Source organism: Tyto alba, unplaced genomic scaffold (genome assembly GCF_018691265.1).
Source record: "Tyto alba isolate M040663 unplaced genomic scaffold, T.alba_DEE_v4.0 Super-Scaffold_18, whole genome shotgun sequence".
Classification (NCBI taxonomy): domain Eukaryota; kingdom Metazoa; phylum Chordata; class Aves; order Strigiformes; family Tytonidae; genus Tyto; species Tyto alba.
In genome coordinates, this window is record NW_024881280.1 from 26,546,944 (window position 1) to 26,691,122 (window position 144,179).

General features: G+C 40.6%; 2 protein-coding genes across 5 annotated transcripts; both read right to left on the reverse strand.

Annotated features, from left to right (window-relative positions):
* Positions 1-2,128: 2,128 nt before the first annotated feature.
* STON2 (stonin 2) lies at positions 2,129-81,150 on the reverse strand. Of its 3 annotated transcripts, none has more exons than XM_033008557.2 (7): positions 81,086-81,150; positions 61,632-61,844; positions 60,931-61,185; positions 55,356-55,553; positions 13,473-15,308; positions 7,826-8,028; positions 2,129-6,711 (listed from the first exon to the last, which is right to left on the reverse strand). In XM_033008557.2, the coding sequence occupies exons 2-7, from the start codon at positions 61,717-61,719 to the stop codon at positions 6,628-6,630; spliced, it is 2,664 nt and encodes an 887-aa protein (XP_032864448.1). In that variant the 5' UTR covers positions 61,720-61,844; positions 81,086-81,150; the 3' UTR covers positions 2,129-6,627. The 3 variants fall into 3 exon arrangements, with proteins under 3 accessions (XP_032864448.1, XP_042646507.1, XP_032864447.1); XM_042790573.1 differs by lacking the exon at positions 81,086-81,150 and adding an exon at positions 79,890-80,006; XM_033008556.2 differs by lacking the exon at positions 81,086-81,150 and adding an exon at positions 72,752-72,904.
* Positions 81,151-87,681: 6,531 nt separating this feature from the next.
* SEL1L (SEL1L adaptor subunit of ERAD E3 ubiquitin ligase) lies at positions 87,682-123,821 on the reverse strand. 2 transcript variants are annotated; one of them, XM_042790981.1, is made up of 21 exons: positions 123,694-123,821; positions 116,424-116,461; positions 115,854-116,076; positions 112,843-113,010; positions 112,119-112,224; positions 110,358-110,520; positions 108,448-108,501; positions 108,308-108,367; positions 107,622-107,703; positions 107,206-107,360; positions 106,395-106,451; positions 105,337-105,405; positions 103,953-104,030; positions 102,702-102,764; positions 101,822-101,909; positions 101,521-101,669; positions 100,799-100,964; positions 99,168-99,239; positions 96,781-96,953; positions 93,110-93,238; positions 87,682-91,682 (listed from the first exon to the last, which is right to left on the reverse strand). In XM_042790981.1, exons 1-21 carry the CDS (start codon positions 123,764-123,766, stop codon positions 91,479-91,481), a joined length of 2,370 nt encoding a protein of 789 aa, XP_042646915.1. In that variant the 5' UTR covers positions 123,767-123,821; the 3' UTR covers positions 87,682-91,478. The 2 variants fall into 2 exon arrangements, with proteins under 2 accessions (XP_042646915.1, XP_042646914.1); XM_042790980.1 differs by having other exon boundaries at positions 99,168-99,242.
* Positions 123,822-144,179: the final 20,358 nt, after the last annotated feature.

The window sequence follows — 144,179 nt, forward strand, 5'->3', positions numbered from 1 at the left end:
CTCGCACCAACTGTCACTTTCTGACTGCCAGGGACATTTCTTCACCCTGGGCAAATGGTACTTAGAACAGTTTGGAAAAAAAAAAAAATCCTACTGACCGATACAGTATAATTTAAGCAAGATTTTCATCAAAGGGATGTGGGGACAGAGGATGCTGTAGTGGTTGAACTCTCTTAGCTGAAAACTGCCTGCAATTTTGCTTTTGTTTCTCATACCAGAAGCCAGAACTCCACTACAGTCCTGCCTGCGTCTGTACACTGACAGGACGTTTTCCCATTTCATTCCATTTTAGCCTGAGTACTCTCTGTATTAATACAATCGCTGAATTGACCATCCCCTAACAAACTTATGTGCTTCCACACAGAGGAGTAGAGCTCTTCTTTTCTGTTCTGCATAAGGAAACCTTTACAAAAGAGGCTCTCACCTTAAGAAATTACTTTTAGCTGTATTCACCCTGTATTCATCCTTTTCCTTCAGAAGCTCTTTCGGCCAGGCTGATTGCTCCCAGTTTATCTACGGCCCCTGGGTCAGCAGCAACTGGGAGGCTGCAGAAGGCACCCGATCAGGGAGGGACCAGTCTGCCCACATTCCCTGAACCCCAGCATGTGGCTGCCACTTGTAGCACCCCAGTGCAGCTGCAGGCAGTGGTGTCGTCACTCTTCTCCATCAGGCTTTGCTGCCCCATTATCCAGCATCGAGAAAGATACCTTTAATAGTTGGTGTTTAAAATACAATTCCAACTACTTTTTAATACATGGCAGTTGCTGTCAGGCTTCTAATACTGTGACCAAAAGGACTGGGACTTTTTCTGGGGCTGGTGTGTTTCATGTTTTCAGACACATCTGCTGTGACACAGACCTGCACCTCAGCTGAAACAATGGGCTGCTTCTCTGTCTTCTGCTTTATGTCAGCTGACCTTCAGAAGCTTTTCTCCTCCTCATAAATTTATAACATACCTGGATTAGGTGGTAAGGGCAATCATGGCAACTAAGAGCATTGAAAGAAAATGCTGCTGGTTTCTCCTCTCCAAATTGTGCTATCTCAGTCTAGTGATGTCTTTTGTTTGGGTACACATTGCGCTGGCATGCTGACTTCTCCATCTCTTGTAAGGTGTTATTTTGACTTGTCTTGAAGGACTATTGCCAAGGTACTTTGAGCTCTCTGGTTTCAAATTTTCAGCTTTTTCTATAACTCTCTTTTTAAAACTATTTTGCGTATTATCAAGCCATCATGGTTAATATAATCCTACCCTCCCAATTTGGTAGTATCGTTTCCAAATGTCACTGAATATCTCAATTACAGTAAATAAACTGCTATTACTAACAACCCCTGAATCTTTCTATTTAACTTTCCTTCTTTTTTCTGGCTGACCTGATTGACTCTTGAATAATGAACATAAGGCATTGTTCCACGTGTACATCCATTTTCTTACACTGTAAGATGATTGATTTATTGTCAGTTGTACTGAGACATACTGTGGAGAATGTGCCGAGCTCAGAGCAATAATCTGAGCAGCCCTTATGATGGGTATCTGATTTTCTTTGGTCAACGAGACTGCCCAGCTCTTCAGTCTGATTCAGAGTGCTTTTGAGAAAAAGAGAAGACTGCAACCGGTTTCAGTGGCTGTAGGAGAAGTGGAAAGATGTTTGAAACGATCCGTAGCTTACTGAAGTCTGAAGGAACACAGAGAATCATAGCAGAGGACTAAACAGTTTAGACCTTATCCTTACACTTGCTTTGCAAACAGATGTTCTGATCACAGGAAGACACTGCCCTCGCATGTACTCCTGGCTTTAGTAGTCAGAGAACAGAAGAGACCCACCAAGCCGAAGCTTAAATTTTCGATTAATTTGTTTCAGGATGGCTTCATTCAAATGTTGGAACTATGTTAGCACTGCTCCACATGTCTGTTATGTGGCTCAAGCTCTAGGCCTGCTCCATTTCCTTTGCAGTCTATCGTTCAGTCTGGATGATCAAATGAAATAATCTCCTTTCTGTATACAGTCCCATTACTTTTAGTTTATGTCCTTCTTTATGCCATTCAAAACATTCCCTTTTCCTCTTCTGAATTCAAGACTTCTGACTTATCAGAATATACAGACATACAACTTCAATTTCACAGTGAAAATGTGGATATGATGTTTCATCTTAACATTTATTTAAGTTTTCCCGTCGTTTAAGCAAAACATGACATCCCACTTCAACAGATAAGATAAAAAGAAAAAAAATAAACCACCTCTACAAAGTTAGCCAGTGTATAGACTTTCTTATTTTACAAAACAAAAAGGTAGGAACATGTTACAACATAATCATCAAACCAATCAATGTCAATAGTGCAAAGAATGAATTGCAAGTATAGGAGAGGGAGGGAAGGTAGGACGGATGTGAGGGTGGATGGATGCATGTGTGAGTGGGTGGGTGGCTGAACAAAACAGGAAGGCTAGGAACAGCTATGCCTGTTATCACACAAAATTTTGTATCTCAGTCAATTCATGATGTAGATTTAATTTTAGTGGCAGAAGAGGGCAAGTAATTCATCCATAAGTGATCTCTGTGTGCTGCAAATTCTTGTGCTGGCCAGTTCTGGAGATGAATACAGCTATAAACATGAGCTGCTAGAGTCACTGAAAATAATTTTTCACCCTCTGGAACAGGGGCTTGATTAGTTTGTGTGCACTCAAGGGCCAAGGAAATTACTGAGAATTTAATGCAAGCAACAGAGTAAGTACCTCTAGGCTGAATTTTGTACATGCTTTCCTCTTGCTTTCAAGCTCTTTTGCATGCAGTTGCTCTCCATCCTGGGAGGTGAATGATCAAGGGGGAATTTTAGCAGCTACTAAGTCATGTGGACAGGTAGACCAACAGGTCTTGGATGTCCTGTCAAGTAAATATGCCAGCCAGCCACCCACCAGAAATGGTAAATTATTTCTGCAATGTTTCTTTTGATACTGATACAACGAAGAACCTAAAATCTGTCTCCTTCGTAGGATGACTAAATTTGAGTCTAAATAAAATAAAGGACAAAAATAACATCAGTCAGGTATCCTATTTCTCAGTGGAATTTACCCATCCATTTTCCTTTGCTAGCAAAATGTCCACAGTTAATAAATGTGAGAGGCATTTACTAGAAGAAGCTCAGCTGCCCAGAGATGTTGTTCATCTTCACCTCTTGTGATCAAAGACTATTTATTTTTCTAGGCAAAATTCCCTGCAATACCTCAAGTAGTACCACAATACAAAAATGAATCAAAACCATAATGAGAAATAGAAGGAAGGCTGAAAGTGGAAATAGCTTCAGGGAGTAAATGTACGCTTACCTTGAAGGCACTATTTCCTGCACGGAGTGTTGGAGTACTACAAAGCTTTCAAATAAACAAAAGAACAGTGATTATGTCTTTCTCAAAAGGAGTATTAAACCGAAACTATTCAAAGAAATTTTTCCCCAGGGTAAAAAAAATAAAAATAAAAAAATCCATTCCCACTACAGGCATAGCTTGTATCTAAATAATTTCTGCTATTCTAAAACTGACACACACCTCAGCTCTTTTCACCTCACTCCCATCAACAGTCTGTCCAAAGTACTAGTGTACCCCTATGGATGAAGAGTATATAGTTCATGTACATAAAGTTCATAAGTGACAGTATCCAACACTGAAAAATTGGCACTGTTTAATCAAGCAAGAACAGTGGAAGCCTCAAAAAGTGCACTTAGGATCCAAGTGTTCAAATGCTCAGGGCTCGTAATGGTGCTGCACTGAAAAAAGAATTCAGTGGTGACACCTGGTGATACCAACACTACATTTTCTAAAGATTTTGGTTGTTAGTGCTCTTTTGCAAAATCAAACTACCTACTCTAGTGCTTCAATAGGAAAGAAGATCTTTTGAAACTCTGGCCGAGGTATTCATCCTAAACTCTTGAAAATTCAGTGGCAGGTACATCAGAAAAATGTTCTCCAGAGATCAGAATGGATTCAAATAGCTTTTTAATACAGCAGAACACTTTTCCAGTTTTGCCTGCATAGCTCCATGAGGGCTGGAGGAGTTACTTCTGTTGTGCAACTCACTACATAAGAGAGATCGGAGGCAGGCCCATACTCTTTATTTCATTCATTAACTTTGAATTAAAAAAAAAGAATCCGTAATGAAGAGGTAGAGAAATTAAGTAAATCCAGAAACCTCCAGTATGTTCATCTTTCAGTTTTGGGGGGATGAAATATTATGTGGCTAGAGTATGGTAGAGACTGAATAGTTTAAGAATTCAACACAGATGGAAAATGATATTCCTTTGATTTTCTCCCCTCTTTAACATAAACATAATTTTGTTTATTTGATATTACTTATTTGTGTTTTCAAGGGCTGGGGGTCAATAGACAAAAATTCAGACACTGAACCTGCAGATCAGAGTAGGAGATCTCCCAACTGTCTCTTTCACAAAACATTCTCACACTTCCTCAGCAATATCTCAACTTCAGCTTGGTTTTGCTGGATTCTTGATGGTCCTTTGCAGAAACTGTACACTAGGAGCTGCAGTGACAAACAAGAAAAACACCCAAAAGTTCTTTGAAAAGAGTGAATTTTGTAGAGAGGAGTTGCCATGTACCTCATCACAGCCAGCCTGTAACAGAGCTGAGAATCAGTCACGAATCCAGCCCTGTGCTCCCAGATATTTCACAATTTACACAAATTATCATTTAATGAATAATAATTCTTTGCACTTTATTGGTAATTTTAACCCGCTGATCTCAAAATGCTTCATAAAAGTTATTAGCATTATTCCATTTACAGAGAGATGGTGCAAATGCTTAGTACTGACTGGTGTGCTCTGAGGAGCAAACTGGGCTTCAGCAGGACGCGGTGCAATAGAGTATTACACGGTCATTACGCAGCCCTAGAAGGACTGAGACGTTACGTGTTTACAGCGGTGTACCTGTGTAAATGGATAGCACTAAATTGACATAGACCTAAAATTTAGGTGCATATAAAAAGGCATTTATAAGTTCCCTATAATTTGTTTTAAATTCTACCACTACGAGTTTCAGACTCGGTGTAATTAATCCCATGTTTTATTTGGGATTTTAACAGTGTAGTGATGTTTATAGGAGTCACAGAGGAAATAGTAAATAGTGTATTAATTTTCTGTTATATGAAATGTAAAATAAAATAAATCTATAAATTTATAAAAAAGCTTTCATTTTAATTATGGTTTTAAATTACATTGCCAAGGCTTTCCAAATGTGTGATTTTAAAGTCAGCAGTATCCTTTCAAAAGATAAATGATTTAATAAATTACTGGTTTTACATTTAAAATTACCTTGAGATAAAATATTACACACGCCATGGAAACAACTACAAAAATGGGTACTTTGAACACTGTTTTCTCTGAAAATATGTGTGAATGAGTGATTTTTGCCTTCTGCATTTTTATGTAGAAAGAAGCTTTAAGACTTGCTGTTACTTTCATCTAAATAGAGATAAAAAAATCTCCATGATGGAAGCTTGGTTTTAATTTTTAAAAACACATTTTGGGTCCCAGTTAGTGGGGGTTTTATAAAGGTACCAGTTACTTATATTATAGGTTCAGGATAGAACATGAAAGTAATAGTGCGCTGGACAGACTTCCAAGGATTTTCAGGAAGGCAAACAACGCTGTCTATTAAAGTAATCGTGTTCTGACATTTTCAATAACCACCCACCTTACCCATCTAAGAAAACATCTTAAACAAAACCAACCCAAAGCCAACCCCCTATGTTTTTCCCTTAAGTATCTTTCTAGATAGGAATGATCTAATCTTAGCAAAGTCCCTCCTGTATCACTTCTATTATAACACACATTCCCTGTTACTAGCAGCCATAATCATGTTCAGTCAAGAGAACAGAAAAGCTCAGACTAACAAATAAAAAATTTTAAGAAACTATAGCGGCTTTCTTGTATGTTGTGCATACCCCATGAAAATGTGCACAATGACATGCTGTCCTTCAGGGGATGAGACAGGAAGGGGTGAATAGAAGAACAGCTAGATGATTAGCTGTCCTGTCTGTAGTTCATCTGCTTGGCCATTTACTATGTTTAGGATGCAGAGTGTTGATTCTCCAGAATGCTGCTCAGGGTTTTCACTCTGTTGACCACTTCAGAAATGAGATTTTATATAATTTTTCACTCAATGCTCCCTGGGTTTCATTTGGCAATTCAGAAGGAAATTAATCTGCCAGTGACCAAACCAACAGGCATACAATAAAAATGCTTAATGTAGGAGGGCAAGATTGTAAGTGAGATAAAGGCTGCTTTCTGGTTTGGCTGTGATGGTGGCCAGACCATACTTCAGTGCAGAACCTAGATGGTGAAGAGGCGGAAGAGGCAGTCTTGACTGTAATACGAGTCATTCTGTCTATATCCCAACTGTACTTAAATCGTTCAAGCAAGAGCCCAGGGGTCTGCTCCAAGCAAACCACTGACAAGCTTCTTCTCAAAGCATGGATCATTACAAGGAAAAATAATACTCTTTAGAGCATTATTTTAAATGTAGTACTCCATACTTTTTTAAAGAAAAATACCAAGACCCTGAAAGTCCCGTCTTTCAGGTCTGTTAATTTGACCACCCCTCTTGGGACTTGCAGACTGATCTTCTTTCACTGCATAGCACATTCATTGACATTTGCAGTATCTTCTCCCTTCAGATCCTCATTCAAGCTTTTTTTCTGCTCTATTTCAACCTGAGAGAGGAAAAAGAGGAAGAACATTTGTAGCAAGAAAGGAAAGCAAATGATTCAACAATCTTCCTTAGTGGTGGTTCATGTCCTGCTCAGGTGAAGAAACTTGGTAAACAGAGAATTGTGAAGAGGACACAGGGAGGGAGGGAAAGCTGGATTTTATCTACTCTAAGGGTTTTCAGTCTAATCCAAAGAGTTTTACAATTCAACAGTGTAATGACATCATTTCCAGAAGAGATAATGTCATGCAGAGAACCGGTCTCACATGATTTTACACTCATTATCAACCCCGGCTATACTTTGAATCCAAACCTAGAACCAAATGTGCAGAGGATAGGTGGCTTCTTAAGTGACAGCAGCAGACCAGCCTCAACATTAAACCCTCTAAAGACTGATGTATAAAGCAAAAAGATTAATTTTCAAAATGCACATCTACATTTATGTTCTAAAATTCAACATGTCCAAAAAGTCAGGGATAATCCAATGTTCAATTCTTGAAAGGGATACTTAGGAAGATCAAATACTATCTCCAGGGTATTTAAGAGACTACTAAAAATGTCATTACAATTACCAGTAAAAATATTTGTCATGAGAATCTTCTCAGTATCTCTCATCCTTGCTCTTAAAGAAGGCAGGTAGGATGCCAATTTCTCTGCTGAGCGATCAGCTAACATGCAAATTTTGGCATACTGAGATTCTTGGCAGGTATATACACAGTGCATTTTCCCATCTGCTCCTCTTCTTACGGCAGGCAGGAAGAAGAAATATTTAGGCAGGGAAATAATGTGATCCTTTTGTCTGCTGTAGCACTCCCACTGTAGCCACAATGAAGAACTCCCTGTTCACACTCTTACCATACCAGCTGATCCCCAATAGCTGGCTGGATGTATGCTCTTCCACAAAGCAACTGCAAGCAAGTTCATTCCATCTTTGCTGAGGGATAATGCACTGTTTGTTTGCCATGAATCAACAGGCTGCACATGGGTAGCTACTGCACAGTGCCTGGCATGTGCCAAATTCCCACCTCATCTGCCCATGATATTTTATTTGTTTGCCCACACTTTTCAGGACAAGGAAGTATGCAAAGTAACCATGACAGCCACATGCTCAGTTTTACCTTGTAACTGTAGTGTGCTGAATAGTTAACCCACTTCCTCACATCGGTCTTGTCCTCAACAGAGATGGACCGAACAGTGGCTTTGGATGCAGAAGTGGTAGGCATGTCAAATTCCACATCTACATAGCGGACAAAACTGGAAGGCACTTCCCGGTCAGAACCAAGCTCTAGGTGACAGAAGAAGCAGTGAGGATGTCCAGAAGCTGGAAAAAGAGAGCAAACAGACATGAAAGTTGTGTTGGATGGATCAGAAAACACAACATCTAGGAGGAAGCAACATCACAAAACTGAAAGAAACAGAGAATCTGCCTGCATGAACTAGTTCATAGCAAGTGACAGTGTATTACCTGTTTCAGTGCTGTTGGAGTTTCCAGACAAATTAAACAAACTGCAAAAAGGACTGCCACACACTCTAGTTTGTTTTTAGTGGGTGAAAATACAAGATGTAAACCAAGGACAGGAGGGTAAAGGTATTTCTATTCTTCTGATTCCCCCAGTATATGTAACATGCTAAGTACATTGTGGCACATCATTCTGAAATGTCATTTATTGATAGTTAGGGAAGGTGGGGTTTGGCAGATATTTAAGTTTTATTTGAAATAGTTATCTCCCATTTTTAGCAAAATAACATATACTGGATAAGGTTAAATGCTGAGCTGCATCAAGACATGTGTGGCTAGCAGGTCGAGGGAGATGATTGTCCCCCTCTACTCCACTCTTATGAGAACCCACCTGCAGTGCTGTGCCCTGCTCTGGGGCCCCAAACATAAGAAGGACATGGACCTGCTCAACTGGGTTCAGAGGAGGGACATGATCAGGGGGCTGATGCACCTCCCCTATGAGGACAGGCTGAGAGAGTTGGGGTGGTTCAGCCTGGAGAAGAGAACGCTCCGGGGGGACCTTATAGTGGCCTGCCAATACTTAAAGTGGGCCTGAAGGGAAGATGGGGAGGGATTCTTTATCAGAGAGAGTAGTGATAGCACAAGGGGTAATGGTTTTAAACTGAAAGAGGGTAGATTTAGGTTAGATATAAGAAATTCTTTACTGTGAGGGTGGTGAGACACTGGAACACACTGCCCAGAGAGGTTGTGGATGCCCCTCCAATAAGTGTTCAAGGCCAGGCTGGATGAGGCTTTGAGCAACCTGGTCTAGTGGAAGGTGTCCCTGCCCATGGCAGGGGGTTGAAACCAGATGATCTTTAAGGTCCCAACCCAAACCATTCTACAATTCTACAATTTCCTCCTGATTTTACTAAAAAGTGTACTTGTCCCTTAAGAGAAAGAGCTCTGAATGAGCCCGCTGAGCAAACAGGTGGTCTACAGAAGTTGTGCCTTGTGTACCTCATGCTTGGGACACTAATGAACACTGATGTGCTTCGTATTTTTGCTATAGCTTCAGTGGAAGGCCTCTAAAAGGTCTCCCTGGAGCCTCTTCTTCTCTAGGCTGAACAACCCCAACTCTCTCAGCCTGTCCTCATACGGGAGGTGCTCCCGCCCCCTGATCATCTTCACGGCCTCCTCTGGACCTGCTCGAGCAGGTCCATGTCCTTCTTATGTTGGGGGTCCCGGAGCTGGACACAGCACTGCAGGTGGGGTCTCATGAGAGCAGAGTAGATGGGGAGAATCACCTCCCTCGATCTGCTGACCACACTTGTCTTGATGCAGCCCCAGATACGGTTGCCTCATATTTCATTTTCCATCCACCAATACCCCCAAGTCTTTCTCCTCAGGGCTACTCTCAATCCACTCCTCACCCAGCCTGTATTTGTGCTTGGGATTGCCTCAACCCATGTGCAGGACCTTGCACTTGGCCTTGTTGAACTTCATGAGGTTTGCACAGGCCCACCTCTCAAGTCTGCCAAGGTTCCTCTGGATGGCATCCCTTCCCTCCAGCATGTCAACTGTATCACACAGCTCGGTGTCATCAGCAAACTTGCTGAGGGTGCACTTAATCCCACTGTCCATGTCACCAGCAAAGATGTTAAACAGCGCTGGTCCCAACACCAATCCCTGAGGAATGCTGCTTGTCACTGCTCTCCTCTTGGATATTGAGCCATTGACTGCAACTCCTTGAGTGCGACCATACAGCCAATTCCTTGTCCACAGAGTGGTCCATCCATCAAATTCATGTTTCTTTTCTCCAATTCAGAGACAAGGATGTTGTATAGGACAGTATCAAATGCTTTACACAAGTCCAGGTAGATGATGTCAGTTGCTCACCCACAGACTGCTTTTGTTTTGCATCTCTTGCTTCCTTGAGCTATTAACATTTCATTCTGACATTCAAGGATCTGATAATTCATATATATGGATGGGTTACCGTGATTGGAGGGTAGCTCTTCTAAACGACTCTGATGTCCCAACATGTTTGGATTAAAGGATATAATTTACTTCAGAAAGTATAGCAGCATGCCTGGGATCCACAGCCAAACTAGAACAAAGTTCAAATACCCAGATCCAAGGCTCCGCATAGAGACTACATCCCAGCTTTGACAGAAGAGTGTTTTCCAGTGATTGACGACTGGGTGGATGCTCTCCTAGTATTCTGCTTGTGGACTGAAAAAAACCAAACATGTAGAGCCCAGCCACCTGCAACTGAAGCTCTGCAGAGCCTGTAAATAGGCTTTCTTTATCAACTGCTTTGATCATATTAATTGTGAATATGAGAAGGGCAATAAAGTTTAACAGGCTGCTTTGGAAAGGATTTCAGCAATGTGCTCAGTAGAATCCAGTCCATAGTTTTTTCTTAGGTCAAATCCTAGAGTACACAGCCCTTCATTTGTCATATGCTTTTCAATGTCTAGTCATAAGCAGATGTTTTGGATATAAAATAATACAGACAGTGCTGATAACAAGCTCGGATCATAAGAGTACAAAAGGCCCCATCCCATTAGAAAGCACAAAGAGAAAACATTTGGATAAGACAGTGAAGCTGCTGAAATAATACTTCACAATTTGGGTGCTAGGATACTACAGCCTGAATGCAAGCAGTGAGCTGTGGGAGAGACCAGGTCTCCTCCCCTGTGGCACTGGCCATCAGGGCAGGCCCCGGCGCAGGGCTGATGGTGTCACACACCTCACAGCTACACAAAGCCTGCACCCGTCTGCGCGCAGGGAACGGAGTGACGCACAAGGGGTCCAAGTGGCTACCTGGAGACCTCTGGAGTTCCTGGGATCACGTTTGCAAGGAAGTGATGTGTCAGAGCACACAACGTGGATGAATGAAGGGTCTCGTAGTACATGCCTATTACGTGCTCCTCTGATAGGCACACGGGTCTGGCAGATAGGCACGTGTGCTGGAGGGATTCATACAGTGTATATGCCTCAGGTTATGGGGACAGGTTCTGTGGCCACTGGAGGCAAGGTGGAGCTGGAGACTGTGGCCACCTGCAGCATTTCCCCCCAGATGCAGTCCAGTGCCTCTACTGCTCTGGAGTCACCGGCACAAGAGCAGTTCATCAGCAGACCGGACGTTTACAGAGGACCCAAAGTGCTCTTAGGGATGAGTTGCAGGTGCCACAGTAAGAGAGCATGAAGTGAGTCAAGGGAATATTTTTATACTTAGTGCTTGAGAACTATATCATTTATAGGGACTTCTGCAAATAGGTGGAGGTGGGTTATTATACAACTTGTGGGTAGGGCTGGATACAGCCAAGCATGTACAAGGATGGGAATAGACCACATGTCAGTATCCCATGGTCAGAATTGTATGTGGTCCATTAGGCAAAAACAAAATGGAGTGATAATCAATGCTTTTGAGTACCATTTATATCCCTTTTTGTTTGCCATATACTTTGAGTAAGGAAAACCACGGGATGAAGAAATGTAAATAGTCCCTGAGAGGCAAGGTCAGATTTAAGCTACACTTGGCCTGCCCTGTCATCACTTTGGGATTCCCTCCCTCTCACATACCTCATGTGTCCTGGCCAAGACAGTGCTTGCAAGGCTCTTCCTTTCCCTGAAATTACATCTGACCTGACTGGAGGGGTAAGGACACTCTCTTCCTCTCAGGATGTAAACAAATACTAACTGCCTTATGTTCTGCATGGTGACACTGATGGATAGATGCTCTATGGCAGGGCTCCAACAGCAGTGCCAAGTCTATGATGCATTTCCCCCTGACACAGGATATGTATAATAAAGCCTTACACTGGGAGAGCTGAGATCAAGGAAACAAGAAACACACATCAGCACCTCCCTCCAAGCAGCAATGGGTAAGGGAACATCACTTTGCATGAGACAGTAGAGTTCTGCCTCTTCTCCTGGTTTGCTACCGGCACGTTCTGTGATTATGTTAAAAGTCTGGGGGCTTTTGTTTCCTCAGCTGTAATGTCTATACAGTATACTGAGAACTTTGGAGAGAGGACACCACAGAAGGCCCAATTTCACAGCATCTCATTCCCAGAGCTCATGCAGATGGCATAGTGAGATTTTCCTCACAAGCATGTTACTGCTCATAAACAGCCTGAGGTTAATTTTTCATTGTGATATTTCTCTTGAGTTTCTGAGCTCTCTCTTGTCATGCCCCACACCACAGAAAACATGGAGCCTTCACTTTTGTCAGCGATATCCCTCCAAATTTGTAAGCCATGGTGTAAATTGGCATCCTTGGGCTGAAATGTGATCCAAAAGATTAGAAGACTTGGATCACTGTTTTGCTGACACTATAGCTCAAACTCAGGAAAAACATATGTCCTTAGAAAGTGCCAAATCTAGTACAACACTGAACTTTCCTTCAGGGAATACTGAATACAGAAACCTCCCAGTCACCCAGCTGCATTACTACAGCATAAATACTAAAAAGTCCATCTCGTCTAGATCAGAGAAGTCAAGAATAATTCACTAGGAATAAAAATAAACCCAATTGTCTAGCTTTATTGCACACCACGCATGAAAAGCAGGAAGTGGAATGACTGGCAGCAGTGGCCAAAGGGAACAGTAGCTTGCCCATACTATTTGAATGTTTAATTATTAACATGTTACTAGAAATACAAAGACTTGTGGGTTTTATGTTGGTATTCTCTCTTCAGGTTTAAGCTGTATTTACCCGTCTGCACTGATTACAGAAACATTGCCACAAACTGGTGTTTGGAAATCTGTTTTTTTGTTTTTTTTTTTTTTTAATGGTTGCACAGTATCTTCTGTCCTCTTACAGTCCCTATTCCAGATATTTTATAGGCATTAGTTGTGGTGTATGTGTTGAAATGGCCCACTATGCTTGACATTGCATGGAAAAGAAATCGCATGTGCTGAAACTACAGCAATTTATCCGGTCCTGTCATTCAGCCCCATAGCATAGTATCTTGCCTTTGCAAGTTACCTGAAAAAGCCCTGTTTCCAATAATAATGCTAAGCACACAGAGATGTTTGATGCCTAAGTCCCATAATGTACACATAAAAGCAGAGACAGAAGGCATATTTTTTGCATCCGGAAAACCTAAACCTGTTTTTATCATTAGCAATGTTTGTAGGATACGTAAATCTACTGCAGTGAAGGGCCAGATAAATGCTTCATGCAACTAACTGATGTCCTTTGGTATACTACAGAGGATGACTTATCCCTCACCATGTAAAAAGAGTATTCCCTATCTTCCAAAATACATAACTCCTTTTAGTTCACTTCTGCAGAGATGGTATGCACCACTCACCTGAGTTTTTGTCAGGCAGTCGGTTTATCCTCCATACGATGGAATTAAAGGCATGCTCATATTTGGCAGTTCCCAAAGTTACTCTCATTACTGGCTCAGAACCAGACAGACTGGCTGATCCAAAAGTGGCCCCCTTGTTCACCTTGGCTTTCAAAGATTTCTCCCCCAGCACGCTCTCCCTGCGGAAGTTCTTCACCCACTCATTTGGCACTGGGTAGCGGATCATCACGTTTTCACAGGGGACCTGAGTTAAAGGGTCACGGTTAGAAGAGAACCCAGTGGACATCATCAGCCAGCTCTGCACCTCCACCTCAGCACCATTGATGCTGGCAGCTGTCCTCAGAGTAAAAGGCAAAGTTTTTTCAGCAAAGACAGTTCTGAATCTCATCAGCTCAAACCGGCAGGCATCCAAGGGGTTGAACAGGATAATACGGGAGTTATTAAACATATCCTCATCCACACATGAATGGAACTGACAGCTGTATAATTTAATCCACTTAGTGGTAGTAGTGGGCATAATATCCTGCCTTGCAACTATTTCATTCCCTTTGATCAGGATATCATTAAGGCCTAGTCTGCATTCTGCCAGGCCAGAAAGGAAGCTGAGAACATAGATATGGGTCAGCACACTGTGCTGGAGAATTACACTGTCTCCTTTGGCCAAGATGCCATGAAACTCATCCCTGACATCAACCGTGATTTCTTCTTCTTGATAGTTTAGTCCCACTGTGCTCAGATCTGTTGATGAGGCTGGCAAGTTCATCAGTGTGTCTTGCACAGCACTGATGAAGCTAAGGAAGTCTTCATAATCCGTAGTCCCAAGCTTGATAATTTGCTCTCTCTCCGCTGTGTGAGCAATGGCTGGCTTAGGCTGATACTTCTTTTTCTCCTTGTAGGTTGTGCGGTCCAACCGCACACTGTGTATCCTTCCATTCTCATCATAGTTCTGGAGTTTGCGCTCTGAAATCTCGTGATTGATTTCAAGTTTGAATTCCCGGAAAGGTTTCTCCAGTCCTTTCTCATAAAAAAGTTGTATACATCCACTGTCAGTTAGCTTGACATATATTGGTCCCCAGTGCCTGGATGACATAATATTCTTCTTCTCTGGGATCCTGAGCATCATTGGCCATCCGTCCTTTGGCTGAGCTGGTGCCAGGTTAAAAAAGGCTGCATTGAGATCATATGGCATCATGGGGTCATCATCAGGCAAGGTAGGGCTGCTCACACAATCTGGGTCTCCAATCTGGAGTTGCTTGAGCTGCTCTACAGCATCTGTGTGAGTTCCACTTCTGTTTGCCTCATGGAAACTGATGGTATCAGGCTCTTGATGGAGAATAATGAGAGAGTCTCTTTGGCTTTTGCCTGGAGCACTGGAGTCAGAAGAGCTTTTGGAACGCCTGTCTCGCTCCTCAAAGAATGAGCTGAATGGATTGATGGGTGAGGGTTGGACATCTCGCAGAGATTCATCCAGGAAGGGATTAGTAGCACTCCATGGTGGTGTTTCAACAGAAGGCAACTTAGTTAAGGAGGAGAGATCTAGTTTTTGAATTTTGGAGAGGTCCCCCAATGTGCTTTTAGGACGTTCTCTTTTCTTAAAGGATGTAGTGAGGTTAAAGTTAACATCTGGAGTCTGTGTTTCTGCAGGTGGGGTGTCTGCTTTCAAGGGAGAAAGGTTCTGCGGTGAAAAACTGACTTCATTGTCATCAAAAGTCACCCAGCTGGGAAAGCGAACTGTGGTTGGGGTAGGTGAATGCCCATTCATGGAGGTGTTGCTCAGCTGCCAGTTGACAGCCTCCATATCTATCTCTTCATCTTCCTGGAGAGATGAGGAATTGTCTTTAAAAAAAGAGGGGAGAGGAGGAAATTTTAGCTAATTATTCTGAAGTTACCTAGTTATCTCCGCGAAAAGAAAACCATAGTCTGCACAATAGTTTGCATGCTCAAGAAAGGCCTATTCATATGCTGGGCAAGAAAGATAGTTAGAAGACTTGGCTGAAATGCTGAAGAGTCTGGCAAGAATTAATGAAGAAATAGACAGTTGAACAAAGAAAAGGAATGCAGGAAGAAATACAAAAGGAATGACAGCAATGACTGTATTGCTCTCATTCCAACATAATGACGTAGAAAAGAAACGGCCCACATATTGTAGTGATTTTTTTTAAACTTCCATCTCTAAACTTTCAGGCTGCATTTCTTCTCTCCAATTCTGTCATTTTCCTGTTCTGTTCCCTCTCACTCTTGTTCTTATTTTTTCCTTTTCTGTCCCCATACCCTTTGCTCTAGAGAGGAATCCAGTAGTGACAGGGAATGAATGTTGAGGAAGAACATTTCTCTACTCTGTCCTCACGTACTTGTTTGTGCACTTGCTGTTATCACACAAGCACATATGGATATGGTGAAGGTGCCATAAAAGGCGCCTAGGTGGCATTTTTGCCCAGGATGTATTCAGCAAAGACTCTTTGGCTTACCCAATGGGAAAGAGTCCATGGATGTCTCTGAAAAATCTCTCAGATAAGCTGTGATCTAGGGATGTATGTTAGGATAAGGAAAAAACATATTTTTGACTTGTATTGTGAAAGCTGTCCTCATTACCTGTTAGGACATGGCACCTTTGACCAGTATTTTCCTAGTCTCAGGCTCTGCGAAGACACTTCCCAGAAGCCTCTATCATATGGTGGTATTTCAATCCCAGCTCTTTCTGGAGGAGAGTAAGGTGTTTTCCAAAATAAGCATAAATTCTCAGAGTTCAGAAATTAAGGGGTTTTCTTCCCATTTTCTTCCAACTGGGCTAATGAATCAGTGTGCTCCTCAAAATGAGCAGCCAGCATGAAATTATACTCTGGGGCTGCACCATGGGTTTACTCTACATATGATTCAGCAGTGCTAGCATTTGCGCCTCTTGTTTCTGATAAATACAGAGATCTCATGTTTTACACAAGTCACTGTTCTTTAGTAGAAGCAGATAAGTGAGTGTAAAATGTAGCACTTCGGTATGGTTGTATACCTGTGATATGAGCATATTTTACAGTATTAGCAACAACAACAAACTATTTAAGTCATTTAAATTGCCACCAGTTCCCCAAAAAGATGAGCTTGATCTCCATTCTGCCTCAACCATAAGAGACAATTTGAATTTTGACTCCAGTTACCATTTGGAATATGAAAGAGGGAATATTCATGTCAGCCAAAGTCCTGCCATTAGCTCATTATAATGTCTTGGGCAACTTGATTTTCTGGACCTCTCTTCCCAGCTGTATGGAAGTTCACCCAACCTTTTGATCTAAGGACAAAACACAACATGCAAGTTCTAATGGTTATTATAATTGAGAATTATATATGAAGCAGATTTATACCAATTTGTTTTTCAAGCCACAATAATAACAAAGAAATAACAAGAACAGATAGCTTTTACAGACTATCTGTGCATTTCAAAGTGTATTTAAAAAGAAGTGGCACTATCTCAATTTCCCAGATTTTCTTCTCTACCCTGCCATTTCACTCCCACCTTTGCACAGTGCCTCTCTGTAGTCCCTGCTACTGGTTGTACCACTGGTTTATCTGTTAAGTTTTGACACAAGACTATAAATAGATTTGTGGGGGAAAAAAACAACAAGCCAACTGATTATCATCCACAACCTAAGTGAGAAAGTAATAAAAAAGCCACCAAGAATAATCTGACGTTGTTCCGATCCTCAGGTCCATACCAATAACTTCTGTGTTGTCTCATACCTTTCCAGTACTTTCATCAGCAAGCATGTAGTCCTCTGAGGCAATGAAAAGATGTGGTAAGAATCTCTGGTTTTATGGTGCTTCTGGGAAAACATCCCCCATTTCTTTTAGGACTTCTAAAAGTCCTGTGTTCAGGGATTCTTAATAATAGGGCTTCTTAAGAGCAGACCACCTATTCCCTGTCTACACTTACAGTTTTCCCCTTTCCTGTATCTTAGGTTTTGAATTGCAGAAACCAAATGTGATTCCACAAATAAAGTGTTAACACTTCTGGTAAGTTTGAGAGAGGCAGATGAGAAGACCTCCTTGAGAGTCCATATGAAAAACACACAAAAATCACCTGAAAAATTTATTTCTAAACTGAACAAGTTTTATAAAATGAATTGCTTTTTTTGATCCAAATGCCCAGAAATACAGCAGAAGCATTAAGAGAAGATGGTTTTATGTATGTAATAATTTGTATAATTTTATTTTATAGAAAAAAATCAATAAAATGTTATGCGGTTTGATATGTGGAAGTGTCAAATCTGGGAAGTAAAATAATCTTTCTTTCCCAAACTAAAATCAAAAGTACATTCTTCTGCTGCCAAAGAACCATATGGTTGGATTTACAAATATTTGAAGAATACAGAGGTGGTTCAGGTTTTTAGCTTTGTCTGTAAGAGAATGACTAATAGCTGGGAGGATAAAAATAACAGTATGCTAATGCAGCTAAGCATCCAAAGAAGGTTCCTGAGAACTAGATAAAATAGTGTGTGTATCCTAAGAGAAATATTGGAACCTCTGCTTCAAAGGCAAATACAGCATGGTGAAAAATCTTGACATGATGGCTTAGACAATTACTTCAGATTTTTAGCTTCTTGACTTTTGATGAGTTACTGAACATGGGTGATAAAGCTTAAAATGCAAATGTCCTTCAATTTGGCAGTAGGTCTGGGAGAGGACACTTAAGGAAGCGATTCCCTGTGTGAACTTCTTGCTTTCATAACTGTTTTCAAAATCCCTTCATACAAAATATATCAAGATGGTAGCTTGCTGATGGGGTGCAGGCAGCCTTCAAGCCAGAGTGACGCCTGACTGAGAAAGACTACATCTGCATAAAAAAAGGAAGAAGTGATCAAAACAAAGCACTAGCTTTTTCCTTCTTGACTGACTGACTTTGCTTTCATAAGCAAATGACTTTGATAACTGTTTACTTTGTAAAATTAACATATCTTTTAATTGTCTGACCTTGTCAGATTCCAACCTGACAGGTTGCTTCAGCCAAAACAAAACACAGGAGCAGATTTACCAAGGAAGTGAAGGGGACAGTAGCTCTGTCTCCTTTCCCAGTGACACCAGCGACATGTGAGCTCTGGGGCAAGCAGCCTCAGGCTGCCCACACAACTATGCATCTCTGCATTCATTCCCCCACATAAGTGGTGCCTGCAACCAGCACTGGCCGTACCTTCCTACATACATGCCTGAACATAATTACCAAGCCATTAAATAATTCAGAAACTTAAGTCCCCAGTGAGTGATAAAATGCCAAGCTGCATTGTAAGTTTTTTTTTTTTTTTCTGTCCACAGGCTTCTTAATGTTTTGTTGGCTTTGCAAGTGTTTAGTAGCAAAATGGTTAATCATTTCAATATGATCAATTGGAAAACAGCATTATTATAATCGATGTACAACATCTCACTGTGATTGGCCTCTTGTGACTCACTGCAAGGAAAGAAAGCTTTGGGTCTCCTTGTTGTATCATCTTTTCAGTCTTTGATTTAAACTATTTTGGCCAAAAGCACCAGGTAGTGTCATGTTACCAGGTAGTATCATGCCTGGGGAAAAGGCAGCCATCCAGCTGCTAAAGGACATTGATATTGCAAACTGTTCATGACCAAAAACTGTGCCACAGAAGTAGGAAGATCTGTGAGTGTTAAACACCTTTCAAGAAGAAAGGCAGATAACAACTTTAAGAAATGAGTCTGAGCAAAAGCCTGGATTCTCAAATTTCTGAGTACTTGTCTATTTTGCCTCTTGAGAGAAATTAACTCAGAGCTTCCTGGTGTGACAGTTTCTGTTACCTGAATATATTAATTTACATTTAACTCAGGTAGCTCTGCTCTACACTTTATTCTGTAGTACAGGCATACTCTTAACATGGTCACAACTTCCTATGAGGTACTCACTTCCTTGATATAGCCAACATGATTCCCTCAGACAAAGTATGCATTGCTAAGTTTTCTGTTGGCATAGTTGGCTCTATTCTAGGACTCTTTCTCGGAAAGTAATCTACATAAAGTCTACCAGACACTAATATACAGGCAGGTAGTACTTCAGATTTGGCCTTTAAAGATCAGTCAGGTCGAGAGGATGCCAGTTACAAAACCTGTAGTGTCCTTGTGTAAGCAATGATAGAAAAGCAGAAAGTGCAGATAGATAGACAGAATCTGGGAGAAATCATGGACTAGGTTGTTGTGCAGTTATCTCTCCATGACAAATGTTATGCTTTCACATACTTTCTTGTGACATATCTGGTAATTTCCCTGAATTTCTTTCCCATATCCAAGTCACAACAACTGTGTCTGTACACTTTTTTTTCTTGTGGTCTGTCATGTTTCTGCTTCTTCCAAGTCAAATAGAGTAATTTAAAAAATATTTAAAGTGAGTGGGCTATCGCTCTGAAGAGATAGAACTGGACTCCTGTTTCCAGCCTTGCCACTGACATGCTATGTGGCTCTGGGAAAATGCTTCATCACTGTCACATCACATCGCAGCTTCTGATTCTTTTCCCACTTTTTGTAATTTTTGACTATAAAAGTGTTGAATGTGGAACAGTGATTGTTCCTCTGTACTATAGCATCCAGTGCATTTCTAGGAATCTCACAGAACACAGTGTGTGAAAACATCAAAGAACTGGGTATAAATCTACAAACTGATTTAATGAATGTTATATCTATGGACTTGCAAAGAGTTTCAAGTTTGGCACAAGCTATGAAGCCAGGCCTGTTTTTGTAAGTTTTCCTGTTTGTCATGGCTCTGTTAATGGTGGAAGGCCAAATCTGTTACTGCCGCAGACATCAGTGTAACTTTCTCTAGCTAAATAAACCTACAGTAAAAAAGTGCCATGGAAATTGGTTGCAAGAATCTGCAACTCAAAGCACAGACTTCTTGTCTATGGGAAGTTACTACCTGCTTATTTTGCGTAGAAAATATCTTCATGAGGATAACAGTTTTTACTTCCACATGCTTCCCTGGTTACCTATGCTATCAATCAGTGTATGGTAATATTAAGGGAATACCTAGGAACAACTTCTCCCAACGAACAGGACACTTTCTTCTCATGAGCTTCAGTACAGACTTTGGAGACAGAAGAAGAGGCAATCACCTTGCCTCCTTGCAAATGGATTATGGGGATGGGCCAAAAAGCCCCAAAGCCCTTGACCAGCAACACCCGACAGGCTGGAACACAGATTTGTAAGCACTCCTGCAGGTTCTGAGTGTCTCTGCAAGATCTGACATGTGGAAGAGATGCTGCTCACACAGTCCTTGCTCTCTACTCCTGCCGCTGAACACACCACATACAAAAATTTAACAGCAATCTAGTTCTCCAGCACACTGTGCTGTTTTTAATGTTATAATGTTATTAATTGTTTTAACGTAATTGTTTCAAAAGTTATGTTTTTAACTTCATACTTTATGGCACAGCTAAGAGACATTTCAAAATCGCTATAGACTAAGTAACCAGCAGGAGAAGGTGCAAGATGAAAGACTGAAGTCACAGACCTGATCTCTATGGTTCCCTTTCTTATTCCTTCTCCTCCCACTTGACAGGCTTCTCAGATCATGTTGAATGGATTAATCCTTAGATAACTCTTCTGTTCATCATACTCTGTCATATCCTATCACTACAACTCGGCTGTCTAAATTTAGGTCATGTAAATCAGTGGCCTGATGAAACCTAGTGTAGTTTTATCTCAAATCTGCAGTACTACATAGTCTGTTCCCAGCAGTGGGTTAATGACTATTTAAATATGATGCCTGTTGCTTGGTTAACTATTGCAAATTTATCACAAGTCCTAACATAAGTTTAACTGTCAAAAAAAGTTAAATTAAATTAAAAGTTAAAAAGAAGTTGTATCACAGAGCTTGCAGCTCTATTTAAAACACAATGAATTTCATCTACATTCAATTAATTTATCCCCATGAGTCTCTCATCTTTATAACAACTGCTATATTTCATGTTAAATGTAAGCCATCATGCAGACACCAAACTGAAGATAAAATACAAGTAAATTATGACTCAGCCACTCACAGCTAGATTGCAGCCACCCTCATACTGCAAGAAAACTGTTGAAAAGGACTGTCCTCCATCTAGTATCTTAAAAGACCTTAGAAGTTTTTATGGACTTTGTTCATTGATGATTTGACATTTTCTTATTATTCTGCATCTACTACACAAACATATGTATTTATGGGAAGGTAGGACTACTGCATTTCAGGCACTCGTGCTTGCCATGCTTCATTGCCCTGAATTATTTGCCTTGTGTCTCCTTCACTCACGCTGCCTCTTGCTGCTTGGAGCGGGAAGAGAACATCTTCCCAACAACTGAGCCTGACCTAACCATTACGAAACTGGTACCAGACTACCCATAAGAAGTGGTAGGTGCAGCTGGAAATCTCATTGCAACCAGCTATGTATGATGCTATTTGAGTGCCTTTTTTTGTCTTACCTGTTTTCCTCTCCTCAGTTTATTTTTATTCAACTGGAAAAAATAATTAAACGGAGACTGAAATTCAATCCGAGACCTGTCATTATTCCTTGAGTAAAGAAAATGTTCAAGATAAGAAAATTAATTTGCAACTTAGAACTTTCCTGCATGATTTAATTTAAAAATACTCAACATTTTTATTGCGTTATGTTTATTAGCTAGTTAAAAATATGGCTCTTGAAAAAAATTTTCAGATGTAATATTGAATCACTGAAGCAATATTTCAGCAACTCATAATCTTTGTACAGAACTCAGCTACACCATCTGCTCTCAGATGTAACTATAGTTTTGTAGAAGTTTCTTACATGTTCAGCAGTCTGTATTATGCAGTGGGCTGAGCAATCAGAATGGATCTGGTTAGTCTTAAAACAAAACCAAGCATCTGTAACACACCTCATGCACAAAACTGGTGAATTAGATTCCTACAACAGATATTCATATTCAGAAAATGTGCTTTCCAAATATATTGCTCATGTTTTAGTCTGTAAACACTTAGAAGTTAGTGTACTAATACTTAGACATAATTACAGTCAAGAGCAAACACACAACCTATCCAGAAATCACCAAAACAGTGCAGCAAATATAGATATATAGCTTTGAAATATAAGTGCCTGTATGCCCGGGTCTTCAATTAACACCAACTTATAATTTGGACAGAAGATTCCAAATTAGACATAGTTCATGCAAGTCATGGGCAGGGTTGTTAGTGTCCTGAATAAACTGTTAGATCTTCACATCAGGTAGGAATTACATGGCAATAAGAGGCAATAAGTAACTTTAAAGGGAAATAAAACTCTCCAAGCGATAGCTAGAAGACATTGGGTACTCTAAGAAAAAGCACCGTTTATCACTTAAAGCCAGTTTTCTTTGGTTTTCTTTTTTTATTTTTTTTTTTTTGTAGTAAAGAAGGCTACTTTGAAAACAAATTGAAGTAAATATGTTTTGTTTGTGTAACATACTTATGCAGAGCACAGTTCTCCTCTTATGTGTTAAGAAATGGTAGTGAATGGGTCCCAAAACTATTACAGAAAAGAAGGCTTTTTGATTTAAACGCATTTGAGAGTCACAGACCTAGAAAGCACGTGTTTTTCCTGTGCTTCCATTAGCTGGCCAGAAGGTGGTACATTAAGACTGATAAAATTAGAAGTCGTCTTCAGGATTTTTGCAAGATTTAGACAAGACTATGCCTGTTCAAAGAATTCACAATATTTATGTAACATAATTCTATTGTTCCATAATTAAGAATAATTTGAGTCAAGTTGTGAACAGATTTCATGTATGTGGTGGAGAAAGCATTAAAACATGTTGGTTTTCCTTAGAACTTATTTCTATTAAACAAACATAATATACGCATAAAGTAAACATCTTAGCAACTATGATTCACTACACAGCAACTTTGTTTCCATCCCTGAAGACATAGCATAGATAAAACTGACTTATTTTCACTACTATGTCATCTAACTTTGTTCTCAGCAAGGTGTGCTCAGTCCAGAGGTTACCAAGACTATGACTACACCCTAGTTTTAGTCATTATTACTACCAGTGGAGTACTTATGCTCCCAGTTTGGCTAGGCGAGACAAAGCCTGCGTGGGAGGGGACAGAGCAGAGCTGGGACACACAAAGCTGAACCCGTTCCAGTAGAGGGATCAATGAGAGAATGACAGGTTCTCTGGAGAAGAATTAATCCTTCTGCTTCATCTTTTATCCAAAAGGAGAACAAGGAGCAAACATGAACAGAAGACACACACATGGCATTTTTCAAAAGCAGCTCCTGAAAGGTACTTTGAAAAAATACAGTGGCAAAGATAAATGAAGTCGGTTTGCCTCTGAATGTACTTTGGACTTTGCTTCTATCCACAGAGGTCTGCTTCCCTCTGATTTTTATCAGCAGTACATACAGCATATCCTTCAGTAGTGGAACTGCCACTGACACGAGACCACAGAGCTCATGAAGAAATATTCTGGGAGCGAATAAGAAAAGAGAAATGCTCCTGCTAGCCTAGAATGTTTCAGGATGTTAATGATATTTGGCAAGCAGAATAAATCTGTAGGCAGTCTTACAAATGCAAAGACAATCCCACTCTATCTCGGAGGAGCCAATGCTAGGATCCGCTTAACAAGCTCTCTTTTGCAAAGAGCAGTTACATAAATTTCTCATACACAGACAATACGCTACTTCATTATGCCATAATTTTACAAGCAAGGACTGGTAAAAAAATACGGAGTTTTGTAGACCTGTTAAGTTTTGTCTCCAGTGCTTGAGATAGTACCATGTAGAATAAGCCTGACTTTTGCAGTGCCAGACTGCAGGTGGAAACATGCTAGCTACTGGATCCTCTCGGAATTTGGGGTCCTAATAAGCAGCATGTTTGACTGCAAAGCAACACGCTATGGTCTCATGCATCAAGTTATGGTTCCGAAAGGCAGCTGCAGTATTGCATAAGCGTGGGTGTCTGGCTCTGTTGAATAAATGCGAGAAAAGTTCCCATAGCCATCTGAAAATTGAAGGCAGAGGACCATCATGTGTGTTAGATGTCTGAAACATTCTGGGTTTGCTATTGCCAGTCCACGAGTTCAGAAACTGTACCGGTAGTGACCACAAATGGTAACGCCAGCTGATGACAACTTGGTAGTCAGTGCAAAATAACTGGCTGATCTCTAATTCCTAGGTGGATGTGACTGAAGCCAACATTACCCCAACTATCTGCTCGGTCTTGTGCTGATTCCGTAGCAAAAAAAAAGACAAGTCAATACACATGGATGTTGAATAAGCCTGCAGCAGTTCTCAATTCACTGCTTACAAAAACAAGCACCAATGTCCATCTCTGCACATCATTTAGAAAGAGGCAGGACAAGATATATCAGGGAAAGAAGGAATGCGTTTTGCTTGATGACTGACATAAAAAGGTACAAAATTAAAATTTATATTGATAGACAAAAATTTAAACCTCTCCACTGCAGAGAAAAAAGTGATGGGGGAAGGAGAAGAAAAACCAGACCTTTGTCATTTTACATCTTCAAAATACACTATTGCCACACTTCTGGCTCCCCACTACATTTAAAAATAGTAGCACTAACTTCCTCATTCCTGCACCCAAGGCATTTCCCAGGATCAAGTTTTATATCATATTAAGTCAGCAGCTCACATCCTGTCTGCCAGATTTGTCTGCATATCCCAGGTTACCCGGGCAAGAGGTAATCTCATATTTATACACTACCTTTACCCTGAGCAATATCAAAATGATTTACAAGTTATGACACTGCTGTTATTTCAGAAAACCCAAAGACCAATTTCCCAGTTTCTAATGTAAGACTCTGTGGTAACATCAACTTCAGCTACATATTTTAATAATTCAGTTACCTGATGAACTGTAAAGACAGATTTGTTCCACAGACAACACAGCTGATACATACCTATAAATTATGGAAGCCAACAGTGTTACACTTTTGCCTGAAGCTTATGCTAATATTTCTCCCCCCTCCCTGTAACTTGTTATGCAAACATTTTCTGTTTAAAGTGCAGAGAAGACCTCATAACTATGTGAGGGTAGCCTGTTTGGCCAGTCCTTGATACAAATCATATGGGAGCTCCAGGCTACAGTGAAGTTTTATGAATTGACAGGAGAGGTGCTCAATGCAAAGGTGAGAGGAGCTATTACAAAGCCATGTGTAGGTGAATTTGGGGTTTTTTAATTCCTGGAGGGATTTTTGACACATAACACAAAGGACTGAAGGAGACTGGGTAGAAATAGCATGAGAAAACAGAAAGGACAGCCTGACCCATGTAGGTATCACTGAGGATGCACTTGTCAACCCAACACCCCCACCCTCAACAAATAATGGTAATTACAAGTGCTAGAGAAGCAGCATGATACAAAGGACATGCCATAGAAATGGTCTGCAAAAGGCTTAGGTGCTAATCTGAACTACTGATTGTCTAAGTGACCTTCAGCTAGCAGTTTATGCCCTCTGCTCTGCAAGTCTTCTCTCTGTAGCAAAGCAAAAATACTGATGTAATGGAAAGTGTTAATGGCTGTTGTCAAGTGCATTTGATGAATAGGCTACAATAAGTCATGTGAAGGCTTGTGGGCTTTCTAGAGACCATGCAAGATAAATGGAATAAGCAAGGGAGCTCCTGTAGGGAATAAAATAATTGGAGACAGTAGAAGCTGTGGCCCTTGGCTGAGCAAAACTTAACTCATGCGTGCAAAGGACTTTCCTGTGCACTGGCTGCTTGCAAGCAGGTGTACCTGGATGAGAAAAAATGAAAAGGTGGAGAAGCTGCAGTAAACAGCTAAGACTAGGTGATTAAGTACAGGACTGGCTGTGAACTGCAAGGAGAAATGCTGGGCATTTCCTTCTCGTTATTTGTTCCTCCCATATGCTGAGAAACAGTGCACTGTCCACATTATTTACAAGCAAGAAGGATTCCACCAAAAATACTGGGGGTAAGCCAAAAAGGCCTCTAGTACCAGTCAGCATTACTTTCACCTGAGATCTAAGTGTGACAAATACTGTTTTTTCTAAAGAGAAAGAGTGTATGGCATGGCTCCCTCTGCCAAGACTGACCTGATAAAAATTGAGGGCAAAACTGATGATAGAAATAATATATCTCTCCAGTTCTCAATGGAAACTATCATATGAATTAATGATTTAAAATCCAGTTATTTTTTAATGCATCTGCCTTGCACAATGTTGGAACACTAAAAATTATGATCTGGGAGACGTGTTCTTATACAAAAATGAAATCAGAAAATAACCCTATTACTTTGTTAGAAAAAAACCCCAAAGTATTTCATGCCTGATTTTGCTTCAGATAAATGGCAAGTACTGGGACAAAGAAAGTCCTGAGACATCAAGATCGAGTGGTAAATTGGGCTGGAGAACATGTACAAAATGGAAAGAGATTTGTGAGTTTTGACAGGAGCGTAAGGTGAGAATGGGGTTGCTCCTCACCCTTGTAACTATAAAGGCATGAAGACTATTTATACTTGCTATTTTAACTGTGCACCTGAAAGACATAAATATTTTCTTAGGTAGAAATTTGGATGACAAAAGTAGGTTGCTCAGAGATCCCAAACAAGAAAAGCTTTGTATTGAGTAAAAATACTGAGAGAAACTCTGTAGTTTCCAAGCAGTTACCAATACCTTGGAAAGCAAACTCTTGCTGCAATAGATACTGAAATATGCTTGTAGGTAAGCATGGCTTTATTATGGAAATAAACTTAAACTTTGTCTTCAAAATCCATATTATGCTGTTGCTGAAGTGGTTGCAGGGTTCAGTTAGGATGCTGCATTGCTGTTTTTCACCTCTTGAGGCCTTTAAAGATGTGTTTTGAGCAAGAGGTTTAAGGACACAGGACACAGTAGGAAGAAATATTCCTACTGGTGGTAGCCTAACTTCAGCCTCCTTTATGTTCTCAGTTTTTGCCCATTCAGGAAAATTATAGTGATGTTACTAGGGCTGTCTTGGAGGGTGTTTCTAAAAGCATGGCTGCATTGGCCGAGTTTGCGCCTGCCCTGCCAGTCTGACTAGCACAACCCTACTATTGACAACTTCAGCCAGCTTTGGAGACCAACAGAGGTGACCCAGCTCACCCTTCATATGCATATAATGAAAGGACTCCCATGGATGATGTAAAGCAGAAAACTTGTCAGCATGTTCATACAAATGCATTTTGTTTAATGGTTCCTTCTATACAGCCCTCTCACCCAGTCTGAAAGTCTTGTTATCATCCCATGGTGCTATCAGCACCTCATCTCCAACCTCAAGGCAGCTGCCAACCAGCCCATGAGGCTGTTATGGTGGAATGGCTTGTTTTACAACATATTGCTTTGATCGATGAGGCCATTCCCCCCTTTCCACACTCATCTGTTCCAGGTCTGGAACTCCCTTAGTACAGCCTTATCCTTGAGCCCAGGCTCCCACCATAAAAGCCCAGCTGTTGTGCAGCTATTTACAATTGCAGGAAATCAGCAGAACCGAATACTGGGCTGTTATCTATCTTATGTCATTCGGAGTTTTGTTTTTCCTTTCTCTATGTGTGTGTGGAGCCACCACGGTACACGGGATTATTCAGGGTCACTCCACAGAAGCAGACAAACAGAAATGATCCAACAAGCCACTGGGCTGTGCTGGTGTGATTACAGTGAACAGAAAGGCACGGACCTCACTGTTAAACATGAGTCTGACCAAAAGAGATCCACGCGCAAAGAATGGAAAGAAGTATCCCATGATGTTATCGCAGTGCTCTGTGGTGAGAAGCAAAGAGGAAACCTGTACTTCCTTCCTCTCTGCACAAATTGTAACTTCCCATATTCCCATCTCTTCTATCAGACATCTTCCCTCAAAGCTATGATTCTTCCTGGGGGAAAAAACACAATGTATACAGGGCCCAAATTCCCTTATGCTAGTCCTGCGTAACTTCTCAGCCACGCTGATTTGTTTTCTTACTGTTAAGTCTTAGTTCCCCCCATCTCCGCTTAGTCTTAGCTGTGTGTCCTCTTTCTTCCCCAAATGATGCTCCCCAAACTTTTGATGGAGGTGCAGAAGGGGAGGAATTCAGCTAGTGGCTTTGCCAAGTCATCTCTTTTTCTTTGTAAGATAGAAACAAGGAGTGGAAAACATTAAAATAATCCTGTGGAGAAGTAAAGAAGAGATCCCAAACGTCAGCCATCTCAGTTAGGGACCCCCTTGCCATGTATGTGTATACACACACACACACGAGAAAGTTGTCAGCTTTAAAGGTGATGAACAAGGAATCCTGAAAATTTCTGTCCTGCAGTAGCAGTTACTAGGAATCAGGCAGGGTACAGGGGCTGGCTGGGACGCGGCTCTGATAGTGTCAGGGCAGTCCCTGTATGAAGTACACCACAGCAAGCTAAGTGGAAATAAACTTCTGCATTCATGAAATGTGGATGAGACCTTGCAGGTCTTCAGGGTACAGCACAAGATTAGGGGAAAAAAAAAAAAAAACAACAACAAAACCAAAACCAATGTGATAGGAAAGCTTACTGCCTGTATCACCAAACTGCGAAGCTGGTTTGGCGGCGGCTGAGAGACAAGAGCTGAGCACAGATTGTGACCAATGTGAAGGAAAACAACAGGGGCCCCACAGCTGCTGTGCCCTGTAAACAAAGCATGGCTTTCTGAAGGGCCATGGGAGATTTTGCAGAAGAGCCCTGAAAGAACTGAGGTCTGCCCAAAGGAGACAAAAGGGATTAGAGAAATGAGGAACATAGGATAAGAAGATAATATGAGGACTTTATTGAGCTTGAAAAAGAAAGATAGCCAGACTATAAAAAGAAAAACTAATTATTAATGTATTTCTATCAAATGTATTCCAGATCAAGTGGACATCTGAGAAATGTAAAGGCAGCAAACACTTAACAGGTAATTAAAGCACTCTCAATCAATATCTTATTATATAGTGGCACTGACTGGTGGAAGAGATTTGACAGGAGTTGCCTAAAAGCAACACTGCTATGGACAAGAATGACTGCCTCAGTTCACTAGTGAGCATTACATTCTAATGTTTCAAGAAATATGCTGATCAATTCCTAGGAAAAGAGATTTTTTTCTTAATGATATAATGTTGCAGAATTGTTTCAGTACATTGTAGAAATGGGGGTTGGTGGGAAATTTTTTTTTGCTCACTGGCTTACTTGGGTATGGTGGGTAAAGTACTTAAAGTGTCAGAAATAGATGTCAGATGAAAATGTACCATCAGTGAACTTCTACTAGGTTAACAAGTCTAGAAGAAATATCTAAAGTGACTTAGGATCATGATATAATCTGATCTTCTGCATTGCGTCTCCCCAATTCGCAGGTTTGTACCACTCATCTAGGTCACGTTAAGGTCAAATGGTGGAAAAAAAAAAGGCTGGACATGTGGACAAGGACATGCACCTTATTGAAAGCTTTGAATTTAACATCTCATGTGAAATGGCATTTCTTGTAGGATTTGTTAAGGAACACGAATGTGAGCACTTGAAGTCATGAAGGATAATTCCGTCCTCGCTCTGGTTTACCGAAAGTGCGTTTCTGCTTGGGACAAGGAAAGAGATTGTACTGGAAGGGAGTGTGTTTATCTGAACCAGAATTTTAATGTTCTAGAAGTGCTGAGAGCTTGGAAGATTAAATCCTGCATTTACTAACCTCAGCAGTATCCTCTCCCCTAAATTTTCCCATCATCTGTGCACAACGTAAGGGGGTAACCCTAGAAAACAAGATACCTACTTGACATGTGGCGAAATCTGTGCTTGAGCTCTGAGCTGGATCTGAACAAAACTGTTCCTTGGGGTCAGCTTTGCTGATGATTTTGGATATGAAAATTGGATCACGCGTACAGCAAATTAAAACCCAACTCTTTTATTATAGGATCTGAGCAGCTGTCAGATGGCAGCAGCCTGACTATGCTGGGGCAAAAACTGTGCCACACAGTCCTGTGGGCGAGCCAGTCTCCTTGTAAATCGTTTCATGAGGCATCAGGAAGCAATTATCGAATCCCAGCAAAACCTAATTATGCCCCCTCTCCTCCTTCACTAACTATCATTTAGGAGAAGCCAGAATTATTTTTTCTCCTCTCTCTCCTACAGTTAAAACATAAAGTAAGGGGATTTTCTTCCCGCCTCGCCCCCCTTTAAACTTCTAGTCCTGTTTAGTCTCTTCTTTGTCCCTGGCCTTTTGCTTTCAGGAAGAGGCTGCTTGGCTGGAAGCTGATGGAAAGACAACTGTCCTGCAGACAATAAAGCTGTCTGGAGGCAGGGATGGCCTCGACAGAGGCATTCCCAGAGGCATTCCCAACCTGTTGCTATAGCAGCGGGGTACAGCCATGGGCAGCCCTCCCCCCCCCCCCCCATCGGGGCAGCCCCACCGCCTGGCCGCGGGCTGTTCGCAGGCATTAATGAATGGGAGGCACTGTTAACCCTTGCTTGCCCTCTAGCAGCAAGGGGAAAGAGGCAGGATTGCTCAGCTGGGGAGAACTGGGGTGTCGTTGTCCCCCCCCCCCCCCCCGGCAGTTCGAGGCGCGCTGGGCGCAGCTCATCTCTCAGCTCTCACGTCCCTCCGGAGCATCGGCTTGTACGGACAAGCCTCGGCGCTAATTACACAACAAAATAACAACCACCAAACAAAAAGGCTGAAATCGTAGCGTGCCTGGAACCGGCATCCTTCTGGGTCCACCAGAAATAGTGAAGGAAACACGGGATGTCCTTGGTTGTAGTCGCTTTCGGGAAGCTCTGGCTGATCAGGGATGCTGAGCGGTGGTTTTGCAAATTTACCATACAGCAAGAACTAATCCTGCATATTTTCTCTCCTTCTCCTGCACAGCACGCTAGTGTGAACCATTAGCAAGTCATTTAATGGAAGTGGCAAACACTTCCCGAGTACAAAGAATAAATATAGATAGCACTGGTAGCATTATCCTCTGTAAATTCAGGGTAGAGTTTAACAAGAGGGCAGTTACTGGAATCCTGTATGCTTTAACTAGCTTTTGGCTCTCAGTATCAAGTCTCTGTATGTACACGCAGCTCTAGACTATGCAGATTTATATAGTTCACACTTAAGACGCGCTGTCTAAACTGAAAACTTCTGGTTGCTTTTGTGATAGGCAAGACATTTTTAAATGATCTTTGATGGAAATTAAAAAAAAAAAAAAAAAGGAAAAGAACAAAAATCAATGGCTATCCTCTTATTTCCCTTCTTATTCACTATAATGCCTGGGTACAGAAATGGAGGGAACAACATCCAGCAGACAAACCAATTCCCTTTTCAGCCGAGAGCAGCCCTACTTTTGGTTCGGTTGGAAGAACAGGGATCCTGCCTGCAGCAGCAGTCTACTCCAACTCATTTGTAAACTACATTCATCTAAGTACCCCAAACTCTGAGTGTTTCTTCATCATCTTTTTGGCCTGCAAAGCAGACTGAAAATCTCTTGAGAACAGGAGCTCTCATGAGAGTATCTGAACTTCAGGTCAGGACAGAAAGTCTCCTGGATCAGCATTCCTGACAGCATTTCAGTGATTCTGTTGGTCCCAGCTGGAACCTGTACATGCTGAGGCAGCTGCAAAACAGACAATAAACTAAGCTCAACTGAACAGCTTCCAGCTTTGGAAAAGCTCTGGAGTTTAGCTTAAATTTGGGAAGAAGAAAGTTCAGGTTGATTCTTTTCATCTGCATGACTTTATTGATTTCCTAGCAAGGGACCACCTGGAAAGGGGATCGCCATGCCCGCCATGGACGCTGAGCAGATTTCCCTGCTCTGTGAAGACGCTCCTCGGCTGGTGAGGCTGCCTGCACTCCGCACGATGCAGCAGATAAGAGATATGAAGCACAACTCGTGTATTCTGTGAGCAGCAGTTTTGCTAAAGAGACAAAAGGGAGCCTCTCTTGCTACACTGAGCCAGTAGGAGCCACATCTAGATGGAAATAAGTTTGTACATCTCATTTACTGTCATCTGTAAATGTATTTTACCACGAATGGTGTGTTCAATAGTATGTACTTAGGGATGATGTGCATGAGTTTCACTTGGGGAAGGAGCGCCAGAGGGAAGTAAGGCAACATTATGGGATGGAGTACACCTTTAGAAACAGTGATTCTATAAAAGATTTGGATGATTATCACCTCTGCTGCAATCCTGAGGTTAGAACTGATACAATATTAGGATTTAGGAAGAGAGAAACATGAAGTAGAAGGGAAATAATTTCACTTGTGTGGTCTGGTTCCTGGTGGACAACTATGACCCTCAGGGATGTAGAAAAACCGAGGAGGGTTCAGAAAAGATCTGCAACAACTATAAAGGAATAAAACCCCTACCACACAGAAAAAGACAAAAGCTCAATCTATTTAATCTGCTCTGCAGGAGATTCTGCAACAATCAGACTGCAAGCACCTACACAGAAAATTATAGAAGAAAAATTGCTGTGATCTAATAAGTGATATGTGATAGTTGGAAGGCAACTTGGAGAAATTGAGATTAGAAATCATGCAGAGTTTTAATAGCAAGAGCAATTAACCACTGAACCGATTTACCAAAAAACTGCACAGCGAAATCCCACGTCACAGGAGCGCTTTAGGCAGGTAAGATTATTCTAGTTGTCACAGGAACTAAATCAGGAATGTGCTATGGTTTGTGATATGCAGAAGCTCCAGCTACATGATCGCTTTAAAGCTTTTTGACCTTTTAATCTGCACGGGAAAAAATATAGCAATTGTTATTTAAGTAGCTCCATCTCACTCTCCTGTTGCGTGATGAATTCAGAAATAGCTGAATGAATTTTAGTGCTGCTCTCTCACAGAAGAATATTAATGTAACTAGATGAAGTATGGAGAGTTGATGTCAAATTGAGCATTTGGGAATTGGCTGTAAGAAATGGAAAGTAAAAGTTACAAAGAAATCCAGACCAGTATTCAGGAGGCCAAATATAATCATATCTGTGAGAATGTCCTCACACAACCTGATCTCAGACATACATGCTCCTACACCTAATGATACTGCAGTACAAACTGCTGTTTAAAAATAATAGAGGAAGGAAAAAAGGGGTTGAATCACATTATCCTTTCTTATAGATCACAACATAGCTGAATTTTGCTTTTTGCACTTCAGAACTCAGGTCCAAATGTACACTTATGTGTAAATCCAGCTGCTTACTCCTGCGTACACAAAGGCAATGCATTTCTTGTGTTTTCAACAACTACTGAAACACTGAAGTCCCCTAACAAAGCAGCGCTTGACAAATCTGAATTGGTCACTCACCCACTGAAATTCTATACAGAGCAGCTCAGAGCTGTTAATCTCACAGCAAAACCTGCTTCCAAACCTTCCCTTTCTTGAACACCTCAGTGGGCACAGACACAGATTTCCATTATCCCTTCAGCAATATTTGGAGAAAATTAATATAGCTCTTTTTGTATGTTTCAGTTTATCTTCTTATACCACAGAGAAGCTTTTATCAACAAGGAAACAGCCTACTTTTCCTCCGTCTGATCAGAAAAGAAATAACCTCCCACAAAAGTTCATGAACCAAACTGCCCTCCTCCCCCACATCCTCCTCGGCTTTAGACTGTGATGTGTTTGTACCAGCGCAGTAAGCACTGTCAGTAAGGCACAGGAGGACATTACATGCTGATTTAGCTGTACACATTCAAGTTTCGATCCCCTTTTTAATCACTTGTTACCGCAGGACCAGAAGTCAGCCCTCTGCCTCATCCTACCAGTGTTCACAGTATCCAACTCTTTCCGGAAATAAAACTTTCCCAAGCCAGTGGCATCGTGTTAGAGGTTTCCTTGGACTTCACGGGCTGAGACATTTCTTCCCAGTCTTCTCTCTTCTCTAGTTCACCCACCAGCCTACCCGGGCGCTTATCGGCCCCTGCTGCTATTGTACCTTTCTTGTAAATGAAGTTTATACGCTCCTCCTCCCACCGACACAAAACCCTAAATCCAGACCGCTCGGACGAACGGATTCCCCCCCTCGCTGCACTTACCCCGGGCTCGGATAACTCCGGTGTGGCGGTGGCAGCCGCTGGCGTGTCAGTGGGGCCGGGTGGCCCACGGGGGCGAGCGGGGAGGTGCGCGCCCAGCGTGCCGGGGCAGGAGCCGTGGCTCGCCGCCTGCCAATCAGCCCCTCGCCGGCGGGTGGGCAGGGCGGAGGGGTGTAAAGCCGTGCAGGTTATGTTCAGATCTGGCACACCCAGAGCAGCAGGGAGGTGGGAGACGGACGGAAAGGCTGGGAGCGGCAGGCTGAACGGGTGCGAAACTCCCTCTTAAGCCCTGCCAAACAAAAAAACCCCAAGTTTCGCTTTTTCCTCTTTCGCGTAAAAGCTACTTTTTGGGGGGTGAAATTAAATCAAACCAAGCCCCGAGACAATTCAGCTGATCACCTTGTAAGAAATGCAGCAGGCTGCTCCCTGTGTCAGCAGCCGAATCACCGTGTCCAGTTAACTCTTCAGACACCAGCTGGCTTTAGGATTGGGATTTTCTTTTGTCCCCTCAGGTGACTTGTTTAGGTTTTACTCCAGATCGAGTAAATACAGAGACAACTTTTAAATACAAAGTTCTTACCACATTTTAAAGAAGACAGTCAGTCGGTCAGTCATTTTGAACCTACTTTTGCACCTCCTCGGAAATATTTCCCTACATCTGTCTCAAACTAAAGGACAGAAATTAAAGGGTGGTTTCTGGTCATTGGAAGTATACGAGATTCTAGTGCAGTCCCACAGAAGGAAAATGAAGGGCATAAAAATCTCATTTTTAAAGACCAAACAAGACAAATTTATGACAGTGATAACAGGATACACGTCCATTTGTAATAGCAGGGGATTAGACTTCATGACCCAGGAAGTTCTTGCCAGTTCTTCCCATAAAAGCCAAATGAAAGAAGCAAACCTAACCAACCCAACAGACAGCCACATCCACCAACACAGAGTGCTCCACCTGCCAAATACCCCTCTAGGTCTTCCCAAATGTCCCATTCTAGCCTAGGTCGCCTCTGTCCTTGCCCTCACCCCTGCCCCAAGCACTTCGGATGCACGGCTGAAAACCACAGGGACAATCTGTCAGCGCCTCTGGGAACATCCAGCATCCTTCCGCTCTGCTGTGATATTTCTGGGGTTACTCAGGTTTTTCTCATTTCCCCTTAGCGGTTACTATGGCGAAACAAAATGTATTTGGAATTTTGTCACGCTAAGGAAAACAGATTGTTTGAAGGCAAGGTTATCTAGGTAATTTGGAAATCTGGCTTACAAAAGTATCTGGCTTACAAATAAATTACTGATTTGACATTTAACCATTAAAATAAATCAGTATAGAAATAATTTTAAGTACAATGACAGCCTCTCCATCTAGGCCTCTGCAAATCTGAGCCTATACTACTTGCCTGAAATGAGATAATTAACGGCAGAGCTGGAACATTTGTTTTCTAATACCCTCAGGTCTGCCAACCATGAAGCTGTCCAACACCATCACTGCTCACTTCCCTCCTTGTTGTAACAGCTTCATATAGCAGATAGGGCTTTCTCTATCAGTGTAAGAAAAAACACTTCTTGTTTCACAGAGGCTAAAAATTCCCAGGCTTGTGGCAAGTTGAGGCTAAGGCGGAATGAGATAGAGAAATTAGCCGAAGGACAAACTGCTTGAACAAAAACTTTTAAAGGTGTGGGGCTTAAACAAACATGCTGGCTGGAAAAGATGAAAACTCAGACCTGCTCTTGTGACTTTCCAGATGAACAATGATCCTTTTCTCATTTTAGCTTTCCTCTCCTCTCCTCAGCCAAGGGAAACCTTTATGTAGATAATTTTGTCTGCTGTTCTGTCTGTTGCCTCGATCTTTTTGTGCAAAACAGCAATGTAAGATGAGCAGGGAGATGAAGTCATCTTCCCCTAGACTCCCTCTTTTGTTTCTTGTTCCCAATTAAAGTCCATAATTAATCTGGCCACCACGACAGAGCACTGCATGGGGTGCTGGGATGTCATGGACATACTGAAGCAAACTTGTTTCTCAGGAAACAGAGTTTTTTTCCTCATGTGCTACTAGTCCCTTAACCCTTTTTCTGATAAAAGAACCTTTTAAATGTGCACAACAATTAATTCAAATTAGGAGTAGAATCAGATTTGTGGGGAAAAAAATAATCTGCTTTCCAAAAAATACATACGCTAAAGTGCTGTTGTTATCTGTAAACTGAACACCTCAAAGACTCTCAACAGCCTTTGTGAAAAAAAAAACAGAAGGATAAATTCAATCCAAAATGCCTGTTAGGCTGGTGACTCAGGCTTTCTGCTTGGCTGTGGGAAACCTAGGTTCAACTCTATTCTTGTTTACGCAAGAGCTCAACTTGAGCTTCATGTCCTTCATCCTAGAGAAGGACTCTCCCACCCTGCTATTGCCAGTCTGGGGTCCAGGCTGTCAAAACCCCACCTTGGACCTTGACAGAAGTTCTGTCAAAACCAGTACGGCCACAAAACTTTCCCAACAACGCCCTGCAAAAAAACTAAAACCAGCTGATCAATATCGCATATCTAGTTCACCCCTTCCAAGATTGTACTTTTGATGTTTAACACTTCTTTGGCAGATACTGTTGGAGACACCTAACCAGTGGAACTTTTACTGCTGGGGCCTGTTTGACAGCCTAATGGATCTCATTGCAGAACAAATCGCTGAAGAGTCCCTAAGCTCTCTCAGCCACCCATAACAAAGTCCGTTTTTCATCACACCTTACCAGGCTTTATTCATGTTCATCCTTACAAAATATGAAACCTGGATGAAAGTCTGTTTCAACTCTGTTTCCTGAGGCATTTGAAGCATCAATAACAGATAAGGACTTGCTCTTAAGCAGTATCTTGTCGCTGCTGGCCTGCGTTCATCCTGCAGCAGTTGAGAAAGAGAGAAGGAACCAAGCCCAGCCTGTACAACTCAGCTGAACACAATCCCATCAGCCGTGTTTGGCAGTGTTTATAATTCATTTTGCAACCAGTGACTTCTGAACAGGAGCCATCCCACGATCCTTTTCTTGGGTGGAAAAGATGGCAAAATTAAAGCTCAGTGGCCCAGAACAGCTTTCTGGAATATCATCCTGACAGGACAAGATGGTTTAGGCCAGGATACATTCAAAGCAGAAAAAGCATATAAGGAACATAAGGAATGAAAGGCATCAAGATACACTGGGGGGAAAGATTAACTGAAAGCCAGATAATCCTCAGCTATATAACACATGGCTCAATCCAGACACTAGTCAGAGCTAAATTCAGCTTCTCATGACTGAAAATATGAATAGCCAAACCCACTAATGACCGGGAGCTATATGAGACATGGTCTCCGATGGGTTTCAGCTTGTTACATGTTTCCACATGGTTGAAGCAGTGTTTTGCCGGTAAGCGTTTAAGGTCTGTGAGAAGAATGTGTAGAGAAGTTCACAGGCCACAGACCACTGCCCAGCTGGTCCAGTTCTCATGGTGGGAACTCTCAGAGATGCCTCCTTCACCTCCAAGGATGTCCTAACCGTGCCTGCCATTCAAATCCACACCAACCTTGCTGTGGTTAGAAATGCATCTCCTATCGCATGCAACCAAGCTCTTCTCCGACCCAGAGTTGCAGGCAGGAGCTCTGTCCCCATCAAAGGCAAGGCTGGTTCAGAAGACTGTGTGAATGTTATTTTCCTCACACACTGGTTGGACGCCACCCGACAGAAAATAGTTCTGCTGGTGCTGTGAAGCAATCTGTGCTACAGGCTGAGGAGACCCGGGTCCGTGTGTGGAGAGAGGGACAGAGGTGGGCCAGAAAGCCAGGGTGGGACAAGGGTATTATTTGTAGCACCATTAAGACCTGTCTGATTCAAAAGCCACTTGGTTAGGTTTGTCTGATGCTCACCCAACCCTTCCAACAAAAAAATGTGGCATGCACACACACACACACACACACACACATATATAAAAATATATATAATTATATGCATAAGCACACAGAAAGAGGGAGCACCCTGGCTCACCTGCTGCATGCTTCCACTGCCTTGTGACTTTAAGGCACAGAAAAGGGAAAGGCTTCAACCAGTGCCTGGGGGAAGAAACCTGAAATCTTAACTCCTGACTGTAATGAATGGAAATCATACCACTCCCTCCAGTGCAGTAACACCCAAGGGAACAGAGAGCTACTTTGAAGAAGCAGCAAAACCAGTGCCAAAGTAAATGGATCATCCTCAGGATTGATGATGAAATACAATTTAAAGCTCTGGCCTTTCATTCTTCTTGAGCAAAGCAAACTCCGACATGCTCAAGGAATTACATATTTGTGAAACAACTCCTAAGGCTTTAATGACTATTATAAAAAGCTGTCTGCTTTATTTGGTGTTATTTGTAATAACTTTATCTCCAAAAGGAAGGTGATTTTTAATCAGACTCATGTGTAGTCTGCCATGATACAGAGAAGTCACACCTATTGTAACTTAACTCTGGTTGAAAAAAAGAAGGTGGTGAACCACAGTGTTTAGAAGTGGAGAAAAGCCTCAGTCACCCTAACGACAGACATATTGCATAACCAAGTTTCTTTACACCAATTTAGAGGAAATTTTGGCCTATTACATTTCCTAGCAGGTTGCCAGCACAGACAGTACAGAGCGACTATGACAACTGGGTGTAACCAGCTTTATCCTCATCTGCCACTCATTTCCATGGGATTGGAAGTTACAGGGCTAAAATCATACCCTACTGAATCACTTAACGGATGCTCCAAGTGACTTACCTGGAGAGCAGTAGTTACATCAAGAGACAGTGTGACCCTACCTTGCCCAAGAAGACAAGCTGCAGAGCTACTAATTGTGTTAAGAACGTGAGAAGCCAAACAAAGGCTTTTCACATTTGAGGCATCACGGTTGATTTGTCCAGGTCATGGTCTGAACGGATGATGGGGCCAAATAAATTCTCCAGTCCAGCAACATGAAGTTTAATGAAGACTTGTTTAGTCAGCCTTATTAGCAAAGAATTCTGCAGTGCCTGAGGAGGAGGGGCTGCTCTGCTTTCAGTAAGACACAAAGGGTGCTAATTTATAATCTCTGCTTCATTTGATGCTCTTTAAAATTCATAGCCAAATTATAAAGTATGAGAAGTTGAGGAAAATAAACATGCAGTTGATAAAGGCAGCCTTTGTATTCAAACTTCTGCAAGAGAAACCACAGAGTAGAAAATTATGTTGGAGAATCTCCACTGTTCCCACCATCTTACCTCATCACAGAAATTAAAAATGACTTTATTCTTATAGTGCTAGCAATAAAGAAAACTATCAACAGTCCTGCCATTCATCACAGAGGACAGCGAGAGAGCAAGGGCCATGCTGAGGCTGTAGTTCATTGCCTTAGTGAATCCAGCAGTTATTTTTCAACAGAATTAATATATTCACCATTTTGATCATTTGTTCACCATTTTGTATAGCTGTTAACGTGAAATCTACTTTAAAATAAACTATACCAGCAGATTCAGCATACAGCCTGGAGACCTTAAACATTTCTGTATATTCACCCTGGTGTTTTCCTCTTTTTAAACATCTTCCCTTTTGGTGGCACACAGTCAGTGGGGAAGCTGACTTTGTTAAACACATTGCAGTCAACCCCATTTATATGAAAAAAACCCCATGAAATAGCATTTTCCAAACAGAGCTGTGATTTTGAAGGCTTTTAAAACAAAAAACTGAAGAAATATAAAAAGGAGTATCAGGTTCTTAAATTTTTGAGGAAAAATAGCGAGGTATATTTACCACCTGATGATTACTATGCAATTAGATTAAAAATGGCACGAGAACTTATTTTACACTTTCATTTTAGTTATATGACAGGTTTGGTGCAACTCTAGCAAATTTGCCTGTATAGCATTAGCTACTGCTAGAATTAGTATGTATTTCCTCAAAGAGTAGCATTCATTACTTTGCAACAGTGCTACTGTAATTATCCAGTTGATGAACAGCAATTTAAGTTCTTAAGCAGAATATGAAGAAATTCTTCTGCACACAGAGGGGTCTTCTGCCAAGTAAAGGGGATTGACAGTCCCTTTATCCATTTTACCGTCACTGCCAGAAGGCAAGATGCAGCAGGTTCATCCACTAGGAACAAGTTGAAGCTGCCTGCAACGCACGTCTTAAGCATTTAAGTTATTTTAAATTGGAAAGGAATAGAAGTAAAGTAGCACACAAAAAAGGAAAAATGGTCAGGAAGAGAGAAAAACCTGACATGAAGGAAGAGCAAAGGGACCTTGTGGGTAAAAGAGCATTTCTTAGAGCTAGGTGATGGATTTTAGAGATTTCAGCAATTGAAATTTTTATTTCTGCATCATAGGTACACAGAAGTCATGTAACATAGCAAAAGAAATCCTGGACAATACTAGAAATTTGGATGAAGCCCACACAAGTAGACATTAACCAGCCTTGTGAAGATGGTGTTTCAGTGCAGTTTGTACAACAGACAGGCTGTTGGGCTGTTCAGAAAATGTATTGAGTGCTTTATTAAAATCTAGATGTGTGAAGTCTGTCAGTTCTGGAGAAAAAGAATGACTTCACTTATGATCTTATCTACCTACCATACAGCAGTTCCCATCCAAAATGATCCCAGAGCATTGCATGGACTTGACTAACCGAAGTATAAACTTTGTATCATGAAGTAACAGTCATCTCTGAGAAAGGATACAAAGTCTTTCTAGAAGTGTACAAAGACCAGCAAGTGAGAAACACCTTTTTCTCATTAAAACTGCAAGAATATATAAGGAGGCAGTATCATTTACAATTATTGTACCTGAAACAGAGCTGCCTTTCACCAGGAAGCCTTTTCTGGCTCCCTTTTCTCTTCAGAAAGTACTGGCAGACAGGAGGCTCAAGAGCCACCTTGGAAACTTTTCTGTAAGCAGGAGATGGGCTGGAGTATGTGGATTGAAGCTGTCTACTATTTAACATAGTAAGAAAGAATTCAAATGCAGAAAAAGTATAGCTTAGCCATCCTCTTACTTTCTTCCTCTTCACGTCTTCACTGGAAAAAGAAATGAAGAGGGACCAAAGCTGGGTTTCCAGATCCAGGAGGAGAAGCCTGATGGGAGCTGGTCCCATGCTGTTTGACTTGATAACTCCTTGGAAGTGAGCCCCGAGAATTAACAGGTTAATCTCAAGTGCCTTTGCTCTCTGAAGAGCAACTCCTCTCCCTGATATCTGGTGAGGGATGTGCTGATTCCTCCTGACCTGCTTTTCCTTTTATCCAGCAGACAAGGAGCTACTGGCTCAGGCAAAACCCTTCTCCCTTCACACCTGTTTGCTCCATTAGTTCAGGTTTGGGTTGTTCAGACACGCGAGACAAACTGGTTTTGTTCTGTGGATGCAGCTGGACTGTCAATCTCAGCAGAGCAGAGCTAACCCTTTCACCCCAGCAGCACCCCAGCCCCTGCCAGGCCGGGAGCAGCTTGGCAGGGGCACAGGGGCAGAGCTGAAGCCGCGGCTGGAGGCAGCAGCCAGCTCTGCACAGGTACAGGGCAGCCTTGCAAAGCCACGGCCACGGCCACGGCCGGGAGCGTGCCCACAGCTCCGCGTTACAGCCCCTAGAAACTGGCTGTGGCTCGGCGTCCTTCCCTGTGAAACTCCTGCAAAATGCACGCAGCCTCAGTGTGAGCACAGGGAATAAACTGCACGGCTCTTCAGCATCAAAGTCTCTTGCTAACTGAATTTCCTGGTGAACATTGATCGCACTCAAGACATCTTCTCTGTATTTCCTTAACCCTCTTGCCCTCCCAATAGGCCCCCATTACCACTAGCATTACTCTCACGGGAACGCTCATGTGCCTTGCCTCGGACTGCTCCGTTATTGAGATGCCATCTGGTGCTGATGCCTTAACTACTGGAGCACTGACCTCTCTTAGCTAACTTGCCGTGACCTTTATGGGAGATCAGTTCACCTGACACTTCCCATCTCTGGACACATGTAACTAATCAGGAAATCAAGTGCTTTTCATGATGTTTTAACTGTGCTGTGACATATAGGCTGGTCCTTGAAAGCCCAGGACAGGCAAAGGAGCTGAAGCAGATTTCAGAGGAAAATCATTGAGTCCTGTAATTTCAAACCGAGCAGAGATGGAAAGCATACCCGCAGGGTTTGACCACATCATGGGGAGGCTCTCATAACACTTGCTTGTATCTAAAGGATTTGTAGTGGCACAGATTTTAGCAGAGATGTATGGTTTTAGCAGAGCCTCGAGTTCACAAGCCATGTTGCTAATCCACATCACTGTGTCTTCGCTGCTTTTGTAGCCATGATCAATCAAGCAGAAAGCTGCTCATGAATGACGCAATCTGTATTTATCTTAAGGCCAGATTTACCCTGAAAGCCTGAAGTCTACCATCAGCAAGGACTGACGTGTCTGTACAGAGATAACAAGTGCACAGCCCTGCTGAAACCTCCTCAGCTAAGCATGGTTTCAAATACAGCCTTTAGAGCAGTGCAGCTTGTTGGCTTTACCAAGAAAAGTATATTCTACTGACTGAGACTAAGAAGCAAGATGAAGAATGTGGAGTCCAGTTACAGCATTTGCCAAAGAGACACACCAACATTCAAAGAGGGGAACAATGTACATGCAACTGCATCACCAGAGTGAAATGCCTTTGTGTGTGTCCCTCCTCTGAGAGGAAGAACTCAGAAGGTTTTCAGGGAATCCTGCAGGTCTCCCAGGATACACCATAGTTCACGCTAATAATGTGTTGCTGGAGGCAACCAAGCCTGAACAAACAAACCAATCCAGGGGAGGAGTGGTGGGTTCATGAAAGCAAAGCCTCCAGTAAAGCCCCCCTACTTCTGTGTAAGCTTTCCCACCCGGATCCTAATTCTGGCTGGCTGGCGAAGGGTCTGCCGCAGAGGAGGCGTAGCGAAGCACCCTGGGCCAACCTCGTGTCCCACTTGCAGAGCCAACTCGCTGCGCTGGAGACGGCGCTGTGCTGCTGTGGAGCTGGCTGGCGTGTCAAATGCCCTAACACCCTCCAGTTGTCTGCTCTCCTGGATGGACCACGTGCCTCGCCGTACCCTGCGCGCTGGCACGTGCTCCCGTTCCGCCCCCATCGCTCCCGAAGACTCGTGCCTACCACAAAGCATACAAATGCATGTTTAGTGGGAGGCAGAACGCAGCAGGCACATCCACGTGGAAATCCTTGTGCTTTTTGCACTGAATGGACATTTCTGTCGGGCTTCTCAGGAGCAGGACTGGGCTATATGTTTTGGCGAACAGAATCAATAATATTCTTGATGAAAGAACGTGAATTTATTTCACTTCATTCAGAACTGACACTCTTCTTATCACACATTTCTTGTAAGAATATGTATATCTCAGCACCACATTCACCATTATGCAATCACAGAAAAAATTTTCAGAGAAAGAGGATTCATTTTAAATTCAGGACTTACTTAAAAAAGCACATGAAAAATGGCCTAAAGCCTGGCAGCTGCCTGTGCTAGGTACCTATTCTTTGTGTAGAGACAGAGTTGTACAGACAGTTGTACAGATTATTTCAACTACTATCAGACATCTGCAGTTAATGACAATATGGCATATACCCCATCTTTTCAAAAGACTCACAGATCGACCAGATCAGACTAAATACAGTCAGAGCTACCCTGCTCCCTCCAGCCATGTCAGTGTTGCTGTGAAGAGCTATCCTCTTCATGTCACCACAAAGCCATGACTTTTAAAGCTCTGTTTTAACATAACCGGAATCCTGGGAAAGTGGCAAGTCTAAGCTTACACATTATCTGCATTTCAGATAATAATCAAAACAGCTACTTGCTGAAACACCTATTTCAACATGTTCATTTTATATTATGTGTTACTCTTTGTCAGTAACCACTGATCTCCTCTTGTCCTATACTTTTCACTTTTGGTATGGAGCATTGAAGACACCTAAGTGTTACTATATCTCTTTATGCTGCTCATACCTTAAATTATTCCACTGCTCCAAAATCTGCCTTAGGCTCTTTCAGGAAACACTGCAGTTTGTAATTACTGTGTTTGTGAAAACGAGCAACAAACCCTAGGGCTGGAGCCAAAAGGTGTCTATTACCAGCACCTCCCTTCTCAAATGCTATCCACACCGAGATTTCAACCGGTGAGGGCACCCCTACAAGCAGTTGCACCCACAGAGGTCACGATCTCACAGGCTACACAGCGAGCTCATGCCTCTGCCGAGTGCCAGTGTGCACGTTTGCGTCTGCCTATGTAAATCCAGTTAAAAGCAAGAAGCAAATGGCAGCCGGCGGTACTGGACTGCCAGGCATGGCAGATTGCCGGCTGCCCTGTGCCAGAAACAGAGACGTGTTTGCTCCGGCTCCAGCAGCTGATTCCTACCTGCCGCAGCCCTCCGGTCCTTGCCCCAGTCCTGGCAAGGGTGTGGGAGGTTCTCCCGCCAACAGCAGTTCCCACAGCATCCCTTAACACCGGGGATGCCCACAGAGCATCTGGCTCCTGCTCCTCTCCTCGTCTTTCTTAGCCTTGCTTCTGCCCTCCCTGCGGTGGAAACAGACCCTGGCCCCAACTGCTCTCCTGCTCCCACCCTCCGCTATGAGGAGCCAAGTATGGGATGCTGTGGAGGCAGGTCCTTTATCCTCAGGCACGGGCGAAGCAGAAGACAGGAAGGAGGGGAAAAGAGGAGGGAGAGCGACCTGGCCACATCCACAGCTCCCTGGCACCCCTCATCTACATGGAGCCCCTCTCCCCACCACTGGAAGCCCCTACCCAGCTCCAGCTCCTCTCTTCACGTTCCTCACCTGACCAGAGTGCACAGTATGCGGTAGTATGGTTGCGCCACTGCTGAAGATCCGTTTCTTCCCTTCACTCCCAAATGTTAGTTTAGTTACCCACACACTAATCAGCACATAAACCTGACAGAAAAAGATCCTGCCCTAATATTTTGATTTTCAAAGCAGGTTTAGCTGCATCCCTCATCTAGTGTTTAAACCACCAAAAATGAGGGATATTTTAGTTTGTTACAGAGATTACTTAGTCAGTCCTGCTGTTTAATTCTCCCCTACAACTAAACTTTTATTGAAGATAAATGCTCAACAAAGCTGACACAGAACTAGTCAACATGGAAAGCTGGGTTTCAACGGGCCTTAACTTTCCCAGAAATAATCTTTGGTGGTAATGATGCATACCGGAGCTAAAGCAAACCACATATATGCATATATAATGAGCAAGGAAGTGGGGCTGTGGTAATAGTTAAACATTAATGCATCTAGACATTGTGCCAAAGCTAATGAATACTTTGCCACTGCCCTTTAATAAGAATGATGATGCAGAGTGTAGTGATAAGGGCACAGGAGGCAGGCTAGACAACCAAAAGGAGGGAGTGGAAATGGAAATGAACATTAATGAGGTAATAAAACATTTTGGAGAGGTTACTGTATTCAGATCAGGAGGTCTGATAAGCTCCCTTCCTAAACTCTGAAAGAACTGACATGTAATTACAGCTTTCATCACAAGGATTTTAAAGGAATTGGTTCAGATGGAGATGGCACCATACAACTGGAGAAGAGCATATATAGTAACTATATTTGTACGGGGTAAAAATTACTTTAGAAAATACAAGGCTGAAGTCTGACTGCAGTAGTATGTAAGACTTTGGAAAGAAAAAGCGAAAAGCATAAGATAAAAATCTTGAGGACTGGAGTAACAGAAATTAGATGAAATGTAATAAACAATATAAAGTTCACAATCAGGCATTTAAGGGCAGATACATTTGTAATAATGAAGGAACTCATCAATTATTTATGACAGAAAGTGATCTAGGATACAGATATTCAATCTGAATATAGTGAAAGGGCACCTGCCTAATGAACTAGCACAAAAGGAAGTAAAATCCTGGGATTATCAAGGAGACAATTCCATAAAATGAGGAAACAACAATATCTTGATATCAGGCTATGGTAAGATCTCAGTCTGTGCACAGTTTTTGATCATCACATCCAAGAAATATTAATTCAAACGGGAACACAAGCTGAGTAGGGCTTACTGGGATGATGAGGAGAATGGAGCAGCAGAATACCAAGGAGTTTGTCTCATTCAGCTTAGCAAATGAAAACAGAGAGAGATATAATTACACTGTATAACTATATTAAAGGGCTTATGCTGGAGAGGGGAAAAAGCTATTTGAAAAACAATACTGGCACAGGAACACATGGATCAGAAATGGTTATAAATACATTTACACCAGTGTCCTGGGAAATAGCTTCCATTCCAGTGATCTTAAGTGAATCATGTTTAAAGCCCTCTGAAATGTCTACATGTGAAAACACACCAGCTTCAATAAACTGGTAACTAAATTTGCACTTAAATGGCATAATTTGTACAAAGCCTGTAATGTGCATGAGCACACAGAGCTACAGGACATATGTTGACAGGATCTCTACTCACCTTTTAGGCACTAAACTAAATGGCTAGATTTGGAGATGAGCATACTGAGCTGTACCATAATAGGAATTTGAATATTTGAATATTTGAAAATTTTGCTGCACCATAATAGGAATAACTGGGATGTGAGTATTTTGGAAGCAGTTTTAGGTGCCAAACCCAGATCTGGACTTCTTCATGATAGGTGCTGAGCACTTTAGTTTTTAAAAATTGAATCCTAAGTGATTAGTTCAAATCAGTCTCCATGAGATTTACTGCAATACCACTAGGAGGTTTGCGACAAGCAAATTGGACTGCCATCCCCATCAGAAAAATCCAGGATTACAACTCTCATTCTTGGTAACCATGATAAGAATGAAGAAAGTAACATGAAGTTTCCTCTTCCTCTTGTGTAATGAGCATGGTCATAATGCAAATACCAGTTTATATCTATTCTAACATTAGGCAGAAGATTCTGGTCTTATCTGTCAAACATAAAGACAATTAAGACCAAATTGCTTCTAATAACAGATGAACAAGCTCATTACGCAAGATTCATATAATATCTGTGCTCCAGCATTATTTGGTTTGATCAAGGGTAGATCAGCTAGAAAATGGAGATGTTGAGGTGAAGACCTACATCAGCAATCTCCCTCCAGTACTCTCATCCAACTCCATCCATTTCTGTCTTGAAAGAGCAGAAGTTGTTACATTTTTTCACTAACATTGGGGCTGAATAAAATAATGAATGAGGAAGAAGTTCTGATAAAAACAGACATTAAAAAGAATCAGAAAAAGTTTCTACGTGGGTACAAAAAAATAAATTGTCAACATAGAAGCTAGAGGTTTTGCTTACATGATTCCTACATTCTTCTTATTTATAACAAACCTGCTTCCCATTTTATCCCACACTGTTCTATGAGAAGACAAAGCTATAACTGATCCCCTAAAGATGCTCATCATCACTTTTCCAATTCTTGTGCTGTGTAGTCAAGGGATCCCCTGAGCCTTTCTTAGGTTTCAGATGATATCACAGCAAGGGAGAAGCAAACAAATCCATGCTTTTGGGCATCATGAAATTTCTCATTCTTACTTGTTGTCTGCTCCTGCCAGCCTTTTCACCTGCTGTTTTACACTGTCAATTCTATTCAGCCCCTTTGTATTCAGACAGGAAATTCCACACAGAACTGTGATCTCTAATTAAGAGCACGTGAAATGATTTACAGCTCCTGTTAATCAGTACTACTGCTGAAACCTTGCTTACTTCTCTGCCGTGTAGAGTTGACAGTGGAAAATGAGAGTTCTCAGGGGAGTAATTTCTCCACTTGCTGAACCCCACTGCTGTGTGAGCGGTGCAGAACTGGGCTCCCCAGGGTGCAGCCAGCTCCATAGGGCACCAGCTACATCCCCAAGCAGCACGAAGCTGGGAGAGTGCTGCCCCACTGCTACGATATCACTCTAATGCTATTTATGCTTTCTGTCAGTGATACAGCAGCGTGCTGCCAGGAACTGAATGCAAAAGGTGAGATGATGCCACTGAAGATTGCCACTGATGTTTTCCACTTTGAAAGAGCCAGATGTCAGGAGATGCTCTGGTGCTCTTCCCTCCCAGCAGCTTTAAGTTCAGAAGCTATTTAGCATCCTGCAGAATTGCTCCAAACAAACCTTGTCTTTCCTCTTTCAACACAGCAATCACAAATAGGTGCTGCACTTAAGTGTTCCATCTCCAATTAAGTTTCAAACTGAAATGTCCTGCCCAGCTGCAAAATCTCCTGCTGAACTCCTCTGGCTTATCACATAGGCATGTGGCTTTCTGCACTGCATTACAGAGCAACTGGGGCCAATGTAAACACTGTGGCTGAGGAATCACAGCCTTACAAACACAAACAGAGGGCTTCATACCACCTAGTCTGCCTCACTGGCATGAGATAAACTACAAAGCATCTACCCACATCTATTCTCTTGGGATGTCGCCTACATAAAGGGAGATCAGTCCCATGACTGGGGCTGGAATTCTGGCTGCTTTCCTTTCAGTTGATCTGGCTATATAAAAACATCAGTGAATAGGTGTGGAAAGAGTGAAATTCTTCAAGAATACCATGTAGGCTCAGCACTTAGCTCTTTTATAATGAAGCATAACCCTGCTACAGATCCACAGTTACTGTAGCTGCACTTCAGAATAGCCATGAGGAAAAAACTCAGCACCTGAACTAAGAGATGCTCCTTTAGCTGTCTGCAGGGCCAGTGACATGGATGAGATTAGAACTGAATCTATGCCGGCATGCAGGCAAGAAAGCACTCCATTAAACAACAAAGTTACTATATTTTTAAAAATAAAAATGTTTTTAATTAAAATATTTCTAAGCCATAATGAAAATCAGACCTAGTTCTTTCATGTTGCCACTTTCTTCTCTCACACTCTGCCTCTATCCTGTCTTAGACCTGGTGTTCTCAGGATGTGGAAGAGCAAAGGAGGCCTGATTAATTCACAGGAGTAAACAGGATAAGACTCAGCCTAGTAGAAATTAGTAGGAGCAGGTCCTTTTGAGCTTTCTTCTAACTCCTTTCTTGCTATGAGAGCAATGTTATATCCTCTCCTCTTGCACCCTGAAATTTCTCATCGTTCCTGAAGAAAAAGCAAGAATCTGATAGTTCTACAGCAGCTTCAATCACTCTTCCTTGGGAGGCAGGGTATTAGAGAAGACAACTAATCAGTGTCATTTTCTGGGGCGTAGATGAGGCAGATATTGAACCTGCTCAGGTTAGGAGACTACATTTAGCCCCAGCTGAGGACACAAGAGCTAGCAGAACTGAGCTTAGTGACATCTCAATTCTGCTTTACGTATTATCAGGACAGTCCTTTTTTAAACCCGAAGTTTTGAAGGGTTGGAGGTGGCTGAACAAGGGCAAACTTTGCTGCAGTTGATGTTAATCAGAAAAATTTTACGGAGATATTTACTCAGGATATGCTGTATCTCAAACTGAAGTTACAGGTTTGGTGCAGAAATGTCTGGGTGAGGTTCTTTCACTTGAGACATGCAGGAGGCCAGATTAGATGATAATAATGATATCATAGTCCTCCCTTCTAAACTTAAAGTCTACGAATCAGATGACTGCAGACCAAGCTTATTTTGTAATTCTCTCTACTGGATAGAAAGAAACTTTTGTTTATTGTTGTACCTGTTCTTTCCTCATTCTAACATTTCCTCCTTCCTCCTGACAGACTTTCTGTGCCTTTCCTTCCTGCCATAAGGAGGGACTGAGACAGAGACTCTGGTCCACTGCTTATACCTGCAATCTTCAGCTGCTTCAGAGAGCAAGACTGCCAGACTATACAGCAAAGGCCATTTCTACTTCACCTAGGTCCAGCCTGCACAACTGAGCTGCAGGCTTCCCACTGCAAAACAGGGACAATGATTCAACACTGCTGCAGAGGTCACCGGAATACTGTGGATTCCTTCAAGTGGCCATAAAGTGCTGAAGAGGAGCAGATTTCCAGAACACAGATCTGATCTTGGATCAAAACTTTTCTACTGCTATGAATTACCTAGACCTAGCTTCCCAGTTCTGCCCTACCAATGCATTATTTTTACAGTTAGAAATGCCTTGCGAAAAATATGGGACAACAACTAGAATATAAAAATCCTGAATTGCTAGCTGGTGGCTGGTATTGGACATGAGGAAGAAAAAACAACCCTGCCTCTGGTGCTGAACTGAGTCCTTACAGGTTGGAGTTGTGCAAGAATGCATTTTAGGTGCTATTTGCTCACGGTATTCTGGAGTCCTGTTGTCTCTCCAGCTGGCTTTGGCAGGCTCTCACATACAAATTTTTTCACGTGTCTGGGACTGGGACACCAGAACAAGTTGGTTAATAGTTACACAGCATAACTGTGGTAACCATCAACATATGCTGTTTTCCCCCTTGCTCTGGTAATTAACATGGAATATCTTCAGAGCTTGTAGCCTGTTTCTGGCATTCAGTGTAAAAACATTCCACAGCTGTATTATCTGTTCAAAGTTGCTTGACTGAAAACCACAGAACATGATTCTTGCAATCATCATATCAGGACTCAGTACCTAGCTAGCTACAGTTAAAGAGGAAATATTCGTAAGAGAACTACTGCAGAAAAGCATCAAGAAAAGGTTTGAAAAGTTAGTACTTGCCCTCCATTACCTTCAAGAAATGGCTGGAGCTGAGCTTGCCAGAATTGTCATCTCCAAGTTTTAAAATAGAAGCAGCAGAACCCCTTGCCATTTACTCTGAAAATAACAACATTCTGAGAATTAATTTCTTGTGCTGTTTATTAACTTTCTGGATTTTGAGCAGTTAGGGGTCACATATGCAACCTTCTATCTCCAAACACACAGATGTTCTCAGAAAATAACACAGCCATTTCCTCAGTATCCCAGTAGTCCCAGGGCTTCAGGAGAATGCCAAAGAGAACAACTGGTCAGCAAATTGAACTGTCAACATCAAACATGGCGTAGCTGCAGCTCTCCTAAGATACAAATCACAACAGAAACAACAACAGAACTAGCAACAACACACCTAAAAGAGCTATCAGGGAACTTACGTCAACAAGGCTAATCAGCTTTTTATATGTATATACACGCAGAGAGAGCATTATTATATAATACAGATAGATTTTATTATATATTCTACTAATTTTATAATAGAATATATAGTTTATGATCTATGCAAATATATATTATATATTTTATTGTATTTTTATTAATCATATATAATTATTTTTATTTTATATACAAGTCAATATTTAATTTTAAGTTATACAAATTAAAAATTATTTTAGAGATGAACGGTGAAATGCAGAAATACAAATCAAGCTGTGAGGTATTTGTGTACAACCTCAGAACAGATCTCACTGCTTCCCCATCTATAATAATAGCTACAAGAAGACCTCTCCCTTGCTCCTATGACATGTAGATATTTGGCTTTTTTTGAAAGCTAAGACAGGCATCTGCTTCAGAATGAATAAATACTTGTATTGTATCAGTAACAGAGATGTCCTGTGTTACTTATCTTGCAGAGTACAGCACAGATGCCAAAAGTTCCTGCTTCTTTCCACGCTCATTGATCCAAGCTGAGTGACATGGTGATGCATGGCAGGAAGCTCTGAGGCAACAGGCCACTTCACCAGCACCAAATGCAGCTTCACACACACTGTGAAACCCCAGCTGTTGTAAAGTGCTTGTTGGTATAACCATATAAACACGCCCACGTCAAATGAGCAGTCTGCTATCACTTGACCCAAATTTATTGGCTAGCTGCTGCAGGCTAAAATAGCAACCACGCTGACAAAGATGAAGATAATACAAAAGGCTTTTTGGTGCCAGGGTTCAAACTAGCACAGACAATAAATCGCAGCATCTTCTAGCTGCACTGTGATCAAAAAGCAAAATAACTTTTTCGGCCCTGCTCATGCAATATTTACCTTCACCACTGGGAACTCTGCTGCCTTTACAGGATGTCACTGAGCTTATTCCAACTCCATCAGCCAGGATGTTTTCTGCAGTCCCCCCCATAGAGAGGGTAAGTTCTTGGGTTGGGATCATTCAGCTCTCTACCATCTCTCTCAGATAACTTCCTAGGTTATATCTTACATAAACACATGCACTAGATAAAGCTCAAGCCCATGGAATTGTTTTATGCTCAAATCTTATACCAGTTGTGAGGAAGATGATTCTGGGCCTCTTTCACCTGCTTGAGGCCAGCCAGCCCTGGACACCAAGATGTGGCTTCACACTGCTGGGACTTGGCTGTGTTTGTGGCTGCAGTCAGACCTACCTCAGGCTTTCATCTGCTCCCCCGCAAAACCCCATGCCTGGAGCTTTGACAAACAGTTGATGCTTAAGCATTTTGCATGCAGCATAAATTCAAGACCAGTGGTGAAATTACGGAGCAGAGTATCCTGGATTCTCTTCTATGGTGTTCAGGCAATAAAAATTCACCACGGCTAAAACATTTACTCAGTGTCTGACCACTGTGTAGAATTTTTCACGCTTTTCTCCCCAACAGGTTTTCCTTGCTTGAAACAACATTAAATCTGAGCTACTCTTACAGACCCAATTCTTTACCTCCATTAAGTAGATCAAAAATACATTTCTTATTTTCGTTGGGATTTTTAGCAATGAAAGTAATTTGTTTCTTTTTTTCCTCTCCATCAATCCTGACCTTAGGGTCAACATATTGTCTCACAGTCAACATGACTTCACCATCATAGAGCATGAAGACTCCTCTCTTTTCCTTCGTGGAAAAAATACATGTTATTTCATTGCCTTGATGGAGCCTTCAAACTCCACTACAGACTGAGGCAGCCAGTTTTTTGAGAAGAGAAATACAAATCAAAGGTTTGATTCAAGTCAGGTTAGGTTTGAATAACTGAATTTCTGAAGAGGGACAGAAAGGAAGGAGAGAATAAAGTGATCATGCGTTTTTGTCCACTTACTGTGAGGGTAGGATGAAGGCAGAGTGAACAGCAGAAAAGCAGCCAGAACTGTACAACAGTTCCATGGCCAGCAGGTCCTCAGCTCCCTCACCTCCACAAACCTTGCCTGATGCCAGCAGGCACCTCGGGGGGTGGGCTGTGAGCCATCCCATCAACGGGAACAAACAGATGTGCTTTGGTCATGCTGCCCTTTTGCGAACTCCATATCTGGTGGTAGGAAGACTAGATGTATTTCTTACTTCAAGTTCCAGTACTACTAAGGTAGTGTACCTTACGTTTTAACGAATGACACAGCCTTGCCTATATTACCTACATTTTTACTTTTAAAATATATAGATGATTGGAATGATTTTTTATAACTGTTTTGCTAATAAATATGTCAGTCTGTGACTGCCTAGGAAAGAAAGAAGAGTAAGAAGGTTGCACACAAAGCTTTTTCTGAAGTATCAACCTCTCTTTTGGTCATATATAGCAAATAATTCCATATGTATGCCAGTGATACACAGCAGCACTTTTGCCTTTCATTTCTCTATATGATGCAAAGTTATATGTGAACTGGGCATCCCTCATTTCCCTTGCTCATGTGGAGACAGTCCCAGTGACAAGTCATCCTTTGGCAACCTATACCAAATCAACAAACCAGCAATATCCAGCACATATTCCAGATGAAAACTCTTACACTTCACCCTAATAGACATGAGGTCATCAGAACAGAACTGATGCCCCCAGTGGCATCCGAACAGCTGGCACACGATGCCAGCTTGCCTATTCTATATTTCTACCAGTGGTTTCCAAATGCAGAGGTACAGACAAGCAGAGTATTCTAAAATAAAAATAGTCAGACAGACTTGGGGTAACAGTATTATTTGAAGATAGGTCTCCTACTTATCCAAAGTAAATGCTACTTCTCCACAAATCTTTTTTCTTAAGCACCCAGCCAGTACACACCATGCTGCTTTTTATGAACCTGCCTTGATATCCAACCCAGTTTCACTGAACTATCAAATAATACTCTTTTCAGGTGACATTATGTATATGTTTCTTATAGAAGGGACATATGACCTCAATGGGGCTTAGGAAGTCCATTATCCCAAAACAGATCTTATTTCACACATCTTGTTACGTTCACCATCTGAGAGAGAACACATTAAATACCTCATGTCAGAGCTATCATGACACTTGTAAATCAATTTTCATCACCAAACTACGTAGCTACTGATCTTCCTCAGCTTGGGGTGAACAGTTTCCAATATACTGCAGGTTCTCCCTCATAGAGCTGTGTATTTCTTTCCTCTTTGTGTCCTGACATGCCAGCTCTTTCTGTGCTCTGTGAAAGCCTGCTTTGTCATTCAGGAGTTTTCATCATTCCAACTCTGCATGACACAGGTGGCACTGCTCTGCTTTATTTCTCCTGCTTCACAGATCTAGAGTACCACTGAGGAACAACGAGCTACAATGCCATGCAGCACATTTTTCCACAGTCAGATGCCATCTGAATAGATCCCTACAAGTTCAAATAAAGGATCTTTAAATGATCAAAATCTGCTACTGAACCACCCTCTGTCATATCCTACAGTATCTCTGCATTACTTTACAGTAACAGTGCAAAGCACAGTGCAAAGAATGCATCCAGCAGCCTGGATCTGTGTCTTGGCACTCACCGAAGCAGAGTTGGAACTGCCTCAGCTGAATACACTGGAGAGTTAAGAAAATTTCTGCACAGAAGTTCAGGGAGGGCATCCAAGTTTCTCCTACAGTATACTGAGAACTAGCTCCGAGATCAGCTTAAGCTGATCCAGTATGTGAAAACCAGAAATGTTCCAACATTTCACTCATACAAGTCCACCAACAGATTGCACTTGGCTCTTACTTTGAGAGTCTGCACGTATCCACATGTGGCCTTTTTGAGAACTGGACTAGAACAAAGTGTTAGTCTGCCCAGTCTTTTGAGTTTGTCCTGCTTTGGATCCGTTCCCTGTAGCTCGCTTTTGGGCAGTGAGTGTGAGTAGCATCAAAAAGATTGAGATGGAAGCCTGAAGGCTTCCCTCTTACCAGCGGAATCTGCTGCAGACGTTCCACCACTGGTCAAGTCCTCAGTATTGACTGACTGCAGATCTGTGTAGGAGGGAGCAATGCTTGGGCTGCTGGTGTCCTCCGAGTTGGTTGTCCAGCTGCTCTCTGAGGCATGGGTTTGCCTCTCAGAAGAGTTGGAGGAGGGGGAAGTCCAGTTGGGTGCTTTTGATGGAGACACTGGATGCAGAAAACAAACAGGTATCAGTTAGAGACTTACAGAGCAATCTTACAGAAGATCACAGCTATTCCAGAAACATGCTATATCAGTGTACTGAGACTCCATAAATATAAATTCCAACATCCACAGCAACACAGTTATTTTATAACAAACACATAGCAACTTAACCTGTGCCTGGCACTGCTACCCTCCAGCACTACTGAGCTGTCTGCCTTATATCCCATACTGCTGGCAGCTCTATGTTTTCCTGTTGTTCAACTATTACAGAAGCTGTGACTTTTCAGAATAGGAAGTTTTCATGTTTCTGCCACTGCTGACAAGATCTGAATATCTGTGTTGTGCAACACAGTGGAGTTTTTTTAGTACCATAGACTTTTATGCAGTGGGGTTTTTTATATTTAATTAAGCATTCCCTATCTGTGACACCCACTCAAATGTAGTTGTCATCTCAGGAATGTTCCACATCGGAGGAGGAATATAAAGATAAACTGAAATTGACCTATTGATATGCACTAGAAATGGCTTTTATTTCTGAACATGTGGGATGTAGTGCCCTAGTCTGATTAAACTGCATAACATTGCTGCTTAGCGTAGGCCAAAAATCCTTTTCTAATCACTTGCCAGACTTGCATGTCAAACAGTTAAGCCCTACCTAACCATCATCCAGAGTTCAAAAAACAATCGTATACATCCACTGCTGTGAATTTGTATTGTATACCTTTTGTATTTCATACTCTTTGCCCACAATATCATTCAAATGTTAAGAAAAATGGGTGTCTCTAGTGAGGAAATAAAAAAAAAAGTGGTAAAAAAGTCTTCCTGAATTAAGAAAAGGTATACTGGTAGAGACTAATTCTAATTTAATGTCAGCATAATAACTGTTTTCTAAGTTAGTATGTCTGTGTTTTTAAACCAATAAAGATATCAATACACCTCAAATCTTGCAGTTACAGAACAACTACTGACACAGAAGTTCCTTCTCGTGTCATGCTATACATAAAAAAGCTTTATTAGGTTAACAGATACTTTGGAAGAAAATAGCAAATTCATGTTAAGAAGGATTTATCTCTCTCTGCTCTACCCAAGTGGTGTGATGGGAGACCACCCCATTATGGAAACCTTGCTGTGTGCATAGAAGGAATATCCAAACAGTGCTCCCTGCCTTGACAGTTGAGAAGTGCAAATTTATTTTATATAGCTGCACTGTAACCCTCAGGTAAGCAGGCACTTAGATATTTATATTTGTATAGCTGTGAGCCTATGTACTGAGCTGCTTCTTAGTAGATTTATCCCTAAGGATGAGGAGCTGAAAGTCAGGAGATCTGTCTCCCTATCACACACGTTGACAGTTGTTGTGTTACAGTGACATGACGAAAACCCCCCCACTTCTTCCTCCAGTAATTCTGCACTGTGTTGGTGCTCGATGCCTGTAGAGAAAGGATGACAACTGTATGATTATAATCTGTCAGTTCCCCTCTCAGCCCTTTTGTTAAGCACGGCATAAGGCATCTGAAAAGCCACCCTTAAAACTTTACCTGAAATTGCTTTGACAGACAGAGTGCTTTATTTGGACATAGAGGACAAGCTGAAAAGCTGAGCTCCATATGTGAAACAGCAGCAAGAGCCAGGGGGTTTTAAAGTGTGTTTTGTATCTGGAATTCTAGAAATTGCAAACTTATTTATAAAAAGATCTTTGATTTGCGATGTTTTGTTTTTTTTTTTTTTTTTATTTAAAGTCAGTCACAGCAATATGACGAAAAACATCATTTAATTTAGAAACACATAATATTCAATAACTCATATACTGTCAACTTGTTTTGTGCTTTCCAAAACCAATTTTTTGTCTAAGAAGGAGACTGATTGGAATAGTGTTGCAGAATACTCCTATTTATGAGCGAATTAATTTTATTCCAGATAAGTTGTGCCACTTTGGAAGAATATAATTATTTGTTTTTTCTAAAGAAAGAGACTTATACTTTAGAAAACCATAACCATACAGAGCTTTTTCTGCAGCAGGTATTCTTTAAAATCTTACTACAGTCTACTTCCATGTATGACTGCCCTAGGTCCCCCAGCACAAACCCTTGGAACTAGTATAAGTGCATTTTCCCCTATGCTGAGCCAAACAACTATCAATCTCAAAAAGCAAGACAAGCAAAAGTAAACATCTATACATGTTCAGGTCCCTCTTCAGGTGCTCCTGCTGCTCTCCAGATTCCTGGAAGTGCTGACACCAAAATCCTATATGAGGCAGGGTTTTTTTTCCCAGAAATTTGGAAATTGGTCTCTAATGTCAATAGATGCAGTCACAGCCTTTCAGCTGCAGGAATTTCTCAGGATTCTGTTTATGTTGAAAGACCAATGCCAGAACTGTCTCTAACATGCAAATCCTGTAGCATGGGTAGGATACTGAAAATCAACTTGTTTCCCAAACTGAAAAGTATTTCCTTTCACATGCATTTTAGTTTTCTTGACATGTTTGTTCCTAATACAATGAATTGGCTTTTAAAATACAGATTTACCTGTAAGCATTCATTCCTCTTTGATGTTTTGAGGACCCATTTCTTGATAGCTACACTGTATTACAATCAACCTTTTTAGCATCATTTCCTTTACTATTGCATAGGACCTCAGATTTTTCTGATTTTAAGACAGTATCACAATTGGTCTAGTTTTCAGCTGCTGATCTTGTGTTGCATGTACTTCCTGTTTTCAGACAAAACAGCACAAAACGGTTAAATTGAGATCTGCCTTACTGCAGGATAACCTCTCAAGGGACATGGTAGGAGTCTAAGTTACTTGAGCCATTTAAAGCCAGACAAAGCTCTCTGGAAGAAGCTGTGGAGGTGTGGGGGTTGGGGGGAGGAGATGTGTGGAACAGATGATGTAACAGATCTTGCTTTGCTCTAATTTTGGTGCTTTGCTGAATACCTCATTGAATTCAACAGTGCAGCTAACACCAATAGAATATGAGATTGAAAGCTGGAGGCCCATTGTGTAACAAATGCAAATGTTATGCCACGGGCTGGCTGTGATCATTTACAGATTATGTAACGTTTGTGATAGGAACATTTGGGTGAGCCTAAAAATCTCTTTCACTGTTGCAGTATCAGTTTGGCTAGCCTGACAGTAACTATGAGAATAATCAAACAACTTATTTTCCCAGCAAAAGGAAAACAGGGAAAAGGGTGCAACAATGCATCATTTCTGTGACTTTGTATTTCTGTGGCCTTGATCAAAAGTTACTGCTTCACAGGGAGAAATCCACATGATTGGGCAGCTGTGAGTTATCTATGCACAAACCTGAAAAGCAGAAGTATTTTGAAAGATTTTGCCTAGCATGTACTCTGCCTGAACCTGGTAGAATGAAGGGTTTGCAAGAATGTGCTAAATAAAGATCATATCCACTATGAGGCTCACAATGTGTGCTTTTCATTTCTGTATCACAGATTTTGATCTTTTTTCTCACCATCTGAATCCTTTGCCCGTGTTCTCAGCCCTGTTTCTGGCTATCAGTCCCTCTAACTTCTGCTCCCCCAGTAAAGTCTTCACTTTTCCCAGGACAACAAGGGTCCAGCATTAGCCTTGGTTTTCTTTTAGATGTATTTCCTATAGAATAACACTACATGGCAGTTGTCTTTAAATTAGTATTTTTTTTTTTTTAGACTGCGAGCACTTTGGGACAAAGATTTGCTTTCATGGAAACCTGTGCAAAAATACTGTAGCCCTAAGGTCAGGGCAAGACAGCATCCCTCTCTCCTAGGGCCCATCCTCTCTGCTCCCATGGCACTCTTGAAATGCCACTTCGCAAGCCCTTCTCAAAATGTGTTTCCAGGCAGCCTGACCATCAGCCTGTACAATTATCTAGTCAGCTGTGCAGCTGCTTCAGCATGGACAGACAGACAGATGATTTCCTCACAGTGCTGGAGCCCTGACAGGAACGCAGTCGGGGGTGCTGAGCCTTCAGAACATTGCTCTTCACAGCTGCCTGCACAGGAAACAGATTTCAAACGTCTCCATCCTTCTCACACCAATCCGTCTGTCCATACTTGGCCTTTACACTCTTTCCCCCGCCCCCCCAGTCTGGCTATTTGCTATTGTTTGCTACTGGAAATGAATAATTGCTGTCACCATGGGCTTTCCGCTGAGCGTGTCAGCGTATCACGGTTATAACACCAAGTCGCCAGCTCTGCTACCGCCCATAGAAAAAAAAGACGTGACCTGCAGATTAATTGAGAACAACAAGGCTCAAGTTTATCCTACCTCTCGCTGTCAAGAGTTCCTCAGAATAGAGGGTCAAAGACAAAGAGCTGCCTTCTCTTCTGCCCCATGACCTTTCCTTTAGAGGCTGTCAGCTGCACTGGTCTGGCCATTTATAATACAGGGAACAGAATAGGAGCTGGACTAACTCATTAACAAGGATTTTAAAATATCCACATCACCTCCTTAGGGTTCCTACATAGTTACAGTATAACAGTCTCCCACGGAAGGATTAGAGTACATCCTGATCTGACTGCCAGGGGAACCATCCTCCTCCATGAATCTCAGTCAGACAGTAAAACTCAGTGTGTAAATAACCCCCAGTGGCATGGATCACTTAGGACAAGCCTTTACAGGGGCACAAATGAGTGCCTTCTTCAAAGCCACAATGGTTTTAGAAAGTCTTCTCTGATCACCTCTTCTGGATATTTTAGACCTTTGCCTACAAACTAATGCCCCCTGTGACTGAAAACACAAGCCAATAGGCAGTGCTTTTCCTAAGCACATACCTTAAGACTTGGCCACATACCTTTAAGGATGGGAAATCAAATAATATACCATTAAATTATTTTTATGGAATTCTCTTTGTTATTGCTAGCTTTATTTAGCAAAGATTTTTTTTTGTTTAATAAGAAGGTGCACTTAAAGTTTTGTAGTCAAAAAGGACATCACAACATTAGGAAGGAAATATGGTGTCAGAGCAACCAACAGCTCCATTTGAAAAAGTATGTGGCTGTATGGGTATGAGTAAGGATCACCTAACCATGAAATTAAATAATAGAGAGGTAGAGAACCTCAGTTTTACAGATTTACAGTTACAGGTGCTCTTCCTTCTCTCCTTATCAGCAGGATCAGTAAGTATTTACAACTAAGAAGAATAATCAACAAATAAATAGAAGCCTTTCATTTTCTTTACAAAAACAAAATACTGCTAGTTCAACCCAGAATGAAATTATGAGCCCTTTTTGAAACTCTGATAACTTTGTGTTAAAATACAGAACAAACTAGCCAAAGTCCAAGCTCTGAGAGATCAAAGAGCAAGGAAAACAAATCCTGTAGGTTCTCACTGGATTCTGTTCGGTTACTGGAATGGACCTTTTCGTGCATTTGCTTCACCTGTTTGTGAGTGTGTTGATGGAGCACTGGCCCATGGTGCATCTTCAAACTGAACCCAAGCACTGATGGATGATGACAGATCAGTGCTGGGACACACATGGCTCCCAAGCGCAGCAGGATCCACCTTGGGTTGGTCAATAGCATCTTCCAGCTCTGTGTGGGAGAGATCTTGAAATTCTCCATCTGCATTGTGGTACTCTTCTGAGGAGGAGTCTGAGGAAGAAAAACATTTCTCCAGAGGCTCCTCAGTGCTACCTAAAATAGAGACAAAAAAGAAAAATTGGTAGGACTCACCATTACTTCATTTTTTTTTCCTGAAATATCTAAAATTTGCTATTAAATGTAGGTAGAAAATTTTCCTTCACCTAATGTAGTTTTTAGATTAACACCAGACATAGTTTTGCACTTGATTATAATAGGTGAGACTTCCTCCATCGTCAGTTGGGATACTGTTTTGAATCTTGAAGGACAGATTCAAACCCTGTAATAGATCTACTCTAAGGAAATCTCACATTAGCAGAGTATTTTACATTTTTGACCCAAACTCTCCTAGTACATAGGGGGTAGCAGGAGATAATTCAACATCTGCACATACTGCTTCCATTCAGAAGACAAGCTCTGTGATGCTAGATACATGACAGGAGTTGGTCTAATTCAAACAAATTCTCACAAAGTTCAAAGAAAAATCAGAGGTAGCTTACCTCGCGGGTTAACAGGGAGAAGCAGCTCATCAGTGAAGGACACCCACTCAGACTGGTGGGAGGCAATGACACTAGTCAGCGACGTCATATTCGCAGCATGCTACTCATCTTCACTTGGGGATTATAAGGAGGAAGCAGAATGGGAGAGAGGTAGGGTGAAGATGAGCCAACAGAGGGAAATACCTCCTTTGAACTTTCTTTTCTTTTCAAGTGCTGTTAAGAAAGGAGTAAATTATGTCTTTTAGAAAATTAAATGGGAGAAATGATGCCACCATTTTAATAAGACAGAACATTAAACCAATTTATGTACCACTGGCACAGTACTGTCAAAGTTCTGCTACCTTTGGGACAGGAATGTCACCTGTGTCTAGAGGACAGCTACACTTGAGCAGCTCCTTGATTAAAGCACCTGACAGTCTTCAAGCGTCCTTATGTTAAAACAGTCAATCACCAAAACCAATGTTTTATTCCTTACTCAGGGAGCCACGCCTTTCATAACCCCAGCAAGAGAGGTGGAGATTCTCCCAGGTTTAGCAAATTTTGATTACGGTGGAACTTAATCCAGTTCCAAGATGCCAGCATGCCCTTGCTCTTCTTGCTAGTTACAATATCTGATCCCTCTCAAGAACAAGCAATAAACTGCATGTCTCACTAAAATAACATTTATGTAGCTGGTTCTGAGATTGGGACGGGTTGCCCATAATTCTCATCATGGTCTGGGTACGAAGAGTTGCGCTCTCAGTTAGCTGCACTTTCAGCTTTGCTGGTTGACTGGAACTCCACGTTTTAAAAGCCAACATCTTAGATCTTGTCTGGAGTTAAGCATGATTTTGCTGTAGCCCAGCAAATGTTTTCACAGACACAGCAGCTTTAATTAGAATGTACTCCAATAAGATGTACCCCACACAGATCTGGGAATGTGCTAGAGGGAATAGGGAACTGCAAATTGCTCTGGTTGTGGGCTAGTAACTGGGAAGGTCAGGTCTGGGGAGAGAAATTCTCTTTAACAAGCACCCATGACTGCCTCTGATTTGCAGACCACTTCAAAACTCTCAGAGGACTATTGCCTCCTCCTAGGGAAGCATGTGAATTCTGTCCCCAATTATCTCAAGCATTGAAGCTCTTGTTGCCATGGTATTCAAGTATTTGAAAATACTAAAACTCAGACTTGGCTATTTTAAAGAGCTTTAAGTGGCATCTCTTGGTCTGCTCTCTCTCACCTAACTAAAGGGGTTTTTGGGGTAAAACTTCATGTTGGTGTACAAGAACAGATACTTCCCTGAGAGTTCTCTTCACCCTACGTTAACAACATTTAGGTCCAAAAAGCAGACCGATATGTCACTCTTGAAGCATTTTCTGCAGGACATATATCATTAAATGGTTTCCAATATAATTATTCTCTTCAGAGCCACAAAGCCATTCATCTGATGAAGGCAGGTCAGCAAATAAGAGCTGCGTGAAAGAGTTGAAAACTCAAAAGTTTGGAAGTCACAGACCAGCCTGACACACAGACAGAATTCATGGGTCCACGTTCATTGTCTGAAGATGAACCTTTTCAAGCAGAATTGAACACAAAATGTACAGTTTCCTGCAAACACAAAAATGGATTCCTGGAGACAATCCTGATGGATACGTTCAATTTGCCAGAAGATTGATCCTCTCTCCATAGACTTTCCAGAGCCTGTAGCCACCCCACAGCCAGCAACCCTGCCTATCTTTCCTGTTATACAACCAATTCCCTAATGCTGGAGGAACATCTGCACTTGAGCCTCAATGCCTTCTCCTCCACTCCCATGGCAGAACGTCTGCCTTCACACACTGTGGGTAGGTACTTTTGCCTGCCTCACACAGCATCCATTTTGGGTGCTATTAATAGAAACTACAAAGCTAAACATAGAGGCAAGCCAAGAGAAAAAGAATAATCAGATGTCTAGGGTCACTTGGATGCCATATGATGGAAGGAGAGGATGACCTTGGTATCTTGCTTTCCTCATGTGACCAATTAAGCTGTCTGGTTTCGGCTTGTTTAAGTATCTGTAACCAAGTCATCTTTTCCCAAACAACTGAATACTGACTTTGCCTTTCTCCTGGAAAAGTCCTGTTGGAAGCATGAAATGTCAGGAAAGTAAAAAAAAAAAAAACCACAAACCAGTTTATCTTGCCTTTAATGCACAGAGACTCCAGCAGAGCTCCTTTTTTTTTAAAAAAAAAAAATGTCAAGGGAAAAAAGACATAAAATAAGGCAAGAAAATGGACTGTTTCAACTGTGCAGATATGTGGGAGAATTATACCATTACTTTAGGTTGGATTTTCTCTTTTACCCTACTGCCTCGTGACAAGCATACTCTTCTAAATCCACTCAGTACCAGACAGAAAAATTTAAACATCTTAAAGTGGATAGTGAGCACTATGAGACCAGAAAAGCATCAGAGTACTGTGCAGTGCAGCATGAAGCGCATACTCCATCTATACAACTTCCCCACAGCTTGAATTTTCTACAGTCTTCCCAGTTTGGTAAATAAAGGAGATTGTGTTGACTTATCAGGGTTATCACAACTTTTAGACAAGCAACCTGGAAGAGAGGAAAATCAGCCTGAGTAGATCATGATGTCAAAGATTCTAAGAATAGCGGTACGCTGAGGATGCATATATTAGGATGAAAAAAAAAAAAAAAAAAACAACTGAGACAGAATTTTGCATTCTCTCAGCTTTCACAAGAAAACATCAATCCCACACCCTGACCTAAATGCCTGTACAGAATTATGAATCATGTACAACCAATTCCTGTGTAGATTACGTGGAAAAGATACAACTTCATCCCCAAATTATTTTTCACCTCTCTTCACTTTCCAAAATCCTCCTTAGAAAAAAAACCTAAGCCAACCCCACTGAGAAATAAGGAGCCTTAGCCAGCACAATACCAATGCCATTGTGCAATCAGTTAACACAATGAGGCTGTAATTTGCAGAACTACTACAGAGGTACAAGTCTCCAGAGGAATCATTTGACACTGTGGATAAACTTGAATCCTCTCTGTAGCAAACCAATCAGCACTCACTATTTAAACACTGTAGCAAATACTCTGCACATGAATTTCAGAGTTTTTCTCCCTGTCCTTCAGACTTCTCAGACAACCATGGCTATTCCTAGAGAAATGGATTTTGGAGACGACAAGAACTAAGGGAACAAATGGATCCTCTATACTGCAAGTGAGCTACAGCTAAAGCAAAAGTTTATGTTGCACAGCCCAAGCAAAAGGAGATGGAAACATGTTTCTTGGAACAAGTTATTCCCAGGTCAGGCCACCATTACCCCTCTCTACATGAATAGGATTTGTATCAGTTCAGATTTCATTACTTCTGGATTTGTGTTACTACATTCATTAAGCTTTTGATGCTGAATTGGTTAAAAATAGAAGTGACCTAGTTTATCAGATTTTTGGTAAAATACTGTGAATCAAAATTTGTTTATTACTATTACACTGCAAATACAAGGTAAAGCTGATGTTATACGTGCTGATCCCAGTGATCCAACCATGAGGCAACAAAACTCTAAAAAGTTAAAATTTCTCCTTCGGGTGTCCCTTTTTTACATCACAGTTTCATGGTGGGACATGTAAATTTGAGTGACAAGAGGGTGACAGTTATTTCCAGTTCTCCAACTGGCAGAGATCACAGAGCTGGAATAAAACTCCTTGTCTGTTTAGTGCTTCTAATGTTTTTGATCAATCACATTACGTAATCCCTTTTAAAACCTGATGTTCATTCTAAAATGACAACACTGCTTTCATAACTAGAAACATTCTCTCATTTCAAATCTATGTAAATTCACAGTTTATAGCCATTTCTCCTTGTGGCATGCTTACCTATCTTCTCTTTTGTACAACTCTGCTCTTGCAACAGATGAAAAGAAGTATCATCATTCTTATCCCTTTGTTTTGTTAAGCCAAAACGATATATTTGAGCAAGTGACACAGTTATCTTGTGCCAGAAGTCTCACATCTAGCACCTTGTTCCACGAGCCTTCACTTCAGGTGGGACTTTTACACACTATGTGAGTACAAACACTAACAGTAGTAATGGTTCATAGCACTATCAAGACCTTTTAGAAGTATCTGTAGTGGGATGGTGTTTTTGTAAACATACCATTCAAAGTATTCAATTACTCATGTGTTTGGACAGAAAAATCAAACATTGTTTCTCAGTACATTTCAAGTCTGCTCAAAAGATACAATTAATAATTTTAAATACTAAGGGTCATTTCTCCAATTGCTTCAAGTTACATACGTATGATGTATTCTGCAGTGGGCTTTATTACCACTACCCAGAATTACTAGATTACAGTTACATGGAAAAATAGAAGGAGAAAAAAAATTAGAATAAAAATGGATATGATTAAATTCAGGTTTTGCTTTGCAAATGTAGTATCAATAGCAAGTTTGTGCTAAACTTACAGACTCTAATTATATTGTCTTACATGGCAGCAGCACTGAAAAAATCCTGTAATCCATACAGTGATACTATTTTTCTTGCTTATACATTCCCTTGCAATCCCAGGGACCTAAACATGAATTGGTTACCATACTTTGCATTTGGTTATTGTAGGAGACTATGGAAGAGAAAACAACTAGACAAGCTGTTAAGTCCACGTAGCAGAAAAAGAAATTAAGCCAAAGGGACGGTAAAAAAGGAAAGACTCTGACCATGGCTTTTACTGTAACAATCAAGTTTCACTAACACCAGGAAAGTCTCAAGGAAAAATATGTAATTTTATCTTGACCACGTGTTTGGCAAACCTGTACAGACAAAACAATTCTAGTAGCATAAACTGAAGAATGATTGCTGCCTTGGGCAAATTTCCAAGTGAGAGAGAGCTCATGGCTCTTCCTCTCAACTTGGCATAACAAGCACTGACCATCAGCACATCATGACCTGAATAATAAACAAACTCCAAACTGGAAATCTGTTCTTAAGTATGAAAAGAAAGTCCCAAGTACTTCATGGTGCCACAGCAAAACCAAAACTCGGTGATAAACAAAAGGAAAAACTTGAAAAACCCAATGAAATAAAGGAACTGGATTTGTGTTTTATTATTATTGTTACTGAAAAAATCATTGCATGAGGATGAATGACCTAGATGACGACAGAAAAAAGTCTTATTTTGTTAATCGATTATTGCATTCTTAATATTGACAATGCTATTTTCTCCATGTATACTGCTCTCCCAGTTTATAAATTGCCCCGAGAAAATCTCTGGTAACACCAGGTTTTAGAACTTACACCAGTTTTACTTACTCTGATTCATACATACTATTACATGAGCTCCATGACTTCAGATGTAGCTTAAGAAGCTCAGTCACTACCTAGTGCATCTAACACTCACTTACATGAAAGCTCTCAATATGTAAGGAAGAATTACGGCTCAAAGGCAGCCAAATGGAAACTCCTGCAGCCTCTCTGGAAGCAGGGCTGGCTTTGCCCATTACAGATTACACCTAAGTGAATGGTAACAAGAGCTGTGTTAGTGCTCTGTCTTTAGAGTCTGCTCAAATCCACTGTGTGCCATTACAAGGTAGGTCATTACTACTGTCCCCTGGCAATTTTAGACAGAGATGGAGTGAGGCAGAGTGTGGTACTGAACATGACTAGAGTCATCTGGCATGTTGGATGACAGAAAAGCAGTGGGGGGTCTCCCTGAGCACAAGACCCAGTGCAGACACACTAATTAATGGCCATAACCCCTTATTCCAATAAATATGAAGTGTTCTGTCAATCCATACTGCAAATCAGTGGCAGGAGTTGTGCTAAAGCTGAGGTGACCTGGAATGCCCTTATTTTCTCTAGGCCACAAGAACCCAACCACTACACATAAAACCATATCCCACAAATACACATCTCAACTTTGCTGGAAGCTTGCATTTTGTGACAGTAAGAGAAGAGAGCCTGAAGGGGATGCATTGGTAAGAAAGTCATAAACATCTCCCTAGGGAATATTTATGTCAAAACAGTATCTGAAAGCTGCTGTTTTCTCTATACCACAATTTATCTGCCACAGAAACTCCTCTGTTTTCAAGAGAGAGAACACACCTAAAATGTTCTCCTGGAGCCAATACCAGGATATTTAGGCAGTTCAGAAGGCAACAGTCTCTCTCCTTCTGCCAAGGACATGGCTTAGAAATACTTCATGGGTTCTGGATGCCTCATAACAGGAGTCAGTCAGAAAGACAGTGTTTAGAGGAATTCAAACCCTGGACCTGGAGGAAAACTGTTCAACCTCTTCGTCTATTACTTGCACTCACAAGAACTTGAGAAATGTAGAAAGGCACTGCAGAAGAGCAGCAATACAGAAAAAGAATAGGATTCTAAATTTATTTTTTTTTACAATTAGAAGTAATGTGTAACAGGCAGAAACCAAGGGAGCATGCCAGACAAAATGTTTGGCAGTGACAGTTCACATCCCCAGTCATATCGGGAAAGTAGAAGCTCTGCATTTCAGGACTTTAAATATAGCTCACTGTGGGTCCATGATGCATTCAAAGTGTAACTGAAACCTCCAGTCATGTAACTGCATCAAAACTTGAAGGGTAATTTTCCAGACTGCCAGCCTTCTAACTCAAACTAGAATCTGAGGCAAAGATCAGTCAAATGCTTCTCTGACCGTATAGAGCAACAGTGCTTTAAAACTAGACTGGGAAAAGATCACAGGAAAGATGCAGCATGCCAGTTTGTTTAGCAAAACATCTGCATCTCTAAAATCTGGGATTTTTTTTTTTCCAGTCAGTATTGCACATATAGGAGAAAAAATAAGCAAAACACTAATATAAGGGTTTGACTTCCCAAAGGCTAGACTAATTCAGAACCATTTTACAGATCAGGTTTTTCCTTGTTCAATGAAATTGTTGGTAATAACAGTAGGCAACAAGGGGGGGGAGAGGTAAGTGGGGAGAGCTTGGTAGCATCTCCTCAGGAGAGGGCAGGAGCATGGTCCTTACCACTCTTTCTTGTCTTCTCAACTCCTCCAAAAGGCAGAACTCCAAAGCAGCACCCCAGTCCCAGACTTCCACACATGACTGTTACATGTGTCACAGACTTTCTCTGGTTCAAGATGGTGAATTTGCAATAGTCACAACTATTGCACAATGTAATGCCACAATACGTGGCATTCCAATCCATAGCATGGGGAGGGAACTGGTTTTTAAAAATGTTTTCTTCTTTCAAACCTGAAAAAATGAATCATACAAGGAACATGTTTTTTCAGAAGAAAACTCCCACTGATCACCCTGGTCTGCACATCTGATACTGATGCTTTCATATGTTCTTGTCTAAATTGCGCACAGTCAAGCTAGCCAGATGTATTCCACGTACCAAACCCTCCAAAAGCTATTGTACCTTACTTGCTGTTGTGATGATTATCAAAGTGAGGTTTTTAAGTTATCTCACTGCACTGGTGTAAAAATCATACATTTTACAATTAGTCATTCTTGGACCAACTATGTCATTGCAGTCTGATGTCACTGAAGACAGCTGTCAAGAGGTGAACACAGATCACAAAGCCCTTTCTACATCTATCCTCATTCTAAACTGGGACTAATGACAAAAGAAACAGGGAAGTGAGTAAATAGTTACAAGTTTACTGGAATATTGTGCTGGATGATAAACACTCTTCTAGTAAACACACATCCTGGCTTGTATGAAATGCCATCATCTTTTGCCAGGTGCTAACATTCCAACATTGCCTATATGCCTTGCAACAAATTACTGCTTTAATAATATTCACTTTACAACTCAAAAACTGGTCCTGCCTCCATTAGTAAAAGGAGGACCAGCATAATTATTCCTCTGCCTCAGGACTGGTTTCAATTGCACAATGAAATCAGGGCTTCATCTTCTGAATTAAAACTAAATTTATGCTAGAAGTTAGGTGAAAAATCATCACTGAAAATGGCGAGTATAATTAGTTGCCATCAATCAGTATCAGTTAAACTCATTTTGGGCTAAGAAAGCTAGAGGAAGAAAGAAAAAAAAAAACAAAAACAAAACAACCAAAAAACACGAAAGAAAGAAGTCAAGCCCTCAAACACTAGCCGCATTCAAGACAAAGGAAAAACTGGATTCCGCAGACAAAGATGCTTCACTGGGGGCTGTATGCCTACAGAGAGGGTGGGCATTCATGTAGCTGAGCTGTGAATGCACACAGAATGGGAGAACAGCTTCAGAGTGAGAGAAAAAACACAGAATTCAAGTGTGAAAGCACCACGAAGACAAGGACCATGGGGGAAATGATGCAGCCCTGTAAGAAAGCAAAGAGGTTTTCCTGTGCTGAATGTTGGCTGGAAAGGGAGATTTGGAACACTGAATGAGAAAGCCACCTTCTGTTCAAGCCTTCTCTGTATATATAACTAACAACTATATATCTACAAATAACTTCTAAATAGCTGTATTTCTATGTAATATATTTTATAACTTCTAAGCTGTATCAGTAACACCCTTCGAAGGAAAATCATTTTAAAAGGTATTTTCATTATAAGGGAGATCCTGTTTGGTGGTTATACATAAAGGCAGCTTTTAAAACGTGAGGCTGTCTCCCAGTTTAAAGAAGTCCTCCTTGATTAAAGCCAGACAAAAAAAAAAAAAAAAAAAAAAAAGGAAAAGATACTATGGAAGAGAGGTATCACAGGGAACAAGCCTGACCTGGCAGAAAATTCCCTGGATGATCCAACAGGTCCTTCCTCGTTTCCTCTGAAGAGTCAGTTGAGATTATGCAATTTAGTGTGATTCCAGGACACTGCAGCCCTTCAGGGCAACTCACAAATACTATGTTTGTTGTCACTCTATTTTAGACACTCTAAATATAGTCCCATTAGACTTGATGGTGCTGTTTGTTTAGCAGGACTACTCCTATTCCAAGAGAATGAAAACTCTAGAAAAAAACCATGCTTGAGCAAAGATGGAATTTAAAGGGACCCAGTATTTTATATATTACAAAAAAATATATATGAAGTAGAAACAAAGATCTTGACAAGTCAAATTCATACGCAGTATGAAACAGTATGTTTGCAACACTACTGTCTAATACATTTGAGTCTAATTGTATTTGTCTAATTGTCAAAACATGAAATAAGAATGCACGGCATACTAGCATGATGTAGAACAGAGAGTATGAGAAAATCCTTAATTTCTTTGTTTGGTTTTGGGCTCATTGTTGCTTTGTTTGTTTGTTTTTAGTAACACACACTAAATAAGTGGTCTTAGTAAAAATAAAACATGTTTCAAGGGAAAAAGAAAAGAACCTGTTTTGTATTATCTCTGTCAGCAGGTCCATACCTACAGAGAAGGGTAAGATTATCGTGGAGGTAATACTCATTCCTGGGTGCCGCTCATTCGTCTCGAAGTTCACAGGGAACACAACACAAGAGGTGGCTTTCCTCTGGTGCGAACATGTAGAGCCCTCTGCTGAAAATGAAGTTCAGAATACTCTGCTTTCTAAGCACCAGTGCTTTGGCATCACCTGGTTTGGTGAGCAGCAGCTGCTCATCTTTATGGTGCTGCCACTTTGATAGTTAGCCGTGCCTGTGAGACAGCAGGCAACCTTGTGCATTCCAGAAGAGGAATCTGAGACGGCGTTGCCATCTATCTACATGAGATCATGTAAGTGCTGCAGGGGTACATGGTGTGAGGTGGACCCCTGTGGCATATGGAGGCAGCAAATCACTCACATTTTATCATACTCAGTATTTTGATGAGGAAGCTACAAGAGAAGCCATTGCAAGTCTGAGTACCAACAGCAGGAAGAAGGACCAGTTGTACCTCATGCTCAGTAACATCAAATAGTTAATACCAACATTATTGGATGGCTTCCATGAGATGCTCATCTTTTAATGTGACAGAAATGTCCAGTTATGAAGCATTCAAGGTGCTGACAAATATGCAGTATTTTACATTGAAATTAATATGAATCAGTTCCCACAGAGTGTGGCACAGTCCTTGGTTTCATAGTACTTGGAATGGCTCAAACAGTCACTGCACCAAAGCATTTGTGAAGCTATCAACCAGCAAATCATAAACCAGAATGGTTAATAATAGTAAAAAAAAAAAAAAAAAAAAGACGTGAACAATGGCTAATCACTCAATGGTTGGGGCATTATTGTCAAAGTAAACTGTCAAAACTGGAACAGCAGGGAACAATGCATTCGGGTACACTGACAGAGCCGTGCAGACACCCTGGGGAGAAGATTCCTTCCCCATAGACCAAACTGTGCTGGGAAAGCTCCTGCGATGGCAGCCCCTCATATGGCTGGCCTGAGCCAGTGGTACACAAGCGCTGTAGGCACAGGTACATGGTACACAGAATCAAAAGCTACACAAACTACTATTTATAGGGGCACGAAAAAAGTCTCCAGTTTTCACATAGAAATAGGAATGTGATTTGATCTTTCAAAATTCCATGGTTTGAGGACATAGAATAATTTACCTGGCTGCACCAAGTCAATATGCAAAAAAACCCAAACCAAACCAAAACAAAACCTACTGTGAGACATTTCACTACTCTTTCCTTCTCAGACACCAACTCTTCAGTTTCAAATAGCAGACATTTGTTTTATCATTAAATAGTGTAAAGTTTAACTGCATTAGGTGACCAGCTATTCTATACATCTATGAGTATGCTCTACTTACCTACATTTCACATTATGCATGCAGAAACTAAAAGAGTAAGACGAAAGTCACATGGTAAGACAAGTGAAGTCATGAACATACTCAGATTTCAACTGGACTTAGATAATGCAATAGCTTGCCTCCCAGATTTTTAGACAGGAATTTCATTTATGTTACATTTATGGGTGCTGTCAGACATTGTGTAACCCAAAGATAATTTTCTTTAAAGGAAGGCATCGGGTCTGGTTTATGCATGACCTGTTTTGTGTTATCCATATGCTTTAGTAGAGCAACAGTGTAAAAAAAACCCACAAAACACAAAACCAAAATCCACCACAAAACCCCCAACCCAATACTCTGTTCCCCCTCAATCCCCCCGGAAGTTTAAGACAGGGTTACTGTTGCCTTGAAGACTCTGCAATCTAGTCAGGAAAACAAAGCAGATATAACTTTGTGAAGATCACTCACTTCATTGAAAAATCAATATCGAGCACTGCAGACATGGAGATGGATGGCGGGCACTCAGATAAAACCAGCAAGGCCTTTTTTCATTAAAATGTTTGGAATCTGAATATCCTCTTCTACGCAATCCATCTGAGGCAACACCGCCAGCAGTGCTGCGTGTCTGACAGCACGCCTGCTTACGGAGCCTCCCCTGGAAATGGAAATAACACAGCCAGGTCACTCCACCTCCCTACCCAACCTCACCTAGACATAAGAGACCATGCTTATCCTGCTCCTCAGCCCATGATATGTCTCAGTTGCACAGCGTTATGATATGTGGAAATACCAGTTCACGTCAAACGTTAATGGAGCATTACAGCTCTCTTCTTAGCTCTGGAGAATCTTGAGACCAGCTAACCTTTGGCAAAGACTGACTTATTCAGTAGACAAGTTTTGGAAATGGGATGCAGACAAGTATATCTGAAAACATTTGAGATATTTACCTCCTTCTTCCATAAAAGCACAGACCCACAAGGGGACCGGGACTCTGCTTCTGTTACCAAGGCTGGCCTTGACTCACTGTGGCAGAGTTGTAAATTTGACACAAGCATAATTCACACAGACACAAACAAAAGCATATTACAGACTGTTGAAAATTAGAGGAATTGGAAGAATTAAGGTTTTTTTCAAGACAAACTTCCTGAAAAGAATGGATTATCACTGAAAAGTTAGTGCCTGTTTCAGTGTCACCAAAGAACTTAATGCAACTGTTTGGAGCTGCAGGTCTCAAAGGTCTGTGGCCGTCCTCAATCAGTCTTAGCTCCAAGCATATTCATATCAATAGCCTGGATTGAATACAGGGAGAATGTGCAATCTTTTCTGGAAAAAAAAGTGAATGCTGCTGCCAAACTGATCACACATGTAGTGTGCTAAACTAATACAGCTGCCTCCATTCAGAGAGACTTGGACAATTAAATTGCAGAGGGCAGAGATGAGTTATTTAGGAGGGGAAAGCCCAGATCTGCCCAATCAATTCTACCACAGTTTTATCCCCTTCAGTGACATCTGAGATTCTGGCAGTGAATACCCCCCCAAAAAAACCATGCATCTATCAGCTGAGATTTTATTCTTCATGTTTACCTCATGTACCTTATAATTTGGAATGAGATTTAAGAACATGCACTTGATGCTTCCACTACAGATAATTTCTATATACAGGATATAATTTTTAGCCAGGTAAATATCTGAACTCTGGTGAACTGGAAACATCGTAACAAGGATCAGAGAGAAAAGAGCATTTCTGGTGGCAAGTTTCTGTCCTCAGGAGCAACTAGCAATTAAACAACAACTAATCATTAAACTTCATAGGCCAAATTCTTCCCTACAGCTGTTTCATTGAAACTACTTTATTAGAAAATAAACTGACTTTGTGCTGTGGAGCTTGACCAGCTCAAGTTTCAGTTATGCAGCTAGTAATACTTTTTTTCTTCAAAAATGCTTAGTAATGCTTTTTCCATGCATTTCCATCACCCACACAACCACAAAACCACCATGCAGTTCTGCAAAATGGTACCTTCTGTTCACAAGAGGCCCCTGGTTCAGATAGCAAGAGAACAAAATTACTATATCATATACCCACCCCCATTTTCAAAAGTAAATTAAAGATAATTCTTTCATTTCATTTCACAGCTGGCAAGCCCAAGGGACCACAGAAAGAATTAGTTTCTATAAATATTCATGCCTATAAATGCCAGCTAAAACTTGGCCTAAAAGAGAGCGCAATGAAACAAGAAACACAGCTCAGCAAAAAGACATCCTTTCTCTCCCGCTCACCAGGCAGATCTGCTGCCCTTGGACCGAGAGCTCCGCTCTAAATCTCAGCTTCGGAGCACACTGCCTGCTCTTTGAATAGTAGGGTAGTTTTGAATGTACCTTCATAGGATCCTAAAGCGTACTGATCAGTTCTGTCCTCTCTTTCAAGCCAAAGGAATTGTGCTGAGACATTTAGTTCAGTTACTTTAATAAAGCAAGATGAATCACATCTCATTTAACTCCGGACGCCCAGTTAGACATCAGAGATAGTCACCTGATGCTCTGTTTATAGTCAGCAGAAGGAACACAACACCTCCAGAGGATACTTTGTCTGATCTACTTTCAAATGAGGTGAATCCCCCTCCAGAAAGACTACGGCAACTAACTTCGGCTTGCATGTCTTTTTCACACCTAAATTAAGACAACTGAATCACAGCCAACAATAACATCGTACCAATACTCTATTTCCCCTTTCACTGATACGCTGTGTTAGTGTAGATCCTCCCCTCTTCCAGGGGTCTGACCAATTCCCTAAACTCTACAGCACGCACTCCTGATACCTGCAGGTATTTATCATTACTAAATAACACACACACACATGTATTTTCAGGTTATTTTCCCATGCTGCTTTTTGGCTCCCTCCTTCATCACTTCTAGGGCTGCTACTTCTTTCAGGACTCTTTCCTAGGAGTTTCACCTAGTTCTGTCTCCCCATAGGAAAATGTCTGCAACAAAGCTTAAAAACCACATTTAATATTCAATGTAAATGACTTTATACAATAGAACTTATGACGGCAATCTGTCTATCCCATCTTCCCCGTCAGTATCAAACACTGAACAACTGCCTTACTCTGCAAAGAATGGACAAGAGGCACTTGAGCTGTGGTTTGTTACTCAGAGACTTGTTTCTTATTTCATATCAACGCTCCTGAGCGTTACGAGATTAAATCACCAAGTGCTGATTTGAAGTAATGGCACAAATAATCTTGTTCCCACAGCATGACCTCTTCCAATAAGTAAATCTTCAAGAAAGTCTTACACGTATTTGTAGATATATCACTGCAGTGAACTGAGAAACCTTAATACATCACTGCTGAGAAGACATTTTCAACATTTTAGGTAATATTGACTGTCAGAAAAGTACCTATTGAAGGATTTTTGGGAGGGGTGAGGGCAAAAGCTCTCTAATTTTATGGCTGCTTTATAACAACTGTATCTCTATAGAACTGATGTTTAAAAAGCCTATACATTTCAGTAATCTACTTCATTTAAGAGCATTTTCTATTAAATAAAGCACTAGTTCTTTCTACAGTTATCTAAAGGACACATGCGCTGATGTCTTCTTTTAACTTTTTTAATATTATGCTACGATGTTTATATTTTCCCTTATATTTTTTCTATAAATATATACTGAAGATTATGTTACATTTAAAAAATTGGTAACAAGTTGATCAAGATGCTATATCCTGAATTTACACTAGGAAGCAGTGTCAAACCCTACCAATAGCAGCAAAATTGTAGGGTGAAACACTCAGCATTAAGGGCATAGCTTTCACACCACTTTTTTGTGGCTTTTACTTCTAACTATCTCCAATCTGATCCTGTAGACTGAATTTGCATTAGCACTTAGAGTACATTAAATGAGCTCCTGGAGTTCTTCTGACTCAGTTTTACCCCAAACAAAATCAGTTTATGTGCTCTGAGATGCAAAGTGAAGTACAGTAAGTGCAGATGATCAGGATCAAAAGTGCACTCCTGCTCTAACTAATGCACTGATGTATTTAATCCATAGTTTTTCAGAAAAGAAGGGAATCCTGGAACCCTGAGGCTTGTGCCCTGGTATCTCCACAGGACTGCATTTTCTGTTTTTTTCACTCTCAACCTCTGAAATTTTACTGCCTTAAGTTTTGAAACAAATTGGACCTTCCATTCCATTCACTTTATTTGCACGTTTAAATGAAAGACAGTGAAAACTGGACGTAGAAGTCAATAGGGTATCCATAATCCCTACTTGGGAAGCATTCTTACCCATATAGGCACTTTCAGATGGATTTCTGCCCTGTTTAAGGTCCTGGAAAAACTTTCACCATCTACAAGGTGCAAAGATTTAACCCCTAATGTTTCCAGATGTATGAGCTGAGCTGTAAGGCTTCTAGTTGTGTTTCCTAGGACACAAATTCATCTGGTCACAATTACAGCCATAGTCCTGAAGACAACACATACAAAGACAGGCATTCCTTCCTCAAGGTTAACCACCTGTGAAGTTATTACATCCATTAGCAGAACTTGCAATCCTTTAAGAAACCATCCAGCATGGTTAGACTCCAAAGAAAATGTATTTTAAGGAATCAGAGAACAAAAAAAATCCGGTGTTGCCACTGAGTACTTCATGGATTTTTTTATTTCTTTTTTTTTTTTTTTTTTGTAACATAACTAACAATTCAGATAAATTGCCCAAGAATTGCCTTCTGAAGGCTCTCCTTTCCTAGCTGATTGTAGCGTGAGGTCGGTGATTAGCTTAGATACGTCCAAATTTTAGAGGGACAGGATTATGTTAGAAGATTGCCACGACCACATATATCCTTAGTTATATAGCTTATTTTCTGATTTTTTTTTTTTTTTTTAGCTTTCCGACTTTCAAAGAGAAAGCTAACATTGTTGCAAAGCTTCTGAGGCTAAAGCCATTACTTTCAGCCTGCCTTTAGGAATAGGGCTTTTCAACAAAATTCAGTTATTCTGATATTTTATTGGCAAGGATCATGACATGCTTTGCACAATGCCTCAGTGCAATACTTGGGTTAAAAGCTGCAGGAAGAAAAGGTACCACCAGGAGCAAAGTGTTGGAGCAGGTGAATCCACAAACCATGATCCTGTAGCTGATTCCACCTTGGCAACTGCCTCACTGACTGGAAAAGTCACCACTTCTACAACAGGGGCAACAGAAGCCATGCGAAGCAGAACATCTTGAGAGATTGATACCACTTCTCATCTTCATTTGCTGATGCCAGACTTGAGATAGCTGAAAATTAAGGACTCTATAAACATGATGTATTTAGCCCACTCACAATATGGCTTTAACCCCCACACAGTCTGGGTTTCTCAACCGGGGAACTGTACCAGCCGCCAGTTCTTAACAAGATAGCTGGCAAGATAGCACAGATGAGGACTGGGGATGGGGAGTTGGCCGCTACCGAGATGTAGCTGTTACTTTTTTACCTCGCATCCCTTGGACTCTTATCTAAACCGACCACACAGCAGGGTATTAATTATGCCACTGATGTAATGAGGGATGCAAGGAACTTGTATAAAGGAGAGATCTGCAGTTAAGACCAAAGTATGCTGTTAAATCCTTAATGACAATTAAGGACATGAATCATCAGAGAGTACAGATAGTCAGAATTGAGATACAGTGCAACATGTGAGCAAAAAAAAAAATCTGACCTTTTCTCTTACCGGAAAGTCTAATGGTCATGCTCTCGATGGCATTCATACTTTAAAAATTATTTAAAATCTACAACTATAAAATAGCAGTGATCACTAAAGTTGCCAGCTGTATTCCTGTATCTAAGGAAAATGCTATGTTAGATGTGCTTGGGGTTACTGCTACTTGCTTTGTACTTGAAATCTCCACAGGAATACCATGAAAAGCCATTAATGTTATACAGGAAAAGTAAAAGATTTACCTGCCAAAAGCATGATATAACAGATTAAGTGTAATTCATAGCTAATATCACCTTATGCTAGAATCAATCAAATCAGAAAGTTCTTGGAGAAGAGAGAACCTAGCCATTCAGAAACTAAGTATTTAGGGAAGTCATATACATTGCATAATCCAGCTTAATACATCTCACTGGAGATGGGAAAACTGCTCTTCAAGCTTCTTTGTGACAACACAAACTTTGTTTACTAACAAACCTGTTTATCTGGAAAATATTAAGGCAAAGTCCAGAGCTCACCTCTGTGTTACATGAGGTGTTTCATTCATCTCGTCAGAGAAATTGGTCACATGCCACAATTAGTGAACACAAGCATTTTGCAATCAACCTGTAGTTTAGCATTTGCTTGCCCAAGCCAGTAAGTTTACAAAATACACAGAAGAATGATTCACAGGTTATTCACAAGTAAAGAAACACCAATGTTTGCAAAATTTTTGCCTTGACAATACTAAAAATGCCCTCAAACCAAAACCGTGAAGCTATTCTAAGGATAATTCCCAGCAAAAGGTGTAACTAAGTACAAGAAGGCATGAACTGTAAAGCTTCTCCTGATCTAGTGAGAATTGAACTTTTTTTTTAACTTGCTTCTGAATAAATGAAGTCTCAAAAAGGATTAAACAAAGGGGGAAAAAAAAAAACCAAACAAACCAAAAACAAAACACCAGATAATTTGAGTCTGATTACAGCCAATCAGTCAACAAAAGAATTAACAAAAATCAACAGAGAGAAGTGGAGCTTTTTACAGAAAGGATATTTAACACACGAACTAGGCAAATGTGCAGGGAAGGGGCCGTCTGGTTATATATCAACACAGAAATCCACTTTGCATGGAAATATGTAATTTGAGCTTTTTCAACCTATAATTTACATAGCGTATTCAAACGAGACGACAAAAAGATGAGTGGCGATTTTTCTTTGTCTTGCAATATCTTAACCACAGAAAAACATTTCAAAAGCAGCACAGTTCGGTAGACTCCAGAAAGGAAAAATCCAAAACATGAGTAATTGCATAGAGCAGCTGAGGGGTAGGTGGATACAAGCAGCTTCCACATGCTGCTGTTAATGACTCACTCACCCTTCTGCAGACGCAGAGTAATAAGCTGCTAGCACTCGCACAGAAACACAGCGTGCATTATTACAAATAATAAGAGGAGAGCACTCATTTGGGAGAAGATGGCGAGGGGGGGGGGGGGGTTGTTGCTAGGCTGCCTGTCATAAACAGGCTCCATCGCAAGCAGCCGCGAAGGAGGGCGTACGGACCACGGGGGGACAGGCTGGAAGCCGGTGCCGGGAGCGGTGCCCTGAGCCCCGGCCAGGAGAGGGGCTGGAGCGCGGGGGGGAACCCCCAGCGCGCAGCGGGGCGCGCAGCCCCCCCCGCTCCGCTCCGCGGAGGGAGGAGGGCCGGGGCAGCCCCGAACGCCCCGCGGGGGGAGGCGGTGGCCGCAGCCCCGCCGGCGGGGCCACCTGCCCTGGGCTCAGGTTTCCCCGGCTCCGGTTTCGGGTTCCCCCTCCGCCCGCCGCGCTGCCCGCGGACCCGCCGTTCCCGTTCCCTCGGCTGCCAGGGTTGGGGGAGCGCGGAGGGCCGGCCCGGGGCACGCCGCTCCCCCCCCCCCCCCCCCGCCCCGCGGACCTACCTGCCGGCAGCGGGCGCGGAGCTCCGCGGGGCAACGGTGCCGCCGCCCGCTCTGGCGGGCAGCGCGCGGAGCGGAGCTGAGGCGGCGGCGCGAGCCCGTCCCGCCCCGGGGCAGCGGCGCGCGGGGCCGCCGCCATTGGGCGCTCCCCGGCGGCGCGAGGGGCGGCGGCGCCGCATTGGCCGGGGCGGGGGGGGGGGGGGGACGACCCGCCGGTCCAGGGGCCGCGGGGGGGGCGGTCGCAGCCCCGGACTTAATCCGCGTAAATAGCGGCAGGGCCTGTTCTTATACACGATGTTCAAAGTCAGGGCGCGTTGCTGCCCGAGGGCTAGCCTCCCCCACCGAAATGCAAAAAAAAACAGGTGGAAAGGTGTAGATAAATTTAATACGTTGTAATTAAATACATCCCCCAAAATCATAATCAAATCTATACAAATAATTACATTTAAACTTAAAAATCAGTCTGCTCGGGGTCATTCAAGTGGCATGCTTAAATAGGGCAATACTTACTTGTAACTGGTGAGTTCGTGTACCCGCTTCTAATACAAATTACTAGGCGTCTCGATTCTTTTGTTAGACCCTGATGAATTTCACAGATCAGCAAGTATCCCCGTGCTATGTATCAGTCAGGACTAATAAAGTTAACTGCAATGTCTATAAACAAATTGTTTAGGCTGTTAAGTTGTATGGTATATAGCCTGTAATACTACTACATCTAAAACACTAATTTTATTTTTGCCTTTAAGATTTCATATTTTAATTTGCACAGGCAAATATTTTTATGGAGACTTTAATTTCTAATCCTACTACAATTCCAAGGCTTCTGATGCAAGTTGTGGAAAATGAGCATGTGCATCACACATGCAGGCGGGAGCCCCGGCGCGTACGTAACCCCCCGCTCGCAGATTCCGAGACTGAGGAAGTATCAAGTCACCAAAGAGCTTCCTAAAAAACTGAACCTTGCAAGCTGAGAAATGTTAATAACGTTTGCATTAAACATTATCTTAACAGCCTTAATTAGTAGTGGAGAGTGACTGTAAAAAAAAAAAAAAAAATTGCACAAGTTTAACTCTTCCTCAGGTGGACGAACAGTTTTTAAAGCGCTGTTGTTAAACACTGGGAAAATCTCGATTGAAAAGCGCAAGAAAGATAACCACGCAGTTGTGATACCTGATGTTGCGCCTGGCAGTTTAGCATACCTGGTTCCCCAAGTTTTGTCTTGAAGGAGCTTTCAAGCAGGTCTGAAAGCTTACTCTTGGTGCATACTAATCTGGGGACACGCATTAAAAAGTGCAGCGGCTCTCCCCCCAAACCCCAAAGCCCCTGTGACAGGCAGCCCTGGGGAATCTCCTCCGGCACGAAACGTTGACGCGAGTGCCAACTAGAGGTGGTTGGGAAGAAATAACGCACAACTCAAAACATTTCCGAGCAGTATTTGCAGGTTACGCGTAGACTTCTCCAGCAGTATAAAATGCCGATCTCTCAGACAAAACTAGCCATTAAAAATACGTTTAGTCGCACGTACTGCCCAAGGGCCACGATGGATTTAGGCTGGTGGCCATGCTCATTTACATGGGTAAAGGTTAACCACAACAAGGACACACAATAGTTCTGCTCAGGTACAACTGGTGTCTTTGTTTCCTCTCATAATTATTTTATGAGCCGAAAGAACTACAGATTAGTTTTCCAATTGTTTCCCTCTATCTTCCCCATCTTTAATAAATCCAGGATCCAGAAAAGCATCGTTGACCTCTGGTGTACTGGCTTGGGAGAGATCCTGACTAGAAAAAGACCATCAATCCTTTCCTGGTTTTGGTCAAGTCCTGAACTCCATTTCTTTTTTTTTTTTTTTTTTCTTTTTTTTCCCCTCATTTGTTTTCTGAACAGCAGCATCAGGATCAGCCATTACAGAGTAACTTGTCACCACAGTACTAGGAGCCTGTAGGCACAAGGCAGCTACGAAATGCTGTCACGCACCGACCGGCAGTGCGTCGTATCTTGCATTGCTGAAGGACACAGCATGAAATGTCATCAGTCAGGTTGTAATAAAGACTCAGCATCAGAAATATAAGTTATTTTTCCCGTCTCTGCTCTCCTTTTCACCCCCAAGTGTGTTTACTGATAACCTTTAGATGGTTTAAAGGTTGAGGAAAGGGATGTCTCTTTATTTTAAAAAGCTTGCGTATAAGATATTGCTCTTTTGGCACTTTTCCCACTTTTACATGGATTGATTAACAGGCTCAAGCTGTCTCTAGCACTGATTACTTTTTCTGATATTAAATAAAATGAAGTTCCTGTATTCATCATCCTTTTAAGATGGGGGGGGGGGGAGGGGGGAAGACGACTATTTAGAACATTTGATTCTCTTAAACTATTTATTCCATCAAAATTATTACACCACTACCGCAGCATCAGACAGCTCTGTTTAGTACCATTATTCTATTTGGACTTCTAAGTAATGTTTACTTTTTTGTTTCTGAAATACTTTTACTAGTAAAGATCTTGAATGGAAGGACTAGCAGATAACATACCTGTTACAGGTTCTTATGTTTTCATGAGTCTTCTCGGAATTAAAAACACAGAAAAAACTTTTGGTCAGCCCCAAACTGGTGAGGCAGTTGGATTAGATGGTTGTTTTAGGCCCCTTCCACTGAAATATTCTATTACATCAGAGAATTGGAAATTAAATTACTCCATTTGAATAATTATACATTAGATTTCTGGTTGAAAACTGCTATTCATACAATAAAAAGAGAAGTTAGAACATACTTGAACTTTTTTCCCCCCAAAGTAAGGAGGGAAAGAAAAAAATCAAACACACTCTGGACAGTTTAGTTTACCTACTCCAAACAGTTTGGGTTTGAGGAACAAATATTATGTCCTTCCATTTTCTAGAATATGATGCAATGATTAACCATAAAAATACAGCATTCTATTGCTGGTATTCTGACTTATGTTAAAAATGTATTTATGATGAGAGTCTCCAGGGTCAGAGCGTGTGAGATCATAACTATAAACACATGTACCAAATAACTAAAGGCTAGAATGATCCTGATTCTAATTTATTTTGAATATATACATCACCTGACTTTTCGTTCTTTCATCCTGACAGATAATTAGGGTTTTTAGGGTTAGTATTTCATTATAAAGACAATATTCATAATTCATTGCATCTTGGGAAACTCCTATTTATGCTATTTTATTCCAATATAAACCAATGATTCTTATGCAAGCTTTACTACAGATTTAACTGAATTCATCAGTTAATATAATTAAATATATTTCATTGCATTAAATTAAGGAAGTGTGATTTAACCCTTAGCGGTACTCCAACAGAGGCCCAGTTCAGAAGTGTATAGAAGCATTCCCAGAATTTTTTTACCCATCGGGACCTGCTTCTACAGTTAAGCAGATCTGTACTTCACATGCTTCTTTTATACCGTGCAACTTCACAGGAATGTTTGTTCCTGCGTGCTCCTCAGCCCTGGGTTGATATTGACTCGACACAAAGAGCAGTAAGAGAAAATAAGTGTGTTGTGCCAAGAGACTGTTTGCTTAGCTCCCTTACCTTGTACACACGTGGATACACGTGAACAGCCTTTGCCTCAGCAGACGCAGGCAAGCCCGAAAGATCATGCTTCGGGAGAGATTTGTGTGATTGTATGTCTCCGTTATGGCAAGATTAGTTTAAAACCAACAGCTCTGGGACAAAGGTGCTATTTCCAGGGTGGTAGGCCATCACCTTCGTTTCCCATTCAGACTGGGCATTTTCCCCGAGGAAGGAAATTGCTCAGATGTCCTTTGTTTTGCCATCTAACAGCAAATTGAAGTAACCAGTAGCTGCAGAACATGTTCTGCCTGTAATTTGAGCAAGTGAAAAGTTTGTAGAATAGCAGTGCTAGGAGTGTTATGACTACTGGAGAAATTTTCTGTTCATTTGCAGTGTTTGCCATAGAGTTCTTCAGTTTTCAGTCAAAGGATTATTTGCAAACTGTTTAAATATGAGAGCTCTGTTTTATGATGCTGAACTAGTACCGCCAGAAACATTTATAAGTGTTTCCTATCGATCTATCTTTTGGAGCTGAACTAAGAATGACAGGTGTAGTGAACAGCAAACTTTTGTGAGCTTTTAAACTCAAACACAGTAATTAGGCCCCAAAACAGTAACAAAAAGAAATTTTACATGTGCAAAATAATGTAAACATTTTTTGTATCTCTATGGAGCTTTTCACTGAATATGCAAGATATCAGAGTAGACAAACATAGTTAATATATAGCATTCGCTACAATATTTGTTAGTTGAGAGATAATGCATTAATGAATGAACTCTTCTTTCTTGCTCTGTTTTGAGAAGTTCCTACCTACTCGCACCCTTTGCCTTCCATGGCATAAAAGATCATACTCCTAGTAGGAAAGTAGGAAACTCCTCAGTAAGGCTGTTTGTTTAGCAAAGGGGCAGAAAAAGCCAACACAGCTGCATGCAGTGAGATCACCACGTTTATCTCACTGGGTCTGAATTCTCTTACTATAGTCACCTCCCTTCTGTGCAATGCTTCCCAGATTTCAACAATCAAGTCAGACTCAAAATTATTTGTGAAAGATATTAAATACTTTAGTTATCCAACTACAGATGAACATTTAACATTACGCTCTTGATTCCACAATAAAATGTGTACATGTTTTGGTGTGGCTGTTCTTCCTAATGGACTGTCCCGTCCTGTAATCAGTGACGAGCACCAAAGATTAAACTAAATACAACCCAAAAAGAAGGAAGTCAAGTCTTCTTGATCTCACAGCATCAGTAACAAAGGTTGTCAGCTACTGGAGAACTCACCAAACACATAGATTTTTCAGGCCTTTAGCCTTTGAATTCCAACCTGGATAATTCTCCAAGCAGTATCATTTTATAATCCAAAGTTATAAACCTTAAACTGGAACATGCTACATATTTCTTTAGTAGTTTTAACATCAGCTACAATAATGACTTTGAAGTCTATGAAGTATATTTAATCTTTTTCCCCACGTATCCATTTTTAATACTACTAATGCAAGCTTTTCCTTTAAAACAGTTGTTGAGTAGATTTGGGAAAACTTTCCAAATTAAAAAAAAAAAAATCTTATTTAGAAGCACCTAAAATGCCATTAACTAATGGAGTTTCAGGATATAGCAAAGTCCAGATACTACCAAACTTTAAAGTAAGACTGGACAGAAACAAATACTGTAAACTATTGTAAAATACAGATTTCAAGTTATTTGGATAGCTCGAATATTTCACCAGATGGTCTCAGTGAAAAAGTAGTTTTAAAATAAATCTTCATCACCTGTTGCTGAACATTTTTACTTGCTTTAGTGGGAAAACACTTGTACTCTCAGAAAATCTGGATTTAACTTTGCAAAAGCAGCCACTGTCCTGTAAATTGTGCCCAACTAGTCCATGGTTTATCTGTACATAATATTCCAAAAGATATTGGAAGACAGACTAGGGCAACAGCAGGTTGATGGATATACATATTAAAAAAAAATGCTTTAACAGTCCTGGGAGGGTAATTCTTTAGTGGGTCTTTCCAGAAGCTACAATGATTTATAATTTTGAACTTTTGCTGTATAACTATAAGAGAAATAAGAGTACTGATTTATTTCATTTTGATAAGTAATTTTCTGAAGCTCCTGTAACCACTCTTTTCTCTCTCTCTTGGTATATACACACACGTAGATATACATACACATCCTCCCATGACGGGACAATGAAAGTGTGGAGGTTACTTCTTTCCTTGTCTTTGAAACCTGAAATATTTAACAAGTCCGAGGCACAATTTAATATCTGATGCCCCCTTGTGGCTGCAAACACACACGCCAGGTACATTTTTTTTTTTTTTTCAGCAAGAACAATTAATTAGAAGCAATAAGGAGAGAAAAATTTTCATATAAATCTTGTACAGAAACGGAGCCACAATAATAAATAACAAATGGGAACTGGAACATCTAACTTTACAGTAAAGTTTATGCCTGGGTTTAGGAGGAAGGATGAGTATGTATTAAAACAAGCATAGAAAAAAATAAGGAAGAAAATACAGAAAATGTCCGACAGCAGAATTGGTGAAATAGGATTTAAGTGGTTTTCAACACAAAAATTAATATTCTTCCAAGTTCTTGTAAACAGTCTGGAATTGCAACCAGTATTATGTGGAAAGCCCCAAAAGTTGGGTATCAAAGAAGTAACTTTTTGAGCAAGCTATCCCTTAGATGAAGGTCTGTCTGGAATGCTGCTGCATTCTTGAGAAAAGCTTACCAGAATAAACAGCAGTGGCACTGAAACCCTTCAGGATAAAAACATTCTGAGACTCACTACAGAAACCAGCTACTCCACTGCGGAAATTAAGTCACATTTACCTCTTGCTAATTGAAATGCAACTACAGTGGTGCTGCATCTCCACTTATATTTCTTTCCAAAATTGAAAGCTAAGACTAATGTTGAAGTATTTGTTACCTGGATAGATGGCACACCCTTACAATTTAGCTTTGGAAGAAGTCATTTACAGTCTTCTAAATTATTTTTTTAAAAACTAGTACACTAGAGTGACTTTTTTCCTCAATAATTCTTTATAAAAACAGGAATTAAAGTCAGGATTCAGAAATGCCATTACACTCATGATCATTTAGAGATGAAGAAAAACATTTTGGCATTATACCAAATAATGCATTTTAATGACACAGATGTTGCAGGTTTACAAACTATACCTTCTATTCATATTTTAAATGTAGTTGTTTACTTTTAGACTAAGGAGAATAAAGCAACGTAAAAATCAAACAAAACAAAAATACTAGTTTTTGATGAACATTATTTAGTGGCTCTTTAAAAAAAATAAACAAGAAACAAAAAATCCAAAACCCCACAAAACCACCCAATCATTTATATGTCTGGTACTCCATTCCCACCACAGAAAACAATTCCCTCTTGACTCCAGGCTACAAGTAAATTAAGGTATCTGTGCTCCTGACCACCCCTCACCTGGGCACATCAACAACTGCATCTCAAGCCGTGGGCTCTTTTGGAAAGTGAGGGATGACCTCACTAAACTTAAGCTACATTAGTCAGACTCAAGCTGGTTTTAGTGCCCGCAGTTCTGTCTCCTACCCGCAGCAAGCGCTCCTGCCAGCGGCAGACAAGGTGGGCAGCCCCCCATCACTTTAGAAAACTATGCAATTGGGGCTGATGCCCCAGACAGCTCCCCTATTAACGCTTTCCATAGCTGTTATCATTGCTCCCTCACTCCTTACTTTCCTTCTCCCAGGTTAATAAGGGCATGGGAAAGCAAACCAGCCTAATACATTTTTGAGGGAAGACTCTCAAGTCGCAACAGGTAGAGCCTGAAGGGATGAGCGCGGGTTGAAAAAGGCTGAAAAGCAAGCAAACTTGTCAGCTTGGATCAGTCCCTCCCCCAGTATCTCTTTCTAGTCATTGTATTAGGCCCATCTGAGTACTGAGAATGCAATAGTAATCTTGAAGTTACTGGTCACTGGTCTCAAATCACAGCAGTTCTGTGTCTGCCACACAGTACAGATGCTGTATACACTGAAGAAAGGGTCACACGCACAGGGCAGGTTTCTAGCACAGCTGAAGACACAATGCATACTTTCCCCCTTTCTATGCTCCTCCTAAATTAACAGATTTCTTTTTCTGAAAAGGAATAGAAGTTAAGGAAGTGTAAGCATCATTGGAAGGGATGCATTTAGCAGTGGCATATATGAGTGCATATGACTAACAATTGACATCCTTTGTTATCATAACCACTGTGAACACTGAAGGTAACCACACAGGTGGTATCTTTATTTCACAAGATTAAAGATACAGTACAAAATGAATCTGTACATCTTTCTATTAACAGAATTTGTTTACACAATTATATTACATTTGACCAGCCTTTATACTGATTTTAAATACAAAATAAATTTACAAAACTCCTACAAGACCCTTTAAAGAACTGCAGCTGATAAAAACAAAGGGTTCCCCCCAATACTCCCTATTTGCCATATGCATTTGCAGTAGTTCAAATCAAACTTTTTAGTTTAATAGTCTCTGAAACAAAAATAGAATTTCAGTTTATTGTTGCCTATCTAAAAAGGAAGCAACTTGCAAAGGTGTGATCCCCTTTTATAGGCCAAAACTAGCATATAATAGGTGGAAACTAGATAATGCATAGTCTTAAAAGTCCTTTCACAATCTGTGTTTTAATGTTCTTCTCCAAAAAGAGTAACAATTGATAGTTTGATTATTTTTTTTTGTAACTCTAGTAAGAGCAGTTGACTTATGGAAGATGACTAAAAAGTAAGTAAATCTGTCTTGTAAGAGTCTCACTGGGATGTCTGTATCAAAGGCCTTATCTTCTACTACATTGTCCCATGATGGACAATATAAAGGAAAATTATTTCAGACATCTCTGGGACAAGTTTCATACTGATGAACTAGAATCCTGTTCTCTCAACAGTTCAGCATTTCTTTCAACCAGCAAGAACAGTTAGTGTGTTTGATTAATAATTTGAGGTGCAGAACAGTGTTATTCTCCCGTATCCTTCCAGTTTTTCTACATATAAAACTCCCACTGACAACGTCTGTACTTCCACTCTGTGCAGGGAGATAAGAACATGTGTCTGGGAAGGCCAAATAGGCAGGCTCTGGCCTATATAACTACAGACAGAAAAAAAATACAATTTTTCCATTCAAAACATGCTGAACATACCCAGAAATGCTTCTCTTAAATCAAGTTTCCCTTCTAAAATACTCCTGCATCTAAACTGTAAGACAACCTGTGTTCAACCAAAAGGGAATAGTACTTCACTGCAGCAAACTGAGCAACCCATCTCCTTCAGGAAAAAAGCCGCTTGATGAACTGGGTGCACAAGAAACATATTGCTAGTAAGAGTAAAATACACTTCCCTCAAAATGCAAGATTCAGAACAGAGTAGCAAGGGATTGTCACAAAAATTTAAGTCATGTTGTAGACAACTGATTTAGAAAACTTAATCTTTTCTTTAATCCCTGAGTTAACTCATCGTTACTTATATAAGTACATTTTTTACTACTACCACTTAATTCAAATGAATGTCATCTAAAAAAGTTAGTGGTAGTAATTTGGTGGAAGGGAAAAAAGCAGGAGAAAGGCTTCCTTATTGCTTCTTCAAAATACAGTTCTTTGAACTGAAACAACTTGCTGATCTTCAATCATTTTCTTCTGCTGATTTGTTGGATGTAAAAATGCATCAGGTTCACTGAAAGTCAGCTATGACGGTCATATAGCAGCAATGCTAAGATTCTCATGCAAGTAAGATATAGCTTTTAGAATTTAGTTCTAGTAGATCAAAAAACCAAAACATTTTAATAATGCAATAAAAAAATTGTTAAAACATCCATCCTAAGATACCAATACCAATGAACCAATGGTATTTAACTGAAAAACATTTTCCATATCATCTTTAATTTATTCATGCCAAGCTAAAGAGAGCTATTAAGTGACAGAGGCAAAAATACTTCAGAGGGCGTGTTCAGAAGTCACAGATATCTTAGAAATGCAGCTGGGGAGTGCTGTACATTTTAGACACTACATTTAACTTCAATACTGTTCCATTTGCTAATGATGATTAAGACTGAACAAGACATTCTTCTATCCCATGCTGCAACCCTCCAAACTAAAACAAAAGATTTGTCTTCACATAACCAGCATAAGCGTTTTGAAGTACTGAGAAGTTCTACCTATATTTTAATACTAGTCATCCATGACATTTCCGTTTACAGAAGAGCGGATTGCTTATCATCTTTCCCAAACTACAGATATATTGTGCAAGTCTCCTTACAAATGTACTAAGTGTGAAACCATACCAAAATCTCAATTCTAAATAAAGCATATTGATATGTTGCTGCCAATCCACTGGAGAAAGATTTGCATGAAAGGAAGCCCTTAACCCTTTAAACACAACAGTTTTTGTCAGAAAGCAGCTAAAACCTCTCATTTGTATTTCATTCAGCTTTAAGACAATATATTCAGAGGGTTTAATGCTAGCACAGAAGTATTTAACTACCATTGGTAAATAAGAACAGAAATTTTGGCATTTCTTGCCTCTAAGCTACTCCCCCACTGCTTCCCACCCCCAAACCCTGAAACTATTGTTCAGTGAAAATCATTACTAAGTGAAGATTCCTCTTGCAGTCTAAAAACATTAGTTAGTCCACAGGTTGTATTCTTTACACTAATTAAAAGGCCTCTGCACTGATCTAGTGGTATCAACAGGCCACCAAACATTACTCTTTCTCTTTTGGTTTTCTTGTTACAAGGGATCCTCAAAATGGCATAGCCAGAGATGTTATTTTGACCTCACGTACACCAGGTACAAGAGAGGTTGGTGACAGCCAGAGCACTGCTGTAATCTAACATACAATTTTTATCAGTCAGCCAAACTTTGGAGCAGCATCATTGGCATAAACCCATGACCTTTTTTAGAGAATATGCATCTTTGGGGCCCTTTTTTGTAGATGTATTAAACAGATGCATGCATAAGATACCACACAGGTTTCTTACAGTGCAGATCACTTACAGGATCATTGAAAATTAAATACAAAACTTCCACCTCTAAAACCAAACAGAAGAATAAGCTAATTCACTGAGATTTCTGATTCTGTCCTTTCTTCAGTGTCCACAATAATACTGGTGCTTTCTGCAATCTAGACTCAGCCTCTTTGTAAGAGCAAGTTTGAGTAATTTAGGAACACTACCAATTTGTTTTTATGTCATGAAGTATAAGTGCACAGGCTCCAAAAAAGTTTTAGAATGATGTAAATCTGGGCACTGCATGGATTGTTTTCAACTGATGAGCTTTAAAGACCCAGTCTGTCCAAATCTGCCTCCTGGGCTACATACTGTCTGCTGAGAACTGTCTAGTCTAAGGAGAATGGAGGAAAATACTGAAAACAAAAAAAAGCACAAATGGAGAGTGGCATGTTTTGCTGGCTGTTTTAGAGTTTATAAATAATCCACGTTAAACTATCCAAGACAGCATAAAAGACTGAAGTATAAGAAATACTAAGAGATAAGGAAATAAGGATTGTAGAAATACTTGGGATGCAGATCAGAATATAAGTTTATAGAGCTCTAGTTTTTTTTAGAGTTTGAATATAGTTCAGCTTCTTGGACTGAAATTGGCCATAAAATTATTGTTATTATTTTTATATAGGGCAACTGCTATCAAGCAAGCAAAAACCTTCCAATGCCAGCCTTTTGCTCTCTCTCTAGGAGATGAAAAGGACTCGGAATAAAGAGGAATTAGATACAGCAGGCAACATTTTTGTAGTAGCACTCTTGTGTTTCCATGAAAAAAGCCATAGTGTTATTCCATTGGCACTGAAATAACATTCAAATCAGTTTCAAAAGAATTTTCTTATCCCTGAAAAAAAGGCATCATTCTAAGCAGCTTTCAGACTTTTTTTTTTTTAAACCTCTTTGCGCCTCTTTTGGGGGAGGGACCGTTGATCCAAAGTCCTAAATCACAATGAAAATTGTTCCTTTAGGAAAAATCCAGTTCTTTCACTGAGGCCATTGTTGCTATTGTGGTGGTTGATGCTCTGGTGGTGGTTCTTGTTGAGGCACAGCTGGCCGCAGTCCTGCTGGTCTGGGAATTGCCTGATGTTGTCTTTGTCTGTAAGCTATAATTGTTCCCAGAAGCAAGGCGATGATGGTCATAAGGTAAAGGTCCCACTCAGGCCCCAGCAGCTGGTCCATATCAATATGTGAGAATATCTCCCTTATCTAAGACACAAAAAGTCCACATCATCATGTCAAAGAGCAAGAATGGGAAGTTACTTTGATTTTAAATTTGACTTGTAATATCCTTCATGTACAAGGACCCGTTTTAAAATTTCAGTAGCTCTTTTCCTCTCTGAAAAAATAGTATCACATCAGTGACATTCTTAATTTCCAGGAGCTAAATGCCAGTAAGACCAAGAGTCGCACTGTATAGAATGACCTATTCCATTTGCTCTTGTAGAGATGGATGTTCTTGATACACAGCTTTGTAGCTTTCACATACAAAGCATGTAAACTACACAATTTGAATCAGAATAACGTATGTAACCACACTCGTTGTCTCAAAGAAAGAGGAGCAATTACCACATACACAGAGACAGTGAACTGATCAGTCCAGCCAAATTGGAAGCCATCAGCAGACGACCATGAATGCCAGAACATTATGCCCCAGACCACTTATGTGGTAACGTGCTGAGATTTGTGCAGATAAGGTACAGGGAAGTTAAAGTGACTTACAGCTGGTTTTGATTGAACTGCCTTTTAATCAGACTTTCATTTGCATAAGCATTAGCCAACACACCCTTTATGCTTCACTACTGTATCTGATATTACTACAGTCACTGTCAATTTAAGTCTCCGTCACCAGACTTAAAACTTGGAATATCAGTGTTCTGCATACTAGTTTATCCGAGTCCTACATGGCCATTTGCTCAATTGCTTTGAAATATTTTGACTGTCCACTCCTGCAAGTCCCCAGTCTTAAGACTATCAAATTTTGTCAAATTTAGCTGGATTGCCTGTATTTGCATTTGCTCTAAGTGGCAATAACTTCTGTACCATTTGAACTTAGTAAGTAATCCAAAGGGCAGTAAGATATCAGGATACTGAGAAATGTTTCAGACACTATATGGAAAGACTTCACTTAAATTCCAGGGAGATACTTTTTTCATTGCCATCCCTCAGCAGAAACCCTGCACAGCAGCTAAACTACCAAATACAAGCAGTATTTTTTTTCCCCACAGAAATCAAACACCACTCAGATGGGATTGTTACAGCCGAATATAAAATAGCATGAGAATTAGGGCTACTAAAAACTATTTCTTCCCGAACAGTGATTATGTCATTGTAATCATCTGCTTAACTTTGATAGCAGATGGTTATGGATAAGAACAGTCAAACAGGTTAGGGAAATTCTCTTCAAGGGAAGAACAGCACAGAAGAGCACTGGCTACACACATTTCAGTTTCACACAACTGCACAAATAAGAAATAGGAATCACAGCTTCAGTAACTTTAACACACAACAACACAAAACACATCTATCCTAAATTTTCAGAAGGCTCAAGACTTCTACTTAAGATTACAACTCAAGCTTCTTTTAAAAATGGAACACACAGTTGCTGTTTTTCCTTTTAATTCTGCATTACTTACATTGATTTCTCGTACATACTGCAAGGAATAAATTACTCCAAGCTTGCAAAGTGCTAGGAAGACTGGAACCTGAGCATCTGGACTTGCTTCAGCTGCCATGTCATAGAATCGTTTTGCAAGATGAATGTCCTGAAGTTAAGAAAATACAAAGCTCAATTTTTAAGAACTTGAAAAAATAACCATAAAACAGAGTTTTTTCTATAAGTATTATACACTGTCATTTGAATACAAGGTTTTTGGACAAGTTAAGCAAAAACTAGTCAGTAAAACTTCTATTTTTTTTTTTTCTGAGGGTTGCTCACCTTTGAATAGACAAGTAAAGGGAAGCTTCAATCTGAGGATGAAGCTATCCGATACTAGAATCGAAGCTCACAAAGAGATTAGTATTGATGTATTCAATCCAAACACGGTAAACTAAGGCACATATTTAGGTAACTCTAATACACTCTAACATCTCCAACACCACACCAAACACAAAAGACTAAGAAAACATAAGCCAAAGGAATACACAGTAGTATCTCCTCCCAGTTACATTACAGATTGCCTGCTGCCTAGTGCAGCTGCTAACCATTTCAGCACATACTCCCACATTAGATTCTGCTCCTTATCCAAAACAGACGTAACTTGCAATAGTGAGGGCGGCCTAGCAAAAGCACGAGCACAAACAGCCAGCAAATTTAGGAATTAAATTAGTGTTCTCTTCTGTGGTAGTTGGCACAAGAACAAGAGAGGATATGTGTACCTGAATAGTTTGACGTTCCTTGTTTGTGATTTTTTTGGCTCTGCTTCAGATACATACTGTGCAATGTTAGGATACATGGATACAAATCACCTATGTTCACTCAGTGATGTGAAGGACAGGCCTGTGTAAGACTTAGCTCTGGAAGTGTTCCAAAGTTGGACACTTAAAATAAAAGAAATCTCCAGGAATTCATGCCACATGTTCATTTTATAATTTTATCCTGATTGTGAAATACTGTAAGGATTTTCTGTTCATTGATACAGCAAAGCTCAGTTCCATAACACATGTGGAGATAACAGTATGAAAATCAACTCATTATGTGAATGAGATGTACTAGCTCACATTTTAGTATTTTAATTCAATAGAACTACTCCAAATACCCCTTAAGCCTGGAAAGTCTGTTTTTGTATAACTATTTAAAAGAGTTTCCCTACCTCCTTTGTACTGTGCTAGTACCAGTGTAGAAGCAGATCCTAAATCATGGCTTATTTTAATTTCTAATTAGCAAGCATTTCATTCTGCTTACACATTCTTCACTCTCACTTGACAGACAAGTGAGAGCTGTAGGAGTCTTAGCTGAAAACACACAAATAGCACTGAAATACCATGCCAAATCTTAGAGAAGACCATGAAAAAATGAATTCGTTCTCATTTTGAGTAGTATATGGAAACAGTTTTTATTCTGATGTGCAAACTCAGGAATTGGACAACATTAAATCTGTAGAAAGTATGTAGCAGTGTACACCTGAGATTTCTGAAGGGCCTTAATACTTGACCTGGTATGAGTCTGAAAACCATCTATGAACAGGAAGTAAAACACAGAATCCTATATATAAGAAAGACTATTCAGTAAGTAAAGAAAGAGTAAGGCAAAAGCTGTTTGGGGAAAACCAAAACAAAACAACAAACAAAACAGTAAGAATACCCAAAGTTATTCAGGATTATCCAGAATCAACAGTGACCTGAAGTTGTGCAAGCCACCTTATTGGAGCATTCTCCCCAACTTTGGAGTGCTTGCTATCTTAATGACATGGGCAGATGGGGAGAGAGTGAGTACACATCCCTTTCTTCAACAGACTAAATCCCCAATTCAATCGATACTGTAGTGCTAAAATCTTTATATGTCCCTTCTACAGGTCTCCAGTGGAACAACAGACACTTCAGTGGAAGACAACACCTGCTACATCAGGAAGCATGATTTTAACTGTCAGTCATTTTCAGAGATGCTCAAAATTCAGCAGTTTCCATTTTGGGAAAGGAAAGCCAAATATTCTTTTGCTTCATTCAAAACTCAGTCTTAGCCTTTTTCAGAATATTCTTGCCCAGCACCATTTTAGTTTTATCTAGTCAATCCTAAATCTCCATCCTCTCATCTTACAGTTGTAATATTTTAGGGCACAGCAAGCAAAGACTTTACGTATACCAGGATTCTTAAGACCGGTTTTATACACAAAGTTTCCTTGCTTAGTCTCAGTGCTTCTCTCCCATACCTATATTAACTGTCTCCATTTCCCTTGCAGTTCAACTCTTTCTTCCATAGTGGATCTGTATGAGAGGGAAGTATTATTCATCTGCATGCAGCAAGGCTGCATATGCTCATTGTGAGTCCCTGTGTACTCATTTCAGCTATCTACGTGTAGCCATCTCTGCTTCAGGTTGGAGAATACCCTGTGCAAATCAGAGCATTAGGACTAATTTTTCTCGAATTCTTAGCAGTTATGCTGAACATGATGTAATAACATTTTCAAAGTTTTTATTACTTAATTCTTTTGCTTCCCAATTTAAAGCAAGAAATACAAAAATCCAAAAGGATTTTTTTTTTCTAAAAGAAAGCATCCCAACTTTAGCACTGCTGCTTTTAGCTGCAGGCTATTTTTCAGAAGTTAATTAGTTTTCATGACTCACTTAAAAATAGAAAACAGTCCTAAAACAAAATTTGAAGGTAAGCTTTCAAAATAATGCTGTTTGGGTACTGTATTGCCACTTCTATGGCTAAGTCAGTAAGCAGTTTTTAAATGTTGATTGCTTGCTGCTGTTAAAGTAACAATATTGACCTAAGACTTGCCCTTCAATGTTCCAACCTTTTGCCAAGAATTTAGGAGAAAACATGCAAGAATTAGTCTCTTTTAATAGACCAACAGAATAACTGAAAGGTGCAAAAACACCAAAAAACAAATGTTGATGCTCACTGAAAATAAGGAAAATGAAACCCTTTCTTACAGTTTTCAGGTAACCCAGAAGATGCTACTAGATTACTACATTAATTGCATGAATTAATCATATATTAAGGTAAGGCAGGCTGCTCAAAATTAGTATGCAATTACTAATCACATTATTTTGACACATACAAAAACATGTTGCTCTGGATTCCGTAAGTCTTACTTAACTCATGGATAGCAATACACCATAGGCTTCCTAAGAGAATCAGATATACTGCCTTCCTTTAGGCAATGTAGTTTGTAAAGCAAGTTGTGGCCTAGCCTAATTTGAAAAAAAAACATAGCTAATAATCACATTATTGTTGGTGCTTATGGTTTGTTACTTGAAGATATAGACAGAACTTGTTTTCAAAATGTCAGGATGTAGAAAACAAATTAATCAGTGTTTGAGAGGAGGAAAACAGTCTTGTGTTAAAATACTCTGAACCTGGAATTGATCTGCATTCATTTCATTACACTTCAGACTCTTCAAAGCATTACTCAAGCACATGGCTCCCTTTGCTACCTTCCCAATTTTGGGCAAATAGTTTTTCCCCGCTGTCTATGCCTCATGTCTTCACATAGGTAAGTGTGAAGTGGATACACTTACCCATCTGATACTGAAGGATGTACTGGGGGACATGCTAATTCCTACCAAGTGGCTATGGACTTAATCTAGTATTAGTAAACGCAATGTAATGAAGCAGACTATCAACCTACAGCTTACTCACCTGCTTGATACCCAATCCCTTCTCATGCATGTAGCCCAGATTAAACATTGCTTGAGCACTGTGCTGTTGCTCTGATGCCAGTCGATAGTGAATAAAAGCAGTTTCATAATCAACATCGGTACCAAAACCATAAAAATGGTAATCTCCAAGTTTAATTCTTGCAACAGTATATCCTATAAATCAAGAAACAACCAAAAAAAAAGATAAAATAGCAAGGCAAAGCAAGCTTTTTAGTTTCACATGAAGATGCAATAAAGGCTTTAAGTATTACTTTCCACAGTTTGCATAAACTGTTTCATTTTTTCCTCCTCCCTCACATAAACTGTTTGTTTAAATTTGGTTTAGCTAACCAAAACGCAACCAATTTCTACTTTCAGGAAGGTCCTTTTCCCAGTAATCCTACTGTCCTGGGTTGAGTGAGTGGTGGAGTTTTTTGGTGGCAGGGGAGGGGGCTATCGGGGCGGCCCCCTGTGAGAAGCTTCTCGAAGCTCCCCCAGCTCCACGTCAGCTCCATTTCTGTTTGGGAAATTGAGCCAATCGGCTGCGCCTCTGCGATAACGTATTTAAGAAGGGACGTGGTGACGGGCAGTGGGACTGGTGAGGAGGAGTTGCTGCAGCTGCATGAACACCAAGGTCAGTGGAGGAACGGAGGAAGAAAGGAGGGGGGAGGTGTGCCGGAGCAGAGACCCCGCTGTATCCTGTGGGGAGACGGCAGGGCGGCCCCCCCTGCCACCCATGAAGATCTACGGTGGAGCAGACATTGATTTACAGCCTGTTGTTCCTGCTCGGCTGATCAAGGTTCTGTGCCCGAAGAAGGCCGGGGTCTCATGGAAAAAGGTAGCCCCGCTGCTGTAATTCAGTGCTGGGAGGATTGCAGCATGCGGGGGAGTCCCACGCCGGAGCAGCTCGGGAAGGGCTGCAGCCATGGGAGGGAATCCAGTCGGAGAAAGTTAGTGACCCATGATGGAGCAGTGTGGGGAACGCTGCGGCCCATGGGAGGAATTCAAGTCAGAGAAAGTTTGTGGAGGACTGTCTCCTGTGAGAGGGGGACCACGATGGAGCAGGGGGTAACAAGTTCCGGACACTCCCCTCACCGAAGATGAAGGAAGTGGCAGCACTGACTGCACCCCCCATTCCCTGCCCCTGCACCACTGGGGGAGGAGGTAGAGATATCGGGAGCAGAGCTGAGCCCGGGAAGAAGGGAGGGGTGGGGGGAAGGTGTTCTCAAGATGTGGCAATGCTTCTCACTGTCCTACTCTGTTATGTGTTGTCAGTGTCTGTAATAAATGTATGTTCTTTTTTTTCTTCCCCTAACGAGTCTGCCTTTTGCTCATGATCATAAAAGGGGGATTTTCCCCCATCCCAGTCCTATCTCGGACCCCAAGCCTGGCTCTCTGTCCCTTATCATTGCCGGAGGGGAAGGGAGAGAGAGGTGCTGCATTGTGGTTGGCTGCCAACCAGGCCTAAACCACAACACCTACCAACGTTGTTATTGCTATTTAGTGGCATCAGTTGAAAAGCTATATCGTGTTGTTCATAGTCACTTATTATAGAAAAAGCTTTTAATTTGTTATACGATCATTAAGGGCTTCATCTTTGTTTTTACAACAGAGACAGTGAAAACTTGAAAAATAAAAGCGAAGGCATTACATATGTCATCATCACTTGGTAACTGAATACTTAACCATTCCATCCTCTCAATTTCTAACTTTCTATTAAAGGCCAAGTAGGTCTGAAGAATAAGACAAAACTCTTCGGCTCCATTTGCATGATACACTTGATCTTAAGTAAAAAGCTAGTAGGCAGACATTAATGTAGATGCACCCATATGAACGTTAGAGACCTCACACTGAGATATTTAATGATTAAGTTCAGTTTTGCTTATTTTAGGATAAGATCACAAGCACCAGAGTTTAAACCCAGGTTGGCTGGATATCAAGACTGCATTCTTCATAACTGAGCTTGCTTGCTTCGAATTGGAAATTGCATTTCCTATAAATGATGACCAGTACCAAAATCCTAAAGGGTACTTCGTATCTATTTTTCCAAGTGGATTTATTTTTAGAAAAGTCAGCGTAAACATTCCTAATCCTGCTTAGCATTGCTCCGTAATTTCATATGGAATGGCAAAAGAAACACACCGTACATTTTTGTTTTAGTACTTTTCAGCTTCAGGATCTCAGAATGGCTCAGAACTGTAAGCATTTTGCAATGACATTACAGCTAACAGTGGAACAAAGAACAGTAACTACCTTATGTGGAATATAACTAATGTTGAACAGAAGGAGGTAAGCTTTGCCTCCTTTCCTGTTTCATAAAAAATAGAAATCAAACATTAGTGGCTCTACTAAAAATAAACCAATTGAAATTGGGAGGTACGGACATACCTTGAGAAGCTGCTCTATTCCAGTGAAGTAAAGCTCGAGGATAGGTTTCATTTTCTCCTACTATGCTAGCTTCTTCTAGAGAAGAAAGTAATTCAGTTAGATAGGCCCATGGTATATACACACAAGACTACAAAAAAAACCCCATGCTTATATTCAGTCTGCTGAAATCAATGCAAAACTTGAAGTAATCTGTGCTATAGCGCAAACAAGATTCAGCCCATCTGAAACTTATAAACCACCTTTCATTTATGTGGTCTTTCCATATACCTGTCCGCACAAGGGCTAGGAACAAACTGTATTATTTCACTCTGAAATAGTGTTTACCAAGTGTCTCTCCCATTCCTGTGCTAGGATATTCTGAAGCATACTCGAGAAATGCCAGAAGATACAAGTCTTAAGAGCACACAGTTTGGGCTCTGACAAAGAGGCATTCAAATCAATGCTAAAGTATAAGCTATTTTAGTTTGACCATTTGAAAAACAAGACTAGTCAAGTAAAATGAAGGCTTAAACTCCTTAACCAGCCAGAGACTGCATATTTTACACAGCAGTGCTACAAGCTACTTCAGAAGTTATTTTACTTGTTCATGTCATAATTTGAGGATTGCTGAAGTATCAGTTTAGACAGTTCAAAGGATTTATAACCCTTTTTACTTCTAGTGTAAGTTTAGTTTCAGCTAAAATATTTCACAGTTGACATACAGTTTTTCCTGTATAACGTGTACAAAATAATTTAAAATTTATCTCCTATAGAGATGCAGATATATCGGAGTAATGACAATCTGAATTTTAACCCGTGGCAAGATGCTATTTCTTTGCAAGAATGCACTCCCAGCCATGACTGTCACTGCTGTAGCTCATCTGAAGATGAGTCACTAAGGCAACTTCGAAAAAATTAACTGGAAATTAAGATGTTAGATTAGTCTATCAGCCATCAATAGCTGATTTTCATATTAAGATACAAAGCCCTAAAGCTGCTAATGAGACCCCTACATTTTTGGGTTTGAGATCCAGAAAATTTAAAATACTGGGGTTTGTAGTTTCTAGAAAGATTTGTCACTCGTACTTCCATTGTTTCCCTATGACCTGGGACAAGTTTTGCCAAAACTAACAGAATTGACTGCCCAGCTCTTCGTCACTTCAAGAATAGCAGAAGTTACAAAAAAATATCTGGGAAGAAAAAATAAAAAAGTGCTGAAAAAAGACATTACAGGGTAAATAACAAAGGAAACCGAAGCTTGTATGCATGGTAAGGGCCAATGGCAGAACTAATGTAATTCCTACTTTATAGATTTAAAAATGAAACGATAAGGCTGTGTTTAGGAAGTCCAGGGAAGAGAATGTTCAGCACTATGCAAGTTTCTGAAGCACTCTCTCCCTATCCCATTTTTAAATCCCCTAGGTGAGAATATAATTGTACTCTCTTAGGCCAGAAAGCTATCCTTAGAGGTGAAAATTAAAGCGGACTGCTTTCCAGTGTGAAAAGCAGGAAAGAGGACAAGAGTCTCACTGAAGTAGATTCTAACTGAACAAGAGCTACGTAATTGTATCTTCAAGCATGGTGTTCTACTAAATGGGCTACTGCAGGTCAACTAAAAAAAAAAAAAAATCCGTACAAATTCAGGTCCTTACTCTGATCAAGTATGAAAGCAGCATTGCTTTGTGCAACTTCGTAGCCTTGTTCTGCCAGAAGAAGATACTGAACCACAGCAGAATTTGAATCACCATCTTTATAGCTATTGTAGGCAGTCATCAGTCTCTCAGACCAACGCCCCCGTTCACATACATTCTTAAACAACTGCAGAGGAAAAAAAAAATTGGGAGAAGACTGGTTGTCAGAAAATTCAGAAATTTAGGTTTTGCAAGAGGTAAATCTTTAACATTCAAAAGCCTGTTCAAAATATTTACATTTCACAGGAAAAAACCTGATAGACAAACTCACTGCTTAAGAAAGGCTTACTTTAAGATACAGGTTACTAAGCAAATACATGCCAAGATTCAGGTGCTTACTCAGAATTATTCTTAGTATCAGCTTTCTTGTTACACTGAAACCCATGTCTAAATGAAGAATTTAGTACTTATAAAATACCAATGTTTGCTTTGTATTACATTCTTTTGATTTTCTCCTATGTTAGTAAAGCAAATATAAACTTGCCGTATCAACATAAAACGTAAAGATTTTTCTCAAGAGACACAAAGGAGTTTGATAATATATCACTTTTCCTTTTGATAGCCTCAGCTCTGCAGTCACCAGTGGATTTTAGCCAAGATGAACTTCCTATATAAACTGATCTGGTTATAGCCAACCTTTTGCAAGTCAGTATTATTTGACCTTTATAAATGGATGACCTTACCTCAACAGCCGTATGACAGGATCGCATCACTCCAGTGCCAGTAGCGTGCATCTGAGCCAGATTATAAAAAGCCAGAATGTGGCCACCCTGGGAGGCCAAGTTAAAATATTTCAAAGCTTGTTTATAGTCTCTCTTAACTCCAATGCCATCTAAAAGAAAGAAGTCATTGCTATTCATTTCTCTTGAAAAGCAAAGTTGTATGAAATATATATATATACACACACACTTCTATTGCCACCTGGTGGACAGTTACTGAAAGGGCAGAAGCTTAGACCCAGCACATCATTTTGATGCCACTTACTGTAATACATGGAACCTAGTTGAAGTTGTCCATCAACCCATCCCTGTTCCGCAGCCTTCTGGAAATACTTCAGTGCTAGCTCATAGTTCTGCAGGGAGATGCGGTCCAGTCATTAGTGCCTTGCAATACACCACAATTTAAGTAAAGAAAGAAAATATGCATGCATGCATGTGTAAGGACAGACCTATATTACAGAAAAATTATAGTGAGATGTTCTAGTGCAAAAATATTCACCTGGTCAAAATTTGAAAACAAAATATGAAATAGCCTACAATGATATTAGCATGTCTTAAGTCTGTAGCTATCTCAAAGCTAGCATCCACATACAGAATTGCTATGAATAGTTATGCTGAACAGAATGGATGCCCTGTTCTGTTTCTAAAACTATTATTTAACTTATTTCCTCAAGTTTGGATTAATTCAACTTTTGAATCTCTGTTTGCATTGATAACTATAAAACATTTGACAAGAAACCTTCTTGTGGGAAAAACAAAAAGGCAAATGAACTAATTAAAAGTTTCAAAGTGTTCCTCCACTCTCACAAGAGACACAGAATGGGGACAGTTAGGATTTGGTTTATTTCACAAGAAAATTAGAGTCAAGTTCAAAATTACTAATAAAAATTCAAAACTGATATGCATTTCTAATAGCTTCAGCAACATTTTCAAACTTCTTAGAGGGAACTCGGCACATTTCATAGCTGTTAACTCCATAGTGAGGTTTTTTTTTTAATATTACAGATTTCCTCATGAAGTTTTCAGTGTAACAGAAATCTTCACAATTAAGTCTTCCACAGTACTTCCCTTCAGAGAAAAGGTCTGTTGACCACAAGAAGTTACACAATCACTTATGATTAGAAAGGCAACTGTCAAAAGCTTACCACTGGAACACCTCTTCCGTAGAGGTAAGCCATTCCTAATCCACTCTGTCCAACTGGATTACCCTGAAAACACAGGAAAACACTTCTGCAAAAAAAGGCAAAACCTACAGCTATGTCTTTCATATTTGGTATGTTTTTAACATCACTAAAACAAATAGTGCTTAAGATAGATTTGCTTTGTAACTGCTCCTAGTAAGTAACAGTTAGTTAGGGAGCAAATAGCACCTGTGGTAACTTTTAATCAGTAACTACACAGGTGATTAACAGAAAAAAGAAAAGCTTTCAACACTCATTATAGAAGTCTACTGTGCAATTTCAAAACGCTCTAGGAGATGTAGAACCCAAACCCACAGGAGGGTGGGGCGTTAATAGCCTATTCATCTTTAGTTTTTCTAAGTTTGAGATGTTCTGGATGCTAAAGAAGTTCACAAAACTTTAGGAACTCTGAGAATCTGTCTTCATTTAAGGGCAGATTGGTGGCTGTCCTGTGGGCTGCATTACTAACCACTGCCTCTGCACAAGCATGCACTATGGCATACCTTCAATGCCAGGACAGGCAATGGAGCACATCAGAAACCTTCAGTGAATGCAGGAATTTAGCAAATTGAGAGATCCTTACTCTAGGGCAGAGGTGTAGAACAGCAATCTAATTGTGGAATGCAAGAACTGTGGAGACAGATATCTTACAATGGTCTTTCAAAACTACATCTAGTGTGTTTCACAGGCTAAACATCTTTCCTGGAGGACTATTCATGCTTTAACTGTACAAATGCTACCAAAAGGGATAGGTCAAAGACAGACACAAGGGACGAACAGCAAAAAAACAAACACTCCAATGAGATGAAAGGCATAAAACCAAAAACATTATCTGTTCACTGACCACAAAACAGAACCAAAGCAACATAGTATCAGTGCCTTGTAAATTTCTGTGACAACACAACTCCAGATTAATGAGAATTAACATTTAACAGAACTGCAGGCTATTTAGGTGGACAGTATTTCATACTGATGCCAGCATTCATGAGAGTTAGACTCCTTGTGCCAAACACAGCTTTATAAAGTACCTTGACCAGAACTGGAGGCAGTTTCCAACATCCTATATGAGCAGGGTTAATTATGGGCTAAGCCAGGACAGAAGTTGGGAGTAGGTGTACGCACATGGAAATGCGCAAAAAGAAGCATCTGCAGCATTTCTGAGCTAATCAACTTTTTAGTGCATATGCTGTATTTCTAGCTTACAGATAATCATACCATATCAGCAGCTTTCTTGAAATACTGAAGAGCTGTTTCGTTGCTCTGAGGTACAACATCACTTCCTTCTGAGTACATCTGAAGCAAAAAGGCATTATTGAAAAACAGCTGAAGAAGTCAGTTTAGCATGGAGATCATGGAATCATCTTCACTTTCTATATGAGAGGTAGTCTATTGAACTACTAGACTATTTTGACTATTGCATTACTGAATGATCAGTAAAGAACTTGTCCAGAAGCAGAAAACATGTCTCTTGTAAACTTCAGATGGTTTAACTGTCTAATGTAGAATGAACTGCCCATAAAATTACAGTTTCTATGAAAATACCCTTCATTTTTGAGTTCTACTAGTGTGCAGTGAAGAATACATAATCAGGAAAAAATTGTGTGAGACCAATGGAAATCCAACTATACTGGCAGTTAAAATACTTTGTGAAAACAAAGGAAAAACTGGTTACTAAACTGCATTCTTTCCAGCATTTATTAGATACAAAACACCCAAGCAGCAGAGAAAGCATGAATCTGCAATTTCTCCTGTCAGGTGCTTTGACCATCACATTATGCTATTTTTTCACACTCTAAGGACATGAATTTTGCATCCTGTACTGCAGTGACAGCCTGAAAAAGATGAGCTAGAGCTGCTGCTTACTGCAGCCTAACCTTAGAGGGTACTCAGATGGGGTAATAAGGATTTAGCTCCTCACAGGGTGAAGGTAGCCTGCAACCCAGATCTCAGGCAAGCGACCTAAATACCTCTCTACGCAATAACACGTTAACATCACCAATAGAAGCTCATCAATCATGTTTTAGATTAAAAAAAGGACTTAAATCTGAGAAAACTGATACAGTGGCCCACCTTGCAGATAGACTCCAGCTTTGTTTAGGAGTAGATGCAGACCTATTGACAACTCTGACTCGGATGTTTCAGTTCTCTGCACAGAATAAGAACACCTATGTCTTTGCCCTTTCCTTCCTGAACTTAGTATTTCTCACTAGGCAAAATTTTGAGAAGCCTAGCTTTTCCCCATGTACAGTATGGAAGAGGATAGGGGCTTAACCTGGGTTTTGAATGCCATCACAGAAAAAGGACCTTTAGGTATTTAACTATTTAATTAAAAAAAAATGTAGTTCAAGCACTATTTAGAAAAAACAAAAGTTCCTAAAGGAAGGAACTTCCTGAAGGAGCAAGCAGAAAATTTAGACTAGACATAATGAGACAACAATAATCGAATCTTGCAGGACTATTCAAAACAGTAGCAAACCAGAAATACTTAGATTCCAGCATTCAAGTTTTAGACTGCCTGATACTTGAAAAAAGGAAATATTTGTTATTTTTAATGGAAAGGAAGGCAATTTGCTTACTGTTGAGGGTGTTCATATCTTACCTTTCCTAGAAAGGCCATGGCATGTGAATTGCCAGCATTAGCTGCTTGATTGAAGTACTCAAATGCTCGCTGCAGGAAAAAAACCCAAGTATTTTAGCCACCATGACTATGATTCAAGTACCTTTTCCTGCAAATGGAGCAGAGGCGAGTAGGTGGTTTGCCAAGTTATGGGGTTCTTCTGAGGATAATAATAAGATTATTATCCCCACACTTATACTCAGAATATAGAGCAGCAATCTCTCTCAACAATGTATTCCAAAATACAGAGAAAAAAAAAAAAAAACAAACTACAACTGCTACTGTGCACGAGATACACACATTAATCTTACTTCCTATAGTACCCTCAAACCGTGTTTAGAAGAGAAAATATCTCCAGTTCCTATTCCAGTTTTACACAGAGCCTGGTTATACTCATTCTGACCACTTGGTATCATCTCTGAACCCTTCTAGAGCAGTCATTTTAGGGTATTTTAAATGTGATGAACATTAAATAATTTCTGGTTGATATCTGCGTGAAGTACTTCTCAGGACTGCACACTCTTACAGCTCTCCATTTTTTCAATGCATAGTTTAAGAAGAGGTTAGATATTTTAACTTCTGTAAGCAGTAGCTAGGTTGGCTTACATCTGCAGAAGTTCTATTTTCTATGCACACTTAATATCCTTAGCATTGAAAGTTGCACTGTTTTGTCTACAGAAGCAAAATATTATTGCAAGCCACAAACTTGACTGTCATTGCCAAGACACACGCAGTGCATCATGAAGATTCTAGTGCATGTACGAAAGCTCAGCCAGTTTCAAGTACTACTCGATGAAAACCTTGTACTTGTTTTTGACTTTCTAAGATGATTAGTCTTAAGCTAACTGTGTAAGAAAATCAGCTCCATGTACTAGTTACATAAAGATCAAATTTTATTGAATTAATTAATTTTACTGAACAAGACTACTGAAGTAATTAAATACCTCACAATGGTACTTAAACACTTTTGCTTCACTGTGGTCTCAGCTATACTTTCTCCTCTGCCAAGTGTAATACTGAGAGATATATAGAAAGGGTACCTGATGATTTTGCTCTACTCCTCTTCCTCCATGCAAATGCAACTGTCCAAGGCCAACCTAAACATAAATTTTGCATTGTAAATAAGTCACTTTTCCCTAAGTACTCTCTTTTTCTAGTAGTACAGATGCCAATGAGCTAATTACATGCACAAAAACAGACCGTATCAGTTAAAGATGCCACAAGGTCTGAAGGCACATATTTGCTTCAGTAACTACAATACAGTCCCGTTTTTTCACATTACCCTACATGTGAAAATAAAAGTGACATGACTGTTTTAGATACAAAATAATAACTGTTCATTTGAATTCTGCCTACCTAATTCTTAAGTCATATATGACCAAGCTGAATTGTGACAATTTGCCTGTATTAGTATCCTCCTCTCCTGCACTGTGTGTAGGAGAGGTCCCATCTGCAGCATGCAGAAGTCACAGAAAAGCAGAAGCAGCAAGAAATTCAGGTCCCTGTCAGAGCCAGTTCTTTTGATCAGGGACAGTTCTTTTGATCAAGGCTTCCTCTACACTATTCTTAAACTAGTCTGGCTGGTTCCTAGTGAAAGCCAAGATCCTGCTTCCTAAGATACTGAAGTTGTAATGTTTTGGACTTATTTTCAACAAAAATTTTAATTTTCTGTCAAAGTTCTACCTTCACTACACTAAAATATAAGCCTCTTATAAAAACTAATCAGGAAATAGCAACCAGGTTATTTATGAGGAAGAGAAAACTAAAGCACCAACATATTTCCATATTTCATAAAGCTGTTTCTCCAATTCTTGAAAACCTCTGCATGCCATCAGGTGAACTTAATCTTACCTGTGCTTGTACATCTCCCTTCTCTGCTAAAAACTGATAATACTGAATCAAGTCTTCTTCTAGCATCCCACTTGCCATTCCTGGATTTTCTACTTCATCTGCTAAGCGAATTCGCTGAACCACTGTGCCACCAGTCAAAGAAATATCACTAGCAACTGGAAAACAGGTAAGAAATTTTCAGAAAGTTGTGTTTAACACAAATATTAGACTGCAACTTAGTAAAAGCAGATCTCTACAGAGCTTCAAACTGTTACTTGGAGAGTATTAAGTGATTCAGAGCCGAATAGATAACTTGTTTAATATCAGGAATTCTATTTTTATACTATTAGGAGATACTAGAAATGCTATCAACACTAGGTGACTGATATAGAAATGCATAGAAAGTCAAGAACATTGGCCTAGTAGAAAGTTTTTACCATGATTAGCTACGAGTCGGTAGTGAGTGAGGGCAGATTCACAACTTTGAAGGACTCCTATCCCAGCCCAGTACCGGTAACCCTAGAAATAAAAATATAAAAGCTATGCAACTATCAGTTATTTGACAACATACAGCTTGCCAGGTTACCAACTTTTTTCACATTACTTGATGAAGATTTGATGAGACAATAGGCAAAACAAAAGCCACAAGTCCACCGTCTGCATCAAAAGCAACTGACTGACACCCTTAAAAGTTAAGCATAGCCAATATACTTCAGGTATTACTCAGGAAAAAGCAAATACACAGAATGATAATTATGGGTGAAAACCTAAAGCCTTTCACTTATACACATTGCACCTTCTCTTAAATCTCACAATAATAATTAAACCAACATCTTCTGTAAAGATTTCTGGCTTTCACAATTTTCATTAGCCTATAGAAGTTAAAAGTCTGACACTTCTGCTTTAAGGCAAGAGATTAAATATGGTCCATCTAAATTCATAGTGGTATATAGCTTAAAATAAGCTAACAAGGAATAGCAGGGAAGATCCTATTACCCACCCAATGCATGCATGATGATGTAATATTTGGATAGTGTATTTACATGAATGCAAATCTTACATTAAAAATTTAAGAGTACGAAAAGGTTCTTGCATGTGCTAAGTTATTAACTATCTTACTTACCAAAATCATATGGGCGATCAGATTTCCTCCTAAAGCTCCAAAAGTGTAATACACCAGGGCCTTAAAACAAAATCATTGGTTATTTAACAACTGCCTCCAAGGTAAAATACAAGAGCACACACAGAAAATTTCTAAGTTACCTTAGCTTGACTAGAATTGACTCCTAGACCAGATGCATATAGAAATCCAAGAGCCTAGAAATAAAATAAAGTTTGTTAGCACATCCTTTGAAAAAGTCCAGAATCAGTTTTCCTGGAATATATAAGTAGTCAAAAAACAATTCAGAGCTGCAGCAAGTATGCCAAACAATACCTTCACTTTGGTATCTCCTGTATCTAGGCCCTTCCCTGCCCCTTTTGAAGTATGTAGTTTCTAAGTTATTCAGTTGCCTAGGACACTAATATAAACACATCCCACCAGAATTCAGTCTACTGGATTGAACACAAGGAAGAAACTACTACTTCAACGAATGCCATTTGTAGATCCAAACGTCCTGTACAGCAAGGGTATCCCAGTTTAAAGACCCTCAAGTGAAGATCAGCACCATCTGTCCGGTCATTCATATATCTTATTTGCCTCATACACCAGTGCAAACATACATGAACCATGACCTTCTCTGAAAGAGTCCAACCCTTTGATTAACTGTCTAACTTATCCAATGAATTTACTATTTTGCATATGTTCTGCCATGGTTTACTTACATTTATGACTATAAATATAAGCAGTTTGAATGCACAGAGCTGTCTAGCTGAGGTTTTTTTCAAAAGTTATTTTGATTCTTAAAATTTACATAATTACTGCTTTATCTATAACATCTGTTACAGCTGTGTGGCTCAGAGGAAAAACTAGTAGCACATAAGGTAACAGTATATATAAAGATGTCTATATTTCACAGTGTTCTAAGACTATCCTAGGCAATTCTGAAAGCTCACACACACAAAAAAAATCACCTCATGCAGACAGCATTGAATTCTAGACCAATAAAAGTCAAGGTCTTCACTGAGAAATAAAGTCTCTAGAGAAAACATGTTCCTGCTTCCTATGGTAAATCAGCACTCCAACAATAAAGAGGAAACAGCAGGAGACTTGGTAGCCAATGAGCTAAAAGGAACTGGATAATTCCTGAAGAAGCTGACACTTCCAAAACAAAAGAGAACTAAGCAAGTACATGCAGATATTGAGATATCAGAATCGGTAACACCCACATTTTATGACATTATATGTGAACAATTACATATGAACAGCTCTATAATGATCAGAGGCACATGGACAAAGTGAGTCCCATTCCACTAAACAGCTTTCAAGATCCCTAGGAGTTTATAACTTGCTAGATTATTAACTTGTGTGTGTGTGTGTGTGTGTGTGTGTGTGTGTGTGTGTAACTACCTACCTCAAAGATAAACTGCAAATGAAAAACCACAACATCCCACACAAACCACAAGAAAAAACTAACAGATTTTCAGAGAAGATTTGTTGGCTGGAATCATCTGTAGCTACCTGTTTGACTTCTACATCCAATCTAGTCAGTCATACAACGGATAAGAAATTAAATTAAAAGATCACCACCATACTATATTACTGGTAGTTTAATGCTGTTTTTTTAAACTCAAAGAGACCACCTGTTTCCATGTGTTTATTTTGAGGGTGCAGGTGCCATTTGCTCCTGCACCCTCAGTAATGCTAGCAGCATGCAGAAGCCAGGTAAAGCAGAAGCATTTGAGGGACAATCTTTGAACCAAGGTAAGGCTCTAGTGAAATTTAAAAAGGTAAAAGCAATGAGCATCCAGGATATTAGGACATGCCTAGGCAAGCATTAATTAAATACATTTCCTGAATCAGAGGCTGAACCAAATATTTTACATCAAGCTTCCAAACAATTCATAGAAGCAGCAATTTGCTGTCTTTTTTAACCAGGCAATAGATACCACTTACTGTTCTCATTCTATTCTGGATGCAAGAACAATCTATAAAACCACCTTATAGTAAGTGCAATCTATAAAACAATGTATAAACTCATAAAAACTTCTGTAGAATCTAAGGACACACATACCATTTGTCCTTTAGGAGAACCTTCCTCTGTTAGTTTTTCAAATAGTTCTTTTGATGACTGGATATTCTGCTTCAGGTAGTCCCCAAACAACAAAGCATAAGACACTTTCTCCATTGCCTTGGTATGATTCATGTCAGCTGCTTTCAGAAGATATTGATACGCTCTTAAAAGAAAACAATTTCTTAGTCACCTTGAGGCAAAGAAGCAGATTCCATTCATAAACCTGAAGCTTCTAGGGAGGTGTTTTGTTCCTGTTTTAGCCTATTTTCTACAAATGCATCTACCTACAGTCATTTGTTCCAGCTCCTAATTGTCAATCTAAGCTAAATCATGTGAGTTGTTGCAAACAGACAAACTGGATTTTAATGTTCACTCTACTCCATATGCAAAGTAGTATGCATTTCCTCCCTGGTAAGACACACAAAAAGTTTAAGGTCAAATGATCACATTTTTGTAGCAACAATTTTAAGTTCTGTACTAGGTATCTAGTAGGACCAGTACTCTGACAGCTTCATAGATCACGATAGAAAAAAGAAGCCTGAAAAAGATTATACACAGTCTCTTTGATTTGTTGAGTACAAAACCATTCCAATGAAAACACTGTGTTGGGTCCAAGACAACTGCATACATGATCAATTTTGTGATGAAACAGTTATGCTAACAATGAGAAAGTTCTCTGAAAACTCCCCTTTCTATTCAGCCTCAGAACTTACAGTAGTCCTCCGGAGAAATTTCACAGCAGCTGGTTTCACAGCAATTTAAAAAACTGTAACCTTAAACATCATAACACAGTACTGTCAAACATGCTTCACCTTGATTTCTCATGGACCTTTGATAGCAGTCCAAGATTTTTCTTTACCTCTACTCCTTTCTATTCTCAGACTTGTTTTATTTCTTTAGATACTATCCCCCTTTCTCTTTGACAAGGTGTGATGGACAACCTCTAGCTCTGCTTCAGCTTCCCTGATACATAAAGTAGAAATATGCTCCCTTATCTCCACAAACAAATTTAACATAGTAATAGTGCTCACTAATCAGCAGTGTGAAGTCACCACTTACTGATGAAGTTGTCAACACAAGTAACAGGGAGTTCTAAATTAACATAGCTATTCTTAATTATAGTGGTAAGCTGACAACTATTTCATCAGTAATGTGAGATATTCAGAGTAGAAAGTAAGCATACAGAAAAAACAGAACACTCGTTTCATTCTTTTTGTTTCATCTACAAGTGTTACCCTTTTCTCTCGTACAACGTTAATAGTTTTAACAATTTGTTGAGATTAAGTTTAATAATATTTTTATGGTGACTGAAAGTATCAGAAAGCAGGAACAAAAAGCAGGACATGAAACGCTGATTTTTCCCACTTAATCTTTGAAGCAGAGTGAGAACCAGACTGTAAGAAACATTTGATAAAAGACAATTATCTTGTATCACGTTCTCAGTTTTTTTTCCTGTGCAATTGCCACATGTAAATTATAGCTAGAGAACCGCAGCACCATCTTGCATTAAGTCAATGTTTTGATGACATCCTCCCTTTAGAAATTAATCTTATACAATTTTAGTGGATTCAGAGGAAAACAGGCATAAATTTGTTTTTCTAAATACCCTGAAATTACTATTGATTTTCGGTACTATCACTGCATAGTTTGATGCTAAGTCCAATAAAGAGCAAAGTCCCAGAGCAACTCATTTATTTTTCAGTTAAGCCAGTGACCAGCCATGTCATCCTTCTCTTGTGGGGGTGGAGGAGACATACTTACTCTTTCTTCTGAGCTTTTTTACTGCTTTCATTAAGGATTTTCATTCCAGTCTGATAAACATCCTCAGCTTCTTGCATCTGCCTTCTCTTATTAGACTGCTCTTCAGCTAAAAAAAAAAAAAAAAAAAAAAAAGGCTACACGAGGAGCTCCAATTACACAGCTCAAGACTATTCTCTCAAAATTCCTATTGGTTCTAAAGGGAAAATACAACCAGAAACATGTTTCTGATGACCAATAAACAACACAAGTGATTATAAAAAGCTGTCTAAAGGAGGTGTTGGTTATCCTGATAGACAGTTTCTTATGTGATGTCTCACATATAAGTTTGCTGTTAAAATATTATTTTAATTGCTACAAAGCAAGCTGTTCAAGGAAAAAAGGTTCTTAATTCAGGAAGATGTTTCCTAGAGAAGGGCTGCCTTTGTGCAACCAATCAGTTAGTATAATGGGAAACACTGTCAAAGCCCTATACACCTACAGCCTCAGAAGCTAAGAGTTTTATAGATGCTTCCACTTCAAGATTTCCCAAATAGTTTTGGGAATTGGCATTTGCATGATAATCTTTTCCATCATGAGAACTTTGCTTTTATAATTATGTGTATATCAAAGTATAAAGTGTCCATTAATATACGACTTCCAGACCTTGAAATAAAGGGCATTAAGAGGATGGAAAACACTAGCTTGAGAAAGCATTCTTTGGACAAGAAGACATCAGGTTACTTACTTTCACAGAAGCCCCACTTCTGATCTTTCTTATAATCATAGGTTGTTGCACACCAAAGCCTGCCATCTTCCCTCCCATCTGCAGTGCACTCTGCATACTCCTTCTCCATAAACAGAAAGGGGAAGTGGCAAGGTTCACCATCTGCTGTGCCTCCAATAGCTGTCAAAACTGAAAATACATAGCCAGGAATTAGCCTGTTTTCCCTTATTCCACAAATTAAAGTCATCTACTATATATAGGAAAGCACTCCAATGTTTGCTTTAGTTTCTATGAACTGCATTTAATTAAGTTTTCAGCAAAATTTCTAATTTACAAAAGCCTGAAAATTATTTTTCTTATTAGCCTTGAAAAAATATTATTCTTACTTTTAATTAGGTTATAAAACAAAAGCTATGTGGTTTCTTATATTCCTTAGTTCTAAGCAAAGAACATGTTCTTTGTTTAGAGAAAGCAAATCTCAGTTATATTTTAATAGCCTACCAAAATATATAGGCCTTCCTTTCACTTCTCTGCACTCCTTTCCTCATGCAAAAGACTACCACCAAAGAGCATTCCAGTGCATATATTCATATGCCCCAGAGTTAGATGTAATCATGACAGAACCACTCACATGACCAACGTGACACTGAAAATACTTAAATATCATCAGGGAGCATGCTTAGAACATATAACTGTAAGAAAAGACTTAAATGAGGTTATGAGTCCAGTAATTTTCTATTGTTGCATACACTTACTTTCAAAACTTTATTTCACTTTGCCAATATATTTAAGTTGCATTCAAAGTTACTTTGAACAGCATGATTTATCATTTCTCATGCACCAGAACTTCAAAGGTCACTGATTCCAATATTGCAATATTTTTAAATAAAATCAGTCTTCTATGAAGACTAGAAATTATCTTTGGTTTTTGAAAATGAAATTATTTCAATTAGTCTTTTAGAAAGGTTTTTCTCTTCCAGTAAGCTAAATCCATCAGTTGGGTTCAGCTTCATTTGAAGACCTTTGCAAAGTTATGCAATTGAGAATGTCAATTATATGGAGTTTTTTCAAGCTAAGGTTGTAATTCTTGTCGAGAAAGCTAGCTCTTTTTTATAGGATCTATAATTGTAAGGCCTAGAGATCACACTAATTTAAACATTTAATTTGAATTTTTTGAAGCATAAGGAAGTTTCCAGGATTAGTTAGCCTGTTCAAATTACTTTTCATAATCTGATTCCTTGGCAGATGTTCCACCACACCACTCCAAGTTAATTTTCCCACAGGATAATCCCACAAGGAAAAATGTTACTTTTCAGAAATTGCATTCAAAAATAATGTGTCCAGATGTAATTACTCTGCAATCATTTTAGACATCTGTTAACCACAGAGTAATGCACAAACTCATTTTCTTTACACATAAGACCTCCTCATTAATCAGAAGAGCAGGACAACTTCTTTCTTAGAAGGTTAAAAGCTTTACTAGTACTAATTCTAAATTACTGAAGATTAAATCTTTTTCTGCTCAATATCCTGCAAAATACAGGTGGAAACTTGATGAATATTATTTTTTTGCATGCATTCTCATGACCATACACAGGAGCCAAACTGTATTTAGAAGAGCTTTAATCTCCCTTAATGTGGTCAAGTCACCAGTAGCTCATTTGAGAGATGTAACACCTGTATCTGAAGTAGATTGCTCTCCTGCTCAGTTAAAAAGTTTGTTAGTAAAGCTGTCCTTTAGCAGTTTTTTACCTGCCAGAATATAAGTACTCTTCTTTCAGAATTGCTTTTTAGATAAAACCAGCAATGCTTCCACCCACATCGCTTATTTACTTCATAAGAGGTTCCAAAAACCGCACAAGACTTTACATTTATGGGTTTTGAAAGTCATTTGCAGTACTGTCAGTTTTTTCAGTTAAAAGCCTTAGTTGCCAAGGAGCAAGCCACCTGGTTACACCTTTCTGATGCAAGATTAAAAGTATCTTCGAGTTTACTTTTGAAGGAGACCGCACTGACTAAATATGGTGCTTAGCTCAATGTTTTGTGGCAGCAAGCTATATAGTGGATTTTAAATACCTTTTTCCTGTACACCACCACAACTATCGATAGCAATACTTAATTCTATTAGTGAGTTTTTACAAAATTTATATTAGTTCTGCATTAATAAGGAAGGCTTATTAAAAAAATGAATATAAGAGTTCATTTCATAACTCTTGTTTCTTTTGACATTCGAATCTGAGTTGAGAAGATAGATGAATACTAATATTACCATGTAACTATTTTTTTTCAGTAACGGTGAAGATTTACTTTTTATGGACAAGTAAAAAGGAAAAGTCTCTGCTGCACAGGCTAGGGTACTCAACTGTGCTATCTAGTTATCATCCACTACTAACGGCAAGTCAAAAAAAAAAAAATCACATTAAATTTATATTTTTATTAGTACTAGAATTTCCTGGGAATTTAGGCACAAGGACATAAGGTTTTACCTATAATTAAATATTTATTGAAGTTTGCATGCAATTTAGGTGATGCCCTAAGGCTCCCAATGCCATCCTAGGAAGCTTGTCTTTGCATCACAGTTTGTTCCTTCCCAGTCAACTGACTCTCCAGGCAAACATCCAGCAGGCTGAAACACTGATGCAATTTCTCCTTCTATGGTTGGTATACATACACACAGCACAGTATGTGTACTTGAGTCCTATTTGAAGAAATCAGGGCTTCCTACGTTTGATAGTTAAAGCTTTCCAGCAAGATGGAAACAAGAATAACTATGGAATTATGGAAAATCCTTTCAAATGCAAATGCATCTAAAATCCAAATGCATCTAAAAATAACTACTCAGATTTCAATATATTTGAAAACTTTTTGATGTTACTTTCTAAAGCTGAAGGCAGCAATTGCCATCCCATTCCAGAAAGGTTAAGGCATTAGTTATTTCATATGTTCAAAATTACTGTTTTTGTTCATCCACATGCCAAAGTTACTCAGCTGCATCTTTCTTGCCACTTGTTCGCAAGTCTGTGAGCAGTTACCTGGACTCTGTATTTCTGCTTCTTGTAAGTCCTTATTTAATAGATTTGACATTTCTAGAGATTTCAACTCTTCCAGCGAACTCTCTTTTTCCTCCTCTTGACTGTGAAAGTTCTCTTCATCCTCTGACTGAGAGTCAGATTTCCCTGATTCAAGGAAGATCTGACCGGCCACCACTCGAGTTCCTGTGGAATGGTCCTTTACCTGGTCTTCTGCAGATAAAGTCTGAAGGAAAGAGGCCATATAATTTAGAAGATTAGAAACTGAACAGCAGCAGCTGGCAAAACAACCATTACTTTTTAAAGATTTAATTAGCATACTAAGTTTAAATGGTAAAGTAAAAAGTAAGTTGAGCTACCTCTGCCTGCTCTCATTGACTCTATCCCTTTCAGTTCTTTGAAAAAAGTTTTTTTTCAAAGATAACACAACATTAATTTCTCTGATGCACAGAAGAAATTAATGAGACAGCAAGAGCTACAGAACAGTTTAAAACAGGAATCATAGTTCTGAATTTCAGAGCTTTGCTCTCACTCCACAAGAAAACCAGAATGACTAAAAACTTATTTCCTCACCTTTGACTCCAGTGATTCATCTTGATTCCCCTCTTCATCTAGAAGAGATGTTGTAAGTCAGTAAAAATAATTTCCACGAGCAATTTTCTCAAAGGTAAGTTTTGCTATAATATTGTACCATGGTTCTGAAATATTCCCATGTACTAAGTTGACTAATACACTTCAGAAAAACCTTGTTAGTGTTTTCAGGAAGAACTAAATGTTACACAGACAACCCTCTTTTTCCTTAAATTATGCCAACACAATTGTGTGTCCAACACTCGAAAAAAGTGGGGAATTTTTTTTTAAAAACCCAAATTAATCCTCTAGATTAATACACAGTCTGAATTGTTCCAGTCCAACTAAACTACTTAAAAAGGTGTGTATCAAGTGAAAAGGGCTTATGGAACCTAAGGTTTTTAGTCACTGAATCAACGTTCATATAAACAGCTTCTGTAGCAACCAGAAAGTTACATTTACATTAATACCACCTCACTTATAATTAAACACTGTTCTTTATAGAATGCCAATTCATTTAGCCAGATCAGCATATTCAAACCTTTATATAAAGGTCTTTCTTTAGAACTCTGAGAAATTTAATTTGTTTTCAAGACACTGTTCAAGAGCTGCAAGCCTTGTTTAACTGTCATCTTTCTTATCTGAATGGTCTATGATATGGTATTTGGTTAGAAGTATTGGAAGGAGAAGAAATGGCAAAGAAGAAAGGCTATTAGGCAGAGATCTAAAGGAATAGAGGTGAAAAGGAGGGAGATCATTAGAAAAGTTTATGACAGTTTTACCATTGTTTTGTAGAATTGTGTCTCGTATTTTCACTGTTCCTGTAACTTAAATGGGCTCTTCACTGTGCTTTGAACAACTTGCACTATCAAGGTTTGCACTTTCATCTTGACTGAAAGCCTCATAGGATTATCGCAGCCAGGATGTGACTGCTCCCAGTCATCAGTATCTGATACCATTTCATTTAGGTCAACAACCCCCTGCCACACACGCATATTCGAAAGAAGATGCTACAGGCCTCCCCCTCTCCGGCACACAGCTAGCTTATACAGAAATAAAAGCCCAAAATATAAACAGGTGACTAAGCAAAGCTGCCACTAACTCCTACTACATTCAGAAATCCCCCCTCCTGAGACTCTGGGGTGTGTAATGCCCTACAGCAGTGGTAAGGCACTGGTGGCTAGAGACCTCTGCTATGACTAGAAAAGGTACCTAACCCGATAGAATTTAGTGCCCTGCATGTGAGATATATCATTTAGTAAATTAGCTATTAAAGACTACTTGTACAAATACTGAATGCCAACAAAACTCTCCAAAAGTTTACAGAACTCTGCTGAACTTCTGTAAGCATTTGGCAGCAAGCAAAACTTGAATACTTTTCATTCTCATGCAAGTAAAGTGTCATACCAGAGAAATCATCTCTGAAATGACAAACTACAAACATGACACTTTATCAGTTCATGTTTTGAAGACTATAACAGAGCAACTGTGCGTATTTACAACGGAAGGGCTAATCTTGGAAGCCATATTCCAGAAAGCAATTTCCACATTGTTATTTGAAATAAAACCTCTGATTAGAATAAGTAGAAAGATGAGGATCAACTTTGAAGCTGTAACAGGATAATAAAAATCAAGAAAAAATGCTAAGACTAAGTGAAGCTGCAAAACTAAGGTGACAAGAAGTTTGACACTGCAACAGACAGATAGATAATAGTCCGATTGCTCAAAAAGTCTGATTGCCAGCAGACACGGGATTAAAAAGAATCTAGAACAGTCAGTGTGGGTAAGCAGCTGTACCCTACAGGTCCAAAACCGAAAGCAAGTAGAGTTCTTCAGAAAAACTAGTGGAGACTGCAAAGCGCACTCCAGATGAAACAAACCCTGCAAGTAGCAACCAAGACAGCGTAAGAACAAACACCAATTTGGAAAAAACACCAAAAGAGGCTTAAGAAAAAACAAGGCTAGCTGCATTTTTGGCAGAGACCACAGTGCTTATCAGCTTGAAGAATCTCACAGATAAGGCCAATTGTCAGCAGTCATAAAAAGTTCTACCACTGAACTTCAACACTTCAGATCACCGTGTAACAGTTGGGTTTTAAATATAATAAAGTACGTATGCATTTAGGATACTTGCTGGTCCTTGCTATTTTGAAACTATGAGATAGATTTGAAGTTACCATGTTTCCCACAGATTACAATCTACTATCCTAACTAATTTTGTTCTAAAATCAAATGCTACCCCTACTGTGCCAAACTCCAGAGCCTGTCAAGGGCTTCAGACATGCTTCTGGACAGGGGAAAACTAAGACAGAGTTAACCTACTCAGTAGCTTGTATGCTGCTATTAATACATATGAAGCACTTATACAGTACCTGTTACTGCAGTAACAAACATCATGTTATTTTTAACAGCTATACCAGCTGGAGTGTTTGTTTTTGTTTGCTCAAAATCAGCCTATATGCCTGACAGCACTAGACCATTCTAGCTTTTTGGTAAAGGCTTTACTAACCTGACTTCAATTTGTGGAAGGTTGACTTTACAACAACAGCCCACACAAGGTCAAATATAAATAGGGTACACTATCTATGCACACATATCAAAGAACAATTTTATTGTAACTTCATATGCAAAGCAAAAGGTTTACTAAACTGAAAGGCAAGAGACTTCTGAGCAAGGTAAGGTAGAGCTCATTAAATGTTTGCTCTTCTTCACTGAAAGTAAATAAACCAATTTCATTTCTATTGCATCATTTAAATTCTCTCTGAAGGAACCAGCTTTGTTATTAAGAAGTTGTACTTGAATAACTGTTTTCAAAACAGTGGTTCCAAAACATCATTAAAGCAACAACAAAATATTAGTTTAACTGTTCTTAGCTCTGGGACTTCGTTCTTGGTTAGGCAGATGAGGTTGCAGTGATGACCGATAGTGCGACTAGAGGAAGGATCATTGCAGCTTTGTTTTTTCACAAAACGGCTGACTAATGTGTGCTCTCTACTCAAAGTAGTATGTCTACTTCTAAGAAACAGTTAAGAAAACTATCCTGAAAGTATCAACGGAAGATCTATGAAAGGTCACAGTTTGACCTAAGAACAGCTTATTAGTCAAGGCTCAACTACTAAAGTCACAGATGTTATGCTTGTGCACCTGCTTTGGAGATTAAAGCTGATAGTTTAGTTTGTTTTTCCACAGTTAAATTAAAAAAAGTAACTGACTTATTTTTTAAATTTGAGCCTGTTACCAAGGCTGCCTAATTCTATAAACAACTTCTGAAAGGCCAACTGGAAATTAATCCTACCATTTGTTAAACAAATTGTGGATGTGCAATGATATATTAAATGGAAAAAGTAGGCAAAAAAATACTTGTGGTTGAAACGGGCAGCTGACAGTGTTGTACAGAATGTTTCACTTACAAACAGTGCTGAGCGGTAGACACTGCTGGGTACTCTCATCCCCAGCTAGGACTCCAGAGCACTTCATAGAGTTAAATACTCGTTTCAACCATCCACCACTTCATATATAATTAAAATCAGCTTTAAAATGTATTATTTTTTCCTCAATTAGAAAGATCAGTGTTCAATCAGTCTATTTAAATATAGCAAAAGTACTCTGGCAGCCTATGCTAGATAAAAAGATCCTATACCATACGCTGGATAAAGATCCTACCATTTTGTGAGAATTACCATTTTTAAGAAAGCACTATGGAGAGAGGGGTAGAAACAAGAATAGCTATGCAGTGTGATTCAGCAAGATTGTCATTAGCTTGAGCAAGCATCAGTACCAAAGTTTTCCTGTATGAGAAGAACAGATTAACTGACAGCCTATAAAACTAAGTCTGCTACTACCAGACAAGAAATACTATTAGTTTCCACGTTAGAATAGTCATTCACCTTTGGGAAATAGCCAAAAATTCAGTAAGTGCAAGCAGTTGGCAATCTCTCAAAGCTCTGATGAATGCCCTAACTGATCACTGTAGTCAGTTTTCTTTCAGTTTTTGCCAAGCTCTTCAAGCTTCAAACACTATCACAACAAAGCAACTAGTAAGAGTTTTCATGTTCTAGAGCAGTGATCTCCAAAGCGGGGTATGTGTACCCCAGGGCTGCACCAGCCAACGCACTGGGAGTGCAGGAAGAAAATGTTTTTATACCTTTAACAAATGAAACTTTCCTTAATACAGTGTTTATTGCACCTTTTTATCTTTTTTTTTTCACTTCCGCTTTTGTGCGTGTTTTATGATGTACATAATATGTTAGTACAGTAGTACATACAGGTATTTTTTATGAAATTAAACACTTAAGATGCATGCTCAAAAATTTTTTTCTGAATAGGGTGTATGAACCAAAAAGGTTTGGCAATGACTGCTTTAGAACATCCATCAGATTTTCTTTTTGTGCAAGGAACTAGTTAGACTTTGAAAGAGAATGCAAATCTTGCAGAAAAAAGGGCAATCTTAAGAAAAAAATTACTTCAGATTGCTTCTCATCAATTTTCAACTTGTAACTTCAGCACAGAGACTCTATAGCATAGATACTATTCCTATTACATGAACCTCTAAAACATGCAGTGAGCTAAGCAAAATCCTTAAGTGGCATCTATTCAGCAAGACTAGTTTCAAAGTATCCTTGGCAGCAAGTAAATTGTTCCCAGCTACAATCTGTGCAGCATATTCATTTTAGCATAACTAAAAGATTAAGATATAGGTCAACCCTCACCCTGAATATAGATCTTTTTTCCAGTCTTCTTGCAATTCCTGGCTATTTACAAAATTTACTCTCCAGCAGTTCCTCTGTAGGAACTCAGATGCTTGATCAGCCAACGGGTTTAGGGAATCTTTTTCAGTTAAGTAAGCAAAATCGGAAGGGTCAGGGAAAGCCACAGAGCTCTGTCATCTGAGATAATAGGTACAGAAGTTTCCTACAAGCATACGACTCTTCTCATTTGTCCTACCAGTTAATGAGACAGTATGAAAACTTCTGCCTATCACTGAAGTTAGCCACGGAAGGTGCAGGATAATCAGAGGAAGAATCATGGCCTCTCTTCAGGGAGAATGAGAGGATTTCTACCTCTTTGTGAACAATGGGAAAAAAACACTAAGAATCAAATAACATTGGCAATAAAAAAAAAACTAAGAGAAGATTTTTTTTTCAACAGGAGGAGGCCATTACTGCTGTGATAAGCAGAAGATAACCAGCTTCAGGTGGAACACACACAGTAACCATTTATTTCAGCTACTTTTGCCAATTCCCCATGTATTCCTTAATACTTTGTCCCCAGCCCCCAGCCTTCAGCTTCTTCATAATCTATATTAATATTATATCTTTAAAAAAATAGTGCCCATTTCCTTAGGCCTGAGTTTTCTTACACTCACCTCAAGTGTTCAATAAATTGATTTAAGCAGAGTTTATAACTACAGAGTTAGGGTTTAAAGCTGTAGTTAAAAGACTCACTACTAAAAAAAAAAATCCTCGTTAAAAACATCTTCTGAAGTCAGAAAATGTAATACTTGAACCATTTTTATTCATCCTTCTTAAAACCCCTCCCTTCAATGTACTCACATTCCAGATGACTGTTTCCAGACCAGACATTAAGAATGAACAAGTATTCAAGGAAGAATTTAACACACAGTCTCTATGCTTGTACCAGATTCTACTAGAGAAAGTAGTACTGTTGCTGTAGGAAATCAAAACACTGATGAAGTCATGATGAGTTATTTTGTTTCAGAACGATTGTTAACAAAAACTGAAGAAAGCAAGCTCTTCCTGGTGCAATCTTCTGTCAAAAGCTGGACTCCAAACACCCTCTCCTAATTCATGCCAGATATTAACGAAGAGTTTCACTTCACAGTAGCAGTTTAAGTCTGGCAACACCTCCTCATTTTTCATGTACTGTATCAGGCGCCTTCTTGGGCCTGCTAATTGTATTAGTTCAACTGACACTAAGCATACATTTTTTTAAAAGGTTGAATTAAGCTATCAGAACTTCATATTCAGAAACACAACTTTGTGATAGTGGAAAAGCAGTCAAGACAGAATAGCTGCATGCTAGCACAGCCATAGGTGAACACTTGAACAGACCCTTACTTTGTCACCTAACTTCCATGTACATACCAGGTAGTTCATCTGACATGAACAGCCTCAGCTCACCTTAGCTTTTTTCTTTACATACACCGTGAGTGAGAACACACCACTCAAAGTCAAGGTACATCTCCCTGGCTTCACAGAACTTGTGCATACCTTTTCTACACCTTGGCAAGTGCCCTGCTGGCTTATAACATTACCTACAAAGGCCATATCACTGCATTTGGCATATGGTCTGAACTCCAGTAACATAACTGTAAATTTCAACTTCCTACTGCATACATGAAAACAAACCCCAAACCACAGAACTTGCCTCTAGAGAAAACGTCAAGTTACTTTCCTGAAACATTGTTGACAGCCTAAAAGCACATCCCCAGCAGGACTAGATAAGGCTGTCTGTTAAAGGAGTGCTCTCTGGCTTTAGAAACACTACATACATAAATGCGTTGTGCATTCCCCCCGCCTGCCCATGGTGGAAAGACGGGTGTGGGAGGTAGAAACCCCAGGAAAGGAAGTAGATGACAACTACAAGCAGACAAAACCCGAACTGCAGAACAACAAAAGAAGCAGGAAAAAAAAAAAAAATATAGCAACATAATAAATACAAGCCCCAGAAATGCTCTCCATACACTTGTGAGAAACCTGTCCTGGTAATGCTACCATCACCCCTATCAGCTCCTTGGCAAGAAAAGGCGTACTAGGGAGGAAAACCGAATGCCTCGCTTCAGTTTTGAGCGGAGCCAGCATTACAAGGCGGGCTCCCACCGAGCCGTTCAGCGGCAGGAGGCAGAGCAAGCACGGCGCTCAGCCCCGGCAGGCCTCCCGGAGAGCCGCGGCGCGGCGGGGCCGGGCCGGCAGGCGCAGGCTGAGCGGTGGGCCCGGCCCCGCCGCCCTCGCTACTCGCGGCCACGCAGCTGACAGGAGCCCGGCTCCCCTCCCCGCCGCCGCCCCGGAGCTCCGGCGAACACGGAGCCGCCCCAACTCCCCAGCGAGGACCGCGGGTCTCTTCCCCCGTTGCCGCCGCCGCCGCCTCCCGCGCAGCGGTGCGGGCGCCGGGACCCACCCCGGGCGGCGGCGGCGGCCCGCGCCCCCCTCCCCCGCAGCAGGCCGGGGGGGGGGGGGGGGGGGGGAGAGGCCGCCGCAGCGCTGAGGCCCAGGGGGGGTGAACGGGGGCGGAGGAGCGGAGCCCCGGTACTAACCGGCCGCGGCCATCCCGCCAGCCCAGAGCGCCGCGAGGCACAGCAGCAGCGCGAGGCGCGCCCGCCGCCCCATCCCGCCGGGCTCCGCCGCCGCCGCCGCCGCCGCCGGAGAGGAGCCCCGAGACCGGCCCCTCCCCGCCCTGGCCCCGCCCACCGCCCCGCCGCTGGCCAATCCGCCGGGCCGCGCTGTCGACCCGCTGCCGCCGGCTGGCGGCCGAACGCGCGCAGCCGCGGAGACCAGCTTGCTCTACATGGCCCCCTCCGATTGGTTCGGGGGGCGGGGCGGATCGCCGGCCACGCCCTCCCGCCGGCCAACGGCATCGCAACAAGGGTAAGCACGCGCCCCAGCGGACGCCGGCCGCGTCAGCGCGCCCTCCCGACAGGGCGGCTCCCATTGGCTCTCGCCCCCGCTCCTACAGTGCCCGTAGAGCCCCGCGAGGGCCGGGGGCGCAGCCTGATGACGCAGCCCGTGACGCAAGCGCCGCTGGGGCGGGGCCCGGTCTACGTCACCCGGTCTACGTCACCCGGACTACGTCACCCGGACTACGTCACCCACAACTCCCCGCGCCAAGGCACGCCGGGAGTGGCGCGGCCGCCCTCAGCCTCGGGGTGGGTGTAGGGGAGCCGGGCGCGGGAAGTGCGGCGGGGCCGGGCCGGGCCGGGCCGGGCCGGGCCGGTGGGAGCCAGCTCTCCTCGCCTCGGGGGGCGCGTGCCCCCGGCGCGCGGGGCGGCCGCAGGGACCGTGACACCGAGCGGGGCGGCAGTCGGGTGTGGCTCTGGCCCCGCGTCAGGGAGGGGGAAAGGAAAAGGGAAGTTGTGGGGTTTTGCTTAGTTTACTAAGTTCTTGTTTTTCTTACGACATTTTCGTCTTCTGTCATTTTTTTCTTACGACATTTTCGTCTTCTGTCATTTTTTTCTTACGACATTTTCGTCTTCTCTCATTAGGTTTCTATGTCAGCCTTTTTTTTTTTTTTTTTTTCCCCTCCTTTCTTTTCCCCACTGGAAAACTGCAGGGGTTATGACTTTAATTTGAAACGGGAAATGGGAGATTTGCAAGTGGGAAGCCCTGTTTCAGACAGCAGCGTTCCAGGCAGCTGTACACGCTTTCTTTGTTTGTGTATGAGAAGCGCCAGTTATCTGTCAAAACCAGCACAGGTAAAGCATGTGAAATGCAGTGGGTGTAATTTCTTGAACTTCTGAAAGATGTCAGCTCTGCAAAGGGGTTGAGGACTGTGAGACACAACTCTGGTTCTTGTAATAATCACATCTTTCTATTGATCAATTGAAAACCAACAGCAAACGAGGAAGGGCAACAAGCGTTCCGACCTGTAGTGGACTGAAACACGTACATGGTGCTGTGTCACAGGGCTGTGCTATTACACAGTGTTGTGCTGAATTATAAAGTGGGTTTGTACCACGCTGTCTAAATAGCATTAAAGCACTTTGTCCCTATGGCTGCAGACATGGGATCTCTGCAGGGCAAGAGTGGCCATGTTACTCCCATGGGAACGTGCAGTCCCACTTGGGGCTGGCAGCGCGATTTTTCTGCCTGCTGGGACTGCAGGCAAGGGAACACCTGTGCCACTTCAGCTAAGAGGTGTCTGAATGGCATTTAAGCAGTTTGGATAGATCTAACAAGTAGTCCTGATCCTAATTAAGAGAATACTTAAGTATCAGCAATTTTTTTTCTAGCTACAGGTCAGTTATGACAGCATCCATCAACTTGGGCAAAACCAAGCTGCACTATGATGTGGGAGCACTGTTGTTTCGGTACAGGCCTGAAGGGATTTCGCCAGAGTGTGCCCTGCGCTTGGGTCAGGCCTAAGCTTGGCCTCTGTCGTGCTCAGCAGAGCAGCGCTGCAGCCTGTCTGTTTGTGATCGCTGCTCCCCGGGGCGAGGTGAAAGCTTCACCCCAGCACGGGAGCCCGTTGGTGTCTGCCCGGGTGGGCAGGAGCGTGGTGCGGCCGTGAGGGTGTCTCGGGGGCGCCGGGGCTGTCTGCGGGTGCTGCGGTACCGCAGCTCGGTGGCGGTGCCCACGCTCCTCTGGCTGGGGTGTCCGAGGCTGGGGCAGGCTGCCCAGAGCCCCTGTGGTGTTCCCAGCCCTGGAGGTGTTCAAGGCTTGAGTGAACAAACGGCTCCTCAGTCTGATCTAATCGGCCCTCCTGCAAGTGGGGCTTCGGTAAGGTGGCCTCCCGAGGTTGCTTTTAACCAAATTTATTGTACATCTAAAGCTGGGCGAGTAGGGGTTAAGTGAAATGGAGGAACAAGAATGAAAATACAATGGGGGAAGGAGACATTTTTTCCTGAATTAATTAATCACCTTCCAAATAAAAAATCAGATAATTTTGCAGACTGAGTTAGTTCCAATTAATTTAGTATATGTTATACTCTAAGAGTGTGATAAATTTATTGCTGCCTTTCCATTTATGTGTGCAGCAGCCATAAAATTCCCATTACTTTTCTTAATCAGTTTTGCATTTTCTTCTATGAAGCTTTGAATAGAAGCTTAGGTATTTCAGCTGTGATCCTCCTCTTTGTTCTATGTCAAAATGTGGTGGTCTTTTATGCACCAATCCAAGTGACCAGACAAATAGTAAGGACTCAAATTGCATCCTTTGTGTTTTAGATACACTTCGGCTTAGTTTCTCAAAGCATTATCTAAATTTTCACAAGATTTTTGATTTGGACCTATTTAGGTACTGCCTACTACTTGTACGGCATGTTGTAACATTGGTCATTCTCCAGGTAGGAAAAGGGAAGCATGTGAGTTAAGTTTTGAGTAGTTTAGTGATATGCATGATAACTTTCTGAGTATTTATCATACTCTCTTGATTGTCTTCTGTCTCTATAGTTTGATCACACAACTTTTGCCTTTGTAGCAACTCTGCTTTTTACTTTAGTTATGGAAACTTTCTTGTATGACTTTTTTTTTAATGTAAACCTGCAGAAGTGGGAGAAGTATGAAGCTTGGTGCGGTTTGAAGAGCAATTTCCCAAGAACCATCCTTGGGAATATTTTCCTAAAGTTTTTTTCAGCTTGCTTTAAGAAAATAAGAAGGAGCAAGCTTCAGCCATCTCTCAGGGAAGATTTCTGTTCCAAAATACACTGGCTTTCTGACAAAAAGGACATATCTTCCTTTTTTTTTTTTTTTTTTTTTTTAATTAGAGTGCAAAATATGTAGCTTAAGACAGACTAATTTTCATAGCTTTTTAATGATGCTTTTTAATGATACTTTTTCTTTTCTTTGTTTTACCATGTGTTTTTAAAGTTTCTGGACATTTACTTCTGAGGAAACAATTACAAGGAGAGTAATACTCCTAAATGTCCAGTGTTCATGGGTGTAGAAGGGTTATGATTCTAGCAAGGCCTGTATGCAAAGTAAGAGACACAGTACAGATGTATATTAGGCAACCCGAGGGAGCAAAGGTGAAAATTACCAAGCTTAGTATCACCTGATCTGTGGTAATCAAGTGCCTAATCACCAGGAACGAGGGAGAGAGAAGTAATGATGGAGAGAAGAGGGAACATTCTTCCATTTTGTGTTAGAAAATAAGTTGCTGGTGTGGCTTTTGTGAGAACTCCAGTTAAGAGGAACAAGAAAGATGTAGCTGGAAGAGCTGTCAGCCAGTCTAGACCAGTAACAAATTGTAGAGGTTAATTAGCCAATGTTGTGAGCTACCACTATTTGCGTAAACAGAAATGCAGACAGCCCAGTTAGTCCTGTTTCTCCTCTCCAGCTGGTAAGGGTTGACTGCTCAGTTGTTGAAAGCATCACTCCTTGCTCTCCAGCTTCCCATATACATCCACATGCACAGATCTCTCTAATACCAGTGTGGGCTCTAACATCCATGCCTAGACGCCCTGGCCCTTACTCAGTGTGCGGGGCCTCCCTCGCTCACCAGATAGTCTGGCTGGATGTTCAGTAGCACAACTGATGCACGTGCTCATGCGCTGTTCTGACCTGCACCCCTTGCTCATGCGTCCCTCAGTTAGATGATGGCCTGGTCCATGCATCGACCCTGTGTCCCTTACCTGGTTACTGACTCAGACCTGGAGTCTTTCCAGACACAGGTCTTCTACTTTCTGGCTAGTCCAGTTTAAAGTTTGCTAACAAAGTCCATGTATGTGTACACAGGCATGCTCACAAATGTACACATACATATGTGAGCATGCCTAGGGAGATAGTCTGGTCTCTCCCACTGCTGGCACTTAGACCTATGGGCCCTGTGAGCCACAGTCCCTGCTCCAGTTGCTGGTGCTTATGTTAGCGGTCGCAATCGTGAATAGAACTTATCTACACACAGCAGATAAGCAGGCACTGCTTTATTCCAGCGCTGGGGAACACAGGGATAACTCCGCCAAAGACGTGTTTGTCGACAGATACAAAACACCACTTATTTATACACTTTTTCAGCAGAGTCATGGTTACATAGTCATGGTTACATAGTCATGGTTACATAGTCATTTTAACTCAAGATCCATAACCAGTACCCATTGTTTTGATTCAGAGTCCATAACGATTCCTATAGTGATTAAAGCAAACACCATACTAGTTATCTGTTCCTAAGGGCCTCAACATACCTTATATTGTCACAGCTGCTATAACTCCATTTTAAATCAAAGTCTTTTTTTTTTTTTTTTTAAACTAAAATCGAAATAATTTTTTAGGATCCAAACTGTTTTATTAAGGTAACTGCAACACTTAGACCCCATCAGCACACACCCCCCGATACCAGCGGTGCGTGATCCCTCCCTCAGCTGCTGGCATCCAGATCTCTGTTGTATTCTGGTCTTTTTGTTGTTGGCACCTGGATCTACAGGCCTGGTGACCCATGGTCTGTTCTCCAGCTGCTGGCAGTTGGACCTTGTAGCACTCACGTAGGATAGAGTGAGATTACAAAGGCAAAGTCATTAACAGGATTTAATAAGAAGATGGGTTACACTGTGTTGATCAGGTGTAGTGCACAGACTTAGTCTGTTGTGCTTTGAGCCCAGAGGGCAACAGAGCACCGTGCAGCCAATGACTCACTCCTTCCCCTTTAGGAATGGGAAGGACAAAATGCAACAAAAGGCTTGGGAGTTGAAATAAGGACAGGGAGGGATGACTCAGCCATTATGGTCACAGGCAAAAGACAGACTTGTTAGGGGAAGAAAAAGAATATCAATTTAATTGAAACACCACCACTTAATTTAACAGAGTAGGACAGTGAGAAGTATAACCACATCTTAAAAACATCTTTCCCCCACCCCTCCCTTCTTCCCCTGCTCAGCTTTGCTCCTGATTTCTTCACCTCCTCCTTCCCAATGGCACAGGGGGGCAGGGGATGGGGGGTTGCAGTCCATCACGTGTCGTCTCTGCTGCTCCTTCCTCTTCCCCTGCTTTCCTCCCACAGGAGACAGTCCTCCACAAACCTTTTCCAACATGAGTCCTCCCCACGGGCTGCAGCTCTTCCCGACCTGCCCCAGCGTGGGTCCCTCCCGCAGGTTTCAGTCCTCCCAGATACGAACTGCCCCAGTGGAGGCTTCCCTCAGAGTCCTGGCCTTCTTCAGGCGCAGCCACCTGCTCCGGTGTGGGGTCCTCCACAGGCTGCAGGTTGGCATCTGCTCCACCGTGGACCTCCATGGGCTGCTGGGGGACAGCCTGCCCTCTCACCATGGGCTGCAGGGGAGTCTCTGCTCTGGCGCACATCTCCCCATCTTCTTCTTTCTTCCACTCACCTCGGTGTTTTCATAGATGTCTCCCTCACAACTCCTCTCCAGGTTCCCCTTCTGAAATAAGTTATTGCAGAGGCACAGCCACCATTGCTAATTGGCTTGGCCTTGGGCAGAGGTGGGTCTGACTTGAAGCCAGGGCAGCTTCTCACAGGGGCCACTGCTGTAGCCTCTTCCCCTACTACCAAAGCCCTGCCACGCACAAACCCAACACAGTGTCCCATGTTTGTTCGTCTGCCATCCATCCTTATCCCTCACTTGCCTTTGTCAGTTCCCATCAAGATCCCAAAATTTTTACATAACCACACAAGTTCTATTATTCCATGGTTTTGGTTCAGTCCCACACACCTCCTCAAATACCTCATGAAAATCTTTATTTTCTTGGCTGTTCTCTCCCTCCACGCCACCCTAGATGATGCCTGAGTAGTCCCTTTTAACAGCCAGTCAGTGACCAAAGACTTCTGGTCTTTGTCTGCATTATTACCTGCTCATTAACGTTTGTGTGTCTGTTTGCTTTATTGCTTTATCACTTTCCTTGTTGATTGTTATTTCCGTTACACTGAATAGTCCTTAACTGGATAGCTTAATGAACCAGACATTCTTACATTCTCTGTGCTTTTACAGTGGCATAGAGAAAAATACTGTTGTTTGTTTAAGGTCCTGGAATCATGCTGCGTTTTGTATTGGTTCTGGTTTTACGTCTGCTATTGAGTTACTGCTATCACTTGCTTTTTTTACTGCTCATTTTCTCAAGGGAAGAGCTCCACTTATCTTCGGTGAGGTTTCCTGTAGGATTTAATGAAAACTGAGTATTACATGCTTACCAGAGTTGTAATGTTACAGTCCCAGAGGCATGAGTTACCTGCTTGTATGGATTTCATATATCTCTGAATTGTGCTAAAAGCTTCAGCTCTCTGCCTAGTGTGGAAACCTTCTGACTAGGACAGTTATTGTGCTTGCACTGAAAATAATGTTATCCAGTTGGCTGTGTGCTCAAGGTCCTGTCTTTGGATGACAATGCATAGCAAACACAAATGAGTCTGCCGTGTGTTACAGCAGAATAAACGCTGGTCTACTCTAGAGATAAAATGTGGTGACATCTGGCTGATCTGTGTACAAGTCTGGTGAAAACATAGTATTTATAATTTAAAAAAACATTTTCATTATTAAAGTAATGCTGTGTAAAATCAGTAGAATTGAATTCTAGCCCCTAAATTTCAGAAACTGGACAAAATGAGGTAAACAGTTTTATTTAGAAGAAACATAGTCTAAGAGTTAAGAGTCCATAATTGGAAATGCCAAGAGATAGCCTGTTCCCTTTCTGTATTGCTGCACACATGTGTGAATTTAGGTACATTAGAGTGTCTTTGACATGATTTCCTTCAAGGTGTCTCACGAGTTGCAGTGCAGATACAGAAGAAAATGAAAACCAATGCTGTCTGCAACCTAAAAATTTCGTATACATTACACTTTACTTGCACTTATGGATGTAGCAGTATCAGTTATATTAACGACAATTTCTAGAGTAACCTGAATTACTTTAAAGTAAGAAAAGCTCAAAGGGACTGAAATCTTTCAAGGTAAAATAGGACAAGATAACTAGTACAGCATGGAGGTGGGTTCAGGGATAAGTAGAGACTGAATGTGATGTTTTCCTTTCCAGATTGTGAGTTGTCTTCTTTCAACTTTTTGTGCTGACTGCAGGCCCAGCCCGGGACCAAAGTAAGAGCTCTGGTCAGTGGTCAGGTGAGCAGACAGAGATGCACACAGGATATTCATTACGGGAATACAGTTGAGTATTAACTGGGAAGCACCCCCAGAGTTGTAATTTTGGGGGGAAGACAAAGCCAGACAAAGAAGCGTGCATCTTTGAGAACATCCTATTTTGCTGTTATTGACTGTCCCCTAGCCTTCTGTGAACTCTTGGGTATCTAATCTGTGTTTAAATTGTGGCAACACTGCTATTTTTGGGGCTTTTTCAGAGTTGGCTCCTGAGTATGGTTATTTACTATTCATCATGCTTTGCTTAGAAAATTTGAATCATTCAGCTGGAAGAACAGCAAACAATCACAAGGTTTAAACTATCAATCATAAATAAACAATCTTAGCACTCATACAGGGTGTAATTTATTCAGAAAAGTGGTTGAACAAACACTTGCAAATAATGAACATGCTTGGGGGAGTAATTTTTTTCTGAGGTTATTCAGTAACAGAAAACGGTAAAAACTGATCAGCTGTATATATTTAGAAACACGTATGTAGAAATAAATTATATATAAAAGAACCTAAGACTTGACAGAATGTACAAGTTGGGCTCTGCTCCTCAGGAATGGAATAGCAGCACAAGTTTTGCCAAGGGATATTGGAAGAGTTTTGAGGAGGACTTCCCCATTGCAGGATTAGGCTGTCGTGATGCCTTGATTCTGTAGCTGCCACAAATTAGGTGGTGTAACTAGTTGTGTGCCTGTGGGACAGAATGGGCCACTGTGAAGAAGGTAAGAAGGAAATAATTGGTTGCTGGCTAGATGTTGTCACGGATGAAAGTATTAGCACAGTGATGATTTAACAAAAACCAAAATTCATTAATAACTAACAGCACTTGATCATTAACTAGTTTAAATATATACAAAACAATTCAGGAAAATGTTATAATTAAAATAGCAACTTATCTACAGATTCTAAGATGGCAAGATTCACTCTAACTTACTATATGGTATCTTAAATCTATACATGTATACATGTGCATACACGAGCACAAAACGAAACAAAAGTATTTGGATCCAGTAGAATGAAGTACATACCCCCCCACACCAATAGGCAGAGAAAGAGTAGGAGAAGCTAGCTCAAAGTAAAAGTTCTCAAGTTTAGAGCGAATACTCACAATGCCTTGGCATTCCTCAATCAGCGATAATTGAGACTGAAGAGGGTTGACTTCGCCGTGGCCTTCCGTCAGTGACGACACCTTAAGGTTTTTGATACCTGACAAGCATCCCAGCTCGGGGGAGATGCTGGTCACAGGCCTGCTGCAATCCAGGAGAGCTCAAAGGGTCTCACTTGGAGTTGCAATTTACAGGGTCCAAGATAGCTGACTTTTTTTTTTTTTTTCTCAGGCCCAGCTTGAACAATGAAACATTCTGGGATCTTCCAGTAGTTGCACAAGAATTTGATGAATGCGCAACCCATATTGTTCTCATTTGATCACATCCCAGGTGCAGGTGTGCCAGGCTGTTAGGAGATGAGGGACTGTGATAACCATTTCAGAGTGATAGGGAGGGGCAGGAGCCCAGCTCGTTAAAGGGGCACCTTAATGTTCTGGTTCACTGCCACTAGTGGTCCCTGTCTCTCCAGGTGGACATACAGCCGGGGGTGGAATCACACCTAGCACCAAGCGGCCCAGGGGTGAGAACTGCACCACCACAGATGTGCAGCCGTATTTCACTGCTCCCAGTAAAGCCTGCGCAGGTCTTGCACGTTGCCACATTGATTCACACAGTTTCTTCTGCTCTTGGTGTCATTGCCTTTCCCTCTCAAGTCAGGCTCCTGATGCATTAATAAGCTGGCCTGCTTAAGGTATCCAGACATGATTCTGGTGGTAAAAGCACGTGTTAGGGAGCAGGGGAGTAAAATCAGGCAGAATGTTGTGCGTTTTTATCTTTGTTTTGGCTGTGAAAATCAGTGTTCAGTTTACTAAAAGCCATTAAACAGACATTTCTGTGATTCTGTGAACAAACATCTGAGAAGCTGCAAAAAGAGAGGGTCTTGCATGCAGTGTGTGAGTGAACTGTGGTTGAGTTTATACTGAATTTGATGTTCATGAATTCATATAATCTAACACAGGGCTAAAGTGACTTATTTTTTACTGCATGCTGCTTATATGCTTGAGAGTCAATTTCACATACTTTTTAACCAAAAAAGTCTCATGGGAGAGAAATAGAAGGTTCAAAGATAAAGGAGAAATCGGTAATTGAACAGGGAGATGAATAAAGGAAACACTGAGGAAAATGAGAGCAATAATAAAAGTGTTTGGAAAGAGAATGTGGTCGAGGAATGACTGCAGGAGCTGGAACAACGTGGTGGGATGTGGCTGTAAAAAGCTCTTACAGGAGAGACTGCCCAATTGTTTCCATGTGCAGATTTGTGGTGTTGGTGGGGAAGATAGAGAGGATTTACAGAAGCTTTAGCTTTCCACTGCTTGATGTCAGCAAGTGTGCCACAGACTCCTGTGTTACCATACAAAAATATTTGAATTGTCTTTGATGATTCTCTGAATATGTCAATTCTGTGTTCAGCAATACTAAGGCAGATTGAACATTCAGAATTCTTGGGGAAATAATAGAATATGAAAGGGAATGTATATCGAAGTCTTTACACAGTTCTGTTCACTGTATCTTAAAAAGAATATAATAGGACTTAATAGAAGCTACACAGGCACTGAGGATGTTCAGAAAGATGGACCAGCGTCCGTGTGAGAGGAAACTAAATGGACTGGATCTTTTTGACTTGGGAAAGAGGCAGTTGAAAAAAATGGTTAAAGGTTAATGAAATCACAAGTAGTATGGAGAAGATATGTAGAGAAGTATTACAATTTCTAACACAGGAGTTTGACAGGTACCCAAAGGAATGATGGTCAGGTTTAAAACTAGAGGAAGCAGTCCTTCTTCACTCACTGAGTGTTGGAGAATGGCTCAGAGACAAGGGTCCTGAGCCCACCGAGCAGCTGTACGATCAGAGCCTGTTCTAGGGGCTGATGCTGGGCCTCACTGATGCTGGGCCCCACCAGGGTTTGCCTGCAGCTGCTCACAGCTGCTGATACATGAAGAATGTCAAGGACGCTTCGGCCTTGTGTACCGTGGTGTGTCGAAAGCAGGTTAAGAGGAATTAGAAATAGTGGCATGAGAAACTTAGTGTTATGAGAAGCTTGTGCTGTTAGCTAACTGCAAGTAGGTGGACCGTGCGAATACGACCTTTAGAGCTTAAGCCAATCAGCTAGTGACTAGTAGGCATAATAATTATCGTTGTCTGTATAAATATATGTACCCTGGACCAATAAAGACACACATTGATTGATGCTCTATCACCCACATTGAACCTGTCTCGGCGTGTCGTTCCTCCGCGGCTCCGCAACTGAGGAATTAAAGTTAATGGAAACTTTTTATCCCATGAGTTTTTGTGACAAAGTGTAAAGAAGGTTGTAAAGAGCAGGTCTATTGTTGGTGATTAAACTTGATGACCTGGATCTGGTCTGCACCATAAATAGTACACACTTCTCTAGTCGTAGAAAGCTGGAAATGACCAAGAGAAGCTCTGCCTCTGATGCTTTGTTCCTTAGGCGTTTTGTGCAAGCCATTGCTGAGGACAAGATATTGACCTCAGTGAACCTTACACAGTATGGTTTTTGGTATATTCTCAGTGTGTTTGTTCAAGATGATTCTGCTTGACAAGTAAAAGTTCTAATGTCGAAGAGCCACGTGCACATGAAGTTGGAAAAATAGATCAAAATAAATAGTGATGTATGAGATCCAAGGTGTGAATGTCAAATTGGGAAGTAACGCCTGCTCATGATTTCTATAATGGAAATTAATCATACCTGTGGAAGCAGGGAAATAGGTATATTAAATGAAAGAAATTTAGGCTCTGATAACAGTTTTATGTATTTGTTCCTATCATACACTTTCCTTGGATACTGTAAGCGTGATTTAAATAAAAATTATATTTGTTGTTGGCTACAGGGATGATTTCCCCACTAAAATGCATCAATATTTTGGGGTATTTTCATACAGCACTCTTTCTATGATGTCTTCAAAGCAAGAGATAAAACCACGAAATGTCTCTTAGTGAGACACTAGGTGAGATTGGGACCTGGGGGATGAGGGGGGCTGAAAGGAGTCACAGGTAGAGTATAAACTGTCTGAAAGAGAATTTAAGTGCCATAAACGTGAAGATGATGAAGGTTGCCAGTAATCTGTTTATAGTCAGATGGTATTATAACGACTATTTCTCAGTAAATATTGGTCTTAATGACTTTGAATTGGCAAATTTCTTGATAGTTGATAGTGCTGTGCCCATGCAGCACTTCAGTAACTCTGCGAGTGGTGGCTGGGGTCAGCATTATAACTACCGCCTGAAAAATAAAAGCTGACAGAGTAACTTGGTAGTGGAATATAGTAGTGGGTGCTAATCCATGCTTTGGGCCACGCCACAGGTGCAAAGCTTCTATTTCAGATTATTGCAGTAGTTAATGTTTTCATAACATAACCAAAACTGGTATGTGTGCTTTTGGTTTTGCATTTGTTGGAATATAGACACACTTAAGAGTTGTGGTTTTTTTGTTGTTTGTTTGTTTGGTGAGGGGGGCAGGGAGATGGTTTCAGATCCTGTATGGAATGCTCAAACTGGCTTTTGGTGAGACAAGCTACAAAAAATGCATGACCATAGCGTAAAAGTAATGATACTTTAAAAACATAATTGTGGTATCATCTCTACTTGCTTTTTGGCCCTGTGGAGTGATTCATAGTGTTTTCAAGCTTTGCCCTACAGCTGCTGCTTTGGTTAGAAACTTAAAAAAAATTAAAATAAACTCAGGAAGCTAATATCAAAGGCCTTCAGCAGCTGGAGATTTATGATACACAATTAATTTTGTCAGATTCTGATACTTAGAAATGAGCTGGAGTCCTGAACTGGTGAAAAAGGGAAAGGTAAGTTTGAGCCAAATTATCTGGCTCATGCTTCTGATAAATATATATATATATATATATATATGGGGTTTTTTATTGCTAGTGGAGGCAATAAAAATTGCCAGATTACTAATATTGGGAAATAATGATGTCCTGGATATTCTTATAGAAGATGTATATGACCTTAAACGGCAAAGCGTATTTAACTGGAGGAAGTAGAATTAATCTTCCTCTGTTATCAGTAACAGTTCTTGCAACTGCCAGTTGCCTGATTAAGTTTAGAAGGATCTCCTGTGCTCATGATTTCCCCTGCATTCTGCAGGGATTTTTTTCTTATTCTGATATATTCTAATGTAGGTCTTCTACATCTTGGTGTAAAAAAAGTCTTATTAAGCACAGAGCAGATCACTCTAAGATACGCATTAGCTTATTAAGGCTAAGTGCCCCATCTGCCACCCCACATAGTCTGCAGAATTTACAAATTCATGCCTCAGTGAAGAAATCCAGTATCTATGCATAAATTAGGGAAACATTAATTTTGCTTTCATTTAATGGACTTCCATTGCTGTCTGAATAATGTAAATAATACACAGATGCTTTTGCCTACTGGAGAATCACCACTGTATCCCTACCAAGCAAATGAGTGATAACATGAATGTGTACATGTTCCTGGTCCATTTTAATGGGCTGTAATTTTGGTAACAATCATGTTACTTTTGACCCAGACAGATAATTGTGCCAGTGATTCAGGCTCATTTTGTATATTCAGCATGTACTAAGGAGACAAATTAAAGCCAGCTGAGATCTGGAAGGCACATAATTGTACCATTATAACACCGTGTATGGCTTCATAAGCATGGCCTTTAGTGAGGTTGTTCTAATATTTGGCTTATAAGTGGCTCATATTTCTGTTTTTCAAAAAGAGTTAGGTGCTGTGTCTGTCAGAGACAGTGAGGAAATAAATGGGAATTAATTTTGCTTATTGCTGTGTGCCACCTCATAAAATTTTGGGACTCGTTAAAGGACATACAGGTGTCACAAATAGGTTTAGAGTTATGGTGCTCAGCTTAAGGTATCGCCAGTCAGAGATGATTTAAGATGATTATTCATCTCTTGCTTCAGGAGCTTGAGCTTGCCTACAGATTCAGCAGGGCAAACATCCATCAATTCACACCATAGGCAAATGATTCTCACAGCAGCAAGGAGTACAAACTTACAAACTGCACTTTGGGTTTTTTTTTTTTTTGTTTTTTTTTTTTTTTTACTCTAGTGTGATTGTGAGTTTTAAATGTTTGGTGTGTCAGTCTTTTTGACTCAGTAACATTCACTCAGAGAAATTGCACTGGTTATCAGTTTACTTCTGTCATGATCTTGGTTTCGGTCTGCTAAGCTGCTTTAACCCAAGCGCATAAACAGTTTTGATGGACCTCAGTGTTCATGCTGCAAACTTCAGTACGCTCAGCTATAAACTGACTAGAGATCCAACTAGCCATTTGTTGTGCAGGAGGAGCATTACAGTTTAAGAGCAATTTTCACTTCAGCAGAAAGCTGTCTTTACTGCTGCTTCTGCCATACATGTCACTTTAAGATTAGTAATTGGGCATCTTTCCTCACCAGTGCCTGTTCTAAACACTGAAGTAAAACCTTAACAGCGTAAAGAAACTCGCTTGGGGTGTAAATTGGATTTGGCCTGAGTTATAGTGGGGGTCCTCTCAACTGAAGTTCTCACTTAGGTTTCCTGTTAGGTACTAACCTAAAACATCCAGTTCCAGACACCTCAGAGTTTATGAAAGCTGCGAAAGCTGGACACGGCAAACACGCCTGGCAGGTGCTTTCTATCCCGCGTCCGCGGAGCGCGGGTTTCCCGCCCGCGCCGCTGAGGCAGCGCGCGGCCGCGCGGGGGCCGGCGGGAGCCGCCGCCGCCCCGCGAGGTGGCGCTGCCGCGCTAGCGTTGAGCTGCCCGGCGGCGCGCGCGCGGGGGGGGGGGGGCGGGCCGTGGGGGGACGCGAGGGGCCGTGGGGTGGGCGCGGGGGGGGGGGGGGGGGGACGACGCGGGGCACAGCCACGGGCCTGATGGCATCGGTCAGTTGCTGGACAGAGAGGAAGGGTTCTGCGGTCAACCTCTACTGAAATTCTGAAAATCTAGCGTTTTTTTTGAGGGGTTTCCACTGTCGATGATACTTTATCGAGTGGATCTCGTTTTGAGTGTCTTAAAATACCTTGAACGCTGCTACTGTTAAATATTGCGGAGGGCTGTAAGCGTCAGCAGGGGTACTGCTACTTAGTATCCCAAAAGCATCAGGCAAAGCTTTCCCGTTTCATTGTCCAGTTTTTGAAAAGTTTTACCTTAATCTCTCATGAGTTTCTTTGCTCAGCTGTGAAATGTCATTAGTAATGTATCCCTTCTTTACTGAACAAGAACTTGCTCGTGGAGTGATATTCAGATATTTTAATAATAAGGCTATTTGAGTCTCTAGATAAGCACCACAAAGAAAGCAAATGCAGGGCAAAATTTACTTCAGCACAGTAAACAATGTGTAGCATCATTGTGCATAATCTGCCTCACCAAGTTGTGGAGTAATAGCTGGTTTCTTCATAATGACAAGCATTGTTCAAAGACTTAGACATTTCCATCTCTACACATGTTTGAAGTGTCTTTATCTCACTTTTGGGACTGGGAAGTATATTTGTATCAAAGACATGAAGAACAGTTTATGCTTTTGTGGTTCTACACTTGTTCTTTACCTTGACTTCTACTCCGAGTTTTTTTTAATCCAGATGGGACCAACTTCCTTTGGTAACTTTGTTTTCAGTTTTGAATTCTGAGCAACTTATGTCTCAAAACAATTTTATTTTGAAAAAGCGTGCTTTTCTGACTTGGGACTGAAAACCAGATGAATGTGTAATTTTTACATAGCATATTCCAGACTAACTGTTGCTATGGCTTGCTGTCTAATTTAAAACTGGTGTTTCAGGATTGCTGGAGATGTAGCTGAAGCTTGATGTTGCAAGTTCATTCAATTTCAGTATTGTAATGATCAGTGTTTGTTTTTATCTCAAATTTTATCTCTTTGTTCATAGCTGTTATTGACTTTTGAAGTAAACCAGCAGATTGTGAGGGCAGAAATGGATCAGCATCTAAAATATATACTTGTACCTGCTGAAGAAAACTTGCTAGTTTTTTTTTGGTTGTTTTTTTTTTTTTTTTTTCCCTAAAAGAAGCCATCTACACTGAGAAGCTTGTATGTGGTGCTCTTTGGCACATGGAAAACATAGTATGGAGCTTCAAATTAAATGAACTGTATGAACACTTCTTGGCTATTTTTTTCCATACGGCTCTGGTATGTGTTCAGTTCAGGTGCTGCAAAGAACTGATTCTACACCTAGCACCACTTGTTGCAGCAGTGTCTGATTTCAGCTTGCACATCACACTTGGAGTGGAATTTTGGATTACTGAGATTTTGCTGATAGTTATCTTAGAAGGAAGATTGAGGAGGGGAAGAAAGCCCTATATAATTTAGATGATCAGTTCCCCCTTTCATAGGGAAGGATTCCTTCAGGGTTTCTTGCACCAGTAACTGGAAGGAACGAGCAATGAAACATACAATTGATTAGCATGTATAAATATGTAATTCTTTATTACTTTAGCATGCACAAATGTCTAAATTTTACAAACAGAAAGGGAGAGAATAAGACAACAAAATGTCACAGTTTTGTAGAGACTTTCTTTATATATAATGTACACCTTTATATATAATATACACTTGTGGACGGTTGCCCATGTGGATGTTTTATGTTATTTTTTGTTCTTTCTCTAAAGAGAATGAGAAGGTTAGCAAAAGGTACTGTGACTTTAAATAGAATAAATAACATCTGATCTCAAGATAGCACTGTTATTTTAGATGTATTTTCTAGGGTATTATATTCTGTGGAACAATAAGATACAGATACCGATTGATATCTTCTCTTTATATTAAATGTCTAGGGAGGAGGAGCAATTCAAAGATTAGAGTTTCTTTGGGCATGAGTTTTACAATAATACAGTTTAAAAAGAATTAAATGTCATTGGAAACAGCCCTAAATATTTAGGTCTGTATAATTAAATGGCTGCAACTGCTGCTTTACAAACATGTCCAGTGCTTTTCTGGATATAATGGACTAGAGCCACTTGAGTTTGTTTTCTGTACTATACTGAAAGTTTGTGACTGAAAAAATAGTGTAGTCTGCTGATTCCCTGCTTTAAACTAAAATTTTCCAGAAATGTGTGGAGAAACAACTTGGTTCTAGGGCTTGTTTTTTAGCTGGTTTGAAGTTAATGAGATGATCCTTGACTTCATGCTTGAACTGAGAGTAACTTATGTTCTATGGTCTGACTAACTAACCTGTATGCATAGTAGCTATATTCCAAGGCCTGGTATTATAAATTAATGGGCAACCTCTTCAGAGCAGAAGCCTCTAGCCTTCCTTTCAGTCTGACTTGCAGATCAAGAATCTATTAGCTTCATAATCAGACACTGGTCAAACTAATGAACAGACACCCATTTCTTCCTAAAGTCTTCCTGATGAGTAGAATGCTATTACTACTTACCAGTAGCTTAAAGCAAGGGCAGGGCTGCATGTGTATCAGGAGCATTGTGTTAAGTGGTACACAATTAGAGTGTCATAAACCTAGTACTCCTACCTACTTTATAAATTCACAGGAAATGGCAAAATTACCTGTTTGTTCCATATAAAACCCAATAGATATTTAGTCCAAGATTAGCAACAGTGGTAGCTAGTATAAGGTAGTTGGCCACACAGGTTCCTATGATATCTGAGGACTAGTCATATAGACTACAATTTCCAAAAGTGGGTTCCTATAATTCTTAGCCTAGCCTATGGACAGGTTTCTAAAAAATTGTCTTGACATTCAAAGATCCTGAGTACTTTCAGTTCTTGATGTGAATATAGTCATCTGACTGTAGGATGCCTAATTTGAAAATGTCAGTTATGTCAATCTCCCCATCTATTAAATAGAAATATTAATTATGTTAAGATTAATACATTTGAAAGGGACTTGTGATCCTGGAGTAGTCTCATGGAAATATAATTAATATAAAACTTGTCATACATTAAAAATCTCTTTACAGATTTAGAAAAGCAGGTGTTGCTATCAAACACTTTCTTTCCCTTGTGCTGATGGGTTTATTTGTATATTTGGCTAAGAAAAAAAGAAATAACAAAAGTCTGACTTTGTAAAATAGAATATTGTTTATGTGAATTACAAGAAACAGACTAATTTCTGTTAGGGCTGCTAAAAATCTTGGTTTGAGGTTAGATTAATGAGATGTGCTTTCCAGGACTTCTATCAAGTTAGAAAGCATTGTGATTATTAGCACTGTGCCAATGAAAGCATGTGCCTTGGAGGTTTAGTAATGGGATATAGTACCTTTTAATTAGAGGTCACTGGTTTGAATCCAGCTCAGGATAATTTAGTCGTTTGGTATAATTTTGCTTAGAGGTCTACACAAAATGAGTCTTAGGTCAGTGTAACTGTATTTTTAATTATCTACAACCACAGTTTTGTTGTTTTCCTTAACTGTGTATATATTACCAACAATCATTTTCTTAACTTCTCTAAACAGACAATATAATGTTAATATGAAAACCAGCTTTCTCACTGATAGCAGGGTAGGGGATGATGGAACATTTAATGAAAATTGATAGCCTTCTCATTCAGATAGCTCATATCATTAATACAGGATTAATGCAGGGGGCTTCATCCTGCAAGAACTTAACTATTTTGATCTTCTGAAATGAACTTTGAACTATGTGAACCCTTATGCCATGTGAACAGTTGTCTGGAAATGCATGGCATCACTTGTATGTAAAAACAAAGTGTGGTGAATGTTTACTGGATCAGATTTTATGAATAGAAACCCATTATGAGGAAAATCTTTATTATGTCAGAAGCAAGTGCAGACTACCATGTTCTCTGAATTTTTTTTTTTTTTTTCTGTTCAGGCAATCTGTGGTGTCTGATGACAGATAACCTTCTAATTCTGAGATAGCACTATCCTTATTGAACTCTTCCAGATGTCTTCTTTTAATCTTCTACTACTTGATAAACCTTTTATCTCATCTGTTCTCCAATGACAAACTACAGCAAACCTTTTTTTTCTGTTTCAGCATCTACAATTTGAACATTTAGACTTTATTTTCTACTTTGTATCTTTAGTTTTATGTGTCTTACAGAAAATTATGGCATTATGAAGTAGTACAATTTGCACAGAATATCCAGTTTTATTAAGGAACATTGTATCTAACTGTTTTTTACTATATGCAGAATTATATTATCCCAGAGAATCACAGTCTTGATGGAAAAGATCTGTATTTCCATTGGGACTCATTCTAGGAAAAAAAAAAAACCAAAACAAATAAATTCTAGTGCACTCAGTGATTGACATGATTTTTTGAATCAAGTCAGAAACATGGCTTGCCTGTTACTAGTTTTGAGTATATACATCGAGCACCTTAGTGGTTTATGTATGTGCTGTGTCCTGTGCTGGGTCTGAATTTAAGGTTGCCTACTGGAATCATGACTTAGTGTTACTTAACTTCTGGATTCACATAGCTCTGATCTAGAAATATGGCTAAATGGAATCTGAGTTTTGTGCTACTCCTCCAGTACAGACGAGAACATTTAACTTTCCATTATTATTTTCAGGCTAGCTTTGTGTGGTTATTTGAGTCCCTCCCTATTCTCAGTTTTTCCATCGGATCATATATTATCATATGACAGACGTTACTTTTTTGTAATATAAAATATAATAGTACATAATAGATTCTTTTAACATGAACTGAAAGGTAAGGAGGACACATTAACTGTCAACATGTTGGCACATATGCGTGCTTTGTGACATGACTGCAAAATGTAATTGTGCAAACAGATTTCCTCTCCCTTTCTGCATTTTTCCTGAACCTACATTATGGGACACTGGTCCCATCCTCCCTGCCAAAATAAGCAATCTTCCTCAGATTTCCACAGAATAAGATGCAGAAAGTGATTTTTTTTTTTTTTTTCAGTTGTCAGATGAGAAAAGTACAAGCACAAAAATGTCAGATGGAGCAGTTTTCAAGAATCTCTTTGTATTTTTTTTCAATACCCTGTGGAATTGCAACATTCATCGTATTAAAAAGAATGTCCAAAGCCCTTTCTATCACCTATTCATTGCTTCTCCTTTTACATCTCAATCTGACAGAAAAGTGCTTTAAGCCATGCCAGCAGCAGTAGTATGAATTTGCTTACTTGGATTAACGAAGACCAGGGTATGTTTACTGCCTAGTATAGAGCTACCAAGCTCTCTAGCTCCGATACTGTGGTTATTCTAGTGTGGCAGCATGGAGCCTAATGTGGTTATTGTTTCTGCTACTTCCTGACAGATTAAGCTAGTCTCTGCTGAGCTACCAAGTACATCTGGTAGTTTACCACAAATACCAGTGAAAATACCAACATGAATTATTTTGTTCAACACTTTGAAAACACATAACTGCCTACTCTTTTCAGTTACCACTGTAGTGAAAAATGTTAGGTTCTATCTGATCTGCAGGCTTGGAACAAGAGCCTTAGCAAATTTATTTTCAGTTCCTCTCAGTTTTCTAATGTTTCCTAAGATTTTCTTCTCCCTACTTTGGCAAGTGTGCCTTTGGTAAACAAACAATTCTACATTGTAAACTTGCTTCCAGAAATTTAGCAGCCTGCTTCTGGAAAAGGCAATTGTGTTGATTCAGTGTGAGTCTTTGAGGTTGCAGAGGAAAAGGCCAAGCTTTTGCATGACCTGTTGGCTTCATTAAGAATAGATGAACCTGACCTCACATGACTGAGAACTGGGAAAAAAAAAATCTTAATATTTTTCCATTTCTTTTCCACCAGTTTCCTAAAATCACAGGGCATAACGCCCAATGGTTTTATTATCTGAAATGTTAGTACTTCAACAGCTGCAGCTTTATATGAACAAAGAGAGAATGCATATGAACCACAGTGGATGTACATCAAATTACCTGCCTCATACATGATGTCACAATGCCATAATCCTGAGAGCTGTATGAGGTCTTAAATGG

What these genes read in the sequence shown, in the direction of transcription:
- SEL1L (XM_042790980.1), bottom strand. Translation starts at nt 123,766, where the DNA reads ATGGGGCGGCGGGCGCGCCTCGCGCTGCTGCTGTGCCTCGCGGCGCTC. An exon ending in CCGACTCGTAGCTAATCATG is followed by an intron (nt 107,361 to 107,621) that starts GTAAAAACTTTC and finishes CCTGTTTTCCAG; the next exon opens with TTGCTAGTGATATTTCTTTG. An exon ending in ACTAGGTTCCATGTATTACA is followed by an intron (nt 101,670 to 101,821) that starts GTAAGTGGCATC and finishes TCTTTCTTTTAG; the next exon opens with ATGGCATTGGAGTTAAGAGA.
- STON2 (XM_033008557.2), bottom strand. Translation starts at nt 61,719, where the DNA reads ATGACGTCGCTGACTAGTGTCATTGCCTCCCACCAGTCTGAGTGGGTG. An exon ending in TCTCCCTGTTAACCCGCGAG is followed by an intron (nt 61,186 to 61,631) that starts GTAAGCTACCTC and finishes TCTCTATTTTAG; the next exon opens with GTAGCACTGAGGAGCCTCTG. An exon ending in ATCAACACACTCACAAACAG is followed by an intron (nt 55,554 to 60,930) that starts GTGAAGCAAATG and finishes TTCTGCATCCAG; the next exon opens with TGTCTCCATCAAAAGCACCC.